The sequence below is a fragment of the Quercus robur genome, chromosome 4 (assembly GCF_932294415.1).
Source record: "Quercus robur chromosome 4, dhQueRobu3.1, whole genome shotgun sequence".
Classification (NCBI taxonomy): domain Eukaryota; kingdom Viridiplantae; phylum Streptophyta; class Magnoliopsida; order Fagales; family Fagaceae; genus Quercus; species Quercus robur.
This window is the reverse complement of record NC_065537.1, coordinates 21,563,593-21,707,771: the sequence shown is the minus strand read 5'-3', so window position 1 is coordinate 21,707,771 and position 144,179 is coordinate 21,563,593. Positions and strand designations below refer to the sequence as shown.

The 144,179-nt window shown below is 36.6% G+C and overlaps 5 protein-coding genes and 2 long non-coding RNA genes across 11 annotated transcripts; 4 read left to right on the top strand and 3 right to left on the bottom strand.

Annotated features, from left to right (window-relative positions):
* The first annotated feature begins 7,568 nt into the window (after positions 1-7,568).
* LOC126720862 (gibberellin 2-beta-dioxygenase 1-like) lies at positions 7,569-9,756 on the top strand. Its single transcript, XM_050423698.1, has 3 exons — positions 7,569-8,184; positions 8,360-8,708; positions 9,255-9,756. The coding sequence occupies exons 1-3, from the start codon at positions 7,781-7,783 to the stop codon at positions 9,501-9,503; spliced, it is 1,002 nt and encodes a 333-aa protein (XP_050279655.1). The 5' UTR covers positions 7,569-7,780; the 3' UTR covers positions 9,504-9,756.
* Positions 9,757-41,911: 32,155 nt separating this feature from the next.
* LOC126721550 (uncharacterized) lies at positions 41,912-42,853 on the top strand. The gene has a single exon (XM_050424601.1). It carries the CDS (start codon positions 41,912-41,914, stop codon positions 42,851-42,853), a length of 942 nt encoding a protein of 313 aa, XP_050280558.1.
* A 726-nt stretch (positions 42,854-43,579) lies between these two features.
* LOC126721549 (uncharacterized) lies at positions 43,580-46,021 on the top strand. The gene is made up of 4 exons (XM_050424599.1): positions 43,580-44,104; positions 44,147-44,556; positions 44,653-45,492; positions 45,574-46,021. Exons 1-4 carry the CDS (start codon positions 43,580-43,582, stop codon positions 46,019-46,021), a joined length of 2,223 nt encoding a protein of 740 aa, XP_050280556.1.
* Positions 46,022-82,570: 36,549 nt separating this feature from the next.
* Positions 82,571-126,213, bottom strand: LOC126720858 (interactor of constitutive active ROPs 4-like). Of its 5 annotated transcripts, none has more exons than XM_050423693.1 (3): positions 125,967-126,213; positions 84,700-84,776; positions 82,571-83,944 (listed from the first exon to the last, which is right to left on the bottom strand). In XM_050423693.1, exons 2-3 carry the CDS (start codon positions 84,711-84,713, stop codon positions 82,804-82,806), a joined length of 1,155 nt encoding a protein of 384 aa, XP_050279650.1. In that variant the 5' UTR covers positions 84,714-84,776; positions 125,967-126,213; the 3' UTR covers positions 82,571-82,803. The 5 variants fall into 5 exon arrangements, with proteins under 5 accessions (XP_050279650.1, XP_050279649.1, XP_050279652.1 ...); XM_050423692.1 differs by lacking the exon at positions 125,967-126,213 and adding an exon at positions 89,557-89,881; XM_050423695.1 differs by lacking the exon at positions 125,967-126,213 and adding an exon at positions 85,252-85,364.
* LOC126721548 (E3 ubiquitin-protein ligase GW2-like) lies at positions 103,830-105,030 on the bottom strand. The gene is made up of 2 exons (XM_050424598.1): positions 104,933-105,030; positions 103,830-104,376 (listed from the first exon to the last, which is right to left on the bottom strand). Exons 1-2 carry the CDS (start codon positions 105,028-105,030, stop codon positions 103,830-103,832), a joined length of 645 nt encoding a protein of 214 aa, XP_050280555.1.
* A 94-nt stretch (positions 126,214-126,307) lies between the features above and the next one.
* Positions 126,308-128,211, top strand: LOC126720861 (uncharacterized). The gene is made up of 2 exons (XR_007653713.1): positions 126,308-126,649; positions 127,881-128,211. It is a non-coding gene; the product is annotated as an uncharacterized LOC126720861 (long non-coding RNA).
* Positions 128,212-128,443: 232 nt separating this feature from the next.
* Positions 128,444-131,567, bottom strand: LOC126720860 (uncharacterized). The gene is made up of 2 exons (XR_007653712.1): positions 131,237-131,567; positions 128,444-128,836 (listed from the first exon to the last, which is right to left on the bottom strand). It is a non-coding gene; the product is annotated as an uncharacterized LOC126720860 (long non-coding RNA).
* Positions 131,568-144,179: the final 12,612 nt, after the last annotated feature.

Genomic DNA, 144,179 nt, shown 5'->3' with positions numbered 1-144,179 from the left:
AAGGAAACTGTGGATACCGTTGTCCAACCTGGCACTGACATATCTTACTGCTACCTCCAACAATAATACTTCCCCTCTAAACCCTAAAAAAAAAATTAAGAATTAAAAAAAAAAAAAAAAACACTAATGATAATAATAGTACAACCGACATGGAAAGCTACGAATTGTAAGAGACCACGTCATGGGTACAAGGACCTGGTTGTCCCTGGTCACCCATGCACGCGTAGTCCCGATAGCAAGTGGACTCTGCCGTTTTAACACGTATGTTCTTTCATCATCTCCTCCCCACCCATAGCTCTAAGATCTTTTAGGAGAAGTAAAGCCACTAAATCTCAAAATAACATCGACTAAAAATAATCTCACAAATTTAATGTGTGATGGAGTAAAAGTTGTGAGTTTATATAAGTTCACAATTCGGTAATTAAAGTTATGAGTTTTTGTTATTCTATTTGTATTATTCTCTTTTTTTTTTCTTTTTTTTTTTTTTTTTTTTTTTTTGTAAAAGATGATTGCATTAAAGAAAACTAAGGAACAAGCATAGTCTCAAGACAGTTCTTGTTTAAATACAGACCATTTGACTCAGCTAAGAAAATATCAACAACGTCCACAGGCCGACAACTAAAAAGATTAGACCGATTCTCTTGGGCAACTCCTATCCTGACCAGCTTGTCAGTTGTTCTGCTACTTCTTGAAAGTAGTGTTTATTCAATTTCATAACTCGATGAGTTGACTGGAATGATTGTGAGTGATTGATACTTTCTAACTACTTTCTATGGTTTTTGGTATGTTATTGACAATCACGCAAATTGGTTAAAAAAATGTTAATAAATGTTCTTATAAAAGTATTGATTTACAAAATATTTTTAAAAACTTTTTATAGAAAAATAAAAATATAACTAGTTTGTTTAATAGTTTTTTATATTTCTCATGAAAGTGTTATTAATACTTTCATAAATTGATTTATTAACAAATGATATAAGCTGTTAGTTTAAATTATACTTTTAAAAACTTTTTTAGGTGAAAAGAAAGAAAGTAACTGGTTTTTGTTGTTTTTAGAATGGAATAAAAAAAAATTCATAAAAATAATATTGAAACGTTTTAAAATGAAGTATTAATAAATGCCCAAATAACTCATTATGGAATTGGATATTGTTTCGGTAGAATTATTGGGAAAAGGCTGCTTTGCTTTTTTTATTTTTTTTAATTATTATTATTTATTTATTGGGGATACAAAAGGATCTTTGGAGGGGTCAATTCTATCACACTCCCCTGATGGGGTGGGTGCCCCCACCTTGGATTTTCAACTTTTTGAAGTTGGTCAGAAATATTGACCACATTATAATGACAGTCTTGACTATAACGATAGAGTATTACTTTTTGATAATGAGAAAAATTATGATACGGCTTCTATAACCCCAAAAGATTGTAACTTCATTTTCACCATCAAAGGTGGATGGACTTTTTGGTGGTTTGGTGACAATGCCTCACACTCTTACACAATTTGATTGGAGTTTATGTTCTGAATTTAAATATTTGAGTGGTTGATTTTGGTTCATTTATATGCTTATTGTGATCCTAATGGGATTGAGATTATATTATAATTGAATTTATTTAGAGAGTGTCTGCAATTCTCTGAATAGTAGACCTCTTAAATTTGATTTTTTAATATGGGTTCCATTTAATTCAACTAATAAAGTTTTTTGTTATTGAATAAGATATTTGAGATTCAAATCTCTAAAAAAAAAAACTAATTAGTGTCTAACAATAAAGAGAAATTATCATGGAATAAACGTTATAGTTTAAAACTATATTATCTTTGGAAAAAAAAAAAGGTTTTGTAATGAATAATGGTTATTAGGATCATATCAGAATAGAGTTTCCACTACTAGTTGTCCATTTTTTTAAAAAAATATTGTTTTAATTCTATTTTGGAATCATAAACTATTTTTATTTTTAATATAATATTTTAGTTTAATCCATTAGTCACAAAAGTCTAAAAAGTTTCATGTTTTGCTTACAAGCTACGAATAAGTGAGAGACATTTGAAGTGAGCGCTCTATATTAGAAAGAAAACTATATTAGAAAGAAAACCTAATAATGCCATTAAGCTACAAAATTCATGATCTCATTAAACTATTGTACTTTTTTTCAATAAAACTGTTGTACCTTCTATATTTACATATGTTGTATATCAATCTCTAAATTATTTAAAATATTTTACTAGTTTAGTTTTTTTTTTTTTAGATAGTTTCAACATATTGGGCCTACTTTAGTTGATTGCCTTTTATCATTAGACTAAGATACCAATTAGATTTTTGTGTAAGCAGAAATATAACTCTAAATCTCTTATTTGACAACAAAATATTATACTAATTGAACTAACTCGAACCTACATTTTACCGGATAATTTATTTGAAAGCCACCTAATGGTATATATTTTAATTACCTATTATACTCATTAACAATTTTTTATTCACCCTATGAAGAAAAGCATCTAATGATGATTCTATGACTATATCAACTTATATCTTATAGCTCTCATGTGCGAGAGGGTCATGATGAAATATTCCACAATTCAATCAATCCGTGCACAATTAAGGGGAGATCATCAAATGGACCCCCATCAATGCTGCTGTGGTTGCGTCGCATTCCTTCAAAAGCTTCTTATAATGTTTTATTTGTCTTTATTTTATACATACTTTTATGAATCAGAACTTAACTGCATGAAAAAAAAAATGTAGAGTAAAAAAAAAAAGGGTCCCCCACAGAGAGAGAATCTTTTTGTAATTAGAAGGTATATATCATACTGTTGTTGATGGCAATCTTTTTCAGTCCAATCCAACTGGACCCTTTTCGACAGTTAATATCTTTGCTACTATTTAAAGTTAGGTAACCTTGAAATTATAGTCAACTTTTCATTCCCATGTATATGTTGCTAGTCATCTATGTTCATTGCTTATTTAATATTTAAATTTTCTTTCTTTCTTTTTTTTTTTACAAAATATCTAGGTATCAACATCTTATAGATCTTCAGTGGTGTGAATGAATATGACTATTTATCCCATTCAACAAAAAAAGAGAAAAGAATATGACTATTTATCCTTGACTCTGTTTACACTTTATTACTTACATTTTGTTTTTAATTTTTTTTTTCTCTTTTACAACCATTTGAAGGGAATCAAGGAAGGTACAATGCCACTATGTTCTATGAAAACAGATTTATTCTTTTTCTGTTAACTCAGTAATGTCATTTTCATGAATTACCTTTTATGATGAGGTCCTCACTCTTGAAAAGTCTCTAATTATTTATAAATTTAAAATAAAGTTATGATCTCTTGCAGCTGAAGTTTGAAAATGGTTAAAAAAAAAAACTGTAAAATGAAATTGAATTATAAACCCATTGCCTAAAGTTCATTTTTCTATTTTTGGGATGTCTTTAATCAATGGAATTCAATCTTTTTATTTTTATAATAATTCAATAATTGAGAACGAAAGATTTGAACCTTAAACAGGTCACTTAAAAACATTAAGAAATAACCATTGAACTCAATCACTTTGATCAAAGTATACAAATACATTTAAATTTTTTGTTTATTATTTTTTCCTACTAATATTTGCCTATTAATTAATCTAATAATTCTCATTTGATTATGAAAATAGGTATATCTGTGAATTTATGCCCTTAAAATCTTATACTAAAAGGAATATCTTATGGAAAGATTTGTGAGAGCATTTTCAATAATAATATTCTAAAAGAAGTCCAATAGTTATGTTTTTTAAAGTCTTGGATTACAAATTTACATCATCTATAGCCCAACAATAATGTTACCTCTCTCTCCACGTTATACATATGTATAATGTGGACAGAGAGGTAACTTGAATCACAGATATCATGCGTCATAAAGACATCATTTACCCAATGTCTGGATGAAGGGAGAGGGCTTCTACTCTCTCTCCCTCTCTCTCTCTCCATCCAAACATACTCTTAGAGTTTTTAAAGTAACTCTATTATGAAAATTTTAAAATTGTGTTTACCTATTTTAAAATGAGTGGATTATTATTATTATTATTATTATTTTTTTATAACCAACAATTAAAAATGGAATAATGTTTATTTGTAGCTGGGAAGGTGGATCAAACCCTTGATGTGGGTTTGGGGACACGACTATGGTTATATTTTTCATTCCAACCCAACTAGCCCTTAGAACCCACAACACAAAATTATGGTACTCAATTTTTAGGGCAAATTATAACTTACCTACTTATGATTTGGCCGAAATTTAAGTTGCTTACTTGTGATTTAAAATTTGACACTTTACCTACTTGAGGTTTGATCGAAATTTAAGTTGCTTACTTGTGGTTTAAAATCTCATAATGTAAGTGTTCCGTTGGATTATTTTTTTTATCTTATTTGATCTTGTATTTTTATGTTTTTTGTGTTTTTGGAGAAAAAAAACATAAAGGTAGAGCAAAATTATATATCTAGTCATGTTTTTAACAAAGTGGATTAAGGAAATCTAACTAAGCTAACCTTAGATGGGCAAAATGTCAAGTTTCAAATCACAGGTAAACAACTTAAATTTCGGTCAAAAATCACAAATAAGTAAGTTGTAATTTACCCCAATTTTTAAAAATATTGAAATAAAAAAATTCAATCCCCTCATTGTCAATTAGATATATAGAGTTTTAAGAACTTAATGATGAAGTTATACCTTAGATAATATGTTAGCAACAAATATGTTATAATTTATTTGATCATGTTGGATAATATGCCTTCACTATTTAATTGCCAACTCTATGCATTGGGATCCCTCATTCTATGGCAACCGAACTTTGGAGACTCCAAGATGGCCTTGGCCTACAAAAGGATATCTATAAACTCTACATCAAGATAGATGCAAAAGTTGTTGTTAACATCCTCACTGCACTAGCTGCATCATTGCCCCAAGCGCAAAGTTGTTGTTAACATCCTGTCAGGGTTGAAAGGCGACTCGTCTATGATCGTATAGAGACGGCGGGTCGTGCCAACACCTAACATAACATCCTCACAGCACACACTACACCGTGACAGATTCTTCTTACGATTGTAGTGTCCTAATCTCTTATTGTACGAACCTTCTTCAACTTTTTGAGAGACCCACCTCCACCATATCCACCGCAAAGGGAATTAATGTGTGGATGTTTTGATTAAGGAATGAAACCTTTTTTTCTAGCGATATTTTTGTATTATACACATCTTCTCATTCATGTATTTTGTACCAGCTTGTTGTTGGTGCTCGGTGTGTTATTTGCCTTAGAATTTGTACTATTTAGCTTCTTTTAAAAGGGTTATTAAGAGATAATCACTAAGGTACTCAAATTTGTGGTTTTAAAAGCTCAATGGAGTTCTCCACAATCCCATTTTTATTCCAATTTACTCACAGGGATGGGTTGGTTTATGACATTCTTCTCATGTGATTCGATTCAATAATCTTTCTTTTCATTACCCCTAATTCCCACTAGCAAAATTTCAAAAGAACAAACATAAAATAAAAAAGAAATTAGTTATCCAAGGAATCTTCTTGACATGACCAATTCCTTTTTCTGATGTGATAAACTTGTCATGTCTATTTTAGTGGAAGAAAATCTGAGTTATTGTACCAAAAGGATGCTGATGAGGATGACTGGACAGCTATTTATCAAGACTCTGATGCCAATATACTATTTCGCACAGCTTGTTGGTACAACTTAGAATTTACCTTCCCCCATAAGAAAGGTTGGTAGAGAGGGTAAAATTTTCTCTTTTTAAAGGTTTTACTAACGTATGTCTTTAAGAACGTACATTAATAAATTATATGAGAAAATTTTATGGGAAAATAAAAAAATGATTAGCATTTTTGGCAAAAATTTCAATTTTCTATAAATATTTTTTTAAAATGAATGATTAGTGTATGTATTAAGAGCACACATGAACTAAATCATTTTATTATTAGATTATTCACATAAGTTTGTACAATTTTTTATTTTCTTTTGTCTATTTTAGCATAATTTTTTTTTCTATTTTACCTAATAACTTTTCAAAATACTTACATATTATATATTTTACACTCTATTTTAATTAAAATATCAATTTTTTCTTGAATTTAGTTGCATATCTTTCTTCAGTCCCCAATCCATCTTCCACTTTTTTCTTTTATCCTCGAGAAACACAAAAAAAGAATAAAAAAATGAAATACACAACAACATCGCTTATGTATATTTGCACAAGTATAGTAACAAAAATGTATTTTGCACAATAAATGTAAAAGTTGAATTTCAAATTTTTTTTTTTGGGTTGATTGTGTAAAATTTCACCCTTATGCAATTTTACGTCTGTTGTGAATTTTTTAAGAATGTTAGTGTTAGGGAGAGTATAGGGACATTATTTTTGCATTACAACTGTTAATTGTGACAATTCAAAAGTGGTTGAATGTAAGCATAGAAAGAAAAAAAAAAGTCCATGTACTAATGCACAAATAATTGTTCATACTTATTATGAATCACTTTAATAAACTGTGGCAAATGTTAGGGTGGTCGTAATGTTGGTTTAGTGTGAAAGGATAGTCTTCTCAAGGAAAATATTAGAGCATTCACATCACTCCATATATAATAGAAAAATGTGTAAAATTTACTTTGTTTTGTTTAAAAATAACTCACATCAGTTCGTGTATAATTGTGTAAATTTACAAGTTTACTGTAGTAACCGTGTACATACTATCACTATTTATTTTGCATTTAGTTGTTTATTATTTCTTTACGTATCTGACAGATGAAAGAAAATAGTGGATAATGTGTGTGAAGAAAAAGAAACAATTAAAAAAAATCAAGAAAATTTGATATTTTAATAAAATATAGCGTAGAATAAATAATTTGATGTGGGATACTTTGAAAAGTGGTTGTGTAAAATTAAAAAAAAAAAAAAAAATGGTAGGCGCTTCTCCTAAAATTAGCATGATTTTTTCAATATAAATGCCGTAGTGGTAGTAGTGTGAAAGGATAGCATTCACAATGAGTCATTAGCCATGAGAGTTAGGGCATGTTTGGATACTACTTATTTGTTGAAAACTGAAAATTTATTACTAAAAATATTGTAGTAAAATAGTTTTTAAATGTATGAATAGTATTGTAGAACCCAAATTTATATTAAAATCTGTATTTAACTGACTTTTGTAGATTCTTAAACAGTATCATAGGACTCGTATTCTTTTAGTAAAACGCACAAACGCAGACACGGAAGCGCACACTTAAAAGAGTGGGAAGAGAGGTTGGCTACAAGGTCGGTCTTAGTTTTTTCCTAGGGGCTTGTGTGTGTTTGTTAAAAAGGAGTGGTACCGCCTGACATTAGGCCGAATCTCGGCAATAATTTTTGAAATTTATCCACAAAGTAAAAGAGCAGCAAATAAACTATTCTCAACTATTCATATATATATTTTTTTTTAAATGGACACTATAGGGAAAAAATAAAAAAAAATAAAAGAAGAAAAAGAAAAAGAAGGACACTCAACGTGCTTTCTCTCTCCCCCTCTAGTATAAATAGGCAAAGCATCCGACCCCAAAGTTCAAACCATGCCCACGAGCTAGAAAGTAGAATCAAATTTGTTCACCTTAACTACACTTCACACCCACCATCAAGTCTCATATTATCAACTCTCCCAAGTCCAAGTACATATCTCTATTTAAGCTCCTTATCTTTCCAAACAAATCTCTCTTCACATCACACAACAAATAGTAGACAACACCAACACCAACACCAACACCAACAATGGTAGTCCTATCCAAACCAGCAATTGAACAGTACTCTTTTATTAGAAACTGCATACCCACCACCACATTTTATACTGGAATTCCCATAATAGACCTCTCAAAACCTGACTCCAAGAACCTCATAGTCAAGGCCTGTGAAGATTTTGGATTCTTCAAGGTCATCAATCATGGAGTCCCACTTGAGTTTATTACCAACTTGGAATCTGAAGCTATTAAATTCTTCTCCTTACCACTCTCAGAAAAAGAAAAGGCAGGGCCTCCTACTCCAATGGGGTATGGTAACAAGAGTATTGGACCCAACGGTGATATTGGTTGGGTCGAATACCTTCTTTTAACAACCAATCCAGATTCATGCTCTCACAAATTTCTCTCAGTTCTTGGAGAAAACCCAGAAGTTTTCCGGTATGAAATTCACACACGAACAACCACAAGTTGAATTTGATTCACTTAGTTTAACCTTTTTCTTTTTGGTTAACTTGCATGTCTAGAACTCGACTTTTTTTTTTTTTTTTTTACTATCCAACACCAAGTAATTATTACAGGGAAATAACATGTTTGGGTTTTATTGTTATTGCAGTTCTGCTTTGAATGACTATATATTAGCTGTGAAGGAGATGACCTGTGAGGTTCTTGAATTAATGGCTGATGGATTGAAGATTCCAACAAGTAATGTGTTCAGTAAGCTTTTGAAGGATGAAAAGAGTGACTCTGTTTTCAGGCTCAATCACTACCCTCCATGCCCAGACTTTCAGGCTTTGGAAGATAGCAATATGGTTGGATTTGGAGAGCACACTGACCCTCAAATCATATCTGTGCTGAGGTCCAACAACGCATCTGGCCTTCAAATTTCTCTGAGAAATGGGAATTGGATTTCAGTCCCACCTGATCAGGACTCATTCTTCTTTCTTGTGGGTGATTCTTTGCAGGTAAAGCTACAGTACTAATAGCCCAAAACAGAGTTTAATTCTAATATCCAATTCCCTATTCCTATGGATTACATAGGAGTCTAATTATTTGTCAAACTCAACTTTGGCTTTTACAAGCTAGCGGGTTGTTCATGTTTTGTTTGATTGATTGATTTATTTTCATTTTGGGCTCTCTTTCTAAATATAGAAAACAGAGGTTTATAGTTTGTTAGTATTCTATTTGTGTCATCACTCATCACTCTCATAGTCACCCCCAATAATTTTTCATGTACCTAAGCTACTATTTGAACTATTTTGCCCTGTCCGTGTCCCATAAGAAAAAAAGAAAGAAAAAATATTTTTTACCCTATATTTATTTTTTTACTGACGTAAATCTTTTCGAATTTCTGGTTATTCCTTCAATACGTGTACAACAAAAACTAATTATAAGAATAAATAGTTTTATCTAGTATGGGTTTTGCTTCGTTTATCTTATCTTTAACATTGAATTTTTGTTTAATGGGGTTTTTTTTTTTTTTTTTTTGGTTGGTTGGTGGATGTGTGCAGGTTATGACCAATGGAAGGTTCCAAAGTGTGAGGCACAGGGTTCTGACAAACAGCTTGAAATCAAGAGTTTCAATGATATATTTTGGTGGACCACCTTTGAGTGAGAAAATAACTCCATTACCTGCACTTATGAAAGGAGAAACGAGCTTGTACAAAGAGTTTACATGGCTTGAGTATAAAACATCAGCTTATAATACAAAATTGGCTGATAATAGGCTTGGGCACTTTGAGAGAATTGTAGCCTCGTAATGTTGCATAAGTCTCACCCTTTTGGGGAAAAAAAAAAATGCATGGTGGCTTAATAGTACTTAAAAAATAGGTTTGAAATAGTCGACCGAATTACTCAAAAACCAAAAAAAAGTGGGTAGTAGATCAAATTTCCAATAGATGGAATACTTTCACTTTGTATTTTCTTTGTTGCTTTGCTTGGTTTGCCTCCTGTTTCAGCTACAAACTTCTTGTAACCACCTTTCTTGTTAATAATACTGTAGTTTCTTTTTTATTCCAAAACTGTTACAAGATTACCATCATTATCTACCATTGTAAAAATGGAATTTACTCAGTTCAGGTTACCTATGGGCAATGGAAATGTTAAGAACTCCTCCACAAGATATCAAAACCATGATTGAATGGCTAGCTAATTATATTTCCCTCAACTATATTATAATCATTTTATATTAATTTACTAATTAACCAATTTGTTATAAAAGGTTTATAATAATCTGATATTGCAATCAATGTGACATCACAAGCATCATTAATAAAAAAATATATGTTATATTTAAAATTTGGCACAATAATTTATAAAAATGATATATAAAATTTGTAATATTTTTAACGTCATTGTCACATAATATCATGCACATGGACATGGACTTAAGCAGCATGTCCAAGATGTTCAATCCCTTTTAGGTTTTTTATTTCTATGAAGTGATAAAATTGAGTAAGAAGGTCTTGGTAGCAAATTATAAGTTTAAAACCTTAAGAAACAGAGATTACGTGTGCGTTTGGCACCTGCTTAAAAACTCAGTTTATTTTTGCTACTATTCATGGGTCTCACTGCACTCTTTGGTACTATTCATGGGTCCCGCTGTACTATTTCAGCTAATTTTTACCTTTATCTACAGTACTTTCAGCAAAAAGTTTTCAGGTTCACAAAAGAAGCGAATCCTAAATAGCGGAATTTTAACAATCGATTTTTTGGCATACTTCTCTTGACCTAAACTGATGATCACACAAAAGTTTTGAGATTGTTCTACGTTGTCTAGACCTAACATTCACACAAACCAGCAATTCAGACTTGTTCTGTATTCCAAATTGTTTATCCCACGAACAAAAACATTTCTCTGACAGTGTTACATGGTCTAGAGTGATGCAACACAACTTACAACCTAAGAACCTCACAATACTCTGCAAACACCATGAGAAATACAAATTTTGTTCATTATATGATGGGCTCCACTCATAGTGTTTATATATACATCACTCCATTAATATTGAGTGTGATAGTATGCATAGTGGGGTAGAGTAATTGTTCCAGACATTATTCTATAACTCCTGAATATTATTCTTGGTGAGGAATATAGAGGGACATGCCCACCCTCAATTTCTAACAAAAACAATTACTTTAAATATGCTTATATAAAAAGAATAAAATGACTCTTTCGAAATGGACTAGAGTCTCTTTTTCCTTCTCTCTCCTTAATAAATTATATTTACTTATAAATAAATAAATAAATAAATAATATATATATATATATATATATATATGTAAAGACCGACCATCCTTACAAATTTACAATATTTATTGATAAGACCTAGGAAGAAGTGGTTTTATCAACAAAAAAAAAAAAAAAAGAAATTATAAAAAAACCTAGGAAGTACGAAAATGAAAAATTTAAATAAAAAAAAAAATTGGTCAAAATTATGTCGATAGCAGGAGGTAGATAATTATGTCGTGTGGGCTCTTCTGGGTCGGGACCAGTTTCCCCGAAACTGCATGCAACAAACCATGGCTTGCGCCATCCAGCTCGATATCAAACCGCGTGAAAGAATGTGAACTTCACACTACACATACATTGGTATTGGTTGCTATCTCAGCCCATTGGCTAACAACAATACACTTAGGCAAGGAGCATGTGGTTCAAACATTGATCTTGGTTTTGATGCCAAGTGTTTTCCTAGTCATTTCCCTTTTGTTTCCTTCTCTCCCTCCCCCCAAAAAGTACTATCTCCTTTGTCATTTTTTTTAGGAATATAATAAATCAAAAAAATTTGTTTGCACATTTCAATATCCATACTTGATACACGTCACTCACAAAATGTGGACATCAAGCATTTACAATTTTTCAACCAATTTCCAGACTTTCTTAATGGGTGTGTATATTGAGTGTAAGTATTGGAGTGTGAGACAATCATGGACCCATATGAAAAAAACTGCCATTTGTATAAACTTCAATGGTATTGATTGGTGTATTTTGTTTTAGAGTTTGAGAAATATCTCTACGTTTTTAAAACCTAAATTATATATTTTTAAGTACGAGGATATTTTACTTTAAAGTTTAAAATTTTGAATTTTTATCCTCATGTTATATAGAGCTTTGATTCAAGTCATTCAGTTAAAGTACTTGATAATATGGTCATTAGATGATTTTTCTCCCACGATCTAGCATCACACACGATCCATATTGCATCCATTTTGGAAAGAGCTACGGAGGTTGTTGAGGAAATGGTAAATGGAGTAGAAGTAGTATACATTTATTATATTTCCGAAGTATTTGCTAATCAACCATCCATCAACAACAAATTTGGCTCTTGGCTCTAATAGAAAATTCAAATTTCGCTCTATAGTGTTTGGTTGATAGAAATTTAAGGAGAGAATTCAAAATTCTTAGGAGTTCTCCTAAATTTTAAGGGTCCGTTTGGATACAGCTGAAAACTGAAAAACACTGTAGCAAAATAATTTTTAAATGTGTGAATAGTACTGTGGAACCCATTTTTAATGAAAAAGTTGTTGAAAAGTGAAATTCATAGGTCCGTGAACAGTACACGATGTGCACTGATTGGCTGAAAAAAGTGAGAAAAGTCAAACTTTGCGGCTACTGTTCATTGAACAGTGTATGAATAGTAGCCGCAAGTCTCACAAACGCGTGAAAAAAAAAAAAAAAAAAAAAAAAAAAAGAAAAACGCAGACGCAGACGTGGGTTTTCAGCCCAATCCAAACATAACCTAAGTGTTATTTTGACTCCTAGTCATGAAAATTAGAAAATCATGAGATATCATAATTCTCACAATTTATGACATTCTAAATTCTCACCTAAAACTTAGGAATTTTGTTCTCCCACATATTGTACTTAAGCGAGAATCATTAAAATTGGGCATGGCAATTTGTATTTGTATTTTTCTTTTTTAAGGAATGATAGATATGTTAACATATATTTTTTTCCTCCAAAAAATGACTTAATATACATTTTTCTTATCTAGATAATTGTTTATTGGTATCAAATTGACTGATAATAGGGGTGTCCAAGGGTCAATTTAGGTTAGGTTTGAGTTCAACATGCACCTGATTCGATCCCATTTGGTGGTGGAGAACCAAACTTGTTGTCAACCGATAAGGGGGGTTGAATTGGACAAATATGATTCCCATTGGTTGTGGTCGAATTTGGGCAAAATCAGTAATAACAAAGAGGCAGAGCAACAATTGAATCTCATCGGATCCAATGAGATCTTGCTAGATTTTGGTGAGAAATCTGCCAAATTTGACTTGATTCTTTTCCGAAATGGGTGGATCTCTATTTAATTTCATAAGATTTGAAGGTTTTCATGGTCAAATCAAGCCAAGGTGGATATTGGAGGATAAGACCCATCACTCAACCTGCTAACATCGGTTTTTGAAGGTAGAGACCCATTGTTGATTGTTGGAGTGGTGGGATCGGGCAGATTGGGTCCGGCCGGTTGGGTTGAGTGGGCAGGTGGCTTGGATAGCCTTACCTTATAGTATGTGTTTGTTTCTAAAAAAAAAAATGGTAATTATTCCACATTGCTTAAAATAGTGTGTTGTGTGCAATATAACTTGCTCCACCTTCCTTTAAAAGTTATCATGGCTTTTGAGTGGAGTTTGTTGTATTGTTTGGTGTGAGAAACCTATTCCCTCTCCTTTTCATGTGAGTGTCGTTGTTTCTAAAAAATATAAATGGCTGATAGTAGAGTTTTGATTTAACTTTTTTCTTTTTAGAAGTGAGGTTTGTTTTAACTTGTGTATCCAATAGATATGTTACGATCAAGTGTATGACATGACTTAAGTGCAAGTTCAACCATGTGTATATAAGTTCTTAGGTACTCTTGCAATCTATTTTTCAAGGGTAAACTCTGCCTATGAGTTTGTATGAAGTTATTGGCTATGGTTTCAACCATGGTTGTCAAAATCGCAATCTGAATCGTAGAAGGTTATGGTTTCAACCATGATTGTCAAAAACGCGATCTGGATCGTAGAATCGCACGATTTTACGATCCCACCTTACCAAAACATTTAGAATCGCACTAGGATTGTAAAAATGGTAGGATCGTGTAGGATTGTATAGGATCGTAGGATCGTATGAGATCCTACCAATTCTACCAATCCTACAAAAATATCCGCTTTTGGTTTTTTTTTTTTTTTTTTTTTTTTTTTTTTTTTTTTTTTTTCAGGGATAAATTTTTGGTTTTGATGAATCTTTAAGGGTTTTTATTTATTTATTTATTTTTCAATGTTGTGATGGTATGACTTTTTATTTTTATTTTTTATAAAATTATGTTAACTTAAGCAAATGTTTTTTAGTTTTTGGTTCACTTGAAATAAAAATGAAGGAATGCTTCATCATTTCTAAATGAAGAATTTATATTGGCTTTGCTACATTTTAACCTATAATGTTGTTAGATTTTTTTTGATCAATATACTAATTTGTGTTTTAATATTACTAAAATGTTTTTCTTATATATAATTTTATTAGTATGCTTATATTTGTATATTGATTAATTGAGTTTTTTGAACATGCTCTGTAATTGTTGCTAAGTGGTATAACTTGAATAGTTGAGTGTGAAATTGTATCTTGATCTCCTTTGCAACTCTAATATACAAATATACAATGTCTTCATAGATGATAAAATTGTTAATGATGATTAGGACGGTGGTCATAAGAACCCTATAATGAGAATAATTAAATGTTCATTTCACCTTAATATTAATCTTGCTTTTGGATTTCATATTTTAGTTAACTAGTTTCCATTTGATAACTTATTCTGGATTTTAAACTTGGAACTTGGAACTTAGAACTTGGAAAATATTTTCATATTGTTGATAAATATTTTGGTATTTGGTTGCTAATTAAACACTTATTGAACTTTTTAGATATATTGGTTCAAAACGTAAATATATTTGTTTCGTTAGTAGGCGTAGCGATGTAAGACATGCAAATTGTAGGAAAAACATAATTTGTATCGCATACAAAACATACACAGCAAAAAATTAACAGATTTACTTAATTCGCAATTGATAATATGTACTATGTAAATTTCAGAATTTAAGAAGAAGAAAGTGTACCTTGGTGCGTTGAAATTCAAAACCAAAGATTAGAAGTACTTGGGAACACTTTTAATCTTCACTCCAATTACACTTATGCCCAAGAAGTGTGGTCTCTCAATTAGTTTATACGTATGTATTCAAGGGAGAATAAGAGAGTGGCTAACACTCATATACACGCTATTTTCATACCTTTTAAAATTCTGCATGACTCTCTCCTTATATATAACTGATTATCTAATTGGACTAGTCTTTTGGATCATTCTAATTGAGTTTTAATATGTGGCTTGGAGTGGGACCAAAAGGGACAAATAAGACACTAGCTCCAATGGTTTTGGGCCTTTTTATCAACTCTTGACAAGCCCAAAATTACCATTAATTATATTTAATACCACTATATAAATATAATTACACTCTAGGCCTTATTAATAAATTATATCCCAAGACTTTATTATACATTCAACTCTTTCATTAAAATATTCATAGTAATACAAAGTTATGAATATTGACTGTCACTTTGAAGATTATTACATTTTAATTCTTGAGTACCCAGTTTAATCCTTTAAGTTATTCATCATATATTTATGAAATCCAATTTCATAAATATATACTTTAGTAATTTCTTACTAAAGTGGTTAGGCCTAACACTGAATAACCAAGCCCATTAAACTTATCTCAAGTGAATATTTTATATCTCCGTTAAGAGATTATGAATTCCATCTTGAGAATATATATATGTTCTTTCAACATTAAATGTGGCTACCCAACATACTGAAGTTTTGATCGTGACTTTAGATCTCACCCCTGATATATCAAAGTAACCTATATTTCATGATCATGTTCATTATTCTCTCAGGATTGAGAGTTCATGTAAATAGAAGTTGTGAGATTTATTATTCATTTGACAGTTGTTAGTAGAATAATAAATTTTACAGTGGTCCAGTTCAATATGTCTTAACACTTAAAACATATCAACATATCAATTAGAAATCTTCACTTCCATGATCAAGACAAATCATCTTAGTTGATATGTTATAGTCTTCACAGATGAAATGCCCAATTTTATCACGACTACTTAAATTCTGAGTTTACAAAGAACTTATGATTTATATCTTCTGTGATCAAATCACATAAATCACATAAATCACATACTATGCATCTCATGGACTATATGATAATGTCAAAATATTCATGTTACCATTATTTTAGATAATAATAAAACAACTTTCTTAATCATAACATAATATCATACATAATGTCATATATAGTATCGTACAATAGGATTTAAATGACACATATCCCAACACAAATTACATCATATAATGCAAATCTTTTTTTTATGTGATTATTCAACATACAAAGTCATTATTAATGTGTTTTTTGCTTTAAATATGAAAATATATAGGATCTTACGATCTACAATCTGATCCTACGATCTACGATCCTGCCTACCTCTCACGATCCTACATAAGATCCCGATTTTGACAACCTTGGTTTCAACTCACAATTTTCACTCGACACATTAATATTTTTTTTTATTAATTTTCCCATGCATGTATATATGTTAATTTGTATGTATGTGAAACATGCTAAAACTGATCCCTTTTAATCGAATATGAGTAACCCAACAATCTACGGATTTCTAAAATCAATTCTCAATACTTATCGGGCACGAAGATTTTCTCAACAATTCAATTAGCCATGATTTTTATAAATAAAGAAAAGAAACAGAAAAAGAAAAACAGCCAGGAATTTAAACCCGCAAGAATCTTAAATTCTCATAAATTAAATTTAGGTCGACTAAACACTGATAAAATCATTCTAAATCATAATTATCTTTTGAATTTTTTGGAAATCCTTCTTTGAACAAATGTTATAAAAATTGAATATAAATCCAAATAGCTACAACCTCTATTATATTAAGAAAAAGTCTTCAATTGCTCAATTGCCCAATTTTCTCATTACCTAGTTGGGTTTAGATTGTGTGTTGGGTCTGTTGGCTTATGTGGAGTCTAGTTTTTTGGACCTGACTTAGAAGTTTTAGGGTTTTAAATGGTTTTTGCTATTGTTGTGAGGCTTAGTTCATGGACCAATGGCTTGGGCCTATTGCCAGACTTGTTTTGGGGTTATATGTATTTTTGCTTCAAAATTAGGGTTTAATGTATTGTAACCAAGAAGTCATCTTTGGACTATTTTCTCAAACATGGTGAAAATTGCTACAACTCCGTGGATATGAACATATTATCAAACTACGTAAATCTTTGTGTAAATCTTTGTGTCATAATGCTGAATTTTCGGAATTGTGTTTTAAAATTTGAAAATTTAATATAGTTGATGTTTTTTACTCCCTTTACTAAATGGATATATATATATATATATATATATTTTTTTTTTTTTCATGTTAATAATGCTAAACAGTGAACTATGAAGACGAAAAGTATGAACAAAATTGGTTTCTTCTTGCAAAAAGATAAATGGATTGCGGTGGGATTGCTTTGCACAACTAAACAACAATATATGGTGAGCTGTGGAAATTTTAATCTAAACAACGAGAATTGCTGTGGCATTCCGAAGAAACTGAGTCAAGGACGGTGGTGAGAGTACAGTCCTCGTGCAGTGGATGTATATTGCTTGCAGTTGCAGGAACAAGCATCCTAGATTCCTAGGATAGTGAGGAACCGACTTAAAATCAGAGATTATTTCTATTTGGAAGAAAATTTTGCATACTTTTACTACTTTAGAGAACAAAAAACGTGACATTTTATCTTTATGTCTTATAGGTGGTGTCAAATCGTGCACCGCATGCAGTGAGCAGAACGAGTTGACTGCAACACGAATCTCGGATTCTCTATCGGCATTTTCTTTTCTTTTAAGGTGTGATTATCTTTTGTGATGAAATTGTGAGGTATTCTTTCGATATTTGAAATGGAATGGTTAAAAAAAAAAAATGGCTAGTAATTTTGATCAAACATAGGATTTGTTTGAAATCCAGTAAATGCTAGTTGAAATAGTATGGTGAAACTCATGAATAGTACCAAAAAATATAGTAAGACCTATAAATAGTAGTAAAAATAAACTGAATAGTAAAATAAATTGGCAAAATATAAGCTAACCAAACAGACAATAGATGCCGTTTTGGTTAGGCAATTTGGTAGCTTAAAGACACGTAAAATCCAAAACAATAGTTGGGTACGATTACAAGTAGTATCTCTGGTCGTGTTGCTCTTAAAAAACTCAACTGATAAAACTCTATACCGTTTTATGTAATCTTCCGCTATAATTTTATACTTGCTACTTCCATCCATGCACTATTAGCCATTCAACGTACGTAATTGTAGAGCGCCACGCGGATGCTTTTTTCGACAAAAAATTGAACATTGCAATTCTTATTTTTATTATGTTTAGTCACAGAACAGTAGGTTTTCACTATTGAACTCATTAGTTTCGTCATTCATAATCTTTCATAAGATTCATTTATACATTTTTCTACTCAACTACACATATATGACCTGTGACAACCGTGATAATTTTTTACGCGAACACGTCGAAATGTCAATCCTAAATTATAACCTTTATGAACTAAAAGATATATTTCTTACTTAAATCATCCACACAGTAAATATTAAAAAACAAAAGTGCCTAACCATACCGTTCAATAAAAAGATATATAACTAAATAACAAAGTCATATAAACTCTTCAATTTTAATCATAAACAAAAAATAACTCCTGATAAAACATACCTACTAGATATTATTTGAACTTCTAATACATAAATTCCCCAAAGTAATTGTGTGCTTGAAATCTCAATCATAGTACACTTGAAAGCAAGAATAATTGTCTAACGATCTCTTAAAACTAAGAGCTTGAGCAATTAATCTGAAAATTATCGAAATAGTGTGAGCGTTTGGATTCAGCGTTTCCGCTGAATCCCACGTCACGTTTTATTTATTTTTTATTTTTTATTTTTTTGCTTTCACGCGTTTAAGGGAGCAAAATTTACTGTTCGTGAGACAAATTTTACTGCTCACGTACTGTTCCATTACTGTTCACGTACTGTTCCATTATTGTTCACGTACTGTTCATCATTGTAGCAACACTGTTCATACATTAAAAAATATTAAAAATGAGTCTCACGGTACTATTCACACATTTAAAAATTATTTTGCTACAATGTTTTCAGTTGTCAGTTTTCAGTTTTAGCAACAATAAGTTCAATCCAAACGGATCCAGTATATAATGATTTGTATAATCCAGTACGTCAAAAGCCGCACACACCATTGAGTGAGGCGACGAATGTCAGTAAGGTTAAATGGATATAAAGCATTATCAACAACAAAAAAAAGATTATCAAAGGTTATTCAAAAAGGAATAACACAATGAATCATGATAAGAATTAAGTTCAAGATATGGTTCATACTTCATAGAACTAAGTTCAAGATAAGTTCAAGATATGGTACATACTTCATAGAACCATGTCTTGTGTATTGGGCCTCACAAATACGAGCAATGTCCCCATGTATTGCCCTCACGAGAGAGGGTCACATACAACTTTTTAGATCACAACCATTACTTCTTCGACAACATCACCTATAAGAATAATGTGATTCGGATCACAATCCATATCTTGGCCAATGATAAAACATACCTACTAGATATTATTTGAACTTCTAATACATAAATTCCCCAAAGTAATTGTGTGCTTGAAATCTCAATCATAGTACACTTAAAAGCAAAGAATAATTGTCTAACGATCTCTTAAAACTAAGAGCTTGAGCAATTAATCTGAAAATTATCGAAATAGTATATAAAGATTTGTATAGTCCAGTACGTCAAAAGCCGCACACACCATTGAGTGAGGCGACGAATATAAGTAAGGTTAAATGGATATAAAGCACTATCAACAACAAAAAAAAAAGATTATCAAAGGTTATTCAAAAAGGAATAACACAATGAATCATGATATGAATTAAGTTCAAAAAAAAAAAGATTATCAAAGGTTATTCAAAAAGGAATAACACAATGAATCATGATATGAACTAAGTTCAAGATATGGTTAATACTTCATAGAACTAAGTTCAAGATAAGTTCAAGATATGGTACATACTTCATAGAACCATGTCTTGTGTATTGGGCCTCACAAATACGAGCAATGTCCCTATGTATTGCCCTCACGAGAGAGGGTCACATACAACTTTTTAGATCACAACCATTACTTCTTCGACAACATCACATATAAGAATAATGTGATTCGGATCACAATCCATGTCTTGGCCAATGAGACGAGTACGACTTTCACAGTTCATGGATATAAATCATAAGTACTGAAGATGATAAAATATTGGGCCTGATGGGCTTACCTTAATGGGCCTGACGGATTGGGTCTCTTGGGCCTGTGTGAAGATGGTCCCAGCTTTGAAGGCCCATCACTGACTGACACAGTAAGGGCCCATGATCCGAAACGTCCATAGCCCAGAAAAACCCTAAGATCCGGAAATGGGAATCCTTGCTCACCACGCTTAGAAGAATTGGGGGTAGAGTCCCACATTGAAAAGATGTGGAAACCAAAAAGGAAAAGTCAACCCTTTATCACTATAAAAGGCCTAATACCCACAAAAATCGAGGTACGCTTTAATGAACCCTCTCTAACGCACTAAGTAAAACAGAGGAATTCTAACTTGACCGTCGGAGAGCCTTTGGCCGGCACCACACCGGTGCTCTCTGAAGGATTCTTTCGATTGTTTCGTCGTGCAGGTTCGATTCGAGTCGCGAGTACGGTGTGACCCATTGGTGACGATTTTCGACGTCATCAAGTACGATTATGCGTTCTCAAGAAGGACAACATATTTACATTATTATTACACAAAATACAAAAAAATATGGCAGGCCAATAATGATTCAAATACACAATTATAAAGTATAAGAACAAGTGACTCATTTTAAATTATAATGAAGTGAAGTGTATGCAATCTGCCAAGGCATGTACAACCATAGGAGAAGCAAAACGTATCAAGGTACAACATCAGAAATTTAAAGAGTCTTTGCAAAAATATTATATTTCAAAAGGATAAGTATAAAGAAGGAAAAGAATAGATTATCAAAAAAAGAAGGAAAGGAATAATGCAAGGTGTTACTTTGAAAGTTCAAAAACGTGTACAAAAACACTTTTGAACGTTTAGACCCCCAAAACCAATTTAATCAACACAAGCAATATGTTAAACAACTAGTGTGCGGAAACTTAACATATGCTATAACATGGAATTGATTAAACAACTATCTAAGCCACAACAAAATAAACCACATCAGATAATGTAAAGGCAGAGATAGAGAGGAAGGAAGATGCAAACACAGCGATAACACCAGATATGTTATCGAAGAGGAAACCGAAGACCTCGGCGAAAAACCTCTCCGCCGCCCTCCAAGCGGTAATCAATCCACTAGAAAATACAGTTGGGATACAAGGACAGCAATAGACCCTCCAAGCCTAATCTACCCAATGCACCTAAGCCCTCCAAGCTTCTTGCTCCAACGAGGTTGCGCCGAACCTTTTTCTTTTCTAGCTTTCCGGATTCCGCTACTACACCGTAGCATCAACCAATGAATATTGGCTCCTTCCTAACTACTTCCCAGAACTCCAAACGTCTGTCTCACAGAGATGATAATGGTGAGAACCAGGTTTGGTATAATGGCCTCTCAAGGATTTGACAATGGAGAGGAAGAGAGTGAGGGATTTTGATGAGACTCTAAGGTAGAGATTGTGGGTGAAACAATCTGGTTTTTCTTTAGGGTTTCTCTCTCAAAATTCTCTCTGGAAGCTCTCTTTCAATCGTGGGTTAAAAGGGTATTTATACTGAAGTAGAGTGGAATGCGAAACGTCAGGTTTTTCCAAAACAGGGGTGGCTCGCGGCTTGACCTCGCGGCTTGACTAAGTCGCGAGTTCCAGTCGCGAGTTAACCGTATGGCCAGTTGTCCTGTTTTGTCCTGTAGTGCTCCAGCTAGCATGACTGTTCATCTTCCAGCATGCTTGGCACGTGTGCAGATTCTGGCGGGTTGAAGCCGCGAGTCCAGCCGCGAGACCCAGCCGCGACACTCTGTTTTCTTGCACACTCTTGAGCAATCTTCACACTATCTCACTCACTACCCTTACAACAATCCCACCTAAATACAGGGTTACTAAATGCTGAATTACAAGCAAATTTGGCACGGAATAAAGCCAATTAGATGGTTGAATAAATTCAACCTTACAATCTCCCCCTTTGGCTATTCCGTGACAAAACCCTAAAACAGACTCTAGACTTAACATGTGAGTTGGGAACAGTTGATCAAAACTCACTCACACCTAATTCTAGAAGCTGTGAAGCACTTGAATCATATGGACATAAACTCCTGAAACACAACAATACACCATGATCATTGTAAGCAGAAAATTATAAATGCATATGAAACAGGAAAAAAAAGAGATCAAGCATAAGATGGAGTTAATGAACAAACCATGGCTTGATCAACCAAGTGAACACCACAAAGTAGTGATCACAGTGCTCATTCACACTTGGAATGAACACAAAGACATACAAGTTAACAAGCACAAGGCAAGACACTTGTATGCTCAACACTCAACCAATGCATAGCACACATGGCATATGCATCTAGGAACAATCCTACAAGGGCACAAGAGTGACAATACATAAACCACAATGCAGAACATTTAGATTTAAAATACTGATTTCACATAGCATAAAGGCTGCACTTAAGCATGGTACAAACCACAAGGCCTACAAACTATGCATAAAGCCATAACCCTAAAAGCTTACATAAGCATATGGGTACAAACCAACAAATATCATGAATAACAACATATATTAAAGTTTAAACCAAAAGTATATGAAATGAGTTAGGAACAGTTATACACCAAAACCCAATGAATTAAAACCATAAAAACCATAAACACACTAATTACTCCCCCTTAAGAGCTGCTTTTCTGCTTCTCAATTATCAATGAACTTCTCCCCCTTTTTGACATGGAATGGCCAAAGGGTCACTTGTCATGCTGAGTTGTGAAGCTGTCAAGTGTAGCAGCCAGGACATCAATCTGGTCTTGCATGGCTCTCATCCTGTCAGAATGCTCAGTCTGGACTGCCCTGATCCCATCAAGCCTTTCCAGAATGATCTGGAAAGCATCTGGAGGTGTGTCTGCAGAGGTTGAAGCTCTGTGTCTTTTGCCACTTCTCCTAGGTGTTGAAGTTGATGCAAGTCCAGCTGCTTCTGCTTCAGTTTCCATTGGAGCAGCCTCTCCTTCATCACCTTCATCTTCTTCTCCTGGAAGCCTGACACTTATCCTTTTGCAGGTGAGCTTGTTGATTGCAGAGGGTGTAGACATTGGACTGATGTCTTGAGGGATTGGAACTCCTTTACTCCTAAAAATCCTCATTAGCAAACTTGGAAAGATCAATTTAGGCCTAGAGGTTGTTCTAGTCTCATCCACAATGGTGTCATAAATGTGGGAACTGATGTCTATGAAGTTCTTCTCTTTGAGATCCATCAGAAAGACTGCTCTAGCACAGTTGATTGTAGTCAATTTCCTAATGGGATAGAGGTTAAACATCATGATTATGGTAAGGCACCTCATGTCCACTGGAAAGGCAGTGGTATTCAAACATTTTCCCTCTCTCTGCCCACCTATCCTTTGTTGAATAGTTTCAATGGACACACTCCTATCCTTGTAATTGATAAATTCTTCATCATCTAATCCTTCAAGCCCTAATGCATCATCTATGACATGAGCATCTAAGACAAACTCTTTACCCCTCACCCAGCAACTCAACTCATTGTCCTTTATCACAGCATTTGAGTAGAATTCTCTAATTAAGGGTTCACACACAACAGGGAAACCACCCAAAAGCTTTTCCCATTCCCTTCCTTCAAAACAACTGGGAATAAAAGTTTGCCTTAAATCTTCCAAATCCACAAATCTTTCTTGAATGATTCCTGCATTCAAGAAGTTATCCTTGTATCTCTCAAAATGGTGAACTGACCTAAACAATCTAGGATCCATCTTAAGTCTTTTGTCAGCCTTCTTCGCAGTAGATTTCTTCTTCTGAGGTGAAGGAGCCATCTGTGAACACTCAGAAAAGGCCACAACAACATATAGCAATATATGTGCAGAACCAGTCAGAACCATGTAGTAAACAGAGAGAGATATCAACCAAACAAATGAATTTCAGACACTTAAACAGCAAGCAATTTAGTTCAAACATATGGATAAACCAAGCCTAGGATAGGAAACACATGAACATCATGGTGAAGCTATCCCGAAGGCAAATAAAAGACATTGAGGCAGATTATGGAAAAATGATATGACATACAAACAAAATATTGAGCCTAACAGAAACTTCTCACAGATTAACAATCTAAGACATGCAAATCTAGCAAAAGAAAAAAACTCACAACCTCAAACAGAACCAATAGTAACATCTCAACAGCTCAAAGTTCAGATTGAAATGAAAGGAATACTTAGCTAAGCAAAAGAACAATAGGAATATAACTATCATTAACACAACCTATGTTAACAGCATCTACAAGCTAAGCAAGAACAAAGAGCAGAGACCGAACCACAAACCCATTTCAAAAACACAATCAAATGCGAAAAAATCAAGGGTAAAAGCACAGAATCAAGTGGAAAAGAGTGAAAATCAGAAAACCCATACCTGTAACTTGACGATTTTGGGCTGTAAGAATGCAACACAAGAGATTGGAAAAGGGAGCACGGAGTGTTTGGGAGGGAGAGTGTTTAGAGAGAAGATGAACAGTCACAAAAATTCGAGGGAAAAACTGAAAAAGTTTAAAAACTGCTCCTGTTTCTGCAAAACACGCGATTTTCGCGACTGGTTCAAGTCGCCACACAGTCGCCAGCTCAAGCCGCCAAAACAGTCAAGAGGAAAATTTTGAAAAATTTTTCTAAGTGTTTTTCGCGACTGGAAGGTCTACCCGCGAGTGAGTCGCGAGCTGAGCCGCGAAAATCTCTGAGTGAATCTCGCGACTGGACCTTCCACTCGCGAACAAGTCGCCAAAACTGACCAGCGAAGATGCGACTGAGGCTCGCGACTTGACACACCCGCGACTGAGCCGCCAAAACAGGGCAAAACTGTATTTTTGAAATTTTCAGATTTTTCAGCAAAACACTTTCCAAAAACACCTAAAACACTCAAAAATCTTTTTGTGCTTGAATTAACAAAGATTGAGCATGTGAAAACACATTTTATCAAGTACAATCACACAAATGAATATGGCATTTATCGAACATAAACTTGTGTGTTGTGTGTGGATAACAACAATGAGATAGTCCTTTGTCTAATGTGAAGCTTCAATGATCAATTCAACCAAGGCATACACAATTAGCACTAGATCATGTGACCAATCTCAATTATAGAAATATGAATATATGACTTCCCACACAACTTGATAACATAACTTGGAGCCTTTCATTTGACTCCACTTTCAGCCATAACATTTGATCTTTTGAGGCAATCATCTCTCATTGTGAGAGGGATAGACAACACTTTTCTTTGAAGAACAGGCCTTTGGCCTTTTTGAAAGAAATTTCACTTTTGATATAAGGTCGCTTACCCTTTTTCCTAGTCAAATACTAGAATGTGCGACAGGCTTTTGCAGCTCAATATCTCTTTTCATTTGGAGATTTACATTTAGTGAGCTCTTTTTAGCAAAAAATAAAAAATGGGAAGAGATATAGACACAAATCTATGCATGTTTCAAGATCGACATAACCATTCACTAATCATTCATGACAAGCTTGAAGATCTATTTACAACAATCACATAGATTTCAAGATTTTTCCCATAGTGATATGAGTGCATGAAAACAATTAATGTTCGAAAATGCACAGAGCCATTAGCACAAAGGTACACGGCAAAACGAGTTTTAAGACAAAACTCAACAAAGTCAATCAAGCTTTTTGATTTTCAAATTTTTATGTAATTTTTGGATTTTTTGACTCAAGAAACAAAAAGATTGATAAAACACAATAAAAAAATATTCACAAGCAAACAACCAAAATCAAAAACAACAAGCATACCAAACAAACATAGTCACAAAGCATAGGAAGTATTAATGCATGGACATGTTGTAATGCTTATGCATGAGTACCCCTTTTCACCCACACGTCACTTGCGTTTGGGGTGATTTCCTTAAAGGATTGGGTACGGGAGTTAGGGCTTTCAAACCTTCGTGAGAAGCTTTCCAAGCAGTTGGTGAATGCACCAATCATCTTCATCACGTCCATCATTCCGGGATCTCCATTTTGCTCTCTAGGTTGATCCCCTGCCCAAGTTCTCCTATCAATTCTTGGTCCTCCTGACCTTTGAGGAGTAGCACTGTTCTTTGCTCTCAGCTTTTGGCAATTCGGTCGAGTGTGCCCTTGAAGTCCGCAATAATGGCACACATACATTCCTCTAGGACCTCTTTGTGGTCGAGGACGTGACTTGGCACGAGACTCAGACCTGCCCACATACTGATTACGATGATTCAGCATCCGTTGGTCCACCACATTCTTCTTCTCCTCCACCTCAAGCTTCACACCAATAGGATCAGCTGCAACTGGATCTTTGGCTTTGACAAACTTCACTTCTTTGGTGACATTTCCAGTTGAATTACTTCCTCCGCTATATCCCAGTCCGGATTTGTCTGAGAAGCTCTTTTGAGAAGATATAACATCGTCAAGCTTCTTGGTGGTGACCCTCTCTATTTTTGCATTTGCTTGAACAACCTCACTTTCAAGAAATCTCACTTTAGTGTAAGCTTCGGAGAGCTCACCATTCAAAGTTTCAATCTCGCATTTGGCCTCCCTATACCGGATTAGGAGACTTTTGTAGTCCTCCTCAGCCTTCTTCATCTTTCTCACAGCAGCCTTGGCCACCCTTGTGTATTCACCAGATTTCTCCAAAAGTGAGTTGTAATTTTCTTGAAGAGTAGCTGTGCTTTCTTCTTCTTCAGCTTCTGATTCTTCAACAATTCCTAGTGAGTCATCCTTACTATGTTCTCCAAGGTCTTGAACAAGCAAATTCAATTCATCCGAAGACTCAACATGAGCAATAGTCATGAAAGCTGAGTAGTTCCCTTCTCCATCACAGCTTTCTTCAGATTCTGAGTCGGACGAGTCTGAATCACTCAAAGTCGTGGCATACACCTTGCCTTTCGATTTCAAGTAATTAGGACATTCCTTCTTGAAGTGTCCATGCCCGTTGTATTCAAAACAAGTGACACCTTGTGTGGAATTGGATTCTTTTCCATCTTTCCTTTGGAAATCCCTCTTCTCCCTTCCAGAATTTTGGAATTTTCTCTTATCATCAAATTTTCCATTGTTTTTGAATTTCAAAAACTTTCTGAAATTTTTAACAAGATAGGCTACATCTTTGTCCACCATATCTTCTCCCGATGTGTCTTGATCTTCCACCTTCTCATTAGTGGTCTTTAGAGCAAGGGATTTACTCTTCCGTTGATTTGGCAGAGTCATCTCATAGGTTTGTAGAGAACCAACCAGCTCCTGAACCTTGATGTCGTCAAGATCCTTGCTCTCTTCAATGGCTGTCACCTTAGCACGGAAACTTTCCGGCAATGATCGAAGGATCTTCCTCACAATCTTTGAGTCCTCCATCTTCTCCCCCAAGTTAAACTTACTGACAACCACTTCATTTAACTTCCCATAGAACGAGTCGAAAGACTCATCCTCACTCATCTTGAGCTCCTCAAACCGAGTGGTCAGCATTTGTAACTTGGTATCTTTCACCTTCTTCGTGCCTTCATAAGTTGTTTCCAGAATCTCCCATGCATCTTTGGCAATAATAATGTGAGAAATCCTGTGAAATTCATCTGGAGACACACCACAGAAAATAGCATTTAGTGCTTTACTGTTAGCATTAGATGCAGTAAGTGCTGCCTTATCCCATGTGGATTTGGCTGCTTCAGGTTTGGTCCAACCCATCTCAACAGCATCCCACACGGATTCATCAATAGAGCATAAAAAGGCTCTCATACGAACCTTCCAAAATGCATAATTACTTCCATCAAAATATGGAGGTGCATTAAGGGATTGTGACCTATCCATCTCAAAAGAAAAGGAGTCAAGGATCACACAATGGTAATAAAACCAAACAGATGTGTACCCGCTCTGATACCAATTGAAAGTTCAAAAACGTGTACAAAAACACTTTTGAACGTTTAGACCCCCAAAACCAATTTAATCAACACAAGCAATATGTTAAACAACTAGTGTGCGGAAACTTAACATATGCTATAACATGGAATTGATTAAACAACTATCTAAGCCACAACAAAATAAACCACATCAGATAATGTAAAGGCAGAGATAGAGAGGAAGGAAGATGCAAACACAGCGATAACACCAGATATGTTATCGAAGAGGAAACCGAAGACCTCGGTGAAAAACCTCTCCGCCGCCCTCCAAGCGGTAATCAATCCACTAGAAAATACAGTTGGGATACAAGGACAGCAATAGACCCTCCAAGCCTAATCTACCCAATGCACCTAAGCCCTCCAAGCTTCTTGCTCCAACGAGGTTGCGCCGAACCTTTTTCTTTTCTAGCTTTCCGGATTCCGCTACTACACCGTAGCATCAACCAATGAATATTGGCTCCTTCCTAACTGCTTCCCAGAACTCCAAACGTCTGTCTCACAGAGATGATAATGGTGAGAACCAGGTTTGGTATAATGGCCTCTCAAGGATTTGACAATGGAGAGGAAGAGAGTGAGGGATTTTGATGAGACTCTAAGGTAGAGATTGTGGGTGAAACAATCTGGTTTTTCTTTAGGGTTTCTCTCTCAAAATTCTCTCTGGAAGCTCTCTTTCAATCGTGGGTTAAAAGGGTATTTATACTGAAGTAGAGTGGAATGCGAAACGTCAGGTTTTTCCAAAACAGGGGTGGCTCGCGGCTTGACCTCGCGGCTTGACTAAGTCGCGAGTTCCAGTCGCGAGTTAACCGTATGGCCAGTTGTCCTGTTTTGTCCTGTAGTGCTCCAGCTAGCATGACTGTTCATCTTCCAGCATGCTTGGCACGTGTGCAGATTCTGGCGGGTTGAAGCCGCGAGTCCAGCCGCGAGACCCAGCCGCGACACTCTGTTTTCTTGCACACTCTTGAGCAATCTTCACACTATCTCACTCACTACCCTTACAACAATCCCACCTAAATACAGGGTTACTAAATGCTGAATTACAAGAAAATTTGGCACGGAATAAAGCCAATTAGATGGTTGAATAAATTCAACCTTACATACTTGTTTAGTGCTACTTAGCTTAAGGGCACACAACTAACTAATTGACTAACTAACCAAAATCACTTGTAATAAGATTTGTCAAATGATCCTCGGAGTCTAAGACAAATAAGCATAATAGCATCAAATAATATGTTTAATTATACACTTACAACAACACTTTACATGAAAATATCTCCAACTCCAAAATCCCCAAATTGCTATTTTATCGATTAGTAACTGATGAGTCAGAAATTTATAATCGTCATTAAGATGATACCGTCATTAACCAAGAGACGATATCAGGCATTTATTATGCTCATTGATGACAACACGTAATGGATGGAGCAATAGTCACAAAATGAGCTGTGAACTTCAGACAAAGATTTTGTAACGCACTAGCTGTTGAACATAAATACAACAATTCATTGCCTATTGATTAGGCACTCAACTATAAAAGAGAAGGTAACAGAAACTAAAGGGACACACAAAAATACTCTACGAAATCACTCTCCAGTTTTTTTCTCTCTAAAATCTTTATTCCTTACTGACTTAAGCATCAGAGGTGGTTTGGCTAATGCCACACTAGCGTGTTACTCTTCCACCCAGTTCATTTTGCAGGTTTTTCCTCCAAGAGAGATGACCCCAATCACAAATTCGTCCATCTGCTACGACGAGGAGCTCAACAGCTAAATTTTTGCATCATCAATTTGGCACCGTCTATGGAGACGCTAATCATTCAAGTCATCTTTCCCAGTGACAAAAGAGCTCCTCGAAGTACGAGATGGAAGCAAAGACTGCACCTCAGCCTGACGCTATGCAACAACAACAAATCCAAGCCCTCTTGGCTAATGTGGAAGAGCTAACTTGCCAGAATGAAGAACTGCGAAGGACAATGGAATCCCAAAACGCAGAATGTCGGCAAACAGGTGATAACCAAAATAAAGAAGAATCAAACTCTCAAGCCAACAGGCGAGATAGGACCTCAGGAGAAGATTCCACTAGGGTGGAGAATGAGCTTTGCAACATAAGGAAGGAGATGGACAAATTGAAAAGTGCTATGAAGGAAAAATGTGAAGAGAATCTGGATGGGATGATTCGAAGGACAAACTCATCATTCACTACTGAAGTACTGAACCATCCCCTCCCACCAAAATTCCATCTCCCACAATTGGAGTCGTATGACGGTTCCAAGGATCGTTTGGATCACATCTAATCATTCAAGACATTGATGCTATTGCAGATGACCCCAAATGAGGTGATGTGTAGGGCATTCCCAACAACACTGAAAGGAGCAGCCAGAGTATTGTTCAGCAAGATACCCCCAAGAACTATTGCAGATTTTGAAAAACTCAGCAAAGGTTTTGTTCATCATTTCATTGGGAGGCAAAGACACAAAAAGCAAACTGGCCATCTTTTCAACATTCAACAAGCAGAAAGAGAATCACTAAGACAGTACGTCACCCAATTCAATAAGGAGCTACTGCAGGTAGATGAAGCTGAAGATCAAGTTATCTTAACAACCTTCCAAGCAGGGTTGCTACCAGGAGATTTCTTCTTCTCAATCACTAAAAGTCCACCAAAGACAATCACAGGGTTGCTCCGTAAAGCTCAGAAGTACATGAATGTAGAAGATGTGGTGCTCGCAAAAGAAATGAAAGGAAAAAGGAAGAGAGACGAGGAACAAGCAGTAATCGCGATTCAATAAGGAGCTACTGCAGGTAGATGAAGCTGAAGATCAAGTTATCTTAACAACCTTCCAAGCAGGGTTGCTACCAGGAGATTTCTTCTTCTTAATCACTAAAAGTCCACCAAAGACAATCACAGGGTTGCTCCGTAAAGCTCAGAAGTACATGAATGTAGAAGATGTGGTGCTCGCAAAAGAAATGAAAGGAAAAAGGAAGAGAGACGAGGAACAAGCAGTAATCGCGATAAGAAGAAGGAGACATGAAGTGTTGGGCAGACCATAGGGAAAAAGAAGGAACTTCCAGACAAGAAACCCAAGTTCACTAACTTCACTCCTCTAATAATGCCAATTGAACAGGTCCTTATGCAAATAAAAGATGATCCCTCCCTGCGATGGCTGAAGCCAATTAGCACTCCAGTAGACTCTAGTAGAAAGAAGAGACAAGAGCAAGTACTATAGGTTCCACCAGGACCACGGGCATCATAGTGATGAGTGCAGGCATTTGAAAGACCAAGTGGAGACTTTAATCCAGCAAGGGAAGTTACAGAAGTACGTCAGAAAGATGAAGCCCTAAAGGTACCAACGAAAGGACGATCGGGACAGAACTCCAGAGGTAGGAGATAGTAAACCCCCTACAGGAGAGATAAAGACGATCTTAGGAAGACTAATGGAAGGCGAAACATTGAAGTCCCTAAAAAAACCACATGGGAAAGAAATAAACAACGTCCATTTGCAGCTCCTTCCAATGAAGATGCCAAAGAATGACGAGCATGATATTGTCTTCTCAAAGAAAGACGATCGCGGCATCAGGCAACCTCGTGACGATCCATTGGTGATCATGCTCAGGGTAGAAGAGTTCAACATCCACCGGGTGCTCATTGACAACGGAAGCTCAGCAGATATCATTTACTTGCCCACGTTTCAGCAGATGAAATTGGATAAGAAAAGGATCAAGCCTTTCACCTCACCTTTGGTAAGCTTCACAAGAGATAGAATCGTCCTTAGGGGCATTATCACCCTAACCGTAACTGTAGGAACTTATCCAGCACAAGTCACCAAGGAAATTTATTTCCTCATAGTTGATTGCCCTTCAACATACAACATCATCTTAGGAAGACCTGCACTCAATAGATTAAAAGCAGCAACGTTAACGTATTACTTGAAGGTAAAGTTTCCAACAACCCATAGGGTAGGAGAAATTAGAAAAGACCAAGTACTGGCAAGAAAATGCTACTAAGCTGCCTTAGCATCTGGAGTGAACCACACCTGGGTGATCAATGAACCAGAGCCCATTCCCGAACCATCAGAAATACCATAAGAAGTTGAGATTTTCCAAGGAGATTTGATGAAGGTATTGAAGATCGAAACAACATCCCTACTTCAGAGAAAGAGAAGATGATTTCCTTCATATGGGCAAACCAAGATGTTTTCACTGGAAACACGAGGATATGCCTGAGATTGACAGGAAGATCATACAACATCATCTCAATGTCAACCTAGAATGCAAACCTGTATAGCAAAAGCGGAGAATATTCGCAATAGAATGCAACAAAGTTGTAACTGAAGAAGTAGAGAAGCTACTAGAAGCTAATTTCATTAGGGAGGTCTTCTATCCAGATTGGCTAGCAAACGTGGTAATGGTAAAGAAAAGCAATGGCAAATGGAGAATGTGTGTTAACTTTACAGACCTGAACAAGGCCTGCCCAAAAGATAACTTCCCCCTGCCAAGGATTGACCAACTAGTAGACTCAATTGCTGTACACAAGCTCCTAAGTTTCATGGACGCATTTTTGGATACAACCAGATTCTTATGGACAAAGAAGATCAAGAGAAGACCTCGGTCATTACCAGCCAAGGGATATACTACTACAAAGTTATGCCCTTTGGATTGAAGAACACAGAAGCCACATACCAAAGATTGGTGAACCGTATGTTCTTTCACCAGATTAGAAGGAATGTGGAGTTGTACGTAGACAATATGCTGGTGAAAAGCAAGGATGAAGCCAACCACTTAGAAGATCTAAAAGAAACCTTCAGCACACTATGTAAGTACAATATGAAATTAAACCGGGCAAAGTGTATTTTTGCTATTGCTTCAAGAAAGTTCTTGGGATTCATGGTGTCCCAACGAGGTATAGAGGCAAATCCAGACAAAGTGAAAGCAATAATCGAGGTCAAATCACCAAAAACAGTGAAGGTGGTGCAAAGCTTGATAGGAAAAGTTGCAGCCCTAAACAGATTTGTCTCTAGGGCAACGAACAAGTGCATGCCATTCTTCAAGGTATTGAAAAAAGCCTTTTAGTGGATTGATGAATGCGAGGAAGCCCTTAACAAGTTAAAGGAGTATTTGATGAAGCCACCTCTGTTAAGCCCCTTGATAATGGGAGAGAAGCTATACCTCTACTTAGCAGTATCCAACACAGCAGTAAGTTCGGCACTGATCAGAGAAGAGGGGAACATCCAGAAGCCAATCTATTATACCAGCCAGGCATTCTAAGGAGAAGAAGCAAGCTTCCTAAGGATGGAAAAGATAGCTTTTGCATTATTGCCTCCAGAAAACTTCGTCCTTACTTTTAAGCACACCCTATCATTGTCGTAATAGATGATGAACAAGATAGATGTAGCAGGATAACTCATTTAATGAGCAATTGAATTAGGCCAATTTGACATCGAATATCGACCTCGAGTAGCAATCAAAGCCCAAGTACTAGGGGATTTCATTGCAGAATTCACTTACCCCTATAAGGAAAAAGAACCCCTCATGGAAACATGGATGGTCCAAATGGATGGATCAGCCATGGAGAAAGTGGGAGGAGTAGGAGTAGTTCTTATATCTCCAGAAGGAGAAACGTTGAAATATGCAGTCAGATTGCAATTCCCAACAACAAATAGCGAGGCAGAATACGAAGCACTACTAACAGGGCTAAGTCTAGCAAAAGCTCTAGGAGCAAAGAGTCTTATCATCCAAGCTGATTCCTAGCAAATAATTGGACAAGTGAAGGGAGAAGATGAAGCCAAAAAAGAAAGAATGCAGAAGTACTTGAAGATCGTCCAACGACTATCACAGCATTTTAACAACCTAGACTTTGTGCAAATCCCTCGGGCCAACAACGTGGAAGCTAACTTCCTAGCAAGATTGGCCTCGTTAGGCGACTACAATGCGACCTCCGAACTATGTATAAAGACAAGGGGGCAACCAAGCACAGAAGGTGAGCAAGTTCTGAAGATAAAAGAACAAGACGAGTGGATGACTCCATCGTCCGTTACTTGAAAAAAGGATGGCTCCTTGAAGATAAGGCGGAAGCAAGGAAGATACAGATCAGGGCAGCTCGCTTTGTCATCATTAACGACGTGCTGCATAGACTAGGATACTCATTCCCCTATCTAAGATGTGCTCGCCCAAAAGAAGTGGATTATGTGCTCCGCGAGATACACGAGGGAATCTGTGGAAATTATGCTGGAGCAAGATCTTTAGCAGGAAAGGCACTCAGAACAAGATATTACTGGCCAACTTTACAGAAGGACGCATATAACATTGTCAGAGCATGCGATAAGTGTCAACGCTTTGCAAATGTCCAAACAAGACCAGGATAAACGATGGCACCCATATCTTCATCATGGCCCTTCGCCCAATAGGGAATTGACATTATGGGCTCATTCCCTCTAGGAAAGAAGCAACTCAAATTTATGATCGTCGCAATTGATTACTTCACAAAATGGGCAGAAGCAAAACCAATGACGATGATAACAGAGGCTAAAGTCACAAGCTTTGTATGGAAAAACATCATAGGCAGGTTTGGAGTCTCACATGTCATAATATCAGAAAATGGAAAGCTGTTTGACAATCCCAAGTTTAAAAAAATTTGTCAAGACTTAGGAGTCAAGAAGCACTATTCTTCTCCAAGACACCCTCAGGCCAACGGACAAGCAGAAGTGACGAACAGAAACTTGCTCAAAAGTATCAAAACTCAGCTTGAGGGGGCAAAAGGGGAATGGCCTGAGGAACTACAAAATGTCCTTTGGGTATATAAGACGACCACAAGAGTTCCAACAAGAGAAACATCATTCAGACTGACATTTGGCACTGAGGCCGTCATACCAGTGGAAGTGGGATTGACGAGCTTCCGAGTCAAAACTTATGAAGACCAGAAGAAGTAGTAGGAGCTCAACGGCAACCTGGACCTAATTGATGAAGTCAGAAAAGAAGCTATGAAGAAAATGGCCAAACACAAGGAAGCAATGGCCAGATACAACAACAGAAAGGTTAAGGTAGGAAGGTTCAACACATGAGACCTCATCCTTAGGAAGGTATCACAAGCAACAAAGGATCCATCCCAAGGAAAACTAGGACTAGCTTGGGAAGGCCCCTGTGAAGTAATCCGTCACTCCAGAGACAGCTTTTACTACCTAAAGTCTTTAGACGGCTAGGAATTGCCTCGATCATGGAACATAGAACACTTGAAGAAATATTACCAATAAGGAATGCTTTACCCTTTAAGTTGCCTACTCTTCATATCAATATGTACAACAGTTATTACTTTCGTCATTCATAAGACCAATAATACATGAAAGTATTATCCATGCATATTTATCATTAATTATCCATGAGTTATTTATCAATGAAAATGTGTACAACAACTAGGAGTTATCCTTGGGAGATGTCCCAAGGGTCTCCGTCATTAAAATTTCAAATCAAAAGCTGTCCACACACAGCCAACGGCATAATAGCCATCAACGTTGTTAATACACAACTACCAAATTCGACTAAATCAGAGTTGTTTAAACACAACTAATACGATTGTCATTCAAGCACGAATAAACAAAACAAAAAAATGGTTAACCTAAAGACGCTCCAATACGACAACTTTAAGTCATAAGTATAGTGCAATATCGTCATTCAAACATTACTCAATAAAAAGCTGTTCAAACACGGCTAAAAAATACTAAGTTGTTCAAACACAACTAAGATCGTCATTCAAACATAACTCAATAAAAAACTGTTCAAACACGGCTAAAAGTTACTAAGTTGTTCAAACACAACTAAGATCATCATCCAAACATGACTTAACAAAAAGCTGTTCAAACACAGCTAAAAAATATTAAGTTGTTCAAATACAGCTAAAAAACGTTAAGTTGTTCAAATACAACCAACATCGTCATTCAAACATGACTCAATAAAAAGCTGTTCAAACATAACTAAAAAGCGTTAAGTTGTTCAAACACAGCCAACATCGTCATTCAAATATGACTCAATAAAAAGCTGTTCAAACACAGCTAAAAAATGTTAAGTTTTTCAAACACAACCAACATCGTCATACAAACATGACTCAACAAAAAGTTGTTCAAACACAACTAAAATACTAGATTGTTCCAAATGCAACCAGAATTGCCATTCAAACATGATTGTTCTAACACAACTAAAGAAGAAAAGTTGTTCTAATACTAGCTAAGTATAAAGAGTTGTTTCCGCACAACTAGCATCGTCATAAAAGGTTGTCTGAACATAACCTAGCATAAAAGGAGTTGTTTGCTATGACTAAAAGCACAAGGTCCCTAAACCTATTTGTCATTGTCAAAGAAATTGTTTAATTGCCCAAAACAATGGGCCCAAAAAGAAATATTGTTTTGTAGGGTTTGTAGTCACGGCCTCTTCCATTACATTAGCAATAGTTGTGGTCTCCTCCATCACATTCTTTGCCGTTGCCTTGAAAGGATGATCAGCCAAGAGCTCCTTCTCAACATCATTCATAACCAGACTAGAAAGGTCCAATTTGGGGTGATGCTTTGCCATCCACTTCCTGAGAAGGTCAAAGCTTTCCACGTAGTACCCGCACAACTCATTGGAGTACTCATCGGAGTCTTTGAAGTCCTTCTCCGCCATGGCTCCAGCTGTCTGCAATTTCAGCTTTAGGTCACTAATCTGCTTGTCCTTTAGCTTGCAAGAATCATTTTCCACTTGTAGACTCTTTTCCAAGGCTGCCACATGTTCTTTGTCGTTCTCAGCCTCAACAGTAAGAATGACAACCTTGTTCTTGAACGTCTCATTTTCAGCAAAGAGAGACTTGATCATAGGCTCGGACATAGCCACCTTCTTCTTCTTCAAGTCCGGGAGTTTTCTAGAGATGAACAAAGACTCCCCCAAAGCCCACAAAAAATCTCCCTTAGCAGAAGTAAAGCAAGGGAAAAGAAGAAGTAAATACAACCTACAACACATACCTGCACAATCTTTTGAATGTGAGACGACATCACCTTGTTGGACAACTTTGCCATCAGAGGACTTAGGTCATCTACGGAGAGCACCTCATGAGCCTTCAGGGCAGCCGTGTCAGCATCGTCCCAAAAGGTAGTAAGAAAAGATTTACCACCAACCTTCTTCTTCTTCCTAGCCTCCTCTCCAACAAAGGAAATTACCTCCATAGACGAAGTGGGAGAGGCAGGGCGCTTAGCAGGCGAATGGGCAGGAGAAGGGGTTATCACAGGATCTTCCTTAGAAATGTCACTTGTCTTTGAACGTTTTTTGGACAAGAGACCACTAACGAGGCCATGCTTGACCTTCTTCTCTTGTGCTAAACCCAGTTGTCATTCCTAAAAGGAAGAAGAAAATATTAAAAAAAAAAAGAAAAAGAAAAAAAAGAAGGAAGACAAAAACTCAGGATTTCAAGAGAGAAAGGGAAAGAAGCACTTACTCTTTTTTACAACTTCCAAATTCTTCTGAACCTTAGTAGATGGTTTCGGACCCAAAAAATGAAGAAATAAAGATTGAGGAGAGACAAGCTCGTCAAAATCCTTGACGGACTCCAAATATTCCTTTACTTTCTCAGCATGAAGCTGATACCTCTTTTTCAAACGAGATGGTGGGAAATTGCAAATGAAAACAGAAGTATGTCACATACTAGCATCACTCAGAAAAGAAAATAAAAACAACAGAAAGACGCACCAAACACGAGAACTCCCTAACTATGAAAAAACTTGGGGGCTTCGTCTAGACCCTCACCAGGGACGAACTCCCAACCACTTCCAGAAACAAAAAAGAAGTTTGGCTTCCAATTTCAGAGAGATGACGGGTAATCGAGTATCAACCTAGAAGCCTTATCCCACAGATTAAACTCATAATAGTCGGGGTCCTTTGACTTTCTCAAACGATAAAAATGAAGGAATTTGTCCTTCCTGATGACATCACCATCATTGGCAGACATCTACACTACTATGCAAGAGACGATGATCCATCAAGGTATGGGCACTAATTGCGTAGGAGAAAGATGAAAATAAGAAAAAAGTTCACTAGCAAAGGGATGAATAGGGAAACGAAGGCCACTAGTAAAATCGGCCTTGTAAAAACAAACCTCGTCAGCATAAGAGTGACAGGCTCTCTCTTCATCACTCGGGATCCTAATCTTTACGAAATTAGGGAACTGAAACCTATCCCTAATCCGTTTTACGAAATTGTCCAGGCTTTATAGGGGGTGGAAGGAGAAGTAGCCTTTGAAATCACATGATCATCAGATGAGGATAACCCCATCTCTAGGTCATTAGACCTAACCTCAGACATCTTTAACGACCTAGCTACCTTAGCAGAATGGGAAACTAGAGGGAATAATGAAGAAAGGACAAATTTGTATGGACAACCCTCCCCCACGAAGAGATTGACCCACTTGAGGCACTCTCCCTCTACAGACTCGAGTAAACAACCTAGGCGAGCAAAAAGAAAAGCTATTAAAGGACAATCAACCCTAATAGCATAGTAATCTACCATTGAAGAACAGGAAAAGAAGTAAGAGTGTGAAGAACTTACTAGGGAGCACAGGACAAAGAAAGGAAGCTTGAAGGAGAGACAAACCCTAGAATAAAAACTGAACAAGGAAATATTGTAGAAGAAAGGAAACAGGAGGGAAAAATGCAAAATAAGTGGCCAAAGCACGCGCGGGAAAATAGAGAAACGTTTGCATGTCGAATGCATCCTAACCATACACATGGCATTCAACTGCTCAAAAATCAACTCGTCATAAATGCGTAGTACACAGAATACGAAGTTTCAGACGAATATGTTCTCATCTCGTCCAACAGAAGAAGATTCGAATCAAGAGGCAGCTGATGAGTCAGAAATTTACAATCATCACTAAGATGGTACCGTCATTAACCAAGAGATGATGTCAGACATTTATTACGCTCATTGATAACAACATGTAACGGACGGAGCAACGGTCACAAAATGAGCTGTGAACTTCAGATAAAGATTTTGTAATGCACTAGCCGTTGAACATAAATACAGCAATTCATTGCCCAATTCATTTTGTAGATTTTTCCTCCAACAGAGATGACCCTAATCACAGCTTCGTCCATCCACTATGACGAGGAGCTCAACTGCTGATTTTTTGCATCATCAGTAACTATTAAAATTATTTAATTAAACCTATCATAAATTTAGCTAGCAATAATTGAAGATGCCTCAAATCAATTAGGACCTTGTAAATCATCTGTACCACTTTTTGTGTATCACTCTACGTTCCACCAATCACTACATGCCATGTTTTAATTTTGCTTTCCTTATAAAATAACTAAAGTTTAAAATAGAAAGCAATCATACACATGGTAAGTAGTGATTGGTGGAATATAGAGTGGTACGCAAAAAAAGTGGTACAGATGATTTACATTCAACATGGTTTTACTCATTTTGCATTCTTATGCTTAGATGTATAAAATTAAAAACCCCAATTTAAGAGGGGGAAAAAATCTCATTTTTATTACAAATCTTAAATTTAATTAGTTATAATCATTGATTACCTCACCAAATTAAACATCACTTGAACTTGGATACCTTAATTTCATGTAGGAACCATTGATTTGTGATCAAAGCAAACAGATCATCAAACTAAAGCCCTAAATTTCACCTAAGTCCTAACTTGAATTATTCAAATTTTTTATTATTCTTAAATCTATTCTAGTTACACTCAATTAAATTTTTTTTTTTTAAATCTTGTTTTTTAAGGGTACAAAGTCATAATTATATGTTCCAATTATATATTGTCTCAACCAATTTGTTTAATCCATTACTATATGGAAAATCACTAATTTAACCCAAAAAAAATATATAAAATACCTAAAGAGCCATTTTTGCCATAATCTAACATGAGTAATGCTACTGACACAAACTATTTTACAACATTTTTACAAACTACTAATATAACTTTAGCATTTACCAAATAATTATTGGTAAATAAAAATATGATGTTAATAGTGGCTCAGATTAAAACTAGTAAGAATTTGCCACATCAAAAGATTGTAAAAATATTGTAAAATAATTTGTAACGGTAGTGATAGAGAAGCAGAAAATAATCCATCTCCAGCTCGTCCAAATGGATCGTCCAGAGCCTACAGTGCAGGTTGATCCAAGAGTCAACCCAGAATAAGGAAAAACATTCATGGACAATAGCACTACTCTATAATTTAAGTCTCCCATGGATGACATGCCCGTCCATGAGGGTCGTCCATGAACAATCATCGGATATCCTTGGACGACCAAACCGTCCTACACCAGACGGACGAAAGCGCAACACTTAGAACTTTCGACTAAACCCGCAACTATCTCAACAAATCCTTCAAATAAGTTAACTTCCGTTAGCGGTTACAGTTTTGTAGCCGTTGAGGAAGTTAACTCCGGACTTGTTGGCTTCCACAAATCCTGGGGAGGTTATTGGACAAATAACCGTCCCAGGCTCCCTATATAAAGGACTAGTCTGAACCCGACAGCAGTAAGATTTTTCTGAGACAATTTTCCCAAATACTTGGAACTTCCTTCTCTGCGAGGCTAACTTCTCCATTGGAGGGGGTTCGACCGGTCTTCTCCGGTCTCCTCTTTGATTGTGTTTTGTTTCTTGTAGGCCTTCAACCGTTTCGATAGCCCACCGAAGCCAGACCATCCACCTTACTGATTCGGAGCGAAATCAGTTGGCGCCATCTGTGGGAAGAGATTGTTTTGCGACTTTCTTTTCCGCGACAAAGGGTTAGGATGGTCAGGACCAGGTCGAGGGCTACTAGCCCTGGCCGTCAGGGAAGCAGAGGCGCTTCAAGTGATCCCCAGCGTGATCGCCAATCTGCACTAGTCATGCAAACGTCGTCCGTTTAGCATGTGCAATCCATGGCAGCTGCAATGGCGGAATTGACTCGCCAAAACCAGGAGTTAAGAATGGAGATCAATCAGAGAAGACAGACACGTGAGGAACACGAAAGAGGAGGACAGACACAAGGCCATGGTGACAGAGAGAATACTGAGATTGGAAGTCAGTTTAGAGGCACCACTTCACGAACGATGCCACACTTGAAAGAGGAGATGGACCAAATGAAGAAAGTCATGGAGGAAATGAAAGAGAACATGAGGAGGACGAATCCTATAGAAGATTTGGTCCACAGAACTGACTCTCCTTTTATGGCTTCCATCAACGGCCATCCTCTACCATCAAAATTCAAACTGCCTTCCCTGGACTCGTATGATGGGACGCGTGACCCATTTGATCACATTGCTACATTCAAGACAACGATGTACCTTCAAGGGGTCCCTGATGAAATCATGTGTCGAGCCTTCCCTACCACCCTTAAAGGCCCGGCACAAGTTTAGTTCAGTAAAATACCCCCAAGTTCCGTAAGTTCTTTCGAAGAGTTGAGCAAATTATTTGTTAACAATTTCATCGGAGGACAGAGACACAAGCGTTCTTCGTCCAGCTTGCTCACCATAGAACAAGGGGAAAACGAAAGCCTGCGATCATTCATCACTCGTTTCAACAGAAAAGCCCTTAGTGTGGACGAGGTAGATGACAAACTTCTATTGGCGGCCTTCCACAACGGGATCAAGTCTGACCTATTTATCCACAAGCTATATGAGAAGGAGCCTCAAACCATGGCCGAGCTCATCCATTCGGCTCAGAACTTCATGAATGCAGAAGATGCGATCATAGCCAAGAAGAGAAAAAGAGCTGAAAGGATGGAAGCGCACCCAGCTTGACACTCAGAACAAGCCCCTCGTCCAAAGAAGGGACGGACGGACGGAAGATAAGAAGGAACGAGATAATAGGAAGACAGGTCCCTCGGGAAGAAGCCAGAATTATACGCCCCTGAACGCTCCACTTGATCAGGTGCTCATGCAAATCAAAGACGATCCTTCTTTAAAATGGCCAGAGAAGATGAAGGGGGATCCTAATAAGCGCAATAAGAACAAATATTGTCGCTTTCACAGGGACCATGGGCATGACATGGATGAGTGTTATGACCTGAAACAGCAAATTGAGAATCTTATCAGACAAGGAAAGTTGAGGCACTTCGTTGGAAGGGATCATAAAGATGAGAAGTTGAAAGGCAAACTGGAGGAATCATCCCAGCCCCCACTAGGAGAGATAAGGATTATCGTCGGAGGGAACTCGATGGGGCAATCTTCCAAGTCAAAGAAGACGTATCTCAAAGTGGTACAAAACGTCCAGCTCTCTGGACGATCACCAAGGACGAGATCAATGGACGAGCCAATCATTTCCTTCACCGACGAAGATGCTGAGAGGATCCATCACCCGCATGACGATGCGATCGTCATTACACTGCTTATTGCAGATTATACAACCAGGAGAGTGTTAGTTGACAATGGAAGCTCAGCAGACATATTGTACTACCCTGCCTTCCAACAGATGAGGCTTGGACAGGATCAACTTCGTCCAGTTTGCTCACCACTGATAGGATTCGGAGGAATGAAGGTGCAGCCCATGGGTACCATTACATTACCAGTTGTGGTAGGGTCATACCTGCAACAGATAACTAGGGAAGTCAATTTCCTCGTGGTAGACTGTACCTCTTCATACAATGCTATTATTGGAAAACCAACTCTTAATAGTTGGAAGGCGATAACCTCTACCTACCATCCATCAATCAAATTCCCTATGGAGTACGGGATAGGGCAAGCACAAGGAGATCAGTTGGCAGCTAGAGAATGCTACTTAGCCATGATGGCTTTGGACGAACAGGTGCAGACAATGAGCATCGAGGAAAGAAGAGTTGTTGTAGAGCCCACGGAAGTATTGGAGGATGTTCTTTTGTAAGAAGATGATCCCGAGAAATTTACCAGAATTGGAACAGGTATGAAGGAGAAGGCAAGAAGAGACCTCATCCAGTTCCTGAGAAAAAGTATCGACGTTTTTGCATGAAGTCATGACGACATGCCAGGAATCGACCCAAGTGTAATCACTCATCGATTGAATGTGTACCCCTTTTTTAAGCCTGTTCGTCAAAAGAAGAGGGTATTCGCTCCCGAGAGGGACAAGGCGATCAAGGAAGAGGTTCAGAAACTGACCACGGCACAGTTCATTAAGGAAGTCTATTACCCGGATTGGTTAGCCAATGTGGTGATGGTGAAGAAAGTAAATGGAAAGTGGAGAATGTGCGTAGACTTCATTGACTTAAACAAAGCATGTCCCAAGGATAGTTATCCTCTGCCACACATTGATCAATTGGTGGACTCTACTGCTGGCCATCAGTTGCTGAGCTTCATGGACGCCTTCTCAGGATATAATCAGATCAAGATGGATGAAGCTGATCAGGAAAAAACTTCCTTCATTACCAGCCAAGGCTTGTTTTGCTACAAAGTGATGCCCTTCAGTTTAAAGAACGCAAGGGCAACTTATCAAAGGTTGGTAAATCACATGTTTCGTCCACAGATAGGACGGAATGTGGAGGTTTATGTTGACGACATGCTTGTGAAGAGCATAGACGAGGGAAGCCATCTAGATAACCTACAGGAAACCTTTGAAACACTTTAGCGATATAAGATGAAGTTGAACCCAAGCAAGTATGCATTCGGAGTATCGTCGGGAAAGTTTCTGGGGTTCATGGTTTCGCAAAGAGGAATTGAGGCGAATCCAAACAAGATCCAAGCTATATTGGACATGGAGCCACCGAAGAGTATCAAGGAACTCCAATCCCTCACAGGACGAGTTGCCGCTTTGAACAGATTTGTTTCGAAAGCCACAGACAAATGTTTACCTTTCTTTAAAGTCCTCAGGAAGGCATTTGAATGGACGGACAAATGTCAAAGGGCCTTCCAAGACCTGAAGGACTATCTCACAACTGCCCCATTATTAAGTCCATCCGTGCAAGGAGAAGAATTGTACCTATACTTAGCGGTGTCCCCACACGCCGTAAGTTCAGCTTTAATCAGAGAAGAGGGGAAAGTACAAAAACCGGTGTACTACACTAGCCGGGCACTCAGAGGAGCAGAGGGAAGGTATCTGCTTATAGAGAAATTGGCTTTTGCACTGATAACGGCTTCTAGGAAGTTAAGACATTACTTCCAAGTTCATGTCATCAATGTCATGACGGACCATCCGCTTAAGAAGGCAATGAACAAGCTGGAAGCCGCAGGACGGTTGATTCAGTGGGCAGTGGAACTTAGTGAATTCGACATTCGATACCAACCGAGAAATGCAATAAAGGCTCAAGCCCTAGCAGATTTCATCGTAGAGTTCACTCTGAGTTACGAGGATCTAGGGGAAGGAGAGTACAATAACAAATGGGTCGTCCATGTAGATGGATCGTCTACATTGTATGTTGGAGGAATAGGAGTTGTTTTGCAGTCGCCAGAAGGAGACAAATTAAAGTACAAGACCCGTTTGCAATACCAGACTACTAACAATGATGTGGAGTATGAAGCCCTTTTAAAGGGGTTGGAGTTGGCCAAGTCCGTAGAAGCAGACTCAATACTTGTCTTGGGAGACTCTCAATTGGTCATAGGCCAAGTAAATGGGACGTGCGAAGCCAAGGAAGACAGAATGAAAAAATATCTAAGGAAGGTAGTACGCCTTGTAAAGAAATTCAAAAAAGTAGATTTTGTTCAAATCCCAAGGGAAGAGAATGTGGAAGCAGATATTCTGGCGAAGGAAGCGTCTGCGAATGAAGCGTTGGACGAGTTGGATGAAGTACACTACATGTCGAGTATAGACCTTCCAGAAATGATGCAGATAGAGGGTGACGGGAATTGGATGACCCCAATAGTGTCGTACTTGAAGGACGGAAGGCTTCCAAAAGAGAAGGACGAAGTTAGGAAGCTCAGGGTCAGATCAGCCAGGTACGTACTCATGGACGAAGTGTTATACAAAAGAGGTTTTTCTCAACCTCTCTTAAGATGTTTGGCTCCAGACGAAGCAAATTACATGTTGAGGGAGGTTCATGAAGGAGCATGTGGAAACCATTCGGGAGCTAGATCACTCGTCCATAAAGTCATCCGTAGCGGATTCTATTGGCTGACCATCCAAGCTGATGCCAAGGCATATGTCAAAGTACGTGATCAATGTCAACGCTTCAGCAACATTCCCAGACAGCCAGCAGAGTATCTCACGCCAATGATGGCCCCTTGGCCTTTCGCGCAATGGGGACTGGACATTTTGGGGCCCTTTCCAACTGGAACTCGGCAAATGAAGTTTCTGGTGGTAGGAATAGATTACTTCACAAAATGGGTGGAAGCCGAACCCTTAGCAAAAATTACGCAACAGAATGTCAAGAACTTCGTCTGGAAGAACATTGTATGCAGATTCGGGGTACCTAGAGTATTAGTGTCTGACAATGGACAACAGTTTGACAACACACCTTTCAGGGAATTTTGTGAACAGCTTGGAATGAAGAACCATTACTCCTCACCCTCCCACCCACAGGCCAATGGCCAGGCAGAAGTAGCTAACCGATCCTTGTTGAAGATCATCAAGACTCGGCTCGAAGGGGCAAAGGGAGTATGGCCGGATGAGTTACCAAGGGTTTTATGGACTTATAGAACGACAGCGAGAACTCCAACAGGGGAAACTCCTTTTAAACTAACCTATGGAAGTGAGGCAGTTATACCGGTAGAAGTACACATGACGAGCCACAGGGTGAGGAAGTATCAAACTGAAGAAAATGAAGAACAACTCCGTCTTAACCTTAACCTTATGGACGAGGTCAGGATGGATGCAGAACAGAGGACAGCGAGGTACAAAAATCTCATGGCAAGGCAATATGACGCCATGGTGAAGCCTAGGCATTTCAACATCGGGGATCTCGTCCTGAAAAGGGTTACCTTGGCAACAAGAAACCCGGCCTATGGGAAACTTGGCCCAAATTGGGAAGGACCTTATAGGGTTATCAACTGCAAGAGGCAAGGATCCTATTATTTGGAAGCTTTGGATGGGCGGAGGCTGGAACACCCTTGGAATGTTGAGCACCTCAGGAAATACTATCAATGAGTGCTGACTCTTCACCAGTGTCCTTGGACGAGCAGAAGTGTTTGTTTACTACTATCGTGTGTTTTAAGTATTTTAATAATTCCCTAGAAAGTACATTAGTGTTTTCACTTTTGTGCTATTCATGGACGAGTTGGTTTGTATTTTTAATTCAATAAGGCACTAGCTCACGAGCATGTGCCATGCCTGTGGACGAATGTTTACATAAGTTTGGATTTTCAAATATATATATATATATATATATATATTGTGTTTTCAAGTATATTATTGGAATCCTTTGTATGTTCATTCAGATTGATCCACAAAAAAGAAAGATAAGCATGGACGAATGAAATCCTTGGACGCAAGGATATATCATCCATAAGCTTTCCTCCAAAGAAAAAATGAAACAAGGTACATTCGTCCAAAGCATGAGACGAGATGAAACCTAAGCTAAAAATGAAGCTAAGGTCCATCCGTCCAGAGCATAAGACGAGATGAAACCTAAGTTAAGGGTATACCCGTCTAAAACTCAAGACGAGATAAAATCCGAGAAGTGTTCGTCCGAGACACGAACGAGCAAAGACCTCAAAACTAGCTTAACAATCCATTGCATTGGACGAGAAATCGCTGGAAAGTCTAATCATCAAGGACGACAAAATGATCGTCCATAATTTTGAATGATGAAAAAATCTAATCAAAAAGGAAGTCATTCATAGACGAACTATACATAAGCTGAAAGGAATCAATTTACTCTATCTTGGTGATGTAATAAAAAATTCACCCCCATACTCAAGACGAGGCGAACTGAATTCCTGGGTGGACGAACCACATAGTCTCAAATGATATGACTTATGAAAATAAAAATTTCATACATAAAGCTGAAAATGTATATATTCAAACACAATGGAAGATGAAAATAGAAGTATTCATTTTTTCATGAAATTCAAAGAAGGGTGGACAACCCACATCCAAAAACCCCTTAAGTTGTGAAAATGAAACTGTATATAAAACTCGTCCACAATCTTGGATGAGACAATTGTACTTATATGAACTGGAATAAAAGAAAAGAAAGAAGAAACAAAGCCCAAAACAACGGGCACTTCCAGATAAAAGTAAAACAAATTTTCAAGGAAATTGCAAGTCATTTAGGCAAACTAGCCTTGGGGTCGTCCTGAGTGACTTCAGTATTAGCGTCGTCCATGATGTTGACGTCCTCAGAACTCGTCTGCAACAAGGAACTCTCTGTAGCAAGGGGAAGCTTGAAGGAGTTGAAGTCCAAATCAGGATATGCCTCCTTGGCATCAGCACAGAAGTCTTCATAGCCAGCTGCATAATGACTGTTTAGATGATTCTTATACTCGTCAGACTTCTTAAAGGCCACAATAGCTTCTTCACGTGCCTTCTCCAAGGACGAGGTAAGCTCTGAAACTTGTCCTTCGAGATGGACGATGCGGGTATCCTTCTCTAAGTTGTCAGCTTTGAGCTCTTCCACTTCGTTCTTCACCTTCATCTCGCTTCCCTGTAGACGATTAAAATCCTCAGTCAACCTAATGACCTCCCCCTTCTTGAGCAAAACCTCATGGCTTAGCTCCTTAGCCTTATCCTTGGCCGTCTTAGCATCTGAAGCAAGCTCCTTGGCTTGACAGGTTGCTGTATAAAACTTTGACATAGCCTGCATTTGGACGAAAAGGAGTTAGACATTTCATTCAAGATAAAATGTTTACACACAAGGACGAGGAAGAAACTTACCTTGAAAAGGTCATGGATGCCAAAGCGTTCAAACTCCTTCACTGATATGTTGTAACATTCGTTAACTTCTCGCTCAGTGACGATCCCTTTGAACGTCCTCCATGCGTAACCCTCGTCCAGAACCAAATTAGGAGGACGATCAGAGGACTCAGAAGGGCAAGGCTTATGAGAAGCTTTGGGAGGAGGGGGAGGATCAGACTGGACAGGATGAACTGTTTGGACGGGCTCCACGTCCACCAGAGGTTCGTCCAAGTTCACTGTTGGTGGTACGAACTTGGGGACCTTTGGAAGGGAAGTCTTACTTGACTTTTGCTCCTTATGGCCTCCATGACTGGGGAGGTCGTCCAGATCCACAGCACTTGAAATTGGCTTAGACTTCCTCTTCCCAGCCTGGACGGAAGCCACTTTGGTAGTAGGGGCAGCAACATCCTCGTCCCCGCTAGTCACTGTTTTCTCTTTATTTTCCCTCATCGTACTTATCCCTATGACGAGGAAAATTAATCAGGAAAAAAAAAAAAAAAAAAGAAGAAGAAAGGAGAGCTGAAATAATAAAATATAATGGACGACACTTACTTCGACGAGTGAGCTCTTCGTGACTTAAGTTCTCAGCAGTAGGAACTGGACCAAGTCCCCAAGTTGCTAGACGACCAAGGGTAATTAAGTCGTGGAAAGTCCTTCCTGGAAAGGTGCGAACCACTTTTATCCGGTCCAAGAAAAACTTATCCAAGTGTGGATGAACAACAGCTGCATCACCAAGAGAAAGGGTTAGACGATTGACAGATTAAAAAAAAAAAAAAAAAATTTAAAGGACAAACGAGACATACCCTCAGGACGAAGACGACCTAGAGGGCTGGTAAAAGGTGGGAAGAGGGGATTACCCACATCAGCTAGGTCCCTAGCCCAATTTCCAGAAATAATAAAAAATTCTTTTTTCCAAAGCCGGTCAGAAGAACTACAGCCCTTTATTAAACTGTAATATGAACCTCTGGACGAGAACTGGTAGAAACCAGCAAATTTTTTGATCTCTGAGGGCTTATAACAATAAAGGAACTCGTCCATTGTAATTGGACGGTCCCCTTCCAATGCCTCACGCCATAATACTTGCATGGCAACTATCGTCCTCCAACCATTGGGGTTGAGCTGGTTAGGTCCAATACCCAACCTTTGGAAGAGGTCTCTACAGAAAGAATTTAGGGGAAACCTAAGACCAGCTAAAAGGTAAGAAGCGTATGCCCCTAAGCCAGAGGAAGGAGAACAACACCATTCTCCGGCCTTGGGTAGACGAGGGTTAAGCTCTTTAGGGATTTGATATCTATCTACAAGAGTTTTCAACTTAGCAGCGTCTAAGGTGGATGCTACCTCTGGGGCACAACTATAGATAACATCTTCTTCGTCCTCTTCCTCGTCTTGAGGGGGACTAGATGGCTGTCTGGATGAGCTAGCCCCAGATCCAAAAGCCGCCCTATGTCGTAGTTCCTGAAATTCCTCTAAAGGAATGCCAGGAACCCCAGACGAGTAATGCTCGTCTGAGGAATCACTACAAGACGAGCTATCTACACTACCCTCACTCCCAGAAGAACCGTCCTGGTACTCGTCTATCTCTCTCTCTAAACTACTAGACGAAGACATGGTTGAAATGTAGAGAGGACTTAAAATGAAAGCCTAAAAAAGAAAGAGGAAATACCTAATGAAACTGGAACGAGTGCTAGACGAGGATCTTGGACGAGTTGGCAGAAGAGAAAATGAGGAAAAAAATAAGGGGCATGAAAGAGAATGCACTATTTATAGGCCCCAGCAACAGGATCAACGAAACGACACTCGCTACTCAGAGATTGACACGTGGCAATTCCTTTGGGAAATGGGATTGACACGATTGGCCAACCAACAGTTTCGCAACACGTGGCGTACGAAAAAGTGAAATTTTGTTAAAATCACAACAATGTCCTGGACAACCCTTTGAACAAAGGGGCAACTGATAGAGAAGCAGAAAATAATCCATCTCCAGCTCGTCCAAATGGATCGTCCAGAGCCTACAGTGCAGGTTGATCCAAGAGTCAACCCAAAAGAAGGAAAAACGTTCATGGACAATAGCACTTCTCTATAATTTAAGTCTCCCATGGACGACATGCCCGTCCATAAGGGTCGTCCATGAACAATCATCGGATATCCTTGGACGACCAAACCGTCCTACACCAGATGGACGAAAGCGCAACACTTAGAACTTTCGACTAAACCCGCAACTATCTCAACAAATCCTTCAAATAAGTTAACTTCCGTTAGTGGTTACAGTTTTGTAGCCGTTAAGGAAGTTAACTCCGGACTTGTTGGCTTCCACAAATCCTGGGGAGGTTATTGGACAAATAACCATCCCAGGCTCCCTATATAAAGGACTGGTCTAAACCCAACAGTGGTAAGATTTTTTTGAGACAATTTTCCCAAATACTTGGTGTAAGGTTGAATTTATTCAACCATCTAATTGGCTTTATTCCGTGCCAAATTTGCTTGTATTTCAGCATTTAGAAACCCTGTATTTAGGTGGGCTTGTTGTAAGGGTAGTGAGAGAGATAGAGTGAAGTTTGCTCAAGAGTGTGCAAGAAAACAGAGACTCGCGGCTTGGCCTCGCGGGTGACTCGTGGCTGCAAGCCGCCAGACGCAGCACACGTGCCAAGCATGCCAGAAGGTGAACAGTCATGCTAGCTGAAGCACTACAGGACAAAACAGGACAACTGGCCATACGGTTATCTTGCGACTGGATCTCGCGACTTAGTCAAGCCGCGAGGTCAAGCCACGAGCCACCCCTGTTTTGTAAAACCTGACGTTTCACATTCCTCTCTTACTCCAGTATAAATACCCCTTTTACCCACGATTGTAAGAGAGCTTCCAGAGAGAATTTTGAGAGAGAAACCCTAAAGAAAAACAAGATTGATTCACCCACAATCTATACATTAGAGTCTCTTCAAATTCCTCAACTCTCTTCCTCTCCATTGTCAAATCCTTGAGAGGCATTTTACCAAACCTTGTTCTCACCATAATCATCACTGTGAGAGAGCTGTTTGGATTTCTAGGAAGCAGTTAGGAAGGAACCAATCTTCATTGGTTGATGCTACGGTCTAGTAGCGGAATCCGGGAAGTTAGAAAAGAAAAAGGTTCGGCACAACCTCGTTGGAGCAAGAAGCTTGGAGGGCTTAGGTGCACTGGGTAGATTAGGCTTGGAGGGTCTATTGCTGTCCATGTATCCCAACTATATTTTCTAGTGGATTGTTTACCGCTTGGAGGGCGGCGGAGAGGTTTTACTCCGAGGGCTTCGGTTTCCTCTTTGATAACACATCGCGTGTTGTCTTTGTGTTTGCATCTTCCTTCCCTTTTATCTTTGCCTTTTATTATCTGCTGTGGGTTTTGATTTTAATTTGGCTTAGATAGTTTATTCTAATTCCATATTATAGCTTATGTTAATTTTCCGCACACTTGTTGTTTGACATAATGCTTGAATTGGTTAAGTTGTAATTTGGGGGTCTAAACGTTCAAGGGTGTTTATACACATATTTGAACTTTCAATTGGTATCAGAGCGGGTACACAGTTATTGGTTTCATTACCATTGTGTGATCCTTGACTCCCTTTTGAGATGGATCGGTTTCAATCCCTAAATGCACCTCCATATTTTGATGGTAGTAATTATGCTTTTTGGAAGGTTCGCATGAGAGCTTTTCTATGTTGTATTGATGAATCTGTTTGGGATGTTGTTGAGATTGGTTGGACCAGACCTGAGGCAGCCAAATCCACATGGGATAAGGCAGCACTTGCTGCATCTAATGCTAACAGTAAAGCACTCAATGCTATTTTCTGTGGTGTGTCTCCAGATGAATTTCACAGGATTTCTCATATTACCGTTGCCAAAGAAACATGAGAGATATTGGAAACCACCTATGAAGGTACGAAGAAAGTGAAAGACACCAAGTTGCAAATGCTGACCACTCGGTTTGAGGAGCTCAAAATGAGTGAGGATGAGTCCTTTGACTCTTTCTATGGGAAGCTAAATGAGGTGGTTGTCAGCAAGTTCAATTTGGGGGAGAAAACGGAGGATTCTAAAATTGTAAGGAAGATCCTTCGATCATTGCCGGAAAGCTTTTGTGCTAAAGTGACAGCGATTGAAGAGAGCAAGGACCTTGATGACATCAAAGTCCAGGAGTTGGTTGGTTCTCTTCAGACTTATGAGATGTCGCTGCCCAATCAATGAAAGAGTAAATCTCTTGCTCTTAAGACCATTAATGAGAAGGTGGAAGATCATGACTCATCGGGAGAAGATGTGGTTGACAAAGATGTTGCATACCTTGTTAAAAATTTCAGAAAGTTCTTGAAATTCAAAAATAATGGCAAATTTGATGATAAAAGAAAATTCCAAAGTTCTGGAAGGGAGAAAAGGGAATTCAAAAAGAAAGATGGAAAAGAATCCCAACCTACACAAGGTGTCACTTGTTTCGAATGTAACGGGCATGGACACTTTAAGCAAGAATGTCTGAATTATTTAAAATCGAAAGGCAAAGTGTATGCCACAACATTGAGTGACTCGGATTCATCCGACTCAGAATCTGAAGAAAGCTGTGATGGAGAGGGGAACTACTCAGCTTTTATGACTATTGCTCATGTTCAGTCTTCAGACGAGTTGAATCTGCTTGTACGAGACCTTGGAGAACATAGTGACGAAGAATCAGTGGGAATTGTTGAAGAATCAGATGCTGAAGAAGATGAAAGCACATCCAATCTTTAAGAGAACTATAACTCACTCCTGGAGAAGTCGGGTGAGTACACAAGGGTGGCCAAGGCTGCTGTGAGAAAAATGAAGAAGGCAGAGGAGGATTACAAAAGTCTCCTAATCCGATATAGGGATGCCAAATGTAAGATAGAAACACTGAATGGTGAGCTGTCAGAAGCTTATACAAAAGTGAGATTTTTTGAGCAAGAGGTTGTGCAAGCAAATGCTAAAATAGAGAGGGTCACCACCAAGAAGCTAGATGATGTTATTTCATCTCAAAAGAGTTTTTCAGACAAATCCGAATTGGGATATACCAGAGGAAGTAGCTCAGCTGGAACTGTCACTAAAGAAGTGAAGTTTGTAAAGGCTAAAGATCCAATTGTAGTTGACCTTACTGCTGAAAAGCTCAAGATGGAGGAGGAGAAGAATGTGGAGAACCAACGGTTGTTGAATCCCCGTAATCAATCTGTGGGCAGGTCTGAATCTCGTGCCAAGTCACGTCCACGACCACAAAGAGGTCCTAGGGCAACTTATGTGTGTCATCATTGCGGACTTCAAGAGCATACTCGACCAAATTGCCAAAAGTTGAGAGCAAAGAATAGTGCAACTCCTCAAAGGTCACGAGGACCTAGAAATGATAGAAGAAATTGGGCAGGTGAACAATCTAGAGATGAAAATGGTGATCCCAGAATGATGAACGTGATGAAGATGATTGATGTATTCACCAACTGTTTGGAAAGCTTCTCACGAAGGTTTGAAAGCCCTAACTCCCGTACCCAATCCTATAAGGAAATCACCCCAAACGCAAGTGACGTGTGGGTGAAAAAGGGTACTCATGCATAAGCATTACAACATGTCTATGCATTAATACTTCCTATGCTTTGCGGCGATGTTTGTTTGTTTGCTTGCTGTTTTTTTGCTGTTGGTCGTTTGCTTGTCTACTTGTGCATACTTTTAATTTTTTTTCTGTTTTTACTTCTAGTGTCAAAAATCCAAAAATCACATAAAAATTAGAAAATCAAGAAGTTTGATTGACATTGTTGAGCTTTTGTCTCAAAACCTGTTTTGCCTTGTACCTTTATGCTAATGGCTTTGTGCATTTTCGAGCATTGCTTGTTTCTTTGCACTCATATCACTGTGGGAAAAATCTTGAAATCTATGTGATTGTTGTAAATAGATCTTCAAACTTGTCATGAATGATTAGTGAATGGTTATGTTGATCTTGAGACATGCATAGACTTGTGTCTATATATCTTCCCACTCTTTATTTTTGTTGTTGCTAAAAAGAGCTCACCAAATGTAAATCTCCAAATGAAAAGAGATATTGAGCTGCAAAAGCCTGTCGCACATTCTAGTATTCGACTAGGAAAAAGGGTAAGCGACCTTATATTAAAGATAATGTTTATTCAAAAGGCCAAAGGCTAGTTCTTTAAAGTGAGATATCAAATATCACTCTCACAATGAGAGGTGATTGTCTCAAAAGATCAAAAAGATCAAATGGTATGTTTGAAAGTGGAGTCAAATGTAAAGCTCCAAGATATGTTATCAAGTTTTGTGGGAGGTCATATATACATATTTCTATAATTGAGATGGGTCACATGATCTAGTGCTAATTGTATATGTCTTGGTTGAATTGATCATTGAAGCTTCACATTAGACTAAGGACTATCTCATTGTTGATATCCACACACAACACACAAGTTTATGTTCAATAAATGCCTTATTCATTTGTGTGATTGTACTTGATGAAATGTGTTTTCACATGCTCAATCTTTGTTAATTCAAACACAAAAAGATTTTTGAGTGTTTTTAGGTGTTTTTGGAAAGTATTTTGTTTAAAAATCTGAAATTTTCAAAAACCCAGTTTTGCCCTGTTTTGGCGACTCAGTCGCGGGTATGTCAAGTCGCGAGCCTCAGTCGTGTCTTCGCGGGTCATTTTTGGCGACTTGTTCGCGAGTGGAAGGTCCAGTCGTGAGGGTTACTCAGAGATTTTCGCGGCTCAGCTCGCGACTCACTCGCGAGTAGACCTTCTAGTCGCGAAAAACACTTAGAAAAATTTTCCAAACTTTTGTCTTTGAGTGTTTTGGCGGCTTGAACTGGCGACTTTGTGGCGACTTACTTCAGTCGCGAAAAACACGTGTTTAGCAAAAATAGGGGCAGTTTTTAAATCTTTTTCAGTTTTCCCTCGAACTTTTGTGATTGTTCATCTTCTCTCTCAACAATCTCCTTCCCAAACACTCCGTGCTCCCACTTCCAAAATCCATTGTTGCATATTTTCTGCTCAAAATCTTCAAGTAACAGGTATGGGTTTTCATTCTTGGACTCCTTTCTACTTGATTTTGTGTTTTTCCCCTTTGATTTTACGCATTAGTTTATGTTTTTGAGATGGGTTTATGTTTCGGCTATTGCTCTTTGTTCATGCTTAGCTTGTGGTTGCTGCTGCTTAAGTTTGAAATTATTTTAGTTGTTGTGTTTGGTCTTCATCATGTGCTTAGCTAAATTTTTTTTGGTTACTCATTTTGTCTAAACTTGAGCTGATGTGTTGTTTCAAGATGTTCCTTTTGTGGATGTGTTGTTTACTGTGCTGAATGTGCATGTTCTATTGTGTGAATACATTGGGAGCATCTATTTGTTTTACAATGCTGATTATGAGTCATGTCATTTTCATTCCATTGTATGTCTCATTGACATATATCTGTCTTTAGGATATTTTCTTTTTCTGCTGCTTTAATTCTCCCCTGCATTCTCCCTGTTGTTCTTGTGTGTCCACTTTTTAAGCCTGTTCATCTGTGTGGTTGATTTCAGTAGCATGAGGTTTAATTGTTTTTAGTTCATCTGAATGGAAGCATTTTTGTCCTTATCAATAACAAAGTTCTGTTTTGTCCTACACATGTTTTGTACTATGTTGTTATGGCCTCTTCTGATTGTTCACAGATGGCTCCCTCACCTCCGAAGAAGAAAACTCCTGCAAAGAAGGCTGACAAACGATTGAAAATGGATTCTAATCTATTTAGGTCAGCTCAACACTTTGAGAGATACAAGGACTTCTTCTTGAAAGCAGGAATTATACAAAAAAGATTTGTAGATTTAGAGGATTTAAGAAACTCCTTTATCCCCAGCTGTTTTGAAGGGAGAGGATGGGAAAAGCTTCTGAGTGATCTTCCTGTAGTGTGTGAACCCCTGATTAGGGAGTTTTACTCAAATGCTGTGATAAGGGAGAATGATTTGAGTTGCTGGGTTAGAGATAAAGAATTCATTTTGGATGCACATGTCATTGATGATGTGCTAGGGCTTAAAGGATTAGAAGATCAGGAGTTTGTCAATTACAAAGATAGGATTGTATCTATTGAAACTGTTCAACAAAGGATAGGTGGACAGAGAGAAGGGAAATGTCTGAATACCACAGCTTTTCCAGTGGACATGAGGTGTCTAACAATAATCATGATGTTTAACCTCTATCTCATAAAGAAGTTGACTACAATCAACTATGCAAGAGCAATTTTTCTGATGGATCTCAAAGAAAAGAATTTCATTGACATCAGTTCCCACATATATGACACTATTGTGGATGAGACTAGAACAACTTCTAGGCCAAAATTGATCTTTCCTAGTTTGCTAATGAGGATCTTTAGAAAGAAGGGTGTTCCAATCCCACAAGACATCAGTCCCATGTCCACACCCTCTGCAATTAACAACCTTACCTGCAAAAGGATAAGTGTTAGGCTTCCAGGAGAAGAAGATGAAGGTGATGAAGGAGAAGGTGTCCCAATGGAGACTGAGGCAGAGGCAGCAGGGCATGCATCAACCTCAACACCCAGGAGGAGTGGCAAAAGGACTAGAGCATCAACTTCTTCAGATACACCTCTAGATGCTTTTCAAATCATTCTGGAACGACTTGATGGGATCAGAGGAGTCCAGACTAAGCACTCTAAGAGGATGAGAGCCATGCAGGACCAGATTGATATTTTGTCTGCAAAACTTGACAGCTTCACCACCCAGCATGGATAGTGACCCTTTGGCCATTCCGGTCAAAAAGGGGGAGATGTTTCTTTCTGTTGTTGATGACATTGTTGATGAGAAGCAGAAAAGCAACTCTTAAGGGGGAGTAATGTGTTGAGGGGGAGTTGTCAAAATCAGAGACTTTGTTTATATATGCTTATGTTTTTGGACTTTTAGTGTTTATATGGGTTTGATACACTGTGGTTTTGGTGTATATTTGTTTCTAACTCATAACTTATACTCTTGGTTTAATCTTTTATATATTTTGTTGATGTTATTCAGGATAATATTGTGTTTGTACCCATGTGCTTTTGTAAGCTTTTAGGGTTAATGTTTTTATGCTTATTTTGTAGGCTTTATGGGTTGTACCTTGCTTAATGCAACCTTTTATGCTATGTTGAAATCAGTACATCTATCTAAATGTCTTGCATTTTGATTTATGTACTGTCACTCTTGTGCCCTTGTAGGATTGTTCCTAGATGCATATACTTAGTGTATTATGCATTGGTTGAGTGTTGAGCACACAAGTATCTTGCCTTGTGCTTGTTAGCTTGTATGTCTTTGTGTTCATTCTAAGTGTGAATGAGCATTGTGGTCACTACCTTGAAGTGATCACTTGGTTGATCTAGCCATGGTTTGTTTCTTAACTCCATCTTTGCTTGATCACATATTGCCTGTTTCATATGCATTTTACGATTTTCTGCTTACAATGATCATGGTGTATTGTTGTGTTTCAGGAGTCTTATGTTCATATGATTCAAGTGCTTCACAGCTTCTAGAGTTAGGTGTGAGTGAGTTTTGCTCAACTGTTCCCAACTCATATGTTAAGTCTAGAGTCTGTTTTAGGGTTTTGTCACGGAATAGCCAAAGGGGGAGATTGTAAGGTTGAATTTATTCAACCATCTAATTGGCTTTATTCCGTGCCAAATTTGCTTGTATTTCAGCATTTAGAAACCCTGTATTTAGGTGGGCTTGTTGTAAGGGTAGTGAGTGAGATAGAGTGAAGTTTGCTTAAGAGTGTGCAAGAAAATAAAGACTCGCGGCTTGGCCTCGCGGGTGACTCGCGGCTGCAAGCCGCCAGACACAGCACACGTGCCAAGTATGCCAGAAGGTGAACAGTCATGCTAGCTGGAGCACTACAGGACAACTGGTCATACGGTTATCTCGCGACTGGATCTCGTGACTTAGTCAAGCCGCGAGGTCAAGCCACAAGCCACCCCTGTTTTGTAAAACCTGACGTTTCACATTCCTCTCACTCCAGTATAAATACCCCTTTTACCCACGATTGTAAGAGAGCTTCCAGAGAGAATTTTGAGAGAGAAACCCTAAAGAAAAACAAGATTGATTCACCCACAATCTATACATTAGAGTCTCTTCAAATTCCTCAACTCTCTTCCTCTCCATTGTCAAATCCTTGAGAGGCATTTTACCAAACCTTGTTCTCACCATAATCATCACTGTGAGAGAGCTGTTTGGATTTCTGGGAAGCAGTTAGGAAGGAACCAATCTTCATTGGTTGATGCTACGGTCTAGTAGCGGAATCAGGGAAGCTAGAAAAGAAAAAGGTTTGGCGCAACCTCGTTGGAGCAAGAAGCTTGGAGGGCTTAGGTGCACTGAGTAGATTAGGCTTGGAGGGTCTATTGCTGTCCATGTATCCCAACTATATTTTCTAGTGGATTGTTTACCGCTTGGAGGGCGGCAGAGAGGTTTTACGCCGAGGGCTTCGGTTTCCTCTTCGATAACACATCGCGTGTTGTCTTTGTGTTTGCATCTTCCTTCCCTCTTATCTTTGCCTTTTATTATCTGCTGTGGGTTTTGATTTTAATTTGGCTTAGATAGTTTATTCTAATTCCATATTATAGCTTATGTTAATTTTCCGCACACTTGTTGTTTGACATAATGCTTGAATTGGTTAAATTGTAATTTGGGGGTCTAAACGTTCAAGGGTGTTTATACACATATTTGAACTTTCACTTGGAACTTCCTTCTCTGCAAGGCTAACTTCTCCATCGGAGGGGGTTCAACCGGTCTTCTCCGGTCTCCTCTTTGATTGTGTTTTGTTTCTTGTAAGCCTTCAACCGTTTCGATAGCCCACCGAAGCCAGACCATCCACCTTACTGATTCAGAGCGATATCAGGTAGCATTACTCGTCTAACATAATTAGGAGTTCTAAACTTTAATTAGTATCCTTAATTTCATTCTTAAGCATTCAATTTGTCGGATTAATGTTCAGAAGACAAAAATCCCCCAATTTGTTCATAAATGATAAAACCCTAACCTTAAAATTTTAATTATCTAAAAAAAATCCCTCAAGAATAATACTCTCATCAACTTGGGCAGTTCAATCATCAATTACGGTCTTAATTTTATGGTATATCATTCTTGTTGAATTTACTGGAATACAAAACCAAGCTAAGCCTAAAATCTAATCTCAATGATGAAACCTCTCAAGTTCCTACCCAAGCAGTTAATATAATTACGTAAAATTGACGAAGACAAGGCTGCTGATCAAGGCTATCATATCAACTACAATGATTGTTAAATTCGTACTAGAAGACATGCCATAGATGCTAGTGTTGGTCATTGAAGCTGGAGGAATCTAGTAGTTTGTAATGGAGCAATGTTGTGTATGACAATTTGGGAATCTTGGATGAGAAAAAAATTTTACAATTTTTTTTAGGGTTGGACTTATTGCACACATCACAAACACTTGGAAATTGCAACTTGAAGTAACAATTTCAACTACTTTTGAGAGTGTGTAAAACTATATAAAAAGAGGGGGGAAATGCTAACGAATACCCTTAAGGCATTGGTTAATAATACATTTAAAGAAAGTTTTTATGAGAAAAGAATTTTAAAAAAATTAATATTTTGACAACTTTTTTCATTTCCCATAAAAGTTGTGTCAAAACTTTTCAAAAATAGATTGTTAACTAATGCCCTAAGCGCACTCATTAGCATGACCCTAAAAAAAGTATGTATATAATAAACATTACTCATTTTTTAAGTGGATAAGTGCTCGAATTGCCAAACTTAATGCCCCAGAAAAAGTCAATGATAATAGTCAATGGGCTGGTTAACGGTCAATGTTGCAATTGTGGCAAGGTTGATTCTCTGGAGATGAGATTTGTCATTGACTAATGAGATGAGAGCTGCTAGCACATGATATATGCATGTTTGGCTGATATGGAGCATGGATGCATAAGGTAAATGCTTTTGGGCAGATCGACCTTCATATCTTTCGAGTGATGTGGTTGATGACTTGAAATGATGCATAGAAGGCTCGATCTAATATGGATGGTGCTTGACGAGTCAGAAATTTATGGTTGTCACTACATGAAGATCGTCATTTACCTAGAGAAGACGTTGCAGATTTATTACGATCATTGATGACAAAATGTAACGGATGGAGCAACGGTCACAAAATGAGCTGTGAACTTTAGACAAAAATTTTGTAACACACTAGCCGTTGAGCAAAAATACAGTTATTCATTGCCCATTGATTAGGCAATCAACTATAAAAGAGAAAGCACTAGAAACCCAAGGTACGCCAAATTACACATAAACACTTTGCAAAATCACTCTCCAGTCTGTTTCTCTCTAAAATATTTCTCCGTTACTGACTTAAGTATTGAAGGCGATTTGGCTAATGCCACATCGGCATGTTACTCTTCCACCCAATTCATTTTGCAGGTTTTTTCTCCAATAGAGACGACCCCATCGCAGCTTCGTCCGTTCGTTACGACGAGGAGCTCAACTACTGATTTTTTGTATCATCAGTTTGGTGCCGTCTATGGGAACACTAATCATTCAAGCCATCTTTCCCAGTGACAAAAGGGTTCCTCGAAGTATGAGATGGAAGCAAAGACTATACCTCAACCAGACGCAATGCAACAACAACAAATCCAAGCCCTCTTAGCTAATGTGGAAAAGTTAACTCGCCAAAATGAAGAACTGCGAAAAACAATGGAATCCCAAAACGCAAAACATCAGCGAACAGGTGAAAACTAAAATAAAGAAGAATCAAACTCTCAAGCCAATAGGCGAGATAGGACCTCAGGAGAAGATTCCACGAGGGTGGAGAATGAGCTTCACAACATGAGGAAGGAGATGGACGAACTGAAAAGTGCTATGAAGGACAAAGGTGGAGAGAATCTAGATGGGATGATTCGAAGGATGGACTCACCATTCACTACTGAAGTGCTGAAACATCCCCTTCCACCAAAATTCCGTCTCCCATAGTTGGAGTTGTATGACGATTCCAAAGATCCCTTGAATCACATCGAATCATTCAAGACGCTGATGTTATTGTAGACGACCCCATACGAGGGGATGTGTAGGGCATTCCCAACAACATTGAAAGGAGTAGCCAGGGTATGGTTTAGCATGATACCCCCAATAACTATTGTAGATTTTGAACAACTCAGTAAGGGTTTTGTTCGTCATTTCATTGGGGGCAAAGACACAAAAAGCCAACTGGCCATCTTCTCAACATTCAACAAGCAAAAGGAGAATCACTAAGACAGTACGTCACTTGATTCAATAAGGAGCTACTACAGGTAGATGAAGTTGAAGATCGAGTTATCTTAACAACCTTCCAAGCAAGGCTGCTGCTAGGAGATTTCTTCTTCTCAATCAGTAAAAGTCCACCAAAAAATGTCACAGAGTTGCTCCGTAAAGCTCAGAAGTGCATGAATGTAGAAGATGCGGTTCTCGCAAAAGAAATGAACAGAAAAAGGAAGAAAGACGAAGGAACAAGTAGCAATCGCGATATGAAGAAGGAGACACGAAGTGTTCGGCAGGCCACAAGGAAAAAGAAGGAACTTCTAGATAGGAAACCCAAGTTCACTAACTTGACTCCTCTAATAATGCCAATTGAGCAGATCCTTATGAAAATAAGAGACGATCCCTCCCTACAATGGCCAAAGCCAATTAGCACTCCAGTAGAAAGAAGAGACAAGAATAAATACTGTAGGTTCCACCAGGATCACGAGCATTGCACCGATGAGTGTAGGCATCCGAAAGACCAGGTGGAAACTTTAATTCAACAAGGGAAGTTACAGAAGTACGTCAGAAAGACGAAGCCCCATAGATACCAATGGAAGGACGATGAGGACAGAACTTCGGAGGTAAGGGATAGCAAACCCCTTGCAGGAGAAATAAAGACGATCTTGGGAGGAATAATGGTAGACGGCACGCTAAAGTCAAAGCACAGGGGAGAGAAATAAACAGCGTCCATTCGGGGCTCTCTCCAATGAAGATGCCAAAGAATGACGAGCCTAATATTTTCTTCTCAGAGAGAGATGGTCACGGCATCAGGCAACCCCATGACAATCCATTAGTAATCATGCTCAAAGTAGAAGAGTTCAACATCTATCAGGTGCTCATTGACAACAGAAGCTCGGCAGATATCATCTACTTGCCTGCATTTCAGTAGATGAAGTTGGATAAGAAAAGGATTAGGCCTTTCACCTCACCTTTGGTAAGCTTCACAGGGGATAGAATCGTCCCTAGAGGCATCGTTACTCTAACTGTAATTGCAGGAAATTACCCAGCACAAGTCACCAAGGAAATTGAGTTCCTCATATTTGATTACCCTTCAACATACAACATCATCTTGGGATGACCTACACTCAACAGACTACGAGCAACGACTTCAACATATTACTTAAAGGTGAAGTTTCCAACAGCCCATGGAGAAGGAGAAATCAAAGGAGACCAAGTTTTGGCAAGAGAGTGCTATCAAGCTGCCTTAGCATCAGGAGAGAACCACACATGGGTGATCAATGAACTAAAGCCCATCCCCGAACCATCAAAAATAACACAAGAAGTTGAGATTGTCCTAAGAGATTTGACAAAGGTATTGAAGTTAGGAACCGCACTCCAAACTTCAGAGAATGAGGAAATGATTTCGTTCTTAAGGGAAAACCAAAATGTTTTCACCTAAAAACACGAGGATATGCCAGGAATTGATTGGAAGATCATACAGCATCGTCTCAACGTCAATCCGGAATGCGAACCCATGCAACAGAAACGAAGAATATTTGCGCCAGAAGGCAACAAAGCTATAACTAAAGAAGTAGGGAAGCTACTAGAAGCTGATTTCATCAAGGAATTCTTTTATCCAGATTGGCTAGCAAACGTGGTAAGAGTAAAGAAGGGCAATGGCAAATGGAGAATGTGTGTTGACTTTACAGACCTGAACAAGGTCTGCCCAAAAGATAGCTTCCCTTTGCCAAGGATTGATCAACTGGTAAACTTAACTACTAGACACAAGCTATTGAATTTCATGGACGCATTCTCTAGATACAACTAGATTCTTATGGACGAAGATGATTAAGAGGAGACCTCATTCGTTACCAACCAAGGATTGTACTGCTACAAAGTTATGCCTTTTGAACTGAAGAACGCAGGAGCCACCTACCAAAGATTGATGAACCGTATGTTCTCTCACCAGATTAGAAGTAATGTGGAAGTGTACATGGATGATATGTTGGTGAAAAGCAAGGATGAAGCCAACCACTTCGACAATCTAAAAGAAACCTTCAGCACACTACATAAGTACAATATGAAATTAAACCCTGCAAAGTGTGTTTTTGTTATTGCTTCAGGAAAATTCTTGGGATTCATGGTGTCCCAACGAGGTATAGAGGCAAATCCAGACAAAGTAAAGGCAATAATCAAGGTCAAGTCACCAAAAACAGTGAAGGAGGTGCAGAGTTTGACAGGAAAGGTGGCAACCCTAAACGGACTCGTCTCTAGGGCAACGACAAGTGTATGCCATTCTTTAAGGTATTGAAAAAAGTCTTTCAATGGATTGCGAATGAGAGAAAGCCTTTGCCAAGTTGAAGGAGTACTTGACGAAGCCACCTCTGTTAAGCCCCTTGGTGATAGGAGAAAAGTTGTACCTCTATTATACCAGCCAGGCATTCCAAGGAGGAGAGGCAAGTTACCCAAGGATGGAGAAGATAGCTTTCGTATTATTGGTCACCTCCAGAAAGCTTCGTCCTTATTTCTAAGCACACCCCATCGTCATCATGACAAACCAGCCCATAAGAAAGATGATGAACAAGATAGATGCAGCAGGAGGACACATTCAATGGGCAATTGAATTAGACTAATTTGACATCGAATATTGGCCTCGAGCAGCAATCAAAGCCCAAGTGCTAGCGAACTTCTTTGCAGAATTCACTTACCCGTGTAAGGAAGAAGAACCCCCCATGGAAATATGGATGGTCCAAACAGATGGGTTAGCCACGAAGAAAGTGGGAGTAGAAGGAGTAGTTCTCATATCTCCAGAAGGAGAAATGTTAAAATATGTAGTCAGATTGCAATTCCCAGCAATAAATAACGAGGTGGAATACGAAGTACTGCAAACAGGGCTAAGTCTAGCAAAAGCTCTAAGAGTAAAGAGTCTTATCATCCAAGCTGATTCTCAGCTAATAGTTAGGCAAGTGAAGGGAGATTACGAAGCCAAAGAAGAAAGAACGTAGAAGTACTTGAAGATTTTCCAACAACTATCACAGCATTTTGACAACCTAGACTTTGTGCAAATCCCTCGGGCTAAAAATGCAGAAGCTGACTTCCTAGCAAGATTGGCCTCATCAAACGACTACAATGCGACCTTCGAACTACGTATAGAGATATGGGGGCAACCATGCACAAAAGGTGAGCAGGTTCTGAAGATAAAAGAACAAGACGAGTGGGTGACTCCCACCGTCCTTTACTTGAAAGAAGGATAGCTCCCTAAAGATAAAGCAGAAGCAAGGAAGATACAGATTAGGGCAGCCCGTTTCATCATCATTAACGACGTGCTGTACAGATGAGGATATTCAATCACCTATCTAAGATGTGCCAACTCAGAAGAAGCGAATTATGTACTCCGCGAGATACATGAGGGAATCTGTGGAAATTGCGTTTGAGCAAGATCTTTAGTAGGAAAGGCACTCAGAGCAAGATATTACTGGCCAACTTTATAGAAGGATGCATACGACATCATCAAATCATGCGATAAGTGTCAATGCTTTGCAAATGTCCAGACAAAACTAGGAGAGATGATGACACCTATATCTTCACTAGGGCTCTTCACCTAATGGGGAATTGACATTATGGGCCCATTCCCTCAAGGGAAGAAGCAACTTAGATTTCTGATTGTCACAATTGATTACTTCACAAAATGGGTAGAAGCGGAACCAGTGATGATGATAACAAAGGCTAAAGTCACAAGCTTTGTATGGAAAAACATCATTTGCAAGTTTGGAGCCCCATATGTTATAATATCAGACAATGGAAAACAATTTGACAATTCCAAGTTTCGAATTTTCGTCAAGAATTAGAAGTCAAGAACCACTATTCTTCTCCAAGACACCCTCAGGCCAACGGCCAGGCAAAAGTGACGAACAAAAGCTTGTTCAAAAGTATCAAAACTCAGCTTGATGGGGCAAAAGGGGAATGGCCTGAGGAACTACAAAATGTCCTTTGGGCATATAGGACGACCACAAGGTTCCAACAGGAGAAACACCATTCAGACTGACATTTGGCACTGAGGCCGTCATACCAGTGGAAGTGGGACTAACGAGCTTCCGAGTCAAAACTTATGAAGACTAGAAGAACCAGCAGGAGCTCAATGGCAACCTGGACCTAATTGATAAAGTTAGAGAAGAAGCTATGAAACGAATGGCCAAACACAAGGAAGCAATGGCTAGATGCTACAACAAAAAGGTTAAGGTAAGAAGGTTCAACACAGGAGACCTTATCCTTAGGAAGGAATCACAAGCAACAAAGGATCCATCCCAAGGAAAACTAGGACTAGCCTGGGAAGGCCCCTATGAAGTGACCCGTCACTCCAAAGAAGGCTTCTACTACCTAAAGTCTTTAGATGGCCAAGAATTGCCTCGACCATGGAACACAGAACACTTGAAGAAATACTATCAGTAAGGAATGCTTTACAATAGTTATTACTTTCTTCATATTAGCATGTACGACAATTATTACTTTCTTCATTCATAAAATAAATAACACATGAAAGCATTATCCATGCGTATTTATCATTGATTATCTATGAGTTATATATCAATGAAAAAGTACACAACACCTAGGAGTTATCCTTGGGAGACGTCCCAAGGATCTCCATCACTAAAGTTTCAAATCAAAAGCTATCCACACACAGCCAACGGCGTTGTAGCCATCCACATTGTTAATACACAACTACCAAAGTCTTAACACAACTAATGCAATCTTCATTCAAGCATGAATAAACAAAACAAAAAAAAATGGTTAACCTAAAGATGCTCCAATACCACAACTTTAAGTCACGAGTACAGCACAATATCATCATTCAAACATGACTCAATAAAAAGCTATTCAAACACAGCTAAAAAAATGTTAATCTGTTCAAACACAGCTAAAAAATACTAAGTTGTTCAAACACAACTAAGATCGTCATCCAAATATGACTCAATAAAAAGCTATTCAAACACAGCTAAAAAATACTAAATTGTTCAAACACAACTAAGATTGTTATTCAAACATGACTCAATAAAATGTTGTTCAAACATAGCTAAAAAATACTAAGTTGTTCAAACACAACTAAAATCATCATCCAAACATGACTCAATAAAAAGCTGTTCAAACACAGCTAAAAAATGTTAAGTTGTTCAAACACAGCTAAAAAATACTAAGTTGTTCAAACACAACTAAGATCGTCATCCAAACATGACTCGACAAAAAGTTGTTCAAACATAGCTAAAAAATACTAAGTTGTTCAAACACAACTAAGATTATCATTCAAACATGACTCAATAAAAAGCTATTCAAACACTGCTAAAAATGTTAAGTTGTTCAAACACAACCAACATCGTCATACAAACATGACTCGACAAAAAGCTATTCAAACACAACTAAAATACTAGATTGTTCCAAATGCAATCAGAATTGCCATTTAAACGTGACTGTTCCAACACAACTAAAGAAGAAGAGATGTTCTAATTAAGTGTGAAGAGTTGTTTCAGGACAACTAGCATCGTCATAAAAGGTTGTCTGAACATAACCTAGTGTAAAAGGAGATGTTTGCTATGACTAAAAGCACAAGGTCCCTAAACCTATCTGCCATTGTCAAAGAGATTGCACAATTGCCCAAAACAACGGGCCCAAAGAAATTGTTCAATTGCCCAAAACAACAGATCCAAAAAGAAATATTGTTCTTGCCTTATAAAAAAAGAAGAACTGGAAGAAAGAAAAAACATAAAAATTACTACTTATTAGGGATAGGATCTGCAAGGGTTGTAATTGCAACCTCTTCCATTACCTCAATAATGTCTGTGGCTTCCTCCATCACATTCTCTGCTGTAACCTCGAAGGGACGATCAGCCATGAGCTCCTTCTTAACCTCATCCATAACCAGACCAAAAAGGTCCAAGTCAGGGTGATGCTTCGCCATCCACTTCCTAAGAAAGTCAAAGCCCTCCACGTAATACCCACATAGCTCATCAGAGTACTTGTCAAAGTCCTTGAACTCCTTCACCACCGTGGCCTCAGCCTTCTACAACTTCAACTCCAAATCACCAATCTGCTTGTCCTTTAACTTGCAGAAGTCCTTTTCCACCTGTAGACTCTTCTCCAAGGCTGCCATACGCTCCTTGTCATTTTCAGCTTCAACAAATAAAATGGCAACCTTGTTCATGAACATCTCATTCTCAGCAAATAGAGACTTAATCACCGGCTCAGATGTGGCCACCTTCTTCTCCAAGTCTAAGAGTTTTCCAGAGACAAACAAAGACTCCCCCAAAACCTACGAAAAATTTTCCTTAGTAGAAGTAAAGTGAAGGAAAAGAAGAAGTAAAAACATCCTACAGTGCATAACTACACAAGATTTTGAATGTGAGACGACATCACCTCACTAGACGACTTTGCCATTAGAGGACTTAGGTCATCCACAAAAAGCGTCTCATGAGCCTTCAAAGCTGCCGCGTCAGCATCATCCCAAAAGGTAGGAAGAAAATATTTACCAACTTTCTTCTTCTTCCTAACCTCCTCTCCAGCAGAGGCAATCACCTCCAGTGATGAAGTGGGAGAGGCAGGGCACTTGGCAGGCGAATGGGTAGGAGGAGGAGTTACAACATGATCTTTCTTAGAAACGTCACCCATCCTTTTCTTGGATAGAAAACTAACGATGCCGCCCTTGGCCTTCTCTTCTTGGGCCTCAACTAATTTCTGCTTACTAAACCTAGTCGTCATTCCTGGAAGGAAGAAGACTGTATAAGGGGGAAAAAAAGGCTCGATATTTCAAGAAAGGAGAAGAGTGCTTACTCTTTTCCACAACTTCCAAATTCTTTCAAACCTCAGTAGATGGTTCCAGTGCCAAAACAAATGAAGAAATAAAGATTAGGGAGAAACAAGCTCGTCAAAATCCTTGACGGACTCCAAATATTCCTTTACTCTTTCAACACAATGCCGATGCCTCTTCTTTAGGCGAGGACGTTGGGAAACTGCAAACAAAAACACAAGTGTGTCACATACCATCGTCACTCACAAAAGGAAAATAAAAATAAATAAATAAATAAATAAAACAACAGAAAGACGCACCAAACACGGGAACTCCCCAACTATAAAAAAAATTGGGATCTTCATCCAAGTCCTCACTAGAAACAAAAAATTTTGGGGCTTCATCCACTTCCAAAAACAAAAAAGAAGTTTGGCTTCCAATTTCGAAAAGACATGGGTAATCGATCGAGTATTAACCTAGAAGCCTTATCCTATGGCTTAAACTTATAATAGTCGGGGTCCTTTGATTTCCTCAAATGATAAAAATGGAGGAATTCATCCCTCCTGATGACATCGCCATCATTGGCAGACATCCACACCACCATGCAAGAAACGATGATCCGCCAAGAGTTGGGCACTTATTGTGCCAGAGCAAGGTGCAAATTAGAAAAAAGTTCACTAACAAAGGGATGAATAGGGAAACGAAGACCACTAGTAAAATCGGCCTTGTAAAAACAAACTTCATCAACATAGGAGTGACATGCTCTCTCCTTGTCACTTGGGATCCTAATCTTTACCGAATCAGGGAACTGAATCATATCCTTGATCCACTTCTTGCCCTTTCCCGTAAGGGAACACGAGATGTTCTAGGCTTTATAAGGGGTTGAAGGAGAAGTAGCCTCCGAAATCACACGATCATCAGTCGAGGATAACCCCGTCTCCAGGTCACTAGACCTAACCTCAGACAATTTTAAGGACCTAGCTACCTTAGCGGAGCGGGAAACTAAAGGGAATAACAAAGTAAGAACAGGCTCGTATGGACAGTCCTCCCTCATAAACAGACCAACCCAATCAAGACACCCTTCCTCCACAGATCCAAGTAAACAACCTAGACAAGTGAAAGGAAAAGCTATTGAAGGACAATCTAACCTAACAGAAGAATAATCTACCATGGAAGAACAAGGAAAGAAGCAGGAGCGCGAAGAACTTACCAAGGAATGTAGGACGGAGAAAGGAAGCTTGAAGGAGCAACAAACCCTAAGAGGAAACCTGAACAAGGAAAAAATGCAGAAGTAAGGAAACAAGAGGGAAAATGCAAAATAAGTGGCCAAAACATGCGCGGGAAAACCGAGAAACGTCTGCACGTCAAACGCATCCTAACCGTACATGTGGCATCCAACTGCTCAAACATTAAGTCGTCATAAATGCACAGTACACGGAATACAAAGCATCAGATGAATTTGTTCTTATCTCATCTAACAGATGACAATTCGAACAAGGGAGCAGCTGATGAGTCAGAAATTTATGGTCGTCACTACGCAAAGATCATCATTTACCTAGAGAAGACGTTGCGCATTTATTACGATCATTGATGATGAAACGTAACGGACAAAGCAACGGTCATAGAATAAGCTATGAACTTCAAACAAAGATTATGTAACGCACTAGCCGTTGAGCATAAATACAATGATTCATTACCTATTGATTAGGCAATCAACTATAAAAGAGAGAGCACCAGAAACCCAAGGTACGCCTAATTACACACAAACACTCTACAAAATCACTCTTCAGTCTGTTTCTCTCTAAAATATTTCTCCCTTACTGACTTAAGCATCGGAGGCTGTTTGGCTAACTCCACACTGGCATGTTACTCTTCTACCCAATTCATTTTGTAGGTTTTTTCTCCAACAGAGATGACCCCAATCGTAGCTTCGTCCATCTGTTATGACGAGGAGCTCAACTGTTGATTTTTTGCATTGTCGGTGCTCATCCGGAAATACCAACAAAAATGCCAAATAAAGGAGAAAAGAGACTCGTAAGACCTATGGTTTAATACTAGGTCCTTTGTTGGGGATGTTTTACAACATGGGCCAAAAACACAAGAGCGACCCAAATCTCCCATTGGGTTCTTTAGAACTAATTATTTATGGAGAGTATCAAACTTAAAGTTCCAATATTTGATGAATAGAGGCTAATGCTGCTTTAACAAGAGAGAAATAAAAAATGGCAATAACAAAAATGCTGAAAAATTCATAAAAATAACATGGGTTCAAAACTTCGACCTACAATCAATGAAAAGAGGAAATTGAGAAAGGTCATGAGGAAGAGAGGGAAGGTTCCCCTATACCCATATCTCCACTCCCAAGTTTCAGAATTGTAAGAATCATTGCTGGCTGAATGTGCTTTTATTCTAAAGTTTCAGTTCTAAGGGTAAAACGTGGTTGGTTTGTTTTGAATTTGATTTTGAGATTTTATATTGAGTTTTGGGTGCTCTTAGAGATTGGTTTTTAGGCTAAAAGATGAGGCTGGGGACCTCCAAATTGCTAAATTGATGTTTAGTTTAGTTTGCCTTTTGTTTGGATAAAAGGGTTGGTTTACTTTTATCATCATTAAAGGAAATGCTTGACTAAACCCCCATTGGCTCCACATTTTCAGTTGTTTTAGACCATTGGGGGGGTCACCTAACTGAGGGCTAGCAACTAGAGTTTGCCAATGAGAGCCAATTATGTTTAAAGGTAAAAATGGGTTAGGGCAGAAACTTTGGGCTACAGTCAGCCAGAGCATAAAAGCTCTTTTGGGGTGAAAATTTCGGGTCAAGACCTCCTCCATGAGCTTGAGGTGCTACCAGTGTCTCTTGCCCACTTGGTAGCAAGCTTGGGTTGGGCTCATGCAAAAGGTCCAAAATAAAATCGACCCATACTCTCTAAACTACACTTCCTCAATTTCCCCAATAAGTCGCATGGGCTTGGGTCATACTTAAAGAATAAAATAAAAATATAGTACAAGAATTGAGCTTGAAGAAAAAATACGTCGCAAAAATGGGTATCAACTACATGTATAGAGGAGGCTTAAATATATAGGTTCTAAGTCATTATGTTGTAGGGTAGGTTTGTTGTTTCATTGTTTCCCATAGCTAGGACGTTACACCTCCCAACTTGTAATGTAATGAACATTGCATTGGTCCAAACGGCATGGTTTGTCCTTTACAGTCAATAGGAAATGATCCAGTGACTTTGGGTTATGAGTTGGTGAGTTCGCCACTGGGTACCCAAATCTAATGAGGATCGGTGATCCATGGTTATTACTACCACAAATTATTGAAAGGGGTGCATACATTGTTGTTTGGATGGCACACAGTATGACAATTAGAGAAAGATTTTAACAACCAAAACAAACAACAAAATATCATACACCACAATATTATGCAACATCCCATCAAACATAAATAAACAAACAACAACTATATCATGCAAAACCGTGCAAAACAAAGGTACGATTTGGTCACTTAAGTCTAATACGAAGCTTAGCCCTCAACATCCCCAGCGAAGTTGCCACTGTGAGAGATCTCAAAGAAAAGTGTCCCTCAAAAAAGAGATTCAGGTACCTTTTAGGGCACCTCTCTTTTTGGGTAAGTGGTATGGTGTCGCCACTTATTTTTTCATATAAAAAAAAAAAAATACATGACTAAATTGTTCTCTTCATTGATTGAATAAAAATTACATATCTTGGAAAACTTGAAAAATTACATAGCTTTGGGTCCTAATTACAATCTACCAAATATTTACATGGCTTGTTGTCCTAGTTACATTCTACCCAAAACAAACAAAGACAATGTTAGATCTACTTAGCCAAAGACCTAAATTCAAAGGCTAAGTTACGGAATGGGAAGGTATTAGGCACCCATTCTGCCCAAACAAAATCTAGTCTTCTAGACTCTTGTGACGAATGTACTATGTTATGCATGTTTATTTATTTATGAACGATGTCTCTTCTTTAGTTTTTTTTTTTTTTTTTAAAAATTCAAATCTGTTTTAATGACTAAAAAAATGATTTTGATCTGTCAAAATATCAAATCTGTTTTGAGTATTAAAAAAAAGTGGTTTTTGATGATAAAATTTCAAATCTGTTTTGTTATATTTAAAAGAATGATTTTTTATGACAAAAATTCAGATCTGTTTTGCTATTCAAAAAAGATTTTGTAAGAAGAGAATTTCACTCATAATCCAAATTTATGCAATCATGAATTAAAATAAACACAAACACAATAATACACAATCTCTTTCTTTATTTTAACAATTTGCATGTATTAAGAAAATCAGATTTGCATCTTAAGAAAGATACAAATTAGTTTTGATTTGAAAAAAATTTAGATTTGCATCTCATAAAGATGCATATCTCTTTTTGTTTGAGAAAACTCAGATCTACATCTAAGGAAGATGTAGATCTATTTTTATATTGAGAAAAACTCAGATCTACATCTTATAAAAATGCAGATCTTTTTTTTTTTTTTTTTTTCATTGAGAAAAATTCAGATCTATAACTTATAAAGATGCAAATTTGTTTTCATATTGAGAAAACTTCAAATCTACATCTTATAAAGGTGCAGATCTTTTTTTTTAGATATTGAGAAAAATTCAGATCTGCATCTTATAAAGATGTAGATCTGTTTTTTATAATGAGAAAAATTCATATATTTATCTTATAAAGATGCAGATCTATTTTTATATTGAGAAAAATTCAGATCTACATCTTATAAAGATGCAAATCTGTTTTTGTTTTAAGAAAAATTCAAATCTACATCTTATAAAGATGCATATCTATTTTTTATATTGAGAAAAATTCAGATCTACATCTTATAAAGATGTAGATCTGTTTTTTTGTATTGAGAAAAATTCAGATCTACATCTTATAAAGATGCAGATTTGTTTTGTTTTAAGAAAAATAATTGTTCACATGCAGATTTATTGACATTCAAGAAAAAGATTATAACAATCACATAAAAACAATCATGCTTTAACAAAACAACAATTCACAATTCATGTTATGGATATTTGAAAAATAAAGAGATATAACATGCATCATCACATCACAAGAAAAAGGGTGAAGGAAACAACCTCTTACATGAGCACTCTTTATTCTTGAGAGGATGTTTTAGGGTTCAAAGAAATTTGTTCAATTCTCTTTGAAACCTAAAAACCCTAATTTAAGCAGCAACACTCAGAGAGGGGATCAGAAAATATGGGTGGTTTGAGAGTAAAAAACGTATACCTCTAAAAGTGTAAAAAAAAAAGGTGCTGAATTATAAGGTTCAGTCTCTATTTATAGAGGCCAAAAGACTCTTAAAAATAGGTACAGACGATTAGGGTTTGAATCCGGACGCATCCTTTTGCAAAAAGGTCGAAAAGGGTGTGCCTTATCGTCACCCGAAAGCCGTTGGGCCAAAGCCCACATCATGGAAATTTGGCCCTTTTTTGGAGTGCCGAATTGGCCCTATGGCTCCAAACACTCTTTCGTGTTCGGGTGCCATTTAGACTCTTCTTTTAAGGTTTTTTGGCCGATCCTTGTACCTGGACGTGTTTACATCCTCCGTCTATGATTTTTTATCTCTTTTCTAGATAATTCAGGCTATTTAAGAATAATTATCTTGAAGATAAATACCCTAAAATAAATCTAGAGAAAGTTCAGATTATCCACAATTTTATTGTTATCCAATCATCTCTTTTATTCCCATGCATGCATCCCTATTTTAAACACTAATTATCAACCAATCACAAAATTATTTAATCAATTTTAATTGTTTAACCAATTAGAATTAATTTAAACTAATCATGTGTGGTCGACTCTACCTAGACACAATGCATGTTAACAGTGCAAACTTGATCATGCAATATCTTTCGATCCGATGGTCCAATTTGAAAACCGAAAACACTATTGCGACCGTTAGAATCTCAAGATCATTTTTATGATATGTAATGAATGAATTAATACATGTAATGCAAAGACAAATTGATGCATGTAATGCAAGAACAAATTGGTGCATGTAATGCAATTATGATTTTTGGGGTATATGAATTGGTCATTCAAGCCATTCTCCTTGATTAAATTATGGGTGCAACATTGAGTGTCTACAATAGGCATAGTCTAGGGATGGTAGTAAAAACAAGTACAATTTGAAGAAGATTATAGGGTACAATAGGCCCAACTATTCTTGTACCTAAAGGGGATTATAATCTAATAGTTGTGTTCAATTTTAGATGCAAGGTGGTTGACTCTCTTTTAGTTTCAATTTGGGAATACACATCAAAATTTTATTGTTTAATTTTTTATATATAGTCATTTTTATCACTATTGTGTCATTGATTAGCAACACACTCTATGGAACATTATCTTTTATTTTGAAAATAACTTTCTTTTAGCTATGGATTGTTTAAAAAAAAGGCCAAAGCATCCACAATTTATGTCAAACTATTCATAATTGATGTCAATTTTATTGATATAATTCGGCTCCACTCTTTTTACACTTGTGAAACCTTCTTATATAAGTCTATGATTTCAAATATCTGTTTTTTACTCTAAAATTTTGCTTCTTGCATTATTCAGGTGAGAAGATGGCCTGAACCGTTCGTCTTTCAGTTTGCTTGCATGCAACTAAAAAAAGGTGTCAATTGCCTTTTCCATCATTTGCAGGGATGATGGAACTAAATGCTTCATTTGACCTGATTATGATAATTGGCCACCAAAAACAAATCAACTCGTCTATTGTAGATTCTCCGGTTTTGGCTTCAAATGTTTTTTTTACAAGCTGATTTTTTCCTGATCCTCTGCAGCTTGTACCTGATCATTTAAATAAAGATGCTAATGCTAAGGTCCCAAGGATACATTGAAGCCAATAAAGGTACATATGATTTTTCTTTGATATTGTTAAGTCATGTATTGTGTTGGCTTTCCATTCCGTGCCAATTTGCTTGTAATTCTCTTCAATTTATTGTATTTGTGGGATAATGTATAATTGGGTAGAAGTATTTGAGCGGAAATTGTTGCTAAGAAGAGCATGCATTTTGCTGGATGCTCCCGTGAAATGGACACGTTGGCAAAAAGGTTCCATCTTTCTTGAAAGATTTTGCGAACAAACTCATCACCAATTTTACTCCCGCAAAAGTCCCAAACTTGAGACAGATTAGTGCATGCTCTATCCTATGCTAGCTCAATCCCAATCGATATATCTTGTTCTTATTTTAAAAATATTTAAAAAAAAAAAACCTAAGGAGAATTAAATAGCAATATTCTGATTGCCCATTTGAAAGTGAGAGAACCATGCCCATTGAGATAGCCAAATACTTATCCTTCTCTTTACTCTCCCTCTCACCATTGCAATATCAACGAAAGAGAATATTGTAACCATCACTATATACACCATTCTTGAGGGTTGAGAGTTGACTGGAGTTGGAAATCATTAGAAAAATATCATAAATTTAAGGAGACTTGGTTGCTTCTGGTTGGCAGCTCAACTTGTGGATCCGGCAACTAGATGGAGAAAAGACTCAACATAGTCAGTTGCTAGTTGAAACTTGAAATGATCCACTGGATCGTTTTAGTGTTGGTGATACAGAGAGGTTTTTCTGCCCGGTTCTTGAGTTTTGCTCTTCGATAACACATCCGATGTTAGCTTGTGATTTGCTTATTTGCCCTACCCAATTTTATATGCTTTAGATGTTTATATTTAAGTCCATGCAGTATTGAATTAGTTAATCACTTATATTTGGGATAAATTGATGATATACCATAAAAAGTGATTAATCCCTAAAATTAGAATTTAGGGTGCAAATCATTATCTAGGTTGTTAAGTAATCTCTCAAATATTTTCTACATTTAAGAAACCTGCCTTTCTTTTCTCCCTTATTTCATTAACATCACTAATTGCTTAGAAGATTTTGGTCTTCCATGCTTTTTGAATAATCATTCTCTCTTTCTTAAATTTTTCCACAGGTCGAGTTTGTTTCTAACCCAGAACCAACCCATTCACTTCAAGTCCCTAAGATCTAGACCCACCACCAACCAGTAGGAATAGTCAGTTCGGGTGGGTCAAGCCTTCACAAGTAGTGGTCGGTCCTTGGTCAGAGTCAGGCTAGATAAAGTAGTTTCTAATGAAGTTGAGATGGATGCAAGTCACTTAATATTAGGTAGACCTTGGTAGTATGATGAAGCTACTTATAGGTGTAAGGACAATGTATATATATTCTTTAAGAATAGCAAAAAAAAAAAAAAAAAATTATCCTTGGTCCTATTAAGGAAGGCAATGTACCCAAAGCTTCTAAAGAGGAAGGGAAATCATCTCTTCGCATTGTCAACAATGAGGATAGGTTTGATAAGGAAGCTAGGGAGTTGAAACAGGTTTAGGTCATAGTGGTGACAGATGGAGAACCAAAGAAAGTTGCTGAGATACTTGTAATTCAACCATTGATCAATGAATTTGAAGAGCTTTTTCCAGATAAATTGCCTGCTTGCAGGTTTACTACCAATACGTGACATCCAAAACTACATTGATCTAGTTCATGGAGCTAATCTGCCACACTACCGAATGAATCCTCAAGAGGGTCAGATTCTGCAGGGATAGGTAGATAAGCTTCTAAGTAAAGGACAAGTTAGGGAAAGTATGAGTCCATGTGCAATACCAGCATTACTAAACCCAAAGAATTATAGGAATTGGCACATGTGTATGGATAAGTCAACCCATCAACAAGATTACAATTAGGTATGGATTCCCTATTTCCTGATTAGATGATATGTTTGATATGTTGAGTATGCCCAAATGCTACACTAAGCTGGATCTCAAGAGTTGGTATCTTCAGATTCAAATTTGATATAGGACAGAATCTACTATTCAATTTTTGTAATTATATAATTTTGGTATTTTTATGTAATTTTTGTTATTTTAGGTTTAGATTATTTATTTCCTTGTTTTTAGGTGCCTTTAATGCTTTTTAGGTCAAATTTGGTTCTTGTTATGGTTAGGTATTAATTAAGACTTATTTTAGAATATATTTTCTTGTCTATCAAGTTTTACAAAGCCCCTTAAATAGGTCCCTAAGTATGTAAATGTTTTTTTGAGAGATTATTATTAATAAAATTTAGAGTTTTTCTCAAACTTTTCTCTAGTGAATTCTAGACCCATCACCTTATGGATTCAAGAAATCCCTTGTGGATTCAAGGTTTACTACCAGAAACTAACAGTTTAGTTTCTAATCCATCAAAGAAAGCATTGTGTGTGCTTTCTTCAAGATTCTGTGACATCAGTTGTTATCAAAGCCTTGACTTACCCTGGTCTAATGGCTAATCGGCATGACAGTAACCACTACAACAACAACAACGAAGTTGAAGATGTAGCTCTCACTACGGCTGAGTTCCACCAATTTCGTGAAGAGAGACAGCAAAATATGCATGAAAATCGGCAAGAGTTGCTACTCATCTTGCTAGGAAATCATATCACAACAATAATGATCAACATATTCAAAAACACGCTTCTAACTACAAGAAAAATACATTCCTTGATGGAGATATGTGTAAGTTGGATTTTATTGACTAGCTTCTTGATTTGGAAGAGTATTTTAATTTTTGGAAGATTTGTGATGAAGAAAATCTACAACCTGCATCTAATATATTGGGCGATGAAGTAGAGGAATGGTGGGAAGACATTCAAATCAGCAGAAAGCGTCAAGATAAACATCCAGTTTGATCTTGGCAAAGAATGAAAAGGGTATTAATTGATTTATGGTTTCCTAATGACTATTATGATATACTAGATTACACAAGTGTTTATTATAAATCTATAAATTCATATGAAAAACAATATGTTCAAAACATGAAGGTCAACCACAAAACCAAAATTATCACAGCCAAGTCCATATGTTAAGAAAAGACAAGTTTGAGAGTTGACAAGATGCAGCCAGTTTCTAAAGAAAATTTTGAAGTGGTTAAAAAAGATCAAGATTTGCAACAAGTTGTTGAATTGAAGGTTGAAGATACCACTTGTAAAAAATTTGATGAAGAGGTCAAAGAAAAGAAGGTTGAATTGATTTTGGATAATTACAAAAATCAAGAGATGGTAATTATTGAGAATATCATGGAAGATTCAATTGAAGTCAAATATGAGGATGAGTCCACAACTCACAATCCCCAAGTTTTGGTTGATTTGTTGAAGATGACTACACAATATGTTGATTTTCTTGGAGTAGAAAATTTTAATTTTCTTATCAACTCTTTGTTGATTGATGTTGCAATTAAAATGAAGGCCAATGAGAAAAACTTTTATGGTGTATTTCAAAACTTGAACAAGCTACTACAGCATTCAAAGTATTTGTTTATTTGGAGCAGAAGATTTCAAATCTTGACTATCAACTCGAAGACAAGTTTGTTTCAAGTGGAAGGGTCTAATGTAGGACAAAATCTACTATTTAAATTTTGTAATTATATAATTTTGGTATTTTTATGTAATTTTTATTATTTAAGGTTTAGGTTATTTATTTCCATGTTTTTTGGGTGCTTTTAATGCTTTTGAGGTCAAATTTGGTTCATATTATGGTTAGGTATGAATTAAGACTTATTTTAGAATATATTTTCTTATCTATTAAGTTTTATGGAGCCCTTAATCGGGCCATAAGTCTATAAATTTTTTTTGAGAAATTCTTATTAATAAAATTAAATAGTAGATTTTGGGGATGAGTGAAAGACAACCTTCAAGACAAATGAAGGGTTGTATAAATAGATGGTAATGCCTTTTGGATTGTCCAATGCTCCCAGCACTTTTATGAGTCTTATGAATCAAGTATTAAAACCATTTATTTTGAAGTTTGTGGTAGTTATTTTGATGGTATCATGATTTACAATAAGACGTAACCAGCCTACTATAATTATTTGCATGCAATACTGAAGGTGTTGTAGGCCAATAAGTTGTACATCAACTTGAAGAAGTGCAACTTCTTGACTACTAAGTTGTTGTCCTTAGGGTATGTGATTAGTGTTGATGGGATTCATGTTGATAAAGACAAGGTTCGTTTAGTCAGGGAGTGGCCAACTCCAAAGACAGTGAGTGGTGTACGAAGCTTTCATGGCCTAGCAACCTTCTACATGAAGTTTATCCGAGATTTTAGTAGCATAATGGCTCCCATTACTAAATGTCTAAAGAAGGAAAGTTTCTCATGGGAAAAGAGGCATAGCCAAGTTTTGCTTTGATCAATGAGAAGTTGAGCACTACTTCAGTTTTGGCCTTGCCCAACTTTGAGAATGTATCTCAGGTTAAATGTGAAGCCTCTGTGATTGGGATATAAGCTGTTCTTTCACAAGACAAAAAAACTAGTAGAATTTTTTACTAAGAAAGTTTGTGAGGCTCAGAGAAAATGGTCAATGTATAATATAGAGTTCTTTGTTGTATTATGAACTCTTAAGCATTGTGACCATTAATAAGAATTGGGATCTCTTTGTGATTCACAAGTCTGGTGTCACTAATAAAGAGGCAGACACGCTCAAGAGATGAACATATCTGCTAGTCAAACTATGTGTGGAAGTTGTAGGGTTTGACTACCTCAAGTAATTGTATGAAAAAGATGAGGAATTTGGAAATATTTGGGGTAAGTGCCAACAAACTCTTACTAATGTGGATAGCATGTACATCTAGGATGGTTCTCTCTTTCGAGGTAATCCCAAAAGTTCATTAAGAGAGCAGATTATTAGGGAGCTACAGGGTGGAAGTTCAAGTGGACATATAGGTAGGGACAAGATGATAGCACTTGTGGAAGAAAGGCCAATCTTAGAACACTGGTTTTTAAATGCTATTACTGGTTCCACAAGCACCATAGGAGGACCTATCTATAGATTTCATAATGGGTTTCTCTTGAACCCAACGAGGTATTGATTTTATTTTTGTTGTGGTTGATAGGTATTCGAAGATATCCCACTTCATAGCATGCAGGAAAACCTAAGATACTACTCGAGTAGCTAATGTGTACTTTGAAAAAGTTGTGCGTTTGCATGGAGTGCCAAAGTCCATCACCTCTAATTGAGATGCCAAGTTCCTCAATCACTTCTGGAGGACCTTGTGGAAGTATTTCGACACTTCCTTGAATTATAGCAGCACCAATTATCCTTAGACAGATGGCCAAACATAAGTGGTTAACCGCACTTTGGGAATTCTTATCCGGTATATATTTCAGGGGAGAAACTCAAGCAATGGGATCTTGCCTTGTCACAAGTAAAGTTTGCCTACGATAGTATAGTTAGCAGAAGCACTAGTAAATCCCCCTTTGTCATTGTCTATTGTGTGCCCCCAAAACACATTTTGGAACTTGGTCCCTGTATTTGAGCTTCCAGGAGTGAGTCAAGATGCAGAGAATATGGTTGACTATACTCAAGCCATTTAAAAGAAGGTGAGGTAGAAACTTGAAGCTTCGAATGCCAAATGCAAGGAAGCTACTGATAAGAAGTGACGTGAAAAGATCCTGAGTGTTGGGGATTTAGTATTGGTCTACCATCGAAATGAGAGGTTTCCTATTAGTACCTACAACAAATTGAAGGATGGGAAATATAGGCCGTTTCAGATTACTAAAAAGATCAACAACAATGCTTACATGGTACATCATCCACCGAACATGAATATTTCTTCTACCTTTAATGTTGCTAACTTACTTGAGTATCATCCTCCTAATTAATGCGCCAGGTAGTGGGAACTCAGGGTTAAGTTCTTTCCAAGTGGGGGGAACTGATATAAAACAAAAAACCATGGCCTTCTTGGAACAGCAAGGGTGCCCGAAATCGCGACACAAGGCAAAAAGGCACTAGTAGAAATCATCGTGGCGACAGTGTAGGAAGTACATAAAATTTGGCTGACTGAAGGAAAACGATCTTCTGATCAAATATCATGGCTTTGCCAAGTGGTGTGCCTTAATTTTGGCGAATTCCTTCGTTTAGGCTCTGAAAACAATGGTTTTGCTGTTTTTAGTCATTTTGGTTTCTTTAATAACTTTTTGCTTAAAAGTTAGAATAAGGCTCCGTTTGTTTTTGGGAGACCCTTAAAGTGTGTATTTTATGATTTTGCATTTAACTCAATTCTTCCATTTTTTGGTAAAATTTGATATTTTACTACATAATCTCATGATTAGTGCAAATTATGGTTTTGAACGGTTTCTTAATCGTCTTAGGGTTTTATCTTTTTAGTATTTATATGTTTCGTAACAACCAGAGGCAAAGGAGATTATTATTAGTAAAATTCGAACTTTTGTCTATTGTTTTCTCAAGTGGATTCTAGATTTATCACATTGTGGATTCAAAGGACCCCTCATGGATTCGAGCTTTACTACCAGGAACTAGAAGTTTAGTTTCTATTTTATCAAATAAAGCATCATGTGTGCTTTCTTTAGGCTTCCACGATATTAGTTGGTATTAGAGCCTTGCCTTACCCTAGTCACCAGTGAGACAGTAACCACCGCAACGACGATGACGAAGTTGATGACCTATCCCTCACTAGGGCTGAGTTCCACGAATTTCACAAGGAAATTCAACAATTACGTGATAAGAGCCAACATTTTCTTGAAGAGAATCAACAAGAACTGTGCAAAATTCACTAAGAAATTGCTGGCCTTCTTGCTCGAAACCCTAATCATAATGATGAAGAGTAATGTGATAACCAAGTGCATGGCCCTCCCCATGGCGGTCCAAAAAATCAAAATAGGAAGCCAGCCTATGACAATTCCAATGGTGAGGATGAAGAGTATGTAGAAGAGGTCCTCGGAGATCGCCGTAGTCCCATAAGGGATTTTGGTCGTAATTATCAAGATCAGAGAGATTATCGTATGAAGATAGAATTACCATCCTTTAGATTAATTGTACATAGCAAATAAATGCATGGTTTATCCTTTAATTTATGTGCTTTTAATTAAGTTTTGTGCAATCCTTTTATATTTTCTCTTGTGGGTAGATGTGTTAAGATGCTAACTTCCTAGTTATATTAAATTAGAAACGAATTAATCCATGCATGAGTATAAAAAGCATAGCAGGGATAGGATGCTTTGAGATCTAGAGTTATACATTAACATTAAGCCTCTACTAACCCACTGTATCAAATAAATGTCATGTCTCAAATTGGACTAAAAATGATAGTCTTTTCCCAATCATCTAATAGTTCTTCTTATGGTTTTAAAAAATGGAACAGTCAAAGAACTGAAAAAGAAATCGGTTCTTTTTTTTTTTCTGGTTTTTGACAAGTTTTTTGGTTTTTATCGGACTGATTCTGTGTCTAGTTCCCGATTAAAACGGCCGGTCCGGTCTGATTTTTAAAACAATGGTTTTTCATGCTACTTTTGGGTGGGATTGCTTATCCGTAACCTATCATTTTACTCTTCTTTTGTTTCAAATGGTGATATTGGCGTTTCAAAGCACATAATTCGACAAACAAATCTTTTCTTATGTGCTTGAAAATAAATTGCCAGCCTTCCCACTGTCTTCTTGGTTGGCTTTGTTTTATAACCATACCTTACTTGCTGGCTTCTCTATGCCAGATTTGCATCTGCCATTCTCAGTATGTGATTTATAATCATTTTGAACACATTGGGAATTCATCAAATATTCATATTATTGGAATAATTATCAAACCGACTGGATGTACAGAGAAATGAGTTACTGATGTGTAATCATTTTGCACACATTTGGAATTTCAAAATTTTAAATTGTTTAAACAATGATTAAATTTATTGTTTCCTAGTAGCTAGGTTTTAAGTGGTAATTTCTCATGTTATTAGGCTACAACAAAATAGACCAGATGTGATAGAAAGAAAGGGATTCCCAAAACCTAGTCCATAATATGATGTTCAGCATACATCCGTTAAATGTTTGAATATACAAGCACCAAACTAGGAACAAGGTGGAGAAAATTATGGAATAAAAAAACATTTCAACTGCGAAACGGTAAGCAACCATTTCGCTCCATCATACATACATACATAATAAGAGTGAAGCAGGTTCCATGTTCCAATGTCACTTTAGGCAGAAAGGGTCTCATTTCTGGCCTTTCTTTTTCCACAAGTCTCCAAACATTCTAATCCCAGAACCTTTCCGCTTTCCACTTCCGAAACCATCTAAATCATCACCCATCCCAGGTGATCCCACAAAGCTAGTGTATCCACCAGTTGGTGGCTCAAACACGCCGCCAAAATGCTTATCCATGGATACACACCTCTCAGAGATCCTTCCATTCATCTCCACACCCCCAGCAAGCACTGCTGCTGCAGCATCTGCAGCTTTTCTCCACTGCTCTGTCTGTACTCTCAGCTTCTTCATCTCTGCCTCCAATGCCTCCTTTGCTTCTTCCACAGCTTTCAGCTTCTCATTCTGCAGAGCTGCAGTTGCTTTACTTGTTTTCAGCTCTTCTCCCAGTTGGCTCAACCTCAAGGCTGTTTCTTCTTCTTTGGTTTGAGTTGATGATACTTTTAAAGCAGCTTCAGTCAGCTCATTTCTCAGCTTCTCATTTTCTTGTGTGAAGACCTCCAGTTCCTTTTCCTTCTCTTCTAACTTGGCTTTTAGCATATTTATCTCATCGTCCTTCAGAGCCAAGTCATGGCAGGATTGTTTCTCCACCTCAGGATTTGCTGGTGGAGCTTCAGTTGATAAGTCAATTGTTTTGGTTTCCTTTTCAACTTGATCAGTCAGCTGACTGTGTTCAATCTTGGGCTCATCAACTGTAACTTTCTCCACTGGAACTTCAAAAACATCAGTTCCCTGCAGGTTCTCATCCAGACCTTCATCCAGAGGGCTGCTGCCACTTTTGTTACATTCTTGAATTTCTGTTGGAGGATCCTTTCCTTGGATTTCCACTGGTTCTGGAACAACCGGCTTCAAAGATTTCTTCTCTAATTCTTCCTGTGCTTCTTTCTTTGCAGCCTCAGCTGAAGCTAATTGGTCTTTCAAAATCCTTAGCTCTTCTTGTGCTTGCCCAAGTTGAGATTCTAAATCTGCAATGCGGGTACCAAGTTTCTTCTGGCTTACAGGATCAGATTGGGCACCTCTTGGGGACCTACGATCCCCTAGTTTAGGACTCCGGTCAGTAATTGGTCGATGATGCAGTGAATCTGAATCTGAACTTGATGTCCTGAGTGGATTTGGGCCTCGAGGAGACTGCCTTTGAGGTATATCTGTCCCCCTATTTATGATTAAATTTGAAAAAATAAAAAGAATGAAAATAAGAAAATTCAATTACGTTGAAAGGAAATCATGACTCCCTAAATATACTAACAAGAAAAAATTTATAAAGCAAGGAAATTATATGCATTTAATTTAATAATTATTATTGCATATTTTACTGCAACAAAAATTAACATAGCCAATTCCACTCCATTGTTCTAGGTACAAGAAATCATGTGTTTTTTTTAATGAAATCAGAAGCTTATAGTGGTCCTCGTAATTCATATTGACCGGGGATTCCATACAAGATATGAACTATGTTGAATTGTGCACTTGTACATAAAGATTTCCAGCCAAATACACAAACCCACTCACAGAATCCATTCTTCCTTAAAGACTGCTAGAAGAGTTTGCAAATCCAAGAGATCAGCATTCAATTTTTTGGGAGAGATTTTTATAAACCAGAACATTGATAGAATGACATTGTAGAGCTCAATCAAAGGCTAATTTTAATTGCACCGCAACCATTGTGGAATTCAACATGGGCATCCTCCAGAAGCAATTATACAATAAATCATCAAGACATTTTAGTCTTGCCAATAAAATTATTTACGATATCAAAATATTTTTATGTCAGTTTCAATTGGCTTGTAGTTAGAGGTTATATGTACAAACAACATACATGTCGGATTTGGAAGTTGGAACAGAATCTACTCATTATGACAACTGGTTTTGAAGCATGCGTCATATTTATGGAGGACTAAGTTCTCTAACCTTGATCTTGGCATTTTTGCTCAAAGACTATTGAGTGAAGAAGAGAGAAAAGCAAGTCCTTGTTTGAAGCTTCTGATCTGCAAAAAAATAAGGAGTTAGCAAAATGAAAGAAAATCCAAGTAAAAAATTTATTGTAATCTTCAAACATGTTCTCTCACAAAGAAAATCCATAGAATGTATTAAAGTTTATAAAGTATGATAGTTAGTTGCCACTCTTCTCAAAAGCAAGAAAAACCAGTATTTCCAAAACACTAACCAAACCAAAGTACATTTAGACACTACTTTTCTAACCAGAAGGCTCAAAACTCCACATATTCAACAAATGAAAGAAAAAGGGTGGCAAGTATGGCCTTGAGCCTTGTCACCTTCACTTGGCCCAAAATCAGAAGCATGTGTAACTTGCTAATCGGAATAAATAAATAAATGCTTAACGTACTAGGCCTCCTTATGCACCAAACTTCGAAGTTTTTATCGCCACTTTACAAAATTCATAAATAGTTTCACAATGTTCTACAACATAAGGCATATCATAAATGATCCACCACTACCCACCTATTTAAATGAAAATTTCAATTTTGCTCCCAACATTCCCCAAACTATTACTCCAATGTTGTTTACTGTACTTGAATTGGAGTTAAACCCATGAATTTATGCAACCTACTTTTGTTAGGTGACACTATTGTCTTTCAGATGTCCTTGCCCGACCCACTACCAACCTACATGGCCATTTTTAACCAACATTATTGAGACACTGTTACTTATGGACCCTCTATAGCATCAACTTGTTCAAAAGTTTCAGGTAATAGTAATACTATGCCTTTGGCCTTGGTTAAAAAGTACATGGGGAGAAAAATTGACAGCAGATTCAAGAGGTGTAAATAATGCATAAGACATTAAAATGAAAGTTCCGAGAAAGAAAAAAATACTATTACTACCATATAGTCCAACTAATGTATAGACAATCCTCCCACCCACCAACCGTGGGTAGCCCAATTACAAGTTCAATTTACTTGAACGTAGAGACAAATTTAAACAGGCAATCAGAAAGTGGTGGAATCAGTATTTTATGTAGGAGTTAAAATTGCCTATAAATTACCAAATTACACTTTACCACTTTAAACTATACCTCATATTACACTTTGCACCCCAATGTCAAATTTACTTTTAACTTGAATGAAAATCCAAAGTTTAAGGTGCAAAATGTAATCAAGAATATAGTTTAAGATGATCAAATGTAATTTCTCTTTTGTTTTTAAGGAATTGAGAAGATGGACCACCGAGGGTGGTTGGTTTAGTAGTCATGGGCTCACTCCTAAGGGTTTGGAAGGTAGAGGTCTTAAGTTTGAATCTTTGCAATGGGAAGCGCCTAGAAAATAACTTCATGCTCTCGGCTCATGCTCACTAGCATCTTCGATGGGGCTAGGTGGACAACTATGGCTCATTCGGATCCCCTGTTCCCATAGACCCGAGTCCAGCAAGTAGAGTGTCACTATAATCACGCCCAGATTGAAAACGTTAACTCAAGTCGCCCCCTTTTACCCATTTTCCATTTAGCAAAAAAAAAAAAAAAAAAAAAGAAGGGCAATTAGGTCTTTTCACATGATGTCATACATTTCCGTCCAAATTAATAGCAAACTTGACATCATAATGCAAAGTGTAATAAAGGTCATAATTTAAGGTACAAATTATGCATTCAAAAAGTTTAGGTTACAAAATATAATTAAGATTATAGTTTAAGATAGTAAAATATAATTGCCCCTTAACACTATGTTTGGAAGTTTGAAGGAAAAGGAGAGAAGAAAAGTTTAAGAGGGGAAGGGGTATAGTTTTTTTTTTTTTTTTTTTTTGGAAAATCATGGTAATAGTTATCCATTCACCTTGTTTGGAAATTTTAAAAAATTTGTAGAGGAAAGGGGATTAGATATCCCTTCTATTTGTTTAAATGTTTTAAAAATTAAGTAGAGAAAGGAGAGAGGATAATTTTATATAAATTGACAATTATGGCTTCTTTTATTAATTTTAAAGAAATAAATATAAATTGACATCTTTTCCTATTAAAAAAAAATGATATTGTAAGGGTAGAATTGACATTTCAATTTTTCAGACAAAAATATTATTTTAGTCCTTACATTTTAAAGTCATTATCAATTTGGTCTCCCTATATTTTGATAACAGTCAATTTGCAAATTAACAAAAACAAGAACCAAATTAATTACAACCAAAATGTAGGGACTAGGGACCAAATTAAAAATTACACCAAAATGTAGAGACAAATAATATTCTTGCCTTCTTTTTAATCCACTCCACCTCCAAATTTTCCTAATTTGGGGAATTAAAAATGAGAGGTAAGACACCCCTGCAAACCCCTCTCCTTGACCCTGATCTCTTTCAAAAAATTCGAATCAGATTCATTAAACCATATCCCTCCTAAAACCAACTTCTTAAGTCAATTTATTAAAGTAAAACACAATTAATGTAGCACCATTAACAGACAAGGCAAGTGTCAAAGTCAACCTATCACCGCAGACTCTTGGTGTGAGGATCATTCCACAAATATAAGTGCTTCTAAGGTGTGGAGTGCGAGAGGTAAGGGCTAAATCCAAGCCTCCAAGAATGAGTTTTACACACATATACACTTAAATTAGACTAAAGTATAATTTCTATCTTATATAAAATAAATAAATAAATAAATAATTTTTTATAAAAATGTCAATGTCAAGCTCAACTTCCGCGTTCTTCCCTCTCAATAATGCTATATCTGAGCTGGGCTTACAAAATTTTCAAACTTATGGGGCAACCCATTAAAATATAAATAAATAAAAAGAAGAAGAAAGAAAAATCCTATTTATTTGAGCAAGAAAGTGAATGCAATTGAAAAAAACTTGAAACCATGTATACTGGAAAAATCAGTTGACATAAACACAATTCGCTGGATCAAAAAAGTGTTTTCTACTACTTTTGAAAGGCTCATTTATGTAAGAGCACTGAACTTGATTTGGATACAAAGAAGGTACAATTTAATCTAATTTTTTTTTTTATCTTATAGCTTCTTTTCTTTTTCTTTTTTGAGAAAAGAAAAAGGCTATAAGATTTTATATTAGATTTTTTTTTTTTCCTCAAACAAACTTTGATAGTTATAACAGATGAAATTAATAATATTAATCCAAATGACCAGAACTCTGCGGCGTTGCAAACAAAAGCAATTCAATAGATTTTTTTTTTTTTTTTTTGTCCATTTTAGCCCAATAATTGACAAGGGTCTAGCTTTAAAATAACACGTGTTCAAAAATAATCACAAATAATCACATGTTAAGATCGTATCATATGGAGGTCCATTGAACCTAAGTCTTAATTGGATCATGAAAATGATCAATAATAAATTAATATCTAAGCTTATAATACTCACGTCTCTTCAAACAGTAGTCAAATATGGGCACTAGGCTTGTCCTTTCTTGGCAATAGAATAATAATACTAAAATCATCTTATCAAAAAAAAAATAGTAAAATCAAAACTGTGTAATTTGAAATTTGAATGCTCGATTCAAGGTAGGTTTTCTCTTAGTATTTTTTTTATTTTTATTTTTGCAAAACACTAGGCCCTTATATTTTCTAATCTTCTTAGGTGGTGTGCGCTTCTGGGACAGTGTAAAAGCATTCTCAGAATGTGGGTCTCTTTTATTTAATCCCCCTTGTAAGTCCATAAGTCCCCTCTATCTTTTTTACCCTTCCACAAAAATATCTTCACGCTATATTGTTTATAGCAATTTAAATTTTGACAAGGGCACCACTGTCATTTCAGAATCTTCTCCAGCTTTTCAAGACAAAGCAAGTTTATATGTAGTGGTTGAGGTTGAAAAAACTCGTGCCCTTTTTTTGAAATGGTGAAAACACTCATGCTCATGTCTCAGTCTCTCGTAATACTAATAAGTAGAGTAAAAGCCCAGTTCACGCGCCACCACCAGCGTCACAATTTTTTTTCTTATACTATATATTGTTTGTGATACAATAAAGTATAGATGAAAAATCGTTTTTTTGGCCGGAGGAGAAAGAGAGAAGAGTAAAATAGAACTGGCTTAAAATAAGTTAATTTTTTATCAAATGTACTTTACTCCACGTTCTTTCCTTCCATCCAAATATACCATAGTCTAATTTTACAACATGCTGACACGTAAAACTGTAAGCCGTGAATACTTTTTACCAATTCTTGATTACATGAAATCATAAATTCACCATTTTTGGTCGATTACTTTCAGCCGCACAAATCATCAAATTGTGATATTAAGCATGAAATTAATTTATCCATAACATTGACGACAGAAGTGAACATCGAAGTTTATATTTATATATTTGATTTAGCAACATTGAGTATAGATTTAGTACAATTATATTCTCGGGTCATATATAGGACCAATAAAAAAAAAATCAAACGAACAGATCAAGACGCCAAGATGGTCCGCCGCGAGATCTGAGGAATTAAAAATATAAAACTGCATTGTTTGACCAAATTAACATCTTTTTGTTGTTCTTTTGTTTCTTTGCTCATCAGTACGTGTGTGAATGTGTCTGTATGTGATCCTACTAATATGCCTTTGGTAGCTCAGGAAAGTAAACAAAAGTCAAAAAAAAAAACTTTGGACTATTCAGAATCTAACATAGTATTAAGGGGGGGAATGGTGGGTACTAATCATTAGATTCCACCTTTTAACTACGTACTAATCATTTTAAGCAGATCAAAGATGAACAAAAAAAAATACCAAAAAGAAATAAATAATTGGTAAACAAAGTTTGTGCCGAGCCTAAAACAAAACAATGGGAGATATTCATGGCAAGTATGAGCTAAAAGAAAGTGAATCTGACCTTGATATCTTTGTACAAGAACAATGTATCATTCAGTTAGGTAATTTTCTTGTGGGATCTGAGTGGCATCAATTGAAGAACTCCATGAGAAACCCAGTTTGGAGAAAAAGAGAGAAGAATGAGAAATGTTATAGGTAGAAGAAGAGTGTGGGTGGGGTTTATCAATGGGGGCAGCTTTTGCCACTTTTTGAAGGACAAGGACTGGGCGGTAAAATAATCCACCAGCAAAGCTATTAAGCTAGAAAGAGAAAGATAGAGAAAGTCTTAGAAATAAGAGAAGCTAGAGAGAGAAAGAGAGAGAGAGAGAGAGAGGTTTGAAGTTTGAAATAAAGCTGGTTACTGTGATAGTGGAGTTAAGAAACAACAAGAGGACGAGGACAGAAGTGTAAAATTAATGAATCGGACTAATAAATGTGTAGTGTAATATAAATCTTGGGGAATCCAACCTGTATCTTGCTTTTTAACTCTTGTCTTTTTGTCCCTTTTCAAAGTTCAAACATTTTTATTTTTTTTCTATGTTCCAAACGCTTCCACTTGTTTTCTAGTATCAGACAACAGTACGTGCATTAAATTTTTTATGTTTTTATATTTTAATGATTACTGTTAATGAGCGTCTTAACTGACCAATTTTCACACAAAATACCGGTGCATCCGCCTAAACATGATAAAAATAGGCCAAAATTTATTGACTTGGCTCGAATCCGCTCGTTTTGATTCGGCCAGAAATTGAATTTTTTGGCACGAATAAAAAACAAGCCAACCCGTGGCTTGTCAATTTTTTTTTTTGCCAACTTAAGCTGACTCAACTAACTTATGACCCAACCTCTTTTTTTTAACAAATTTTTTTTCTAAAAGTATTTAGACTACATGTCAAAGTACTAAGTGCATAGACATAAATGCATAAAAATAATGCACTGACATTATCTAGCCATTTAGTAGCCACCATTGGCCATGGTCATGCCCCTTCATTAAAAAAAAAAAAAAGTTAATTAAAGGGAAAAAAAATACAAAAGGCAAAAGCATTTACAAGTACATATCTACATCACTAAATGTCTAACACTAAGTTAAATACTAAGTAGTAGAGTTAAATTTTACTCGAAAAAGAAAGTAGTAGAGTTAAATACTAAGACTAAGGGTCCGTTTGGATACAGCTGAAAACTGAAACTGAAAACTGAAAAACACTGTAGCGAAATAATTTTTAAATGTGTGAATAGTATCGTGGGACCCATTTTTAATGAAAAAGTTGCTGAAAAGTGAAATTCGTGGGTCCGTGAACAGTACATGATGTGCTGTGATTGGTCCAAAAAAATTTGAAAAGTCAAAGTTTGCGGCTACTGTTCATTGAACAGTGCATGAACAGTAGCCGCAACACCCAAAACGCTCCAAAACGCGTGAAAAAAAAAAAAACAGACAAAACGCAAACGCAGTTTTTTTCAGCCGAATCCAAACGCGCTCTAAGTTACACACCTTTGGTGCGGTGGTCACTTTATAAATATAAGTGTCTGTGGGGTGTGAGAGGGTAAGGGTCAAAGTTCAAGTCTCTAGGAATGAGCTCCACACATATATACACTTAGATTAAGTTAGAGTAGAATTTCTATCTTGTATAAAAAAAATAATAAAAAAATAAAATTAAAAAAAATTAAGAAAAAAAGTCTAACTAGCACAAAACTAAACTAAGTAAAAGAAAAAGTCCAAGTCTATATCATCAGTGAACTTAGAATTTGAAGTGTGTAAACTTAAATATATACTTTTTGTGCCTCTTAGAATCTATCTCTCTCTCAAGTTGTAAATTTGTAGTTATAAGCATTCTGATTATAAGTTATTAACATGGAAGATTTTGTTATTATGACTATAAAGAATTTTATTAATGTTCAAAACTATTGGAATTGGAAGGATATGGAATATTTTATGTTTTTTGATTTGTTGTTTTTTTTTTTAACTTCACATGTATAATAGTAACCCAAATTGTCTAATAATAGTAGGTGCTCACTTAATGAGAGAGAGAGAGAGAGAGAGAGAGGAAAAAAAAAGAGTAACATGTGCGATTCATTTCCTTGATTGATTTGATTCATTCTCCCTAAAAATTTGGTTAAATTTGTTTTTTTTTTTTTTTTCATGTGAAAATATGGGGTAGCCTGACCCACCCACAACCCAATTAGCCTAACCCATTTTTAAACCTAGTCCGTTTTGACCGGCAACCCTATTGACCCAACCTGACTTAACCGTTTGCCATGTCTACATCAACCTCATAAAACACAAAGACAAACTTGTTCTTGAACGATGGCTAGAGAGAGAGAGAGAGAGCCAAATCAATCAACCCATTAATCAACCCATCGATGGCTACAAACTTGTTCTCTCTCTCTCTCTCTCTCTCTCTCTCTCTCTCTCTCTCTCTCTCTCTTCCAACGAAAGTAAGAAAAACTATAATGGGTTGATTGATTTGGCTATCGTTGTTGGTCATCTATGCGTGGGTTGGTCGATTCGCCAGTAGGTGTGGGATAGTTAAGCTAGTTGGGTCACAATCTAGATCAATTTGGTGGTGGAGGACGGCGGTTGCGTCATGAAGTGGTGGATGACAATTGTTGTGGGTCATCATCGTGGTGGTACTTCAATGTCTTGGTTCTCTGTTGACACGTTATGGGTCTTTTCTTTTCTTTTTTTCATTGATCTGGATCTGTTTGATCTGTGTTTGATTTGGTTGTTGACATTGTGATTTGATTTTTTGATTTGGTTTTAAGGGATGGCAATAATTGTTTGATTGGGTTGGAGGCATCAAGCATGACTATGATGTAGTAGGTTTTGTTTGGATTTGTTGATGTTGGAAGATTTGTTGAATTAGGGAAGAATGATGAGAAAAACATAATATTTTAATAGAATAATTAAGGCAAAAATCCAAAACTGGCCCTCTAACTTTCAGCCTTTTTTATTTCAATCCTCTAACTTTTAATTTTGTCATTTCAGTCCTTTAACTTTCAATTTTTGTTAATGTGGTATTCTATTATATAGCTCAATTAGCTGCTGCAGTTAAGGGTGCTAAAACGACGCTATTTTGGCTTTAAAAAAAAAAAAAAAAAAACCATTTAAGGGGAACAACGGAATCAACGACTGACTGGGAATCGGCGATTTCAACACCTCCACAGTGGCACTCTCGCGAGTCGCGCTAATCCCGAAGCTCGACTCAGCCGAGTACCACCAACTTAACTCAGAGACATCGTTCAAGGCCCAACTCAGCACCCTTGGCGTCCCTTACCTCGCTAAACGCCTCCCTTTTTGAATTGTGTCCGACTAGAAATACTTGTTTCTGCCATCCAGTTACAGCGTTCCAGTGGCCGCGATTTCGAGCCCGGGCCCACTCAGTGGGGCCAATTGCACGTCGTGCACGCCAACGTGTCAAGACACATGTGTAGCCAACATGATGTTATCGCTTTACAAATGGTGGAGCTAGACCAACTAGAGGAATGAGACGCTTTAGATCTGTGACGCTCATAGGGACTGGGAAAAGGGTCGGAGAAATTTTTTGACTTAGTCGCTGGAAAAAAACTTGCTAAGTCAAGGAAGCGAGTTAAGAAGATGAAGTTGAAGTAGTGTGTGGATGATTTTGAGAAGATGAAGAAAAAGAGGGGTGGAAGTTGGGAGAGTCTAGAGGTGGAGGTGATGAAGTTAATTTTTTTTTTTTTTTTATACAGATTTTTTTTTCTTTTATATCAGAAATTTTAAAAAAAAAAAAAAAACCCAAAACGGCGTCGTTTTAGCACCCTTAACAGCAGCAACTAACTGAACTCTAACAGAATACCACATTGACAGAAATTGAAAGTTAGAGGACTGAAATGAAAAATGCTGAAAGTTAGAGAGTTAGTTTTGGATTTTTGCCAATAATTAATGATAGAGTATTGAAGTTTTTTTTTTTTTTTTTTTTTTTTGAGACATATTTACAACATGCTGCTAACTCCGCAGCTTGAACCCTTTCTCCCCTAGACCCCCAAGCACTTTGTGCATGGGGAGGTACCAATTCAACTACAAAGCATTTGGCTATAGTAACAAAAGTTGAGTTTTTGGGGGGTTAATTTTGCTAAAAATGCATTAAGGCCGATGCTAATGCTCTAAGTATTAATAAATACTGAATTATGAATTATAATACACATTTTTCAAAGAATAAAATATTTGTTAATAATTCATTGGCTTATACAATGTGTTTGTGTATAATTTTATGAATATTTGTATTTACTTTGGCTATTTTTTAAAAATTTAAAAATATATTATTTAATTGAGTATTAAATGCAATTTAATCACTATCTTTAAGGCATTGTGGAAAAAGAAACTTTTCTTAATTACAAATTTAGTACTTTAACAATTCACAAGTGTGGTTCCTAAAATCTCATGATATCCATAAGGTCTTGAGTGCCCTCCTTCATTTAAAAAAAACAAAAACAAAAAAACAAAAAACAAAAACAAAATAAGGGAGAAAGTTAGTCTTGTCATTTGTATCATTTTAGACATTCAAATTTCAAAATTAAAGTTAAACACACCCTCATATCGCCTCTCTCTTAAATTTTAATGATATAAATAGTTGGATTTTGTAATATGGTAAATCAGATCATTTGAGTGTATGTTGTGCAGACATTTATTAAGTTCCTATCAAATATTTTCTAAGGGTCCGTTGGTTGTGGATGGAAAAGTAGGAGGATAAAAAATGGGTAAGGGACGGAAAACTGAGGGGATTGAAAATATTTTAGTTTTCTCTAATGGTGTTTGGTTGGGGTGGTGGAAAAGTAGATGGATAAAAAAAAAAATTAGTTTAGTTGAGAAGATAGAACGTGTAAATTATATAAATTTACTGCTATGACCCTAGTACTAAAAAAATTTAATAGTATATAAGGAAAAAAAAAAGTTCAGGTAAAGGGGAAAAAAAAAAACCAAACGTAATACAGTGTGAAAACACCATTACATAGATGGGCAATTTTCTTTCAAACTCACTCATTCCCTCCCATATTCTCCCCAAATTGGGGAGAATAACATTTCACCCCAAGTAGTGGGCTAGGGGAGAAAACTCTTGAGCCCCACCATTTTCACTCCATTCCAAACCAAACACATTTTTCTCCCTTATTTTCTCTTCTTTCCACATTTGTCCCCAACCAAACAAACCCTAAGTGTATCTCAGATTTATAAGTGATTGTGAGTAGTCTCAATTGCAACTTCTTCTTTTTTTTTTCTTTTTTTGAGAAGGAAAAACTTGCTGCTTAATTATTCATGAATGGGAAAATCAGACAGTATGAAAAGACAAAACATCTTGTGGAACAGACTCCATCTAGATGAGTAAGGGAAACAAATGTTTTGCTCTCTAGGCTAAGGCACGTGCAACTGCATTGCCTTGCCAAACAACATAAGAGAAAGAAATACTCTGAAAAGAGTTTACAATAGCTTAAATGTCTTTAATGAAATGGCCACCCTTGGAATTTTCCATACAACCATGTCGAAGTGAATTGATAACAAATTTTGAATCTCCCTTAATGACATATTTGTTGAAACCTGTTTCTAGGGTGAAATTCACAGCTCGCTTAGCAACAAGCAGTTCCAGAATTTTGACAATGGGCGGCTTCTTGATCTTCTCAGAAAGTGCAGCCATGACTTCGCCTTTGGAGTTTCGAATGACCACTCTAATTCTGGCCTTGTTAGACTCTCCAAACACAGCACCATCAAAGTTTGTCTTCAGGAATTCAAAAGTAAGAGGACACTTCTTTGAGATAGTCTGTCGGTTGTCGTGAGAAACACATACCAGATTTTTGTAATCTCGAATAAAGTCTCATGCAAAAACTGATATTTTATCCAGCAGCAAGGAAGTCTCGTGGAGACGAGATTTATTACGATGATACCATACAGACTAGGCTGTTATTGCGAATAAAGCTACTGCCTAAGGCCTTTTTTGGATCAGCTTCAACAACTCCGTGAAAGAGCCTAAACTGGCTCTTGTTCTGTCCACCCAGCCAAACTCCACAACCCAAACCGATTGTAATTTATCACATCCCCACAGAGCATGAAAAACATCCTCAGAATCTCTAACACAAAGATGACACATAGATTCTTGGAGTATTTTTCATTTCAGCAACTTCTCTTTGGTTGGTAGTGAGTTCAAGCATGCCTTCCAAATGAAATGCTTAATCTTGCCTGTCACTTTAAATTTCCACACTCTCTTCCAAAAATTTCTCTATGATTCAGAGACTTGAGGCCTATCAACAACATCGTCTTGCCATTCACAGAGAAGCTTATAACCAGATTTAACAGAGTAGTAACCTGATTTTTCTTTAGGCTAGATTAGAATATCGAGTTAAGGAGTAGAACACAATGGCAATGATTTGATATGTTCAGCTTCTGGTGGATAAAAACATATATCAATCAGATGAGTATTCCACCAAACTGTATCCAAATTAATGAGAGTTTATAGATGCTTCAGGATGCAACAAAGTTTGTGGGGAGGAAATTATGCCATTCTTAGTTGTCAACAACCATGCATCTTGGAAGATCCGAATGGATTTGACATCACCTATTCTCCACCTTGCCCATTTATCAATCAAACTCTGAGATCGAAGGATACTTTTCCAAGCATAATAACTTGAAGAAGAGTTAGCTTCAAAGATAGAGAAATTAGGGAAGTACTTTGCCTTAAAACCCCTATAAAATAGAGACTCCATGTCATGAATCAAGAGCCAACCTACTTGGCCAACATAACTTCATTAAATTTACAAAGATCCTTGAAGCCTAGATCGCCTTTCGCTTCTGGTTGGCATAAAACCTCCCATTTCTTCCAATGGATTTTTCTCCTATCTCCCCTTTGACCCCACTAAAATTTATGAATAAGCATCTCAATATCTTGACAAAGCCCAACCAGTAGCTTGAAGCAACTCATAGCAAAAGTAGGGATTGCTTGAACTACTGCTTTCAATAAAACTTCTTTCTCCACTTGAGAAATTAATTTCTCCTTCCAACCCTGCAACTTTCCCCACACCCTATCTTTAATATAATTAAGGCTCGCCTTTTTATTCCTCCCAACCACTACACGTAGACCTAAGTATTTTTCATACTCTTTTATCTTCGAAACCCCCAACAAATTTTTCATTAACTCTTTTTCCAATTCAGAAACATTCTTGCTGGAAAAAAAAAAAAAAAAAAGGTGTTGTCTTCTCAGAGTTAATTCTTTAACCTAAGGCCTACTTATATTTACACAAAAGTTCCTAGATACTCCTAACATCATCCAGTCTTGCCCAACAAAAGAGAAGGCTGTCATCTGCAAATAATGGGTGAGATGTTTTTGGGCCATTTCTACAAAGAGAGATGCCCTCAATATGTTTATCAGCAACTACATGTTCAATTAAGCCATTTAATCCTTCTAAGCAAATAAGAAAGAGATAAGGGGATAGAGGGTCCCCTTGGCATATACCCCTAGGTGGGACAATATGACCTTTGGGTTCACTATTAACCAAAACAAAGTAAGTGACTGAACAAATACACTCCAAAATCCAAGCCCCAAGTAGGATGGAATCTCATCTTCTCCATGATCCGTTGAAGAAAAACTCATTCCAATCTGTCATACGCCTTGCTCATATCAAGTTTCAAAGCCATATGCCCAAGTTTCCCCATTTTCTTCATTTTCATATGATGGAATGTCTCAAATGTCACCAGGATATTATCTGAAATAGCTTTATCCGATTAAAAAGCACTTCGAGACTCCGAAATAATATGAGGTAAAATTTTTTTTAACCTATTAGCCAACATATGACGGAGTGTCTCAATTGCAACTTGAATAGTCCTTTGGGGTGTAAATACAAATGTAAGTAGTACTTTCCTCGAGTCATTACAAAAATATTATTTTGATTTTTGTAAGGAATGACATCAAATTTGTAATAAATGAACTTTGGAGGGAAAATGGAGCCAAAATTTGAGTCAGCTGGGGCCAAGTGCCAATTAATATTTAGGCCAGGCCAACCCAATTTCCTTCCTTTTTCAGTTCCAATTTGCAACTAATTTTGATTTTTTTTTCGAATTACTGCCTTTAGACTTTGGCTTGGACCTTAATACCAGCTAATTAGTTCCTAAACTTACTTAATTATGAATCAATCATCATCAATATAAACCAAATTTAGGGATTATATAAATGTTAACTATTGGATTCTAAAAGTTTAGAACAATTGGCAAACCACAAGCACAAACTTGTCTAGATATAAATTTTAGAGTCTATAGGTTTTATTAGACAATGATCAAGGTGCTACAAGTCAGAATACAAGAAAAAGGAAGCTGCAGAAAGAAGAATTCATAGACTTGCCAGGTTCGACCGATCAAAGGAACATGTTCGACCAATCGAAACACAGGTCTACAGAATTTTAATTAAGCCCATCAGCCTATTAAGTCCATTAAGTGATTAGGGTTTTAAATCTATTTCACATAGTATTTAAAGGAAACTCTATGGTACATTTTCATAGATCTAGAAAAAAAAAACAAAAAAAAAAACACAAAAAAAAACAAAAACAAAAACAAAAAACTTTGGAGGTGCTTTTGTGAGATCTAAAAGGTATTGTACCTTCCTCTTTCAAAATCACCAGCAGAAATCATTCTCATATCATTAGAACTGGTAGATCTGAAGTTGTTGCAACAAGATCATATATAACTGATGATTTAAATCTTTAAGGGTGGTCTTGAAGTCACAAACTGGAGATTTTGTGTTGCTAAACTTTTGAGCGAGATCTCAAAGTCATAAACGTGGGTGTTTGTGCAAAGCAAATCCAAAAAAGAAGGAATCCGTAAATTCGGAGCTTACACGTGGTCGTGTCAGTAAGTTACTACTGGAGGTAGCAATAGATTTAGGGTTAAATTTTTTGTAAAAACTTCAATTCTCTATTAGTGGATTTGTTTGCCTTGAGGATAGGTTAGGTCAAATACTCTCCAGGTTTTTTACCTTGAAAATAAACAGTTCCATGGGTTTTCCTGGATAATCATATCGTAGTCTTATTTATTTTTCCACAGTGCATGATATGATTTATTACTTTTTAACCTAGATTTGAATAATAAACCTAAGTAATCACTTAGTTAATTAATTAGGTTAAACAATTTGTGTGTTCAGGGGTCTAAACAAATAAACATTAACTATCCAAATTAAATTGTTTGCATGCAATTCCATGATTATTTTTAGTCTTGACACATGATTAATTTTAAATTGGACTTTAATTGAAACAATCAAAATTAATTGTTCCTAATCACATGTGGTTGGACTTAACTCCTGCAAATGCATCTTACTTGTTAAAAATTAATTTGATGATATCTTTAAATCCAGTGATTTGATTGAGGCCTATGACATGTTGTTTTGATTATTATGACTCCGAAATTTGTTCTATGTGAAAAAATTGAAAATTAAATTGTCAAAATTATCATTTTACCCCTCCTGATGAGATTAAATGCGGGTTGTAGATTAGGGCGTCTATAGTTGTGTGGATTGAACCCACACAATGAGCAAGCAAAAGGAAAAATTAAAGAGAGTTGGATTGGAGGGCAAAAAAATCACATTTCATTAGTTTTGGGGATTACAACGGAAATTGAAATATTTGTCACTAGAAATAAAATGTGTTGTAATGGAATATCTAAACATATTTATAAGTTTGGTTGTGAGTTATAAAATTAGAATAAAACTTAAAATTTATTTTTGGAAATATCTTACTTATATAATTATATTTTTTAAAAATAATATTTTAAAATTTGAGAGAAAAATAAGTCATTTTTTATGATTTTAGGAAATATCTTGTATTTTGATTCTCTTGTATATTATTATTATGATAGGGAACAAAGACCTGCGTATAGTTGCTGCCATCAAAACTTGCTAGCATAAATCCTTGGGCCTAACTTTACCTCGTGTTTGCTTTGCAGTTGTTTTGGCGAAGAGAGAGATTGGCTACTCCTTATCTTCGCCAATGCATGTGATGTGACTAAGATAAGTTTCACTCACATACTCTCCTCTTTTATTACTAATAATTTCATATGAAATTACTAAATACATTTTTTAGCTTGGATTTTCCTTTGATTATGCTTCCTTGGGCATTGACGAATATTTTAATTTACTCTCTCTAAATATTTTAATTTACATTGAGAGTAACTCATTGTTATAGTATCCTCAGGACCTCAGCATTACGAACCTTGGAAACTTCCTTCACCAGCTATGGACACATCATTCAGAATATCAAGGAAGTCGCTGCCATTTTACGTTATGTTAAATTTCAGCATGTTCCTTAGGGCTGCAGAATACGAACGCCCTTACCATTGAATCTATAAGAGACGAGGGAGACTACAGAGATTTGTTTGGGGGAAATTCCTCCCAGTATTACCCAACAAATACTTACTGATGTAAACCTTTTCAACTTTCAAACAATAAAACTATCGTTTTCGTATTAAAAAAGAGAAGTTTGTGAGTCATGACTCCCACAAGCTACAAATGAAGTAGCTCTCCCTGACCATTCACTACCTAATCTGAGTTAAAACTTGCAACCAACAAGCCACATGCAGTCAGTAACCACTGACCACCATCTTCACTCTTCAGCTCTCACCTTATCTACTCCACCACTTCATCAAAAACGCACTATTGGTGTTTGACAAATTTGGAGATGTCTTTATGTACTATGTAGTACATCGGCATTATATGCAAACAAAAAGCAATTCCTCCCATCTCCATTTTCTTCCCCCCCCCCCCCCCCCCCCCTTTTTTTTTCCTTATGTATTTTTCAATTTTATCTTTTTCTCTCATTGGTGACTTATGTTTGGATTTTGTAAAATTGAGTTATATAACTCAGTTTTCATCACCCAAAACTCACAAAACATAGTACCCACCAAAAACCAAGTTGTTTGAATTGATTTTGGGTTATGCTAACGAGTGCCCTTAGGGCACTTGTTAACAATCCATTTTAGGAAAGTTTTAACATCACCTTTATGGAAAATGAAAAAAATTGTCAAAACATTAATTACTATTTTTTCTTTTCCTATAAAAACTTTCTTTAATTGGATTTTTAACCAGTGTCCTAAGGCACTCGTTAGCATTTCCCATTGATTTTTTAGTTAAGTTTCCATAACTTAAAACTCAAAATTTTGAGTTTGAGTTACGGAAACTAAGGGCTTGTTTGGATGGTCGAAAAACTGAGTGATATCACTCAGTTTTCATGACCCATCATCCAAAACTCGTGGGTCCCACAAATGATGTAGTGTTTGACTTGGTTTTGGATGTTTGTTTCTATCACTCAAAATTTTGAGTTTGGATGATGGAAATTGAAAACACAATTTTGGTGTTTTCACATTTTTAAGTTATGAGTTACATGACATTTTAGTAAATACATAAAAATAATGAGACCCACTTAAAGACTTGTAAAATCAATTCTCTTTCTTATTTTTCTTTCTTTCTTCCTTTCTTCAGGTCACATGCCTAGTTCTCTCTTTCTTTCTTCTTCTTCTTCTTCTTTTTTTAATTTTTATTTTTTTTAATTTTTATTTATTATTTTTTTTTTCTTTCTTCCTTCTTCACTTTAGCACCATTCTTTTCCTCTTTTCTTTCTTTGTTTCTTCACAGCTGCTGCTTCTTTTTTTCTTCATCTCTTCACACCAATTTTTTTCTTTCTTTCTTCACACCGATTTTTTTTTTTTTTCATTCTTTTTTCTTGATGGGTTGTTACAGTCTTTTTTGTGCATTTTTGGCTTTGATTTTCGAACTAGATTATTTTAGTTTTTTTAGGGTATCTTCTGGGTTTGTGATGTTTGTGCTATCTACTGAGTTTATGACATGAGATCAGAGCTTCAAATATCAACACCAAACCCCTAAAACGGAGATCTTTTGGCTTCATTTTCTGGGTTTATTTTATGAGATCAAAGCGGTTTTTTTTTTTTTTTTTTTTTTTTTTTTTTTTTTTTTTTTTTTTTTTTTTTTTCAGGTTATAGCCGTTGGATTTTGTTTAAAGAGATGAAGATGTGAAGTGGAGAGGATGCATTTTGCTAAGCATTAATTTTTGTGGGTCCCACAACTTTACTTAAAATTGAGTTTTTGAATTGAAATACCACTAAGAATTTCCAACCAAACACATTACCAATGGAATTATGGGAAAATTGAGTTAGAAATATGAGACTTGAGTAATGAGTTTGAGTGATGAGATTTGAGTATTGAGATAAAATTGAGTTAGCACCAAACCAAACAGACCCTAAATACAAAATTTAGATGTTTTCAAATTTTGAGTAGAGTATTTCAATGACATTATTATAAATAACTCAATCATAGTAAAGTCCACGTCAATATGACAATTGGAACTTTACTCTTTATTTATTTTTTATTTTTTTTGTTCTTTTCAAGAAGCTTCCCTTCTTTACTTTTACAAAGCAAGTCCACACCCACCTCTTCTCATTTTGTAGAATGAGTGAAAAAGTAGAATTAGAGATATGAATAATGGTAATTGAGTTTAAGTTTTGGGAACTAAGTTATGAGTAATGCTCAAATTAAACACTTAATTTTTTAATTTTAATATTTTGATTCGCAGATTCAAAACAAATCCACAAAATTGGCCTTGCACCCATTTTCAATGCACCAGTTCGCACCTAAGGCTAAGGGCTATCCATCAGTATTTGGGACTCTTGGCCAATACAACCCCCTTCCATAAATTTAAATTGAATGTAGTCTGAAACTACAAATTTATTTATTCCATTTAAATATTTCTTTTATTTATTTATTTATAAATATATTTTAGTAAGTTGATTTCATATTTTTATGATGTAGGAGAACTTCACTATGATACGTTGCATGTCATGAAATACTGTACAACAATTTTCCTGTTAATCAAACTCTTACGAGCAACTAACCCTATCTACTAGAGCCAATTACCAAATAATCCAAGAGCATTCATAAATCATTTGGATCACAGTCAAAATACCAATAGGTAATGCAATTAGCTTCCTGTGTACCTTCATAGGCAATATTTCAAAAATAAAACCATAGAAAGTGGGATGTTTCAATGGAAATTTATCGTTCAAAGCGTTCAAGAAAATATATAAAAGATAATGACCACATTTCGGATAGAGACAAGATATTGTTGCAATGGTATTTTTAAATCGAATGAGTTCAAATATTTCATTGGCTTCTGTCTTCAAATGTGTCAAACTCACCACTTTCGGGAACTTTCAATAGAAGCATGCTCACAAATCATTAAGAATCTGAAGACAAGATAAAAAATTGAGCACCAAATAATTAATCTCCCTAAAAAATCTCACTGTTTTGCATACATAAATGGTCACCTATCCTGTCGTTTTAATCCCAAAAAATATTTAAGCAAAAATGGCCTATCCTTCTGTTCCACTTTCAGCTAAATTTTTGCACGAATGCAGAAAGGGACACAACCAGGTGACAAAACCGTGATGGTTACCAAAAAGTTAACCCTACAAACCACATATTTATGCAAGCATCAAGGTCTATCTATGATGCAAACTAGCAAAAGGAAATCTAGCCGATAAGCTTCTTTCCTGTAAGAATCACAGGCACAGACTGTCTCTTCCTTATAGTTTCTTACCATAGTAGGTAGTATCACATTTCTACAACGGGCCTATCTTTTTTAAAATACTACAGGGTCCAATCTAACCCAATTTACAGCTGAATTTCATGTTTGATGTGATAAATAATGAACCATTATTATGCAAAAATGTATCACGCGGTTGCAAAACATAAGAATCTAGTATCCCGTGTCCATACCTTACAGGAAATTCTCAGACATGCTCTTCTTATTCCATCAATGTGATGGGGCTTCCAAGAAGTCCATGAATGGGCTAGTCGACGGGTAGCTATATGTACAAGGGTGTAGAGTCCATTTGAATCGGTTCTCCTTGATGGCACAATTGAAATGATAAATATGGGCCATACACAACTATAAAACAAACAATTTAAGCAACAACGTTTCCAAGGGATTACCAGACATGCTGGAAATATTAGACTAGAATAGGAGGGCACATTAATCACTATACGAGCATAAAGCAACAGGCTTTTTCATTCACTAAAAGAATCTATTTTCCTTTCACATTTCTATATAGAAAGAGAGAGCGAGGGAGAGAATCATCACTACCTTGACCCTGAACAAATTTCACACAGGTTGCAGCTCCTTGGGCACTCATCCTGGCACGAGCCACAGCTAGCTAAACAGCCATGGCCAGCACCATCTGTTTGAGCAAGACTTAACTAGTAGCTAGTCGTAAAACTACTGCCAGGAAGCTACCGGTTCACGCTAGCCATATCTCCGAGCTTCATCCAAAGAAACTGCCAAGGCCAGCATGATCTGTTCCTCATAACTATCAGGAATAATGGTCTCTGTGGCATTTTGAAGGTTGCCCACCATTTCATCTGCTTGTGGCATTGCAGAAGCATCTTCTGTGGCATCAGAGCTTGCATAGCTGGTTCCTGCTTCAGCCACGTCTGATCCACGGTCCCCATAACATTCTCCATCATCCCTTGTCAATGTCATCCTACCATCAGTTGATGCCTCACTGGAGCTCGCTGCAGTTGGGTAATTTTCTATATCTTCATGGTCCCTGTTGTAAAGCCTGCTAGCTTGTGGAAGCATGTTGCTTGCTGACATATTTCTGTTAGGGTTAACAGAAGATTCTCCAACTATTTGCTGACGCTCTGCCAAGGCAGCTATGGCACAAGCAAGACCTCCAGATGGGGAAGATGAGGATCCAGCTGCTGTAGTCATCGCTGGTAAGACATAGCGATCTGTAGCATATTGCTCAGAAGGAGCATCACCATATACAGGATTTCTGTCTGCTGTTCTCCTGTAAAATTCATTTGAGTAAAATTTATAAGAATTGTGGATCAGCAGGCATTATTACCAAAAACAACATGATAGTCTAGTCACCGACTTAAATTATAATTAAACGAATGTCAATTCAAAACCTACAATGGTCAATGGCTGAATCAAGTGATAATAAAAATGTTAAATTTCCATTCAAGGGAATCAAAATATTAGGGCCATTTGGATTTTCAGTTTTCTTCACCTAGAACTTTTCATAACTCAAATTTGGTGGGTCTTATGACTGAATAGTGTATTTAAATTTTCATCACCGTTGGTCTTATAAGAATTGAATACACACACATTTGTGGTGTTTTCAAAAACTCAGTTTGCATTACATTTTTATAATTAAACAAAAATGTATAGGACCCACTGTCAATTCAGAGTCACACCAGCGCTACTTTTGACAATAAGACCAACGGCTCTCTTTACCAACATCACTATACTCGATCTTCATACCAGTACCACCACATGAACTAAAGCCTCTGCCCTGCCCTCACCTCCTCACGCACTATTTCTCCGATCAGAGCTCAGCCAACCCGTGCTGTTGGGTCACGATCACGCAGATGGGGCCACGCCGCTGCACCGATCTCAAAACGACCTCTTTCTCAATTTGAGTAACCGATCCGAAAGGCATTTTATACATTTGAGCTGGTTTATACATCTGATTTGTCTGTGTGTGGGTGGTATTTCGCGTCTTTTAGATCTATTTCAACCCGTGGTGATTTGTTTACTTCTCTGTGTTTTTTTTCTTTTTTTCTTTTTTTGATGTTTGGGTTTTCATTTCTTCGGGGTGAGGGTTTTGAGAAGTTCTCGAGGGAGAGTGAGATTGTGCAAATGTGTGAATGGATTGGTGATTCTCTTCTCCATCCTTCCTGACTCCACCGTCGGCACCATCATCTCAGTCTCAGACCCATTTTAATCTCCAAAATCAAGCAACCAACTTCTGAAACAGAACAATACCCACAAAAGGTCTTCACAAATTTCACTAGAAAACTTAATGGATCTATAAAAAATCAAGCCTTGGGGTTTTTCAGTAAAGAAATAAAAAAGACATTAACTTAGACAATATACTCACATGGGCTTCACTGTAGTTGACCACATTAGCTAAACAGAGCAGCAACACACGTGAGACAGAGTGACGCCATAAGCAAACATGATGGTTCTTCAAATGGGTCTTCTTGGGTTTGTTTTTTCATTAAAACAGTATACGAGAACAAAGGAACAGTGTGAGTGTGATTGTGTGAGAGATGGGTCTAGCTATTTTTATTGACTTTTTTTTTTTTTCCTGGATCTGGTGGTGTATCATAAATAAGTATGGATGGAAATTTGAATTTGAGGTGATGAGCTGCTTTAGGTGGTGTTAACTTGTGGGGTTTTCAAATGGGTTTTCCAAGTGTTGCCGTGCTGCTGCTTGGAAATTTTTGGGTTTCTGCAAATTGGTGTTTTCTGTTTTGTTTGAAGTATTATGGATTTATAAAATCGTATTGCTATATGTATGGGTGTTCTACAAATTGTATTGAAGTATGAATTCATATTGCTATCTGTCAAAGAACACACACATAAAATCCTATTGCTATCGTATTGAAGTATGAAATCGTAGTTTTAAAATTTTTTTTTTTTGAAATTGGGTTTCTGCAAGGTCGATTTACATGCAAAGTTGTGCGGGTGTGGGTGTTGTTTTTTTGTATTCATCAATGTGGGGTTGCTGGAATGTTCCCTTTCCATAGGTTTGTCTCCCAAAAACAGAACATTATCTATTTTTAATAATATTGTCTGTCTGTTTGTTTGTTAGGCAGGTTAAGAGTTTTCAGTGATTTAAGCAATCCCATTGATGAAGCGATATCCCCTTGGAGCTGGTTGTTTAATGCAGCAAAATTTTCGAGTTCTTCACAGCCATGAATCTCTTCTAGTATAAGGCCACTGTCACTGTTATTCTGCAACTCGAGATATCAGACGCTTCAAATTACCAATCCCAATTGGAATGCCTCCATTAAATTGGCTATAAGCAAGAGCCAATACTCTCAACTTAGTCAAGTTACCAATAGTTGGTGTAATTTCACCCGTCAGCAAGTTTTTTCCTATTCTAAGAACTTGCAACTTCTTCAGTAGACCAATCTCTGCAAGAATCTTACCAAAGAGGTAATTTGTATAGAGGAGCAGTATCTGTAGATTTTGAAGCTGCATACGTGAACTTTGGCAACCTAGAACATGAGCCTGATCATATGAACAAGTCAGTCCATTCCAGCTGCATATGTGAACTTTGGCAGACCAGTTCTCAAGAACCCCTGCAAGATCAATACTGAAGGAACAAAAAGTTAAAGAGAGACCACTTGTGCTGAAGTGAAACAACATATAATTTGGCTTTCCTTTTTTTTCTTTTTTTTTTTCCTAGGCTCTACTTGCTGTGAAGTTTAGAATGGATTTCTACAATAGAACAAAAGATTTTCTGTAGCTGTACAAATTATAAATGCAAAATAAAAAAGAAGAAAGATTTTCTATTATGTTTTACTTTTAATTTTGTTTTAGAATTATTCCAAAAAAGATTTTGTTTGACTATGTAAGAGAAGTGGTCAAAATAACCTCATGGATTGTCAACCAAATAACCATAGACCCATCATGTTACTGAAATACTAGGATGCTTAAGTTGATAATTGGTCACTCTATATTTTCTGCTTTGCTAAACAATTCCTTGACCAAGTTTTTTGGCTATCCAATGGTGAGTGTGATGAAACCATCAAATCAAAAGATAAAATAATACAATCAATGAATCAAAAGATAAAATATTATTTCTTTTTGCGTGTCACTAGCTTTGAAAAATTCCATCTCAATGTAATGAAATAATAGATTGTTCCAAAACAAAAAATCTCCTCACTCTTAACCTAAACAATCTAATTCCAGATTAAATACAAGAAGAAAACAGAAAAACAAAACCACTGCTCAATTTCACATGATAATTGATACCAGCTGCATCAATCATGTTCATATACAGATAGATACAAGAGCATGTGCTCAATTTTGCCTGCTACTAGCTGCTAAAAATTTCTGCCGGCTAAAATTTCTGCTTGCTGCTTGTTATAAAAAGCATCAAATAAAAATCCTCCCTGCAATACAAATTTCTGCTGCAAATAAAATCTTCTGCATTGAAAAAAATCTGCTGCATTGAAAAAAGATTCTGCTGCATTAAATAGAACTCAGTAATACAAATAAAATCTGCTGCATTGAAAAAACGTTGCTGCATCAAATAAAATTTCTGCTGCAAATTTCTTCAAATAAAAATCCTGCTGCATTGATTAATCATATATAATGTTATCATCTGCCAAAAGTAAAGACAATCAGTTTTGTCTTTAAGCCACATGCATATAGGTTTACAACCAAAACCTAACTATTGGTCCACCACACATCAGACATACACATCTTCCAACCAAAACAGTAAATATTGTTTTTGGCACTTGACCAATTTAAATACTAGTTACATTAACAGTGAGAACCATAACAAAAACAAAAAAAATATTTGATGATCTGCTTCATTTACTGCTTTTGGTGCCCTCGTTGGCCTTCTTGCCCTTTCCACCAAGTGATTGAAACTTTCTGCCATTGAACCCATAGTAGCCCCACCACCACTTCTTTAGCCAGCTACACTGGTGGTGCTATCTGAAATGCAGCAGTTAGCAGGATGGTCCAACAATATCAAATAAGAGGAAAAAAAAGAAAAAAAGAAATATGTAGTGCCCCACAGGAGTGAAGCAATAGTCAAGACATGTAACACTAGCTGACAGGGATGCAAAGATAGCTTACTATATATAAAAAAGACATTAACGCTTCTACTTAAGTTTGTTATTGAGGGCACCATCCCCTGATATCACATATACAATCCACCAATAAGTTGCATGAATGTAACAGTAGCATGCAGGAAGGGATAGCTAATTGTATTCAAGGTAATAACAATCCTTTTACTCTTTTGATATATATATATATATATATATGAACTATAATCCTTTTAATAAGGTTTTCTGATAGCACCATCCACTGATAAGGCTGATATTATATATACAATCCACTATAAGTCACTTGGTGATTAAAAATGACAACCAATATTAATCTTGACGTCTTGGCTCTAAAACTTGGTATCAAATGGACTAACATTGCAATTTCACCAGACAGGCCAAGATTCAAAGCCTCTAAACCATCTATTTGAATTGGTTTACTTAAGCTCATGAGAAATCAAATTTTTCCGTTAAACAATATATATTATCCAACCAGGAACAAATAATCCAATTCAAGCAAACCATCAATGGGTAAGCATAATAATATTATATAAACAAAAGCCCAAACCAAAAAAACTTATCCTTGATTATTTTCTCACCAACCAAACAAGAAGGAAAAACAAAGGCAAAGCAAAGTTCAAGCTAAAATCTAACAGTTTTCTCAAAACCCAAATGCCAAACACAGAAATCAGATAAAGAAACAAGCTGAGAGAGTACAAAAAGGGATGAGGTAGCACCGTCTTGGGTCGAAGGAGATCGTCCGTGACAAAATGGGGAAATGGGTCACAATTCTTTATGCTCGTCAGCACCGCTGGGTCACAACGAAGGAGATCACGCCGCCGGTACACGTCGGAGAGATGGGTAAAGCAGCCCTGGTGACGGACGGTGGAGATTGGCGAGGGAGCTTCTTCTATTTTTATGGGTTCGGGTTTGTGTTTTGGGAGAGTAAACAAGGCTGAAGGGGGAAGGGGAAATGAGAAGTGAAGAAAAATGGTGGGGTTCTACGGGTTCCGCAGGTAGGCTAACAGAATTCTCTGAGTGAGGAGTCAGGCATGGAAAAGCCAGTCAAACTTACTGCTAAAATTAGCTGAAAGATTAGACAAGACTTCAATGGAAAAGTATAAACACCAATGTTAACAATTGAAAAAGGAAAAAAAAAAATAGTGGCCAATTAGACAATAGACAGAAGGGCACCCTCACAAAACACACAAAATACATGAAGCAAATGTGTGGCTCCCACGCAGAAACTTGAGCGCAAAAAGACATTCTGGACAAGAAGAAATTCGAAATCCTAAGATTGCCTAGTTTTATGAGTGTTGACAAAAAAAGAGTATATATATATGTAAATAATCATAAGGATGTAACCTATAAAAACCCATATTTCGTATCTGCTGTTCACTAATCAATTATAAACAAGGGAAATAATGCTACAAATGTATGGCCACTTCCACAGAGAAGATGGTGTCATAATGTCATGGTTATTTGATAAACTATTTATACTGTAAGGAAGAATCACCCATCAAATTTAAATAGTCACAATGATATAAACCCAAGGGTAAATCTCACCCCTGAAAACAGGCTTGCAAGGGAAGGGTGCCCAAGTACTTATATACACATGCTTAAGTTTGCAGTTAACACCTATGAAGCACAGACACAGCGGGGAGGGTGCCGCGCCAGAGTCCGACGCGGCCCGACGAGGGGTGCAGCATCCAACGCGGCTGCCCGCACATCGGTGCCGCGTCTGAGCTCTTCTTTTTTTTTTTTTTTCTCTGACTCGCGTCAACTCGGCCCGAATTGCGCTGACTCAGCTTCAATTCTCGCCGATTTGCGCCAAACCAAGACGATTCGGCCAAAATCAAGCCGTATCGGCCGAATCGGGTCGTATCGGCCGGTGACCGAAACAGGCCGAAATCGGCCTTGAATCATGCCGGAACGGCCGAAATCGGCTTTAAATGAGGCCCAAACATCCTAAATCTTTCCTTCCTCAATTTTATTTTGAATATTTGTTGCTTCTTTTGTGTTTTCTTTTTTGTTTTGTGTTTCTTGCCTTCTACTTTCTTTGTTTTATGAATCAAGGCATGGTAATGTGTTTTTTAAGAACATTTTAATAGTAAAAATATATAGAAAATATAAATAAAAATATTTTTAATAATTTTTTAATCGCCGCACCCGCATCCTACTTTTTCAAAAATTGCCGAGTCCTGCACTCGCACCCGAATCCAGAAACGCACCCGTACTTAATAGCTTAACACTTGGTTCGTAACATACCACCATGCTCCACAGCTAACGTCCACAATAGCTCACTCTATCGACATTGACCTAATAGTAGCCCTTTTTTTTTACAGCTACACTCACCTACCAGTTTTTCAATGACTTAGCAAGACATTTTAATCCAGCCTCTAGGCTGCCCCCTCCGAGATTTGACCACAAAGCAGCAACTCATTTGATCCCATACTCAACTAGTTATGTCCAATTACTCAACGTGGTGGTTGGCTCTGATAACAATTAATACAAACCCATGGGTAAAACTCACCCCTGAAAACCAGCTTACAAGGGGAGGCTGCCCAAGTGTTTATATACACGTGATTAAGCTTGCACTTAATCCAATTGGGACACTTGGATCGTAACACACAACTACAGACTAAGACAACTAAGAAAAGCATCACCCCAATTTGGGGAATGAGGAGTGGCAATTGAGGAGTATGTATACTAGTAGATGGATTGACGGCAATAGAGAGATATGTATACTAGTTGATGGATTGACAGGAAAAAATACAATACACAAACCCACTCACTAAACCCAAAAAAGGAAAAGGTGCACATCTTGTACCATACAATAGTAAACAGTAGAATGTGGGTAAAAGCCCATCCAAGTTCACCACAAAAGGGAAGGAAACAATAGGTAACAAAAATTTTATGATGAAGGGGATGTTCCTTCAAGCATATTGGGGTGAACAAAATATATGCCCAGTATTGTTAAAAGCGCGCTTAAAGCTCAAAGCTCAAAGATCAAGGCCCCAATGTCTAAGTGCTTTGCTTGGTCAAAGCAAAGCTCATTTAATGAAGCACAGCTTAGGCACGCTTTTCTGGCACTTTTTGAATAAGTGTCTATTTTTTTGTTATAAAATATATGAATCATTAAAATTAATTGCTCAAACTTAAAGGAAATGACATGGAGTATTGATTTATTATAGAACACTCTTCTTAAGCTGCTGTTTTACACACAAAAAATGTTTACATATCAATAGACACTAACCATGATAATTTACCATTCTTTTTTTTTTTTTCCCTTTTTTTTACCATTCTTGTATATGCCTTGTTCACAATGACAAATACAACATCAGAAATAGCAACAAGTAATCCAAAATACAAGAATATCCTCTATTGCCTCCTATTAACTATCCTAGGCTTTCCATGACACAACTTTAAATCTGTTCTGTTTGTACTTGTAAGTCCATAAGCCAGGTAATGAGCTAGCAAAAACCCAAGATATTTCATATCATCCCATTAATCAGATAGATGAAATGACCAAGCAATCAGAAAACCATCACAGATTCATCATCAAACCTATAAGGAACATGTTAGGTTTTAGAATTAACAAATTCCTTGTGACAAACCATGTGTCAAAGTGGGTTATAAGGTTGGTCATTCAAAAATCTGTCAAGAAGCTGATTAAAGAAGTAAGACATATAATTTAGGCTGAACAAATCCAAGACTTGCTCAAGTGAATTATTTAAGCATGTAGAAACTTCACCCAACACTCACTCAACCCTCACTTGAGCGAGATTGTGAATACTTGAATCCAAGTTCTTTTACAAATCTCATTTTTGCTAAAGCATTAACCAACCTATATAAACCCTCTTAAGCACATTTTTCAAGGTAGAGAAAGCAGTTGTACCAAGCACATCTAGAGAGCCTTTCGCCTGGTTCTCAAAATAGAAAAATACCTCTGTTTGTACAACTTTTTTCCTAAATAGATAATCTGCTGTGTGATTATTTACCCTTAAGCTTAAAATGCTATTCTTGAAACAACATAGTTTGTTGTCGCTGTCCAGAGTTCTAGTGTTGTCCACGAGGTTCATTCGTCTGTAGAAGAATTTTAGAGTTCTAGAATCACTGCGGTAGGAAAGCAAGCGGGCCATTTGCTGAGGTTTCTTAGTGAGTCTAGGCTACAAAGGTTTTGAATATTTTTATTGATTCTAAATGTTTCTTTTATAATTAATTTTCTACAATTTTGGATCCCTGAAGTGGTTTTTCTTTAAAGAGGTTCTTCATTGGTTTTTCACTTTGTTAACAAATTTGTGCACCTTTTACTGCTTTACATCATTATGGTTTGATTTGGTTATTATAACTGTCGTTGAATATAATAGTTTGTGTTATCCGTAGTAATAAACCAGAACTTGATCAATTATTTAGAAATAACTTACTGAATGTGATCCTTGACACCTATTGTCATAGATAAAGCACAATCACTCAAAGTCCCCCCTCACTTTAATGGGAATAATTATGCCTATCACAAGGTTCACATGAAAGGATTCCTTAAATCCTTAGATGAGAGGGTGTGGCTGTCAATAGCAAAAGGATGGACCAAACCACCAACCAAGGTAGAGGAATGGTCCAAAGATCAAATGAGTGAGTGCACTTGAACTAGTAAAGGACAGAATGTTATCTTTATGGTTGTATTCCGAGTATAAAAGAAATTATAATTTTAGAATGCCAAGGAGGCTTGGGATATTCTAGAGATAACTCATGCAGGGACAAAGACTCTAAAATTTCAAAACTTCAGATGTAACTGCACAATGGAAAAGAGACAAACAGATTATATAATTGCACCATATTGAACTAACATACACACCAAGAACAAAATCAAAAAGATACCTGCTACTGAGCTGTATTCGACCCCCACAGTTAACTCTAGTTTCAATCTAGGTGAAAAGATCCACGAGCAAAGAATAATGAGAAATATCATGAAATTCATTACAAAGTCACAGATTTCAGGTCTCAAACCTACTCAAGAACGAAAGACCACGTACAACATGCAAGTATTACGCCTGCACCTTGTTCACTAGTTCTAACTTTAATACTTACTAAAAGAAAACATCTTCATATACATATTTGTGCACAATGTACTCAAGGGATAGATGGAATTGATTAATAAAAAGATAGAATGTTTTTAGTATCAAGGCACATTGGCCTTATCGTTCCTTTTTTTTCTCTTTCTTGTGGTACTGTACATGGGTAATGTTCCTACAGCCCAAAAACACCATAAAATTCTATCTTTTCCTTCTTCCTTGCACCCCTCCAACCCTTTCTTTAACCTATCAAAAGACCACATACTTTCTACCAAGTAACCATCAAATAACTCATCAGACCACCTTTTAATTCCTAACACAGCCCCATAACCCTTTCTTCAATAATTCTAAACCATAGATCCACAAGCACTACAATCCATAAATCCATGAGACCACCTTTTAATTCCTAACACAACCCCATGACCCTTTCTTCAACAATTCCAAACAATAGATAAAAAATAAAAAATAAAAAATAAAAATAAATAAAAATAAAAATAACTATTATTCCGAAACTACTACAATTATGAGTAGAAAAATTCCCCTATTTGTCCTATGTCTGGCCAACATCGACCACATCAAATGCTAGAAAAAAAGATCCTATAGGAATTCCAACAACTAGACTCCTAATCTTATTTTTACCATGAAGAAAAGATCATGCAAAACAACTACCAAAGATCATTCAAGAATTGAATCTAGCATATCTAACAAGATCAAAACCTTCAAACTATATGACTGAAATTCTCTACGCATGCCCTTGCCAAAATCTTCCTTTGGAATGAAATAGACTATAAATAAAGCCCATAGCTTTGTGGAACAAAACCTCACAAATGGCTTTCAATTTTTTTTTTTTTTTTTTTTTTTAACTTCTATCTTATTGCTGACGACCAACCACAAATATTCAACCATGTTCATCAAACAAACTTTTGCAGAGATAAAATTACTCCAAAGCCTATTCTGCTTGACCGATAACACACAACAGCTTGGCAAGAGAAATAACAATAGATTTTACGTTAATGCTATGTTTTTTGGCCATAATAAGTTGTTGGTCCCTAAACTTAGTCCATGAGGGATTTTAGTTCCTTAAATTTAAAATTATCACTTTCAGTCCCTAACAAACTTAAAATGATTGTTTTTAATCTTTGAAGTTTAAAGTGACAGCTTTTAGTCCCTAAGCAACTTAAAGTGATTGTTCTTAGCCCTTATGTGTCAGGTTTAGTTTAGCCCCTTTATTGTTCTGTCAGAGAGATTTAATGGAAATTTACAAAAGGATCAAAAGAGATCATTTTAAACTTCAGGACAAAAATTGCTAATGGGCAAAAGTTTAGGGACCAATAGTATATGTTGCCATTTTTTCAAGAAAGCTCAAATGATAGAGCTTCCTAAATAATTACAATCATAAGCTGCATAATGCCGAATTGTCTACTCCCTTTTTCAGATTGCATGGACCATTCTGCAGATCAGAAAGTAAAAAGGAAATAACTCTTAATGCAACACTGTGTTGCAAAAGGCACACACTAGCCTCCAAAGTCAAACTCACAGATCATGACTCTTTATTGCAAATGAACCACCCCATTGGCTATTAAATGTAATCAATCAATCAATTCATAAAGTCAAGCGATAATTGTAGCAATTACTAGGCTCCTATAGAAGCACTTAATTTCTCTTATTATCTTAGTAGAACACTTGAAGTAGTCAAAAAACAACATGCTTTCAATTTGTGTAGTACAAAAATCTCAATATCAACAGTTATAAAACATGAGGTTTCCAAATCTCAAGAACATGGATTGAAACAGTTTTGAGTTCATTAAATGATTGGATGACTGCTGTAAGCAGTGCCCATCTTCTTCTATTCTTTCCTTGATTTTATTGACTTTCTTCAGATTGTAAATCTTAAGGGACTCTCTTGTTCATATCCTGTGTACTTCATTGTCTCCTTTCCATTAATAAATTATTCACTGATAAAAAAAATTAAAGCTTTTATATATATATATATATATATATGACTTTATAATCTTACCAGATGGCAACACGGCCTTAAGATCAAGACGTCCATGTCCACAAGATCCCGCGCAAACTCATAGTCCCTGCAATTCCAGAATTTAATGTATATAAATCTCCAAGATGCCATTAAATTAATAACTTCAATTAAAAAGACATCAATATCAGATCAATCACATGATTTGCCAAACCAGTCATACAGCATCCAGATTTAGACGTCTGAAAAATACAAGCAAAACTTCAACTATTGACATTGCAGGCATATGCAAAAATGAGTGTAAAAAACAAAAGATCAAATTACTATGCACCAAAGTGAAACTAAGAAATGAAATAATCACTTTGCGCACTCTCTCTATCATGTTCACTAGAAGTGCTAACTAATATTCATTGTTTCTTGCTTTTTTTCTTTTTTGGAAGGTGCTAACTAAACTAATATTCAGAGTACCATAAAAGCAACTTTTTGTCAGTGTCTTTTTATAAAGTTATCACATCAAAGGTGCTAAGCATCAGGCACTACAAGTACTGTTGCATATGCCTTGGGAAAAGCCCCCATGACAGATAAATGTCAAATTCCCAATTCCAGACAACATTTTCGAATTGCACCTCTTTTATTTTATTTCTCACATAATCATCTCACGTACCAATCTTCATTATATGATCAAAAAAATTATAAGATATTTGACAAGGAAAATTTTTACAATATTTATGGGGTTGTCTGTCTATCAAGGCATGACTTATTAAACAATCAAAATCAAATAACCTAAATCACTCCTTTTACCCCATCTTAATTTATTTGTCAATCAAACTTCGCCTCCTACAACATAATCTCTCTCTTTCATCCCGCTTAAGTGCAATATTCAACATTAACTTCAATAACTAAAATCATACAAATACTCAACAAACATAACACCAGAGTTAGTAGCCATGTGGTAATTTTCAAATTGCACCGCTTTCATTTTATTCTCACATAATTATCTCATATACCAAGGTTCATTATACGATCAAACAAATTATAAGATATCCAACAGAAAATTTTCAGAAAATTTACGGAGTTGGCTGTCTATCAAGTGATGACTTATTAATCAATCAAAAACAAATAACCTAAATCTCTCATTTTATTCCATCTAAATTTAATATGTTAATCAAACTTCGCTTCCTACAACCTAATCTCTTAAGTGCTACATTCAACATAGCTTCAATGACTAAACTTATACAAATGCTCAACAAATATAACACCAGAGTCAGTAGCCAAGTGGTAATTATCCCTCTTGAAAGGGAGAGGACATAGGTTGAACCAGCACAAGGGATTCTGGATACGGAAGGCCTACTGCTCATGGTAGCGTATTAAAGTCACTTCTGATATTTAGCATTTGTTGCCAAATAAAATGACCCAAAAATATACCTACTCTGAAAAATGCATGCAACAGCTTGTTCTAAAAATAAATCATATAAGCCAAAGGCCCCTTGGCCGAGCAGCGCTTCTAGCTACCCACACAAGGGTGAGATCGGGTTTGATCCACCAGCTAAGGGGAGAGCTTGTCTTCCTTTAGCAACCATGTACACACACACACACACGCACATTAGAAATTCATTGGCTAACAAGAAGCAAGATAAAAATCAAAGCTATCAAACTTCTTCAAACTAAGGGCCCATTTGGTAATGTTGTTCTAGTAACATTGTTTGTATTTTTTGGAAATACATGTGGGTGAAAAAGTGTAAAAATACATATAATGTTATTTAAAAACTAAAAACTATTGTTTAAGTGTATGTACCAAACACCCCCTAAAACTATGGAAAAAGGAAAAAAAAAATGTTCACTGCTAAAAATACAAATTAATTATCCTCTTCACAACTTCCCTTTGTATCCACTTGATCAAGGGTTGAGATTGTTGACTAATTCAGGCTTTTATTTGCAATAAGGCTTTCCAAAGTGCAGAACAGAAAACACGAAAACAGAGTTTTTTTTTTTTTTTGGTGTGTGTGTGTGGGGGGGGGGGGGGGGGGGGGGGGGGGGTGTGGGGTTGGGAGGATAAAGAGAGAGTGGGAAACAAAATGAGTGCTAGTGACCCCTACGAGTGAGAGGAAGGAGGCCCTGGTGAACCGTCATAATTATTGAACAAGTGTACGCTTTGCTGCCTGACAGTATGAAGTACTGACCACACCGAGGGAGTCACATCTATTAAATTTTAATTCCCAACCTGCTAATATAGATAGCTGACCCATAAAAATTGACTGAGGATAAAAAAATAATAATAAATAATAAAATCTTAATATTAAGCACATGAATGTAGCGGCACCAAACAACTAGAATTCTTATTGCCTAGAGTTTATCTTTCTTTGTTTCTCATTCTACTTGCTGTTTAACCCGAAGCAGCCATCAAACTCATTCAAGATCCAATCATTTTTCATTAGCTAACCCTACCTAAACCCTTAATAACAAACCCAATTCAAGAACCCTTCAACATCCCATCAAAAACCCTAAATTTAGTATTGAGTTCTTAAAGATCCACATTATTCTTATGTCTGTCTGCACCAGTCTTATTTGCATAGGCATCTTAATGTTACAGCCATTGGCCTTTTGCCCAAAAGCTTATATTCTATTCAGTTGCATTTCATTATTCTTAATATAAACCAGTAAAAGGGTAAAATAGAAGAAACTAATGCATCACTGTTCTTTGAGGTCTACCACAATATTTCAAATCATGCAATAATCTAATAACTGATGCAAGAGACGCAAGAAAATTTTTATTTAGATTATTTATGTTTGCGAGTCAATTGTATTTTTATATTTTAGATCCTAGTAGTTTATTAGGCTATTAGTTATTTAATTTGGAAGCATGGTTATTTTTGTAATAAGGCAATTAGGGTTTCTTACGCCAATTAAAGCATCCACAGTAGTGGAACTATTTTTTTAGCTATTTGGCACCACAAAAAGCTATTTTATCTATTTTACCTACTCATTTTACAAAACATTCAGCAACAGTAGATCTATTTTAGCTTTTTTTTTTTTATAAGTAATAAGAATTCATAGATAATAAAAAAAGATACACCCAAGCACACAGGGAGTATAAGGGGGGAACAAGTCAAGAACGAAAATTACAAAAGTCAAGTAAATCCAAAATAGAAAAAGGATGGTTTCTCCACACAGAGAACCATTCAAGTAAGGTTCGGATGAAAAGAAGCTTGAGGTCAGGCATAGCACGCTCAAAATCTTCAAAGCATCTACTATTCCTCTCCTTCCAAATACACCACATCAAACAAAGAGGAACGACCTTCCAAATAACTCCATTGCGGTGGCGACCAAAGTGACCTTGCTAGCAAGCAAAGAGTCCAACAACAGACAAAGGCATGACCCAACACACTCCAAATAAACCAAAAACCATATCCCATAACTCCGAAGCAACTGGGCAATGAAGGAAAAGATGGTCAACACTTTCACTACTACACTTGCACATATAACACCAATCCAAAATGCAAACCTTTCTTTTCCTTAGATTGTCAATAGTCAAACATTTCCCCAAGGCTGCGGTCCAGACAAAAAAAGCCACTCTAGAGGGGATCTTCTGCTTCCAAATACTTTTCCAAGGGAAAATATGCTCACTATGGCCAACAAGAAGATGGTAGTAAGCACTAACCGTGAACCCCTTACTCTTACAAGGCAGCCAAAATCTCTTATCCTCCTCGATTCCCCTTACAGGAGTGCTATAAATGGAGTTGATGAAGCTCCTGAAAGCTTCCAATTCACGATTATGCACCTCCCTACAAAACTGAATCTCCCAATGGAGGACTCCATTGGAGAATCTCATAAGAATCTCATAAGATCTATTTTAGCTTTCAACACAATAAAATAATATAAACATCATAATAAAATAATATATCTACTATAATAAAATAATACATCTCACTACGAAAAAAACATCACAAACCAATCAATGGCACAATCCACAACCACTGCCAACCAAGAACCACCCACAAAGAGTAATGAAATCAAGCTATGATATACACACACACAGAAATATATGATCTAAAAATCTAATCAAACTTATATTAGAAACTCAGCCAAATATTTTTTTTTTAAATTAAAAAAAAATGAATTAAAACCAATAATTCAAAACCAATATTTCTCAAACACCAACAATTTTTTTTTTTTAAAGAAAAAAAATCCAATAATTCGAAACCAAATTCCACTTCTGTTACAGATCTCAAACTCCCACCTTTTGATCTGTAATAGATTACCGTAAAGCCATAACATTTCCTTTCCTTTTTTAATCTAAATTTTCTGGGAAAACAGTTTTCTTGGAAATCATTTTCTTGTAATTAAAGAGTATGAGGCAGAGACGTGGACTTTCAAAGGCCAATGAGAAGGCAATTTCCGAATGTGTTGTGGTGGGTATCGTGTGGAGTAGTGGTTCTGCTTTTCATTTTTGTTTTGAGCAAAGGGAGCCAGATTGAGTCAAGGCCAACAATTCCTCAGGTAAAACAAAGATCTGGGTTTTGTCTCTTTTTAATTCATTTGTTTGGAACTTTGGATTTTGCTCTGCTTGATTGCCAAGAAAACGAGGGAGAGAGAGCTTAATAATTTTTTTTTAGCTACTTGCTACAATGCACAGCCATTTATGGCTACCATTTATGGCTATGCACTGAAGCAAATAGCTAAAAAAAATTTAGCTATAGCACCATTGCTGTAGCATGTATTTTAAGTATTAGTGGTGCTAAAAATAGCAGTATAGCTATTTAGCAACACTATTGCTAGTTCTCTTAGAAGTAGCGTTTAGCAATTCTTTAGAAGCAACCTATTGTGCTCCTTGAGATGGTTGATATTTTGATTAATGAAAACAATTGTCGTTTGGTCTTTCTTTGGTCTGGTGTTGACTCTAGGTCCACCCTAGGTGCTAACTCCTAGTGGTTTCCCCACTTGGTGCTAACTCCAAGAAAGGCTTAGGTGCTAACTCCAAGGTCATATCCTTTATTTTCCTATTATTTCATTTTGTTTTGGTTGTCCTGCATCATATTTGGTATCAGAGCAAACATCAATCTGTTTGAAGCATCACCGCAGTCAATCCAGAACCAGAAAACTCACACAGAAAATAAATAAATAAAAAAAAAAAAAAATCTGCTGAACCACCGTCACAACCCATTATAAATCCCAATCACCATTGTCTTCTTACCACCACTAGAAAACCCCACAAAAAATCCTGCCAGCACCAACCACCATTGACAATTTGACACACATCCCAGCCACTCCAAGACCCCAACCCCATGGCCACAGATCCTAAGTCCATACTCAAATCACCAAACCCGTTGCAACCACAAAGACAAAGAAGTTCTGTCACCGCTAACCTTGGTTCATCAATTTTTGGTCTTCCTTGCGCAGGAGATCAACCTCCATCAGTTCTCACTTGCCACCATGACTACCTCTATACAAGCTCGCAAGCCCCAGTTGCAGAGACTCACAGCCAGCAGCTTCAATCCCTTCCATCCTTGCCTCGCATTGCCATGACCATCACTAGCTCACCGCCGTGCCATAGCAAGTCCACCAGCAACCCATCAACCCGATCTCAAAAGTTAATTCGTCACCTGGACTTTTTGTTTTAACTTTTAAGCTAGGTTGCACGGACACGCCATTTTTGGCGTCGTGTCGGTGTCGGACACGTGTCGGACACCGGAACGGGTACGACTCGCCAGATTCCGGTGTCCGGCGAGTGTCTCTTTTTTTTTTTTTTTTTCGCTTCTCCGACACGGCGCCGACACGGCTCCGACACGCCAGCGGTGAAAAAAAAAAGGAAATCACAGATTTTGACTTACCAATACCATTGATTTTGTGAAACAACAAGCCTGAGAAGTCCCGAAACCCACATCTCAAGTTCTCACTTCTCAACCCATCCACCCTCTGCTCTGCCCGCTGCTGCCGCTGCCCTCTGTTCCTCGCCGGAGCTAGATCGGGCCGATCGGCGAGCTCCATCGACGTCGACGCCGTGTTTGTCCCTTCCGATCTCTCTCTCTCTCGGCGTCAGGTCCTACCTCTTTAAGCTTCTCTCTGTTTTTTCTTTTTTTTCAGATATTCGGCCATTTGGTTTGGGTGAATGACTGAATGGGTTAGTGGGTTACTTATAACGCGTTTTTTTTTTATAATCCCACTCTCACTGTCCCGTTACTGTGTTTCTTTACTCAGCCCTTCAGCCTTTTGTTTTGCCTCAAATTATAATGTTTATTATAAATGGGTCCTGTTAACAAATCTATTTTTGAAAAAATTTTATTAAGAATTAAAAAAGTTGTCAAAATTTTTTTAATTTCTGATAAACTTTTTTCAAAATTGGTTTAGTATTTTGCGCCCTTAGGATACATATTAGTAAAATCCATTAGAAATTTAGTGATTTTTGTTTTTGTATGTCCTGCTATAGTTTTATTTATTTATTTATTAAAGTTAAATATTATAGGTGATTTTACTAAAATGAATATTGAAAGTGAAAAATCAGCTCAGTCAGTTGCCTAATTTAAATTCTAGACATAAACGTATTTTATGTCTAAAAATATTTAAAAATATGCCTAAATATAAAATTTAATTAATTATTTAACCGCCGTGTCCCCGCCGTGTCGTGTCCTTATTTTTAAAAAATTGGCGTATCCCTGTGTCCGTGTCCGTGTCGTGTCCGTGTCCGTGTCCGTGCAACATAGTTTTAAGACTCCAGCACACTTGTTTCTAAAACACTATCCAATCCAGTGTGACCCAAACACAGTTTTTGTTTCCCCTTAGAAAGATATTAACCCACCATTTCTTGACGTGATACCAAAAAATAAAAAAGTAAACCAGAACTTGTCATCCAGCCCAATCTATTCAGCCCAATTAAAACCACTGGTCCCACTTCAACTTCAACCCAGCATTTACCTGACCCAACTACCCCATTAAAAAAAAAAAAAAAAAAAAAACCGCTCACAATATCATTATTCCAGTAAACATCAATCAATAAGATTCTTGTTCATTGAGTTATTATGGCAATATCAAAAGCACCTTATTTTGACGGTTGAAAAAATAATCCATGGGATTTTGTCAATTGGTTAAATGGGATGGGGAAATTCTTTGAGCATGCAAATTTTGCAAATGACATAAAAGTTAAGAATGCAAAGTTGAAGTTAACAGGAAACGAATCTATTGAAGAGCAGCAAGGTGAAGAGATGGTTTCTAAAGAGAGTATTCTGTTAGAGGGGGCACATGATTTGATATTGGAAGCTAATGAATCTACTTTTGATCAGCCTTCCATGGTGCATGATGACAGAGAGTTTGCTAAAGTGGAGAAAGTGGATAACATAGTGCTTCCAATGGTTCAAGATAAGTTTGCATTGATTCCGCATATTGATTTTGTTATTCCAGAAGAGTTTGACATGGTGGAATTCAAGGCTTTTCTTTTCTTGTGCTCCCTAAGGTGATTCCAGACTTAAAGCAAGTGTTAGTTGTCAGCATCCTAATTCTTCAACGCTTTAAAACTCAAGGTCAAGTCTTCTCCAACTAGAGGAGAATGATGCGGGAGATGCAAGAAGATTTTTATTAGTATTATTTATATTTGCGAGTCAATTTTATTTTTATATTTTAGGTCCTAGTAGTTTATTAGGCTATTAGTATTTTAATTTGGAAGCAAGGTTATTTTTCTAATAAGGCAATTGGGGTTTCCTAAGCCAATTAGAACTAGGGTCTAGCAATCCTTTATAAACAACCTATTGTACTCCTTGAGGAGATAGATGATATTTTGATAAATGAAAAAAATTGTCGTTTGGTCTTTCTTTGGTCTATTGCTGACTCCAAATCCACCCTAAATGCTGACTCCTAGTAGTTTCCCCGCTTGGTGCTCACTCCAAGGCCTAGGTGCTGACTCCTAGGTCATATCCTTTATTTTCCTATTATTTCATTTTGTTCTGGTTCTCCTGCATCAATAATGCTATCTAAAGTCTTCCATTTAAGAAAAAGTATAATTTTTTTACCGGTAATCTACATAAGCACCCAGTGGGTCTTGAGCGCACGACTTCCCTCATTGGCGTATTATTCTAATAACTAATAATCTAATTCAATTCAGCCATCCCAATTCAAGCATAAGGTAGCAACTGAGAAGAAATTTTAGAAATCAGATCTAGGGAACCCCAAGTCTAAACATCAACTTGTCCTTATCAAGTTAGGCACATCTCCTTACAACAGCAAATAGGGAGAAAAAAATGTATCAGCAGTGATAAGTGACCGCTCTAAACTTCCATTCTACTCTTCCCTTAATAAAGTGCAAATTGCCAGACTAGCATCCTGCCAGACGTGCTCACAAAGCAAAGACTTATCCACAACTTATTTTTATGCCGGAGTATTTTTTTTTTTTTGGTTTAGTCCTGTCCTTGATTGGTTTCCACTAAGATGACACCAACTTTACAACCCTTATACCATCTCATTTTGACCTCCAATTGAAATTCATAAGCATGTATACCAACCCCACTTGATCTCACATTTTTTATTTATTTATAAGTAATGGTGTTTTATTGAGGAAAGAGTCTATATGTACACATATAATGGACACAAAGTAGCCTAAAGACTTGCAAAAAATAACTTATACACAGAAGTAAAGTGACTCTTTAAAATCGACAATGGAATTGCCATTGGCAAAGCCCCCTGCACAAGACCAATCAAACAAAAATCTAACAAAGTATTTTAATTGAGTCACCAAACTTTCTGCATTGTCGAAAGTGCGACAATTTCGTTCCTTCCACAATGTCCGCATCAAACATAAGGGAACTAGATTCCAAGTATCCAATGAATGTTTTCCAACCCAATTACTCCAACCAAATAAGAGATCAATTACACTCTTTGGTAACACCCACTGAATCTCAAAAGCTCAAACCCCACCCCCCCCCCCCCTTTCTCCCCCCCAACACACAAACTTGCTCTCACATTATTATCACAAAGATGACATAAAATCTAATGGAACACATCCACAGGAATCACAGCTTCAGAATTCTTACTGCTTTCCAAATTTAAATTAAATGCAATGAAATTAGATTTGAGATTTAATATCTGGAAACACAGGCATGAGATGTCCATAATCTATCCACCCATATGAAGGGCGACTGACGTAAGTACAAATGAAAGACAGCAGTCTTCCATTTGAAACACAAAACGTCTCCTTCTCATTAGAAGCTACATAGATGTAAATGCGTTCGAAAATAGCATAGAATTATTACAGGAATAGTCAACTACTTTGATTCATGAAGAAAAGAGCATTATTTCAGATATTTTTGACAGCTAGGTGATGTCACATTTTCATCCTTTTTTTCCCATTGACATATGATTTAATTATTTATCTATTAATTTAAAGAACCACACACACACACACACAGACACACACACACACACACAGAGGAAACACAACTAGCATACAAACACATGAAAGGCATTGTAACTTTTTCTTTTTCTTTTTCTTTTTCTGTGCCAAACAGAATATGACATTGTTACAATTAGGAACACTGCATACCGATTTTCCATAGTTAATGGGGGTTGTGGTGGACGTGGTCTAATCATTGGGGAAGGAGACGAGTCTACCAAAGCAACGATTTCCTCACTTTCGACAGGAGACCTAGAAGATGTAACTGCAGAATGGAAAAGAGACATACAGATTATATAATTGCACCATATTGAACTAACATACACACCAAGAACAAAATCAAAAAGATACCTGCTACTGAGCTGTATTCGACCCCCACAGGTTCCATATTTCCACTTGAGAAGCTGAGTTCCGTATAGGCTTCACCTTGTACTTCGTTTATGTTGAAATCATTCAAATGTGACTCCGCACCCAGAAAATCTTGGGGACTACTGTTAATCATCAACGACTCCAATGTCTCATGTATATCAGATTGCAGCTCCACTATACCTTCACTGGAAGGATTACGACCTAGATGACCCTCATAAATACCATCATCAGAACCCTCAGTGGTGGATGATGGAAAATTATAATCATCAATAGTAGTAGTCATGGGTTCAGTAAGTGAATCATTCAAATTCCAATTAGCAGTCGGATTCAAATTCTCCGAATTACTACTACTCAAAGGTGTAGAACTGGAACTTGATTGACTCTCTTCGTTCATATTGAGCATACTGATTGATACAAAGAAATTCCCTCCAGACAGCTTAACTCCGTCAAACCTGTAGGAGTAGTGAAGAATTATAGTGAGTTGTGGTTCGTTGTTGATCAACGGAAAGCATGGAAGGAAAGGGCTGAAATCTCCCTGCAGATCGAGAAGGATATGTAACCCTTTCTTCTCTTATGATTTTTACAACTTTGTTTAGTTTAGTGATTGATTACCAGAGAAATCAGACCCAAAATTACCAGAGAAATCAGACCCAAAGTCAAAAAAAAAAAAAAAAAAAACTTTGGTCTATGTGCATTGTTTGACCAAATTAACATCTTTTTGTTGTTCTTTTGTTTCTTTTCTCATCAGTACGTGTGTGAATGTGTCTGTAAAGTCAAAAAAAAAAAAAAACTTTGGACTATTCAGAATCTAACATAGTATTAAGGGGTGGAATGTTGGGTACTAATCATTAGATTCCACCTTTTAACTACGTACTAATCATTTTAAGCAGATCAAAGATAAGCAAAAAAAAATACCAAAAAGAAATAAATAATTGGTAAACAAAGTTTGTGCTGAGCCTAGAACAAACAATGGGAGATATTCATGGCAAGTATGAGCTAAAAGAAAGTGAATCTGACCTTGATATCTTTGTACAAGAACAATGTATCGTTCAGTCAGGTAATTCTCTTGTGGGATCTGAGTGGCAACAATTGAAGAACTCCATGAGAAACCCAGTTTGGAAAAAGAGAGAAAAGAATGAGAAATGTTATAGGTAGAAGAGGAGTGGATCGGCGCTTGTAGATCGGCGTGCTTGGATCGAAGTTCAGATGGAATAGATCGGCGCCGTGCTTGGATCGGATTTTCAGAGAGGAGTTTGGCATCAATTGAAGAACTCCATCAGAAACCCATTTTGGCTGAAGTGTGGCTGGGTGTAGGGTTTATAAAGGACAAGGATTTCCTGCAAACAAGTTTGCAGGAAATGCTGCATACAAGGCAAGGTGTCAATTCGTGAGAGTGACAAGTGTCCTAGGTCATGTGCAATGCACATGACCAGGTAACTCAAATTTGATGACTAACGGTGTTAGAATTTTGCTTCAGAACCGTTTGCTCTCTCTCTCTAAATCTCTATCTTCGTCCAAGATCTCTCTCTCATCCTCCGTGCTCAGCCTAGCCACATCCACTCATTCCCTCTCCACCGGCCTCACTCCGCCGCGTTTCCACCTTTGTTTGCCACCGCGTCTCCAAGAACCACCGCTTCAGCACCTTCTTTCGCAGAAATCTCTTTGGTGAAGACGTATACGACAACTCAGAATTTTTCAAGGTTTGTTACCTAATCGGCTTCCTAATCCCTCTCTCTTATTTATTTATTTATTTTAATTTACAAAATCTCCTTAAATCCCCTAATATCTTTGAGGGTTTTAGGATTTTATGTGGGTAAATCGTACAATTTTTTACATTTTGGAGATTTTAGGAGATTTCGTAAATTAAAACTTCTGCTTATACCAACAACCCATCAAAAATGATAGAATTCATTATAACTTTTATGTGGGTAACTAACACATTTCCTTAAATTTGTTTTTAGAATTTCCATTTGTTATTTTTATTTTTAAAGATTGAATATTGGAGCTTGGCCTGATCTTAGTTGAGTTCTATAGCGTAGAGTGCTGCTGGAATTGTGTTTAAGAGCTTATGTTTTTTGTTGGTTTTGGTTGGATAGTGATTACTGGTGTTAGGTGCTGACTTGTTGTAATGGGGGTTTAGTTGTAGTCCGCGACTTTGCGCTGCTAAAATGTTTCTGAGTTGATGAATTTTATTTTTTATTTTTTTATCATCCGCTGGGTGTGGTTCTTTGGGCCTTAGGTCTTAATCTGTTTTGTTGAATAAAATTTAAATTCTTTTAGTTTCAGAATATGAAATCTATGTGAACTATCATAGGGAGACCTTGACTGATTTGAATGCCTAATGTAACTTTGGTAGACACCAAATTCATGGTTGCAACTTGAAATAAGCTTTCATGCATGATTTTCTGGTAATTCATTGCTTGATTGCTAGAGAGTTATGGTCTTTTGGAAGGCATAGAAGTGTTACTAGAATATTTATGTGTAGTTTGATATTTATGCTCTATAGCTATAAATCTAGTTAAGCTATAGTACACATTGCATTATGTGTCTCATATTTACACGAGCTAAATTAATGTGCTAAGTAATCTACCAGTGCCATTAATTAGCTGTAGATTAGTGGGCTACGAATGATTGTAAGTTGGGATAAGTTAATGGTGGGGATTTTGAAGTTATAGGCATGTTTAGTTCTTTTGCTGGTTTCACCTATTTTGTAATAGGTGCAATTGCTTTGTGTGAACAAGAAATGCATAACATGTATGGATTTGGCAGTGTCTGGTCCTTTTTAGCTCTTTTTCTTTTGTTGATTTTGGATATGCAGGGAATTTATTTATGAAAATCTTTGTTAAAACTTAAAAGTTTTGAAGGTAATGCTTAGTAACTACTTTCTTAACATATTCAAGTATCTGACCTTTGGCTAACTTTTTTTCACAGAATGCAGTAGAGGAGACCATCATTCTTTAGAGGTTGGGCAGGATTAAGTCACATTTGTCTGTAAAGAAATTGGCGTTGAAACCCTTTCTTTACCTTTCTTCATTGTGGTGATCTTATTGTTTGAAGGTTATAAAGGGATCTATCGTTCAATTTTAGTTAAGTTTCCTTTCTAGTTTAATTTAGGTAATAAGGCGAAAGACTTGGCAGAGTATGTATTGTATTGTTGTATTGTTCAATTTTGTCGCATGAGTGTTCTTGTTCATTTATTAAAAAATCTTTATATACCGTACAAACCAAGAGATGGAATAAAATATAATTATTCTTTTCTAAATATTTTAATATCTATAATGATGCTTGTGGTTTATCTTTTGAAATGTTACCAAGCCAATTATGGTAGTTTTGATTTCATAAAAAAACAAAAAGATGGTATAAGAAGAGACTTTATCATCTTTAATTTGTATTTTTTTCCCTCATCAAAATTGGTAGACAACATACCAATTTTAGTTGACAATTGCAATCTTGCAATCTTAAAACTCAACACAAAAAAACAAAAAACAAAAGCATTTTAATCTAAAAATGTACAAATTCTATTGAAATATATGCTTTGATTACAAAACCACAATAACAAGGGTTCTATTGAAATATAGACTTCGATACAAGTATATGTTTCAAGGTTCTAGCACCAAAATACATAATTCTAGCAAAAAAGGTAGGGAAAAAGTGTATGTTTCAAGAGCAAATGCTGTGATGATCTCACGTGGCGCAACTGTGGCAGCCCTTCCATTGTCGTCACTACCAATTCAATTCAGAAAAAGAGAGTTGACTGCTCAATTGGATCCCAAAAAAACCTTGTTCCAAAAAATTCATGAAGGCACTCTTTAACCTTTCTAAATATTTCATTGTAAAGTGGAGTACCACAAAATCGGTACTACTTATCTGGTATTGGCTTGACACATCTGCAAAAAATTGTGAAAGAAAACAAGATTAAACAAAACAAAGTTATTAACCAAGAATAAAGAATTTCTATGATCCCTGTCAACAAAGACACCTAGGGGTAAAAAGTTTTTAAACAAAAAGTTATATAGCCGACAATTTAAAATATTAGAAGCAAGAAAGATATCTTTACCAAAAATAAATTCAACCAGATAAAGAACTAGGTTAGCAAGGACCGGAAACAAAAAAAGAAAAAAGAAGTTAGTGTGAGTTCTCACAATGCATTATTTTCTATTGAATATCACTAGCAAATTTATTCAATGTTTTGCTCCAGTTCAAGATGCCAATGTTTCCCCAAGAAAAAACTATACAACTCAAAATTTAATGTGAATGTACAAAAGCTTCAAAAGCTAAATTGCTTTTGTTAAAATATGTAAATCATTTTCTCAGTATACCCAAGTTCTTTGAGTAAGCCAATCAACTATAACAAAGATAGTAAGAAGAGAACCCAAGTTAACAAACTATTAGCTTATTTTGGACACCAATAAAACAGCAGAACCTATAGCTATGTACCCATAAGGGCCAACAACAAATATGGGAGAGCTACAGTACTTATAGCTAGGTACAAAAATAATATCATTGTTTAGTCTATTTTTGTTTTATCCACAAAATACAGAACAAATTTAGCAACAAAAGATTTCACAAGAAAAAGAATCAATGTAACCAATGTTACAAAAGTGGCATTAAAATTAGTACCATGCATTTTTTACTAGATTTCAGAAAAAATATAATCGCTGTCAAACATAGATATATAATATTTACACAACTAAATTTCAGAGAAGAATAATGGTTGTTGATAGCCATTGACAATCAAGGTAATTAGAAATAAAGGTCTGTGTGCTCCATGATCCATCACACCCTTTCAACCCCATCCTTCTTCACCTCAAATCTTTCAAACCCAATAAGCCCCAAAATCAACACCCACACCCCCGTTTATCAAAAAAAAAAAAAAAGGGATAATTACAGTAAACCCACCTAAGGTTAGGCCCGATAACACTATGCCTACCCGTGGTTCAAAACTTATTACTTTGCCCACCTGAGGTGCCTTCCGTTAGGGCTCTGTTACCCACCTCTCCGTTTGCCGTTAGAAAAACACATTTTTAAAGAAAAACAAACATAACAAAGATCAAAAAGTTAGGACTTCTTATTCCGTAAGAACTTCTTTGAGAACAAAACACAGGAATAGCACAGATCAAATGCTATTCCTGATTAAAAGTGATATCATTGAGCATTTGTTTTTTTATTTTTGTTTTTTTTTATAGATCTCTCCAACTTTTATTCAAACCAAACCAAACCCAAAAAAAAAAAAAAAAAATTCCAAATCCCAGAAAATTCAAACCAAACCAAACCCAAAAAAAAAAAAAAAAACAAAAAAAAAGTCCAAATCCCAGAAAATTCAAACCAAACCAAACCAAACACAAGCCACAAATCCAGAAAAAAAATCATATCTCGCCGGCGCAATCTCGCGAAGGCGAGATCGCGATCAACGTCGCGATCTCGCGACGGCACGATCTCGCCTTCGCGAGATCGCGATCGACAGCGCGATCTCGCCTTCGCGACATCGCGCTGAATCGAGATCGCGATCGAAGGCGAGATCGCGCCGGATCGAGATCGTGATCGACGGCGCGATCTCGCGAAGCGTCGATCGCGATCTCACGAAGGCGAGATCACGATCGACGTCACGATCTCGCGACGGCGCGATCGCGATCGACGTCGCGATCTCGCCTGCGCGAGATCGCGCCGTCGCGATCTTGCCGGCGCGATCTGATTTTTTTTCTAGATTTGTGGCTTGTGTTTTCTGGGATTTGGAATTTTTTTTTTTTTTTGGGGTTTGGTTTGGTTTGAATAAAAGTTGGAGAGATCTATAAAAAAAAAAACAAATGCTCAATGATATCACTTTTAATCAGGAATAGCATTTGATCTGTGCTATTCCTGTGTTTTGTTCTCAAAGAAGTTCTTAAGGAATAAGAAGTCCTAACTTTTTTATCTTTGTTATGTTTGTTTTTCTTTAAAAATGTGTTTTTCTAACGGCAAACAGAGAGGTGGGTAACAGAGCCCTAACGGAAGGCACCTCAGGTGGGCAAAGTGATAAGTTTTGAACCACGGGTAGGCATAGTGTTATCGGGCCTAACCTCAGGTGGGTTTACTGTAATTATCCCAAAAAAAAACACCCACACCCCCAACAAAGAGAAATTTTATATGCATGGCAAACCCCAAAATCTCTAAAATATAAAAAACTGTACAATTTACCCACATAAAATCCTAAAACCCTCAAAGATATTAAGGGATTTAAGGAGATTTTGTAAATTAAAATAAATAAATAAATAAGAGAGAGGGATTTGGAAGCCAATTAGTTAACAAACCTTGAAAAATTCTAAGTTATCGTACTCGTCTTCACCAAAGAGATTTCTGCGAAAGAAGGTGCTGAAGCAGTGGTTCTTGGCGGCAAAAAGAGGTGGAAACGCGGCGGAGTGAGGCCAGTGGAGAGGGAATGAGTGGATGTGGCTAGGCTGAGCACAAAGGATGAGAGAGAGATCTTGGACGAAGATAGAGAACGTCTGATTTAGAGAGAGAGCAAACGGTTCTAAAGCAAAATTCTAACACCGTTAGTCATCAAATTTGAGTTAACTGGTCATGTGCATTGCACATTACCTAGGACACTTGTCACTCTCACGAATTGACACCTTGCCTTGTATGCAGCATTTCCTGCAAACCTTGTCCATAAATAAAAGGGTTGTGGTGTGTTTTGCCTAAAATGGCCATGCGATTTTATATATTTTTATGGGTATAATAGGAATCTGATAAATTTTATGGTCCAAGATGGAAGATTCCCATGAATCCCATAAAATATATATATATATATATATATATATATATATATATATATATATTGTTTTTTAAGTGGATTTTATAAGCATACAAGCATTTCATCAAATGTGTAAAAGAAATGAAAAAAAATTAATAAAATTGTAGAGAAATTTAGAGTGAGCAATACCTGTGGAGTGTGGAGGGCGAAGTCGGATAAATAATAATTACTATTAATCGGACTAATAATAATTACTATTAATCGGACAAAATCAGCTGATGAAGAAGAAGATGAGTAAGAAGTTGAGGTCGTGTAGAGATGAGTTCGCAATCGGTGCTTGTATGCTCACTTCACTGCTTCTTCCGGTAACCAACGATGATGGTACGGAGGATAGTGATAACAACAACTCGGTGTTTGGTTTGTCTGATACCAGGTTCTCGGTTATGGCGGCCAAAATTGGGAATTAACAGTGTTTTTCAAATAATATAATCAATAAGCATGGTTTTAAAAGTATATATTTTACTAATATCTTGAGTCTCAAGGACTCGATTTTGGCCTATAAATCGAGTTTTAAAGAAGCAATTTCCATAGTCTAATCATGTCTGATGTGGTATTTTTTCCACATAGTGTCCACTTGGAAATCAAGTCTCGAAGACTCGATTTATAAACCAAAAAAATTTTAAGTCTCAAGTCTCTCAGCCATTCCCAGAAATACCCAAAAAAAAAATTAAATCCAAGAAACACAACAATCCAACACAATCAAATCAGAGACACACCAGAAACACAACAATCCAGCACAATTAGATCAAAGAGAGAAAGAATCTAGAGACCTAGATTGGCCTGGGCAGCGCGGCCTGGGTTGCGTGGCGTGGTCTGGCTGGCTGTGGGTTGGCTGGATCGAGTGGCTGTGGGTTGTACTATTTCCGATGACCTCCTTTTATTTTCCTCTCTGTACTTATATTAAAAATGTACCAATAATCACATACACACACTTAAAACGCACACGCAATTAAAAAGCAGGGTGGTTTATAAATCGAGTCTTAGAAACTAGATTTCCAGATAGTCACCACGTGGAAAAAATGTCACATCAAACGTGATCAAACCATGAAAATTGAGTCTCAAAGACTCGATTTATAGGCCCTAAATTGAGTCTTTTAGACTCGAGATGTTAGTAAAAAATATAGTTTGAAAACAATGCCTACTAATTATATTATTTGGCAAACAGTGTTAATTTCCTATTTTGGCCAGATCATAAGCTTTATCCCTTACTTTAATTGGCTGGTAATTCCTAAATTGTTATTTTTCTTGTGCTTTTTTAGTTTTTTTTTTTCCCCCACTTTGATTTTTTGTATGCTTGCCTAAAATTGGAAAATGCTAAAGATACAATGCGCTGGATCATAATTAAAATATATGCTAACAAATCAAAATAAAAATAAAAAAGTTTTGCCCAAATGCAAATATATGAAATGCGTGTGATAAGATTTTTTTTTTTGGTAAGTAAGAACTACACCTTTCTCTTTGAAAGAAAAAATAATGATTTTTTTTTTTACCTACTCGCCGTAACTTACTCTCACTGACTTGGGTTCATTCTCCAATTAGGTTGGGTTGCATGATGTTTCTGTTACATATTGTTTTTGGTTTGATAATTGATAAGCTTTGTAGAGACTAAAAATTGTTCTACTCTCTCTATCTCACACTCACTTCCTCTCTACTCAAAACAAACTATTTCTCTGTATGCCAATACTAAAACCCATTCTTATTTATTTGATTTTTTTTTTCCATCTTTGTTTTGTGTGTTTTCCAAATATGCAGATATTCATGGGTATCATTTATATCTACAACACCTCCTCTCTGTGCTTAACCAAACCCAACACTGGTTTTCAAAATTTTGTGGTGCCTCAATCTCAATCACACAAACCTAGTCGCTTGATTCAAGGAAACGGCAGGAGGGTCGTTGCTATGCGTGCATTAAATTTTTTATGTTTTTATTTTTTAATGGTTACTGTTAATGAGTGTCTTAAGGACACTTATTAAGAGCATTTACAACAGACTTAATAAAGAGCGTGTTTAACTTAAATTGACCAATTTTCACACAAAACACTCGTGCATCAGCCTAAACATGGTAAAACGTGCTGAAATTTACTGAGTTGACCTGAATTTGCTCGTTTTGACTTGGGCCGAAATTGAATTTTTTGGCCTAAATAAAAAACAAGCCAACCCGTGGCTTGTCATTTTTTTTTTTTTTTTGGCCAACTCGACCCAACTCGGCTAACCTATGATGCAATCTCTTTTTTTTTTAACTTTTTTATTTTCTAAAAATATTTAGACTACATGCCAAAGTGCAAAGTGCATAGACATATATGCATAAAAATAATGCACTGACATTATCTAGCCATTTAGTAGCCACTATTGACCGTGGTCATGCCCCCACTTATTAAAAAAAAGTTAATTAAAAGGGAAAAAAAATACAAAAGGCAAAAGCATCTACAAGTACACATCTACACCACTAAATGTCTAACACTAAGTTAAATACTAAGTAGAAGAGTTAAATACTAAGACTAAGTTACACACCATTGGTGCGATAGTCACTTCATAAATATAAGTGCTTGTGGGGTGTGAGGTGTAAGGTGTAAGGTGTAAGGGGGTAAGGGTCGAGATTCAAGTCTCTAAGAGGGAGTTTCATACACATATACACTTAGATTAGGTTAGAGTAGAATTTCTATCTTGTATATAAAAAATAAAATATAAAATATAAAAAATTCTAACTAGCAGAAAACAAAACTAAGTAAAAGAAAAAGTCCAAAAGGCCACATCATTAGTGAACTTCGAATCTGAAGTGTGTATACTTAAAATATATACTTTTTGTGCCTCTAAGAATCTATCTCCCTCTCAAGTTGTAAATTTGTAATTATAAGCATTCTGGCTATAAGTTATTAACATGGAAGATTTTGTTATTATGATTATAAAGAATTTTATTAATGTTCAAAACTATTGGAATTGGAAGGATATGAAAAGTTTTATGTTTTTTGGTTTGTTGTTGTTGTTGTTGTTGTTTTTTTTTTTTTTTTTTTTTTGGTTGTTGTTGTTGTTACCTTCACATGTATAATAGTAACACAATTTGTCTAATAATAGTAGGTGCTCACTTAACAGGAAAAAAAAAAAAAAAAGGGATGAAAAGAGAGTAATATGTGCGATTCATTTCCTTGATTGTTTTGATTCATTCTCTCTAAAAATTTGGCTAAATTTTTTTTTTTCATGTGAAAATACGGATCAGCCAACCCATCCACAACTCGATTAGCCTGACCCATTTTTAAACCTAGTCTGTTTTGACCAGCAACTTGATTAACCCAACCTGGCCTGATTGTTTACCATGTCTACATCAACCTCATAAAACACAAAGACAAACTAGTTCTTGAACGATGGCTGGATAGATGAAGTGAGACTACAGTAACTTAATAAACCTTTTAGGTCTTTTTTTACTCTCTCTCTCTCTCTCTCTCTCTCTCTCTCTCTCTCTCCCTCTCTCTCTCTCTCTCTCTCTCTCTCTCGTCAGAACTAGCCAACCTTGTTGCAATCCAAATCAGCTCGCAAACATGGCCAAAGAACTCCTAACGGAATTCCAGGCGATGCAGCAACCTTCTCTACCACAGTCCACACCGATCTCAGTTCGTTGGAGAGTTCCTATCTTAGACATGGTAAAGGTCAATTTTGATGGTGCACTATTCAGTAGGAAGCAAAAATCAGGGATTGGAGTTGTTATGGCTAGATATTTTAGTAAATTACACTACTCTCATGTTAAGAGAGAGGGTAATATGGTTGCTCATGTTTTAGCACGTTTTGCTTTAACTGTTTCAGATTATAGTGTGTGGATGGAGGATGTTCCACCACAATTTCATTCTTGTGTTTTTAGCAAACTTTGATGGTATTCATTGAATAAAAGGCACTACGTTGATTCTTAAAAAAAAAAAGTTAAACACACCCTCAAATCGCTACTCTCTTAAATTTTAATGATATAAATAGTTGGAATTTGTAATATGGTAAATTGGATCATTTTAGTGTATGTTGTGCAGACATTTATTAAGTTCCTATCAAATATTTTCTAAGGGTTCGTTTGGTTGTGGATGGAAGAGTAGGAGGATAAAAAATGGGTAAGGGATGGAAAACTGAGGCGATTGAAAATATTTTAGTTTTCTCTAATAGTGTTTGGTTGGGGTGGTGGAAAAGTAGATGAATAGAAAAGTTTTTAGTTTAGTTGAGAAGATAAAACGTGTAAATTATATAAATTTACAACTATGACCCTAGTACTAAAAAAATTTAATAGTATATAAGGAAAAAAAAAAAAAAAAGTTCAAGTAGGGGGAAAAAAAACCAAACGTAATATAGTGTGAAAACACCATTACATAGAAGGGTAGTTTTCTATCAAACTCACTCATTCCCTCCCATTTTCTCCCTAAATTGGGGAGAAAAACATTTCACCCCAAGTGGTCAGCTGGGGGAGAAAACTCTTGAGCCCCACCATTTTCACTCCATTCTAAACCAAACACATTTTTCTCCCTTATTTTCTCTTATTTCCACATTTGTCCCCAACCAAACGAACTCTAAGGCGTGGTTTGGATCCGAAGGTTGCGTTTCACGTTTGCGTTTTTTTTTTTTTTTTCTCTCTCTCTCTCTCTCTCTCTCTCTCTCTCACTCAACAGTGCACGCATTTAGGGGGGACAATGACTACTGTTCATGCTACTGTTCATGAACAGTAGTCGTAGTTTGTTGACTTTTCAGCCCCTTTATCAATTCTGTAGGTCGCGTGAACAGTGCACGAGACCTACAAATTTCACCTTTCAGCAACTTTTTCATTAAAAATGAGTCCCACGATACTATTCACATATTTAAAAATTATTTTGCTACAGTGTTTTCAGTTTTCAGTTTTAGCAAAATAAGTTCTATCCAAATGGACCCCAAGTGTATCTTAGATTTATAAGTGATTGTGAGTAGTCTCAATTGTAACCATTTTTTTTTTAGAAGGAAAAACTTGCTACTTAATTATTCATGAATGGGAAAATCAGACAATACAAAATGACAAAACGTCTTATGGAACAGACTCCATCTAGACGAGTAAGGGAAATGAATGTCTTGCTCTATGGGCTAAGGCATGTACAACTGCATATCCTTGCCGAACAACATAAGAGAAAGAAATACTCTGAAAAGAGTTTACAATAGCTGAAATGTCTTTAATGAGATGGCCACCCTTGGAATTTTCCATACAACCATGTCGAAGTGAATTGATAACAGGTTCTGAATCTCCCTCAATGACAAATTTGTTGAAACCTGTTTCTAGGGTGAAATTCACACCTCGCTTAGCAACAAGCAGTTCCAAAATTTCGACAGGGGGTGGCTTCTTGATCTTCTCAGAAAGTTTAGCCATGTCTTCGCCTTCGAAGTTTCGAATGACCACTCCAATTTCGACCTTGTCAGACTCTCCAAACATAGCACCATAAAAGTTTGTCTTCAGGAATTCAGAAGTTAGAGGACACTTCTTCGAGACAGTCCATCGGTTGCCATGAGAAACACATACCAGATTTTTGTAATCTCGAATAAAGTCTCGTGCAAAAATTGATATTTTATCCAATGACAAGGAAGTCTCATGGAGACGAGATTTATTACGATGATACCATACAGACTAGGATGTTACTACAAATAAAGCTACTGCCTAAGGCCTTTTTTGGATCAACTTCAACAACTTCGTGAAAGAGCTCTTGTTCTGTCCACCCAGCCAAACTCCAAAACCCGAACCAATTGTAATTTATCACATCCCTACAGAGCATGAAAAACATCTTCAGAATCTCTAGCACAAAGATGACACATAGATTCTAGGAGTATTTTTCGTTTTAGCAGATTCTATTTGGTTGGCAGTGAGTTTGAGCATGCCTTCCAAATGAAATGCTTAATCTTTCCTTGCACTTTAATTTTCCTCACTCTCTTCCAAAAATTTCTCTACGATTCAAAGACTTAAGGCCTATCAACAACATCGTCTTGCCATTCACAGAGAAGCTGATAACCAGATTTAACCGAGTAGTTATCTGATTTTTCTTTAGGCTAGATTAGAATATCGGGTTAAGGAGTAGAACACAATGGCAATGATTTGATATGCTAAGCTTCAGGTGGATAAAAACATTTATCAATTAGTTGAGTATTCCACCAAACTATATCCATACTAACGAGAGAGTTTACAGATGCTTCAGGATGTAATAGAGTTTGTGGGGTGATGTGCATGAAATATATACAATAAAGTACTCACATATGTACATATTTAGCCTTACTTTTATGTTATTTTGTAACTGATTATATAATATCTTTGTGTTGTAGGTAACAAGGACTTTACATGCAAAGTGGGGTTAGGCCAATTGAATCGAGCCAACTTACATTCAGCCAGGCATGAATTCAAGAAAAGACCAACCCAATTAAATTCAAGTCCAATTGGAGCAAGGAATCAAAGGAAATTTGCGCCAAATCCAAGTCCAATTCGGATTAGGATTCCAGACTGCACATCAGTTAGTATTTTTGGCATAACTTTCGGCTTAGATGTCCAATCGAGATGATTCAAGTTGGGCTGGAACGATAACTTAAAGGGCTACAACTTTGTAGTTTACCAACAGTCCAAATTCTGACGTTAAATGGGCTAAAATAGTCGGTTAAGTGAAGCCTAAAAATCTGGGATTTTCTCCAAACGAGAATTCAACTTGTAATAGGATTCCTTGACCTATTTAAGGGCCCTTAGGGTAAAATTCAGGGAGGCGGAGGCTAGTGCTAGGGTGGAGAGCTGAATGTATAGAGAGTGCGGCTACTTCTTTGGTTTTCTTCCATGATAGTTAGTTTTATTTTATTTGTCTAGTTTAATGTTTAGTATTTTATTTTTGTGTTTTCTTTCAATTACTATGAGTAGCTAAATTTATAATTAGGGTTGAGGATGAAACCTTGTTAAGGATTATCAGTAATATTTATGTGATTTGATTTTTCCCACAATAGTTGTTCTTTAATGATTTAAATTGTTCTTACTTCATATCAATTAACTAAGATGAGATTCTAGATATGAGGTCAATCATGTTTTTCTCATGATTTAGAATTTGTCTTAATTAATTGAATGCTTGGTTTATTAATTCTTGATTATAAAATTAGATATCTCTTGTTATTTGTCTGTCAATAGATACAATTTATGATTTAATTTTTAGAATTGGATATATCTTATGATTTGTTTGGCTACAGATACAATTGATGGTTTGGTTTTATACTTAAGAAGAGAAGAAGAACATGTTTTAGATTTTTAAACATAAGTTTTAATGATGATATTTTCCATGATAGCAAGATTGATTTCTAGATTATCATGTAGTGAGTTGGGAAAAATTAATGATCATAAATATATATTGATATGACTTACAAGGTGGATTCTAAAACTTTAATTCCTTTCTCTTGATTGTTTACATCTTTTTATTACTTTATATCTTTTGCTTAGTTTAACTATTTGCTTAATTTTATTATTTGTTTAGTATATTTAATTGCAAAAAAAAAACCAGTTTTTATTAAACTAGATTAGGATTAGTTTGGTTAAGGTTTAATCAATTTTCCTACGTTTATTCAAGTTCCTGTGGGTTCGATCTCGTTCTTGTCCAACTATACTTCGATACGGTTCGTACACTTGCGAGTACTTTAAAATTTCACAACATGGGGAGGAAATTATGCCATTCTTTGTTGTCAACAGCGATGCATCTTGGAAGATCCGAATGGATTTGACATCACCTATTCTCCACCTCGCCCCTTTATCAATCAAACTCTTAGATCGGAGGATACTTTTCTAAGAACCTGAAGAACAAGTAGCTTCAAAGATAGAGAAATTAGGGATGTACTTTGCCTTAAAAACCCTATAAAATAGAGACTGCATGTCATGAATCAAGCGCCAGACCTACTTGGCCAACTTAACTTCATTAAATTTACAGAGATCCTTGAAGCCTAGGCCGCCTTCCGCTTTTGGTTGGTATAAAACCTCCCATTTCTTCTAGTGGATTTTCTCTTATCTCTCCTTTGACCCTACTAAAATTTACGAATAAGCATCTCAATATCTTGACAAAGCCCAACTAGTAGCCTGAAGCAACTCATAGCAAAAGTAGGGATTGCTTAAACTACTGCTTTCAATAAAACTTCTTTCCCCGCTTGAGAAAGTAATTTCTCCTTCCAACCCTGCAACTTTCCCCACACCCTGTCTTTAATATAATTGAGGCTCGCCTTTTTATTCCTCCCAACCACTGCAGGTAGACCTAAGTATTTTTCAAACTCTTTTATCTTCAAAACCCCCAACAAATTTTTCACAAACTCTATTTCCAATTCAAAACATTCTTGTTGAAAAAAAAAGTGTTGTCCTCTCAGAGTTAACTTTTTGACCTAAGGCCTGCTTATATTTATGCAAAAGTTCCTGTATACTCCTGACATCATCCAGTCTTGCCCGACAAAAGAGAAGGCTGTCATTTGCAAAAAATGGGTGAGATGTTTTTGGGCCATTTCTACAAAGAGAGAAGCCCTCAATATGTTTATTAGCAAATGCATGTTCAATTAAGCTATTTAATCCTTTTGAGCAAACAAGAAAGAGATAAGGGGATAGAGGATCCCCTTGGCATATACCCCTAGGTGGGACAATATGACCTTTGGGTTCACCATTGACCAAAACATAGTAAGTGACTGAACGAATACACTCCAAAATCCAAGCTACCCAAGTACGATGAAAACCCATCTTCTCCTTGATCCGTTGAAGAAAAACCCATTCCAATCTGTCATACGCCTTGCTCATATCAAGTTTCAAAGCCATATGCCGAACTTTCCCTGTTTTCTTCATTTTCATATGATGGAGTGTCTCAAATGCCACTAGGATATTATTTGAAATAGCTTTATCTGATTAGAAAGCACTTCGAGACTCCAAAATAATATGAGGTAAAACTTTTTTTAACCTATTAGCCAACATATGACGGAGTGTCTCAATTGCAACTTGAATAGTCCTTTGGGGTGTAAGTACAAATGTAAGTAGTGCTTTCCTCGAGTTGTTACAAAAATATTATTTTGATTTTTGTAAGGAATGACATTAAATTTGTAATAAATGAACTTTGGAGGAAAAATGGAGCCAAAAATCGAAAATTTGAGTCAGCTAGGGCCAAGTGCCAATTAATATTTAGGCCAGGCCAACCCAATTTCCATCCTTTTTTATTCAGTTCCAATTTGCAACTAATTTTGATTTTTTCCAAATTATTGCCTTTAGACTTTGGCTTGGACCTCAATACCAACTACTTAGTTCCTAAACTTCCTCAATTATGAATCAATCATCATCAAATTAAACCAAATTTAGGGATTATATAAATGTTAACTGTTGGGTTCTAAAAGTTTAGAACAATTGACAAACCATAAGCACAAACTTGTCTAGATATAAATTTTAGAGTCTATAGGGTTTATTAGACAATGCTTAAGGTGCTACAAGTTAGAATACAAGAAAAAGGAAGCTACAGAAAGAAGAATTCAGAAACTTGCCAGGTTCGACCAATCGAAACACGGGTCTGCAGAATTTTAATTAAGCCCATCAGCCTGTTAAGTCCATTAAATGATTAGGGTTTCAGATATATTTCACATAGTATTTAAAGGAAACTCTATGGTATGTTTTCATAGATTTGAAAAAAAAACTTTGGAAGTGCTCTTGTGAGATCTAAAAGATATTATGCCTTTCTCTTTCAAAATCACTATCGGAAATCATTCTCATATCATTAGAACTGGTAGATCTGAAGTTGCTGCAACAAGATTATATCTAGGTGATGATTTAAACCTTCAAGGGTGGTCTTGAAGTCAGAAACTGAAGATTTTGTGTTGCAAAACCTTTGAGTGGAATTTCAAAGTCACAAACGTGGGTGTCTGTGCAAAGCAAATCCAAAAGAGAAGGAGTCTGTGGATTCGGAGTTTGCACGTGGTCGTGTCAGTAAATTACTATTGGAGATAGCAACAGATTTATGGTTAAATCTTTTGTAAAAACTTTAATTCTCTATTAGTGGATTAGTTTGTCTTGAGAATAGGTTAGGTCAAATCCTCCTCAGGTTTTTTACCTTGAAACTGGACAGTTTCATTGGTTTTACCAGATAATCACATCGTTGTCTTATTTATTTTTCTGCACTACATGATATGATTTATTACTTTTTAACCTAGATCTGAATAATAAACCTAAATAATCACTTGACTAATAAATTAGGTTAAACAATCTATGTGTTCAGGGGTCTAAACAAACAAATGTTAACTATCCGGAATAAATTGTCTGCATGCAATTCCATGATTATTTTTAGTCTTGACACGTGATTAATTTTAAATTGGACTTTAATTCAAACAATCAAAGTAATTGTTCCTAATCACATGTGGTTGAACTTAACTCATGCAAATGCATCTTACTTGTTAAAAATTAATTTGATGATATCTTTCAATCCAGTGGTTTGATTGAGGCCTATGACATGTTGTTTTGATTATTATGACTCTGAAATTTGTTCTATGTGAAACAATTGAAAATTAAATTGTCAAAATTATCATTTTACCCCTATTGATGAGATTAAATGCAGGTTGTAGATTAAGGCGTCTATAGTTGTGTGGATTGAGCCCACACAATGAGCAAGCAAAAGGAAAAATTAAGGAGAGTTGGATTGGAGGGCAAAAAAGTCACTTTTCATTAGTTTTGGGGATTACTACAGAAATTGCAATATTTATCACTAGAAATAAGATGTGTTGTAATGGAATAACTAAACATATTTAAAAGTTTGGTTGTGAGTTATAAAATTAGAATAAAACTTAAGATTTATTTTTGGAAATATTTTACTTATATAATTATATTTTTAAAAAAAATATTTTAAAATTTGAGAGAAAAATAAGTCATCTTTTTTATTTATTTATGATTTTAGGAAATATCTTGTATTTTGATTCTCTTGTATATTATTATTATGATAGGGAACAAAGACCTGCGTATAGTTGCTGCCATCAACACTTGCTAGCATAAATCCTCGGGCCTAACTTTTCCTCTTATGTTTGCTTTGCAGTTGTTTTGGCAAAGAGAGAGATTGGTTACTCCTTATCTTCGCCAATGCATGTGACTCACGCTTCGTTTGTTTTGACGTAAAATATTTGCAAAAGTAAAATATTTTCATTTTACCATGTTTGTTTTGCATTCTTGAAAATGCAAAAAAAATGTATGTTTCAACAAAATGAAAAAAATTTAACAATCTCACAACCACCACCTAATCCGGCAAAAACCAACCCACCACCAACCACCATATCTACACAAACCCACCTACCACCACCCTAACACTCCACTGACTGATTGACAACTCAAATCCACAAATTGGAGAAGGAAAAAAACAGGCCAAAGCCGGCCAACCACCCACCATAACCCACAAACCTTGGCCCACAAACCATTTTAGCCACCAAAAAACTCAGCCATCACGGTGACTCACAAACCATCCTAGCCACCCACCGCAACTCAAAAACCCAGCCACCCACCACAACTCATAAACCAGCCAAAAAGCCCACAATGGTTAAAAAAAACCCAGATTTGAGAACCAATGGATGAGTTGACAATGATGGAGGTAGAATAGGTGTGATGGAGGATAAATGAATCGGCGGTGGAGTCAAAGACGGTGTATGGTTGGACTGAAGAAAGAACTGATGGATTTGAGTGGTCAAACCAAGAATCGATGGGCAGAGGTGTAGAGCCGACGATGGCAGAAGCGGAGCTGACGATGAGAGAAATCGGAGATGGGTGGCACTACAAACCTGAGTGGTTTAGTGTCTCTAGTTTGTGTGGGCAGAGGTGGAGCTGACGATGGCAAAGGTGGAGCTGATGATAAGAGTCACCGGAGATGAGTGTTGTCGCGAACTTAAGAAGGGTTTGGTGGCTCTAGTTTGTGGGAAGGGAGAGCTGAGAGTGGGAAAGGAGAGAGTCATGGGAAATAGTGTGAGAGGTACTAAGGGAGAGATAGTGTAGAGACTTTGGATTGAAGGAGTGAAAGCATCGGGGGGAGAGCTAGAGAGCAAATGTAAAATGTTTTACCAAAATTTTAAGCGTAAAATATTTTACATAAATTTGTCTAGTTGATTTGGTTGACTGAAAATATTTTACTTTTGACTAAATATTTTACTACAAAACAAACACAGTAAAATGAGAAAATATTTTCCTGAAAATATTTTACATCAAAACAAACAGAGCATAAGATAAGTTTCACTCACATACTCTCCTCTTTTATTACTAATAATTTCATATGAAATTACTAAATACATTTATTAGCTTGGATTTTCCGTTAATTATGCTTCCTTGGGCAATGACGAATATTTTAATTTACTCTCTCTAAATATTGTTTAGCCTTACTAAACTTATTTCTTTACATCAATTTCATATGTCTCACAGTTTAATATATTTCCTCCCATTTATTTACGCTTTATAACTTAAA

Bases quoted from the DNA above. Each gene is read 5' to 3' on its own strand.
- LOC126720862 (XM_050423698.1), top strand. From the start codon at position 7,781: ATGGTAGTCCTATCCAAACCAGCAATTGAACAGTACTCTTTTATTAGA. The intron at 8,185-8,359 runs GTATGAAATTCA...TTGTTATTGCAG, and splicing joins GAAAACCCAGAAGTTTTCCG to TTCTGCTTTGAATGACTATA. The intron at 8,709-9,254 runs GTAAAGCTACAG...GGATGTGTGCAG, and splicing joins TTGTGGGTGATTCTTTGCAG to GTTATGACCAATGGAAGGTT.
- LOC126721550 (XM_050424601.1), top strand. From the start codon at position 41,912: ATGCAAATCAAAGACGATCCTTCTTTAAAATGGCCAGAGAAGATGAAG.
- LOC126721549 (XM_050424599.1), top strand. From the start codon at position 43,580: ATGAAGTTGAACCCAAGCAAGTATGCATTCGGAGTATCGTCGGGAAAG. The intron at 44,557-44,652 runs GTGCGAAGCCAA...TCAAATCCCAAG, and splicing joins ATAGGCCAAGTAAATGGGAC to GGAAGAGAATGTGGAAGCAG. The intron at 45,493-45,573 runs GTTGAAGATCAT...ATGGACTTATAG, and splicing joins GAAGTAGCTAACCGATCCTT to AACGACAGCGAGAACTCCAA.
- LOC126721548 (XM_050424598.1), bottom strand. From the start codon at position 105,030: ATGCCTTTCGGATCGGTTACTCAAATTGAGAAAGAGGTCGTTTTGAGA. The intron at 104,377-104,932 runs GTTGGCTGAGCT...TGAATTTTACAG, and splicing joins ATCGTGACCCAACAGCACGG to GAGAACAGCAGACAGAAATC.